The sequence below is a fragment of the Chenopodium quinoa genome, unplaced genomic scaffold (assembly GCF_001683475.1).
Source record: "Chenopodium quinoa cultivar QQ74 unplaced genomic scaffold, ASM168347v1, whole genome shotgun sequence".
NCBI classification, from domain to species: Eukaryota; Viridiplantae; Streptophyta; class Magnoliopsida; order Caryophyllales; family Amaranthaceae; genus Chenopodium; species Chenopodium quinoa.
This window is the reverse complement of record NW_018745323.1, coordinates 2947072-3091250: the sequence shown is the minus strand read 5'-3', so window position 1 is coordinate 3091250 and position 144179 is coordinate 2947072. Positions and strand designations below refer to the sequence as shown.

The 144179-nt window shown below is 34.2% G+C and overlaps 10 protein-coding genes and 2 pseudogenes across 10 annotated transcripts; 6 read left to right on the top strand and 6 right to left on the bottom strand.

Moving 5' to 3' along the window:
• Positions 1–1005: 1005 nt before the first annotated feature.
• On the bottom strand, positions 1006–2862 carry LOC110712595. The gene is made up of 3 exons (XM_021891065.1): positions 1812–2862; positions 1642–1718; positions 1006–1536 (listed from the first exon to the last, which is right to left on the bottom strand). Exons 1-3 carry the CDS (start codon positions 2860–2862, stop codon positions 1006–1008), a joined length of 1659 nt encoding a protein of 552 aa, XP_021746757.1.
• Positions 2863–7430: 4568 nt separating this feature from the next.
• LOC110712594 lies at positions 7431–8255 on the bottom strand. The gene is made up of 2 exons (XM_021891064.1): positions 7674–8255; positions 7431–7583 (listed from the first exon to the last, which is right to left on the bottom strand). The coding sequence occupies exons 1-2, from the start codon at positions 8253–8255 to the stop codon at positions 7431–7433; spliced, it is 735 nt and encodes a 244-aa protein (XP_021746756.1).
• A 28151-nt stretch (positions 8256–36406) lies between these two features.
• LOC110712443 lies at positions 36407–45942 on the top strand (annotated as a pseudogene).
• Positions 45943–46032: 90 nt separating this feature from the next.
• LOC110712444 lies at positions 46033–51515 on the bottom strand (annotated as a pseudogene).
• A 25830-nt stretch (positions 51516–77345) lies between these two features.
• On the top strand, positions 77346–83945 carry LOC110712556 (tryptophan aminotransferase-related protein 1-like). Its single transcript, XM_021891024.1, has 5 exons — positions 77346–77522; positions 78916–79249; positions 82076–82356; positions 82807–83144; positions 83245–83945. Exons 1-5 carry the CDS (start codon positions 77389–77391, stop codon positions 83421–83423), a joined length of 1266 nt encoding a protein of 421 aa, XP_021746716.1. The 5' UTR covers positions 77346–77388; the 3' UTR covers positions 83424–83945.
• Positions 83946–84611: 666 nt separating this feature from the next.
• On the bottom strand, positions 84612–93170 carry LOC110712623 (AP-1 complex subunit mu-2-like). The gene is made up of 11 exons (XM_021891097.1): positions 92656–93170; positions 90919–91065; positions 90732–90794; positions 90476–90652; positions 90295–90398; positions 89554–89661; positions 89326–89422; positions 89120–89217; positions 88869–89010; positions 88624–88746; positions 84612–85182 (listed from the first exon to the last, which is right to left on the bottom strand). The coding sequence occupies exons 1-11, from the start codon at positions 92782–92784 to the stop codon at positions 85084–85086; spliced, it is 1287 nt and encodes a 428-aa protein (XP_021746789.1). The 5' UTR covers positions 92785–93170; the 3' UTR covers positions 84612–85083.
• A 1470-nt stretch (positions 93171–94640) lies between these two features.
• Positions 94641–99005, bottom strand: LOC110712426 (protein POOR HOMOLOGOUS SYNAPSIS 1-like). Its single transcript, XM_021890889.1, has 8 exons — positions 98068–99005; positions 96944–97060; positions 96455–96520; positions 96251–96342; positions 95923–96101; positions 95781–95842; positions 95577–95604; positions 94641–95019 (listed from the first exon to the last, which is right to left on the bottom strand). Exons 1-8 carry the CDS (start codon positions 98395–98397, stop codon positions 94961–94963), a joined length of 933 nt encoding a protein of 310 aa, XP_021746581.1. The 5' UTR covers positions 98398–99005; the 3' UTR covers positions 94641–94960.
• Positions 99006–99836: 831 nt separating this feature from the next.
• On the top strand, positions 99837–106479 carry LOC110712591 (anthranilate phosphoribosyltransferase-like). The gene is made up of 10 exons (XM_021891061.1): positions 99837–100212; positions 101390–101869; positions 102039–102196; positions 102505–102588; positions 102681–102733; positions 103593–103674; positions 103953–104060; positions 104264–104387; positions 104499–104584; positions 105925–106479. Exons 1-10 carry the CDS (start codon positions 99837–99839, stop codon positions 106144–106146), a joined length of 1773 nt encoding a protein of 590 aa, XP_021746753.1. The 3' UTR covers positions 106147–106479.
• Positions 106480–106730: 251 nt separating this feature from the next.
• LOC110712592 (ribose-phosphate pyrophosphokinase 3, mitochondrial) lies at positions 106731–111377 on the bottom strand. The gene is made up of 7 exons (XM_021891062.1): positions 110862–111377; positions 109271–109586; positions 109075–109170; positions 108864–108932; positions 108067–108195; positions 107605–107704; positions 106731–107182 (listed from the first exon to the last, which is right to left on the bottom strand). The coding sequence occupies exons 1-7, from the start codon at positions 111245–111247 to the stop codon at positions 107049–107051; spliced, it is 1230 nt and encodes a 409-aa protein (XP_021746754.1). The 5' UTR covers positions 111248–111377; the 3' UTR covers positions 106731–107048.
• Positions 111378–113706: 2329 nt separating this feature from the next.
• On the top strand, positions 113707–114372 carry LOC110712593. The gene has a single exon (XM_021891063.1). It carries the CDS (start codon positions 113707–113709, stop codon positions 114370–114372), a length of 666 nt encoding a protein of 221 aa, XP_021746755.1.
• A 1228-nt stretch (positions 114373–115600) lies between these two features.
• Positions 115601–117180, top strand: LOC110712521. The gene is made up of 3 exons (XM_021890986.1): positions 115601–116281; positions 116416–116622; positions 116710–117180. Exons 1-3 carry the CDS (start codon positions 115601–115603, stop codon positions 117178–117180), a joined length of 1359 nt encoding a protein of 452 aa, XP_021746678.1.
• A 15743-nt stretch (positions 117181–132923) lies between these two features.
• On the top strand, positions 132924–139694 carry LOC110712582 (glutamate--glyoxylate aminotransferase 2-like). Its single transcript, XM_021891050.1, has 14 exons — positions 132924–133038; positions 134098–134298; positions 134783–134848; positions 134941–135058; positions 135898–135979; positions 136094–136181; positions 136293–136451; positions 136879–137052; positions 137161–137292; positions 137789–137854; positions 137960–138024; positions 138247–138338; positions 138430–138586; positions 139323–139694. Exons 2-14 carry the CDS (start codon positions 134185–134187, stop codon positions 139453–139455), a joined length of 1446 nt encoding a protein of 481 aa, XP_021746742.1. The 5' UTR covers positions 132924–133038; positions 134098–134184; the 3' UTR covers positions 139456–139694.
• Positions 139695–144179: the final 4485 nt, after the last annotated feature.

Here is a 144179-nt window from a genome sequence, read left to right as displayed (position 1 = left end):
ACCCCAGTTTGGATTGGTTGGTCAGAGAAATTTGAGAGTTGAAGTGCTCTCTTTTTCTTCGCATTCTATACCTGCGAACAATAGAACTTGCCTTTTCTGCAAGTCATAAATTTGCCGACCACCCCTTTTTTCAAAGTGTCCATGAAGTTTACCTGCCTTTCTGCTGCTGAATGTTAATGAAATGTTATGCGCTGAAAACATGTCTTCTTGAATTTTGCGTTGTGGTTTAAGCTTTGGTAGCTGCAAACCAATGTGAGCTGGCCTATAGCTAGCACCGGTAGAACCTTTGTGTAGCATTATGATGTATAGGTATATGTTCAAGTTGCTTTTTAATCAGCCAACATGTCCTGCTCTCATCTCTATCTCAACTGTATTGCTGTTGGCCTTGTATATTTTGTAATATAAACTATGATAAATATTCAATTTTCAGTCAATTGATCAACTCGTCTAAATTTAGATCCTTCATACAAAAAAAATTCGGTGCCATTGTGTCACGGTCCGGGAGTTTGGACCCCGACACGTGTGGCGCGCTCTAGCCTTTTGGCGGCAAGAACGCTAGCCTTGAGCGGAAGAGTTGCTTGTGAGCACAAAGCAACACAAGCGGCCAATAGAATCTCAGGAGCACTCACGTCTATCTGGGCGACGGAGTGCGGGTGGTCGGGGCTTGTGGCGGCCGATACTTCAAAGCGGGCACAAGCGGGTCCGAACCACGAGTCCTTAGCGCATCAAGTTGGGTTGGAGGGGAGCTAATATGCAAGTAAGACACAATATCTATAAAGGTCTAACAACAAACAAGCATAAAAGCAAGGCAACACTTGGTAGAAGGCTTTAAGATTTCATTAATCATTCGCCCGCTTTGAAGTATCGGCCGTCACAAGCCCCGACCACCCGCACTCCGTCGCACAGATAGACGTGAGTGCTCCTGAGATTCTATTGGCCGCTTGTGTTGCTTTGTGCTCACAAGTCCCTCTCCCGCTCAAGGCTAGCGTTCTTGCCGCCAAAAGGCTAGAGCACGCCGCACGTTTCGGGGTCCAAACTCCCGGACCGTAACACATTGTCACTCCTTACAATTTTAATTTTCTGAGAAAATTGTCTATCAATCATGGCAATAAAGGACAAAAATATTTTAAACACCTCTGTTTTATTATTCAATAAATATATCCACACTGCACGAGAATAATCATCAACCAAGGTTAAAAAATAATGTGCTCCACAAGAAGAAGGTTTGTCATATGGCCCCCACAAATCACAATGCACAATCTCAAAAACACGAGAAGCTTTATTGGTACTTAAAGGAAATTTGTCTCTAGCGTGTTTAGAACGATGACACACTTCACAATCTTTATTTAAATGACCACTAGAATTACTTAGAAAAGGTAGTAATTTTACAACTTTTTCGGAAGGGTGACCCAATCGCCTATGCCAAAGTCTCAAGGTATCTTCAACCGAAATTGTTGCAAGAGATGCCTCCTCACGAAGGTAGTATAGTCCATCCCTAAGATCACCCGTGCCAATCACCTCCCTCGTGCGTTGGTCCTGTATAGTACATATAGATGAGTTAGTTATGACTTCACAATTATTTGTTGAACACAATTGTGAAACCGAAATTAAATTACAATTTAATTTAGGAACAAAAAGAACATTATAGAGAGTAATTTTGTCCGTTAGTCTAACATCCCCTTCTTTCATGGCGACTAGATTTTTACCATCCGGAAGGCCTACATTGCATGAGGGAACATCACGCAAATTTAATAAGTGAGATATATCACCGGTTACATGATGCGAGCAACCGGTGTCAATTATCCACTTACCATTGACACGGTTAGAAGGGGGCATAGCATTACCCATCACGACCTGCCACTGTTCGGGGGTTAGGTGAGCAGCAGATGCGGCTGCAGGTGGGTGGCTGGCGGGGGTCGCATTGGCTTTGACAGGTGCAGATCTCCCATGGCCAGCCCCCTTGTTTTCATCTTTCGAACCATACTTCTCAATATACCACGCAGGGACACCATGCTTATCAAAGCATGTAGTTGAATCATGACTCTTTTTGTTACAATACGTGCACACCAAGGCTGCTCTTTCAGCACGGGACAGACGCGGCTTGGTGTTGGGTTCCATTCGAACGGCAAACCCAGCCACCTCGGGCGGCTCTTCTTTGATGTTCGCAATACCCCGAACACGTTTTTCTTGGGCTATGGTTTGGAAGGCTCTATTCAATGTTGGCAGCGGATCTTGCGATAAGAGCGTGGAGCGAAGTGTAGCATAGTACTCCGAGTAAAGACCAAGAAGGAACTGTTGCAGCCGGTCTCCTTCTCGACGGTTTGCGTGCTGCTTCCCCACATCACAAGTGCACTTGCCACGCTTGCATCCAATCAGTGGCTCATGTTTATCAAGCTCATCCCAAAGCACCGATAGCTTGCTAAAATACACCGCGACTGGCATTGATTTCGATTGCTCGCAGCGATTAATCTCTGATTTAATTTGTTGAATGCGTGGGCCATTAACAAGACCGAACCGTTCCTGCAAGTCATCCCATAGCTTTTTGGCATTAACATAATTTGACAGCATAGTACGGACCTCCGGATCAATGGTGTTCATAAGCCATGAGACGAGCATGCAGTGTATCGTAACCCAATCATCTTTTGTGCAAGGAGGAGCATAGCTCGTGATTGTGCCATCAAGAAAACCAAATTCGCGTCTCGACGACAATGCAATATAAATTGTTTGAGACCATTCATTGAAATTGTCAAGTTTAAGTCTTTGAGAAGTGATAAAATCACCCGGACGATCTTGAGGTCCAAGGTAATAGGGAGAATTAGGCTCGATTTTAGTAGGCGGCGGTGGCGGTGGTATGTCGGCCATGGTGGTCGAATTTTTTTTTTAATTTTATTATTGAAGGAACCTTAGCTCCGATACCATGATAATATTATGATTCAATGGCCTCCGTTTCTCATTAATCAAGGTCAATATTTATACAAGAGTTCCCTTGAGCTCCAAGGAAGATAAACTTAAACTAGGAAACTAAATTATCCTAGCATAAGATAATAACATAAATATAGCTAGGAATTATATCTTGCCTAACTATAAGATATTGCAAATATTCTATCATATCTTCCTAACTTGAATCATAATATTATCATGTAGAACTGTCGTAACTCATAACCTAGCTAAATTTAGCTATATGCTTCTGTTTTTGGAACTGATCTCAGATATTAGAGTGAACAATATCCAATCTTAGGATTTTATACTCTATTCTGAACTTATCAGAAATTGCTCTGAGATTGGACTGAATAAACCAATCACTGGGAGTGTTTATTCACTGCTTGCTTTTGTTTTTCGGTGATACACCCGTATTTAGCAGGTCTATAGGATTGGCTTTCAGATGCATACACTTGATGTCGAAGAGAATCTGGTGACTACCCTGCCACATATGAACTGTTAATGTCAATGCATGCCTTCCATGAGCCAGGACAACTACTTTACGAAGCAAATAACCTGGTATCCACAAATGTCCATGATCTGTTAACATCATGGCTATTACAACCACCTCTTGAGTTAGTCATCGACTTGTTGGACATCAATCTGCGAATACATTCAGATGCTTTATGCTGCAAAATAATGCAGAAGTGACCCAAAACAAAGGTAGGGTGGACATGGTGAGATGACATCAAAATTGACTAGAATTGACATTCATATATAATCAACAAACTGCCATTTTCAATCCCAAAAATGATAGAATATACAAATGATCCCAAAAAAAAGGTTTTGACATTCATCCATAACAAAGTTCAAATTGAAATAAACCACTTGTTCAAGCAAAAAACATATTGCTCAAAAAAAAAAAAGAATATCCACCATGTTTACTCATCTAATAAGTTATTGCACTTTTCTTGGTTGTGATGCAAAGTTACAAATAGCTCCTGATCCGGTGACTATAGATGGTTGTGGTTGAGATGCAGCCAACCTTGCACTCTGTCTGGTGTTTCTAGGTAGAGAAGGATTAAGCTGAACATTAGTAGCCTGAGAAGATGCATCCTTTTTTTGTGTTCTTTTTCTTTCCACCCCATTTTTGCTTTGCAGTAGCTCCTCCCTTACAAGTCTGAGCATTATGGCCATAATCTTGACACTTGCTGCACCTAACAGTCTTAGCTTTCTTTCCCTTCCTTTCCTCTGTATCATCTCTCTTTCTGTTTCTGCAAGGTCTCCCAATTCCTCTTTTTAACTCAGGTGGCATTATCTTTGGCACATTGAACTCAGGCCACTGTTGAGCATCAGGTATGGACTTAATCCCAGTTGCATAGGCTGCCTTGTACCTTTTGACAGAAAATCACTCATCCACAAATGCATGAGGGTCAAGCTTTGAATCTAATATAGCCCTCATTCCATGTCTGCATGGAATTCCAGAAATTTGCCATTGACCACAAGCACATGTTTGCTTATTCAAGCTGACAACAAGATATGACTTACCCTCAAAGACCTCAAACTCACCGGCATAAGACAAGTAAGAGTGGCAAGTTTTTGAGTTCTGACATAGCTTATGAACCCTTTGCACTATGTTTGGACAGATGTCAGTCCTGCTCCTGTAATCCCCCGTATTTTTAAATATATTATAAATGAAATTATATTTTATTTATAATATTTATTTGTATTTTTCTGGAATTTAATTTCAAAAGTTTCAAATTATTTTGGGTGGAAAATTATTTTTATTACAATATGATTTTTATGAACCATCATTCTATAATTCATGTCCAAACAATCAAAGCCAATCTCACTTTACATACTTGATTGGCCCATTAATTTTATGAGGCCCAATCTTACAACTTGCCCTACACCACTCTCTCTCCTATAAATACCCCATATATCCCCAAATTTTTCTCCACACAAAAAGGTTAGTAAACTCTCTTCTCTTTATTTTATTTCCTTATTTTTTTCCCTTATTTTTTCTTTCCTTTTCTTTTCCCTTTTTTTTCTTTTCTTTTTCTTTCTTTCTTTTCTTTCTTCACGTGAGCATAGCTCACTGCTTCCCCTGCTACCGTCTGCTGCCCACCACCGCCGGCGACCCACCAAGTGGCCCAGCCGTGGCGCACCGTGGCTGTCCCTCTTTCCTCCTCCTTTTATTTTTGTTCTACTATCTTGTTTATTATTAAATTGTTTTGGGTTTTGATTTTGTAGTATAAAGATTATATTTTTAGTATCAAAATCATGTTTTTGATGTGTTAAACTAATAATTTCAGATTTTAATTATGTTATAAATTTTCAGATTTTATGAATTATAAACCAAGGGTTTTAATTTATTGAAATTTGGATTTTAGGGTTCTTATGATCAATTAATTTGGGGCTTTTGTTCCTATTGTATTTCTATTGATTAATTAAGCATAAAAACATGTTTTAAAAGAAGTTTTAAGAACTTTTAATCTAATTTATATTGCTGGAAATTTGGTTAAGTATTAATTTGTGTTTATTGGTTGTTTTCTAGGAAGTGATTATTCCCTAGGAGACTTTTAATTGATTAAAAGTGGCACAAAGGATTGTTTATACGAGGTACGTACTTGTCTACTTCGTTGTAAGTAGTATCATGTTTAGGTACCAAATAAAAGAACTTAGTTTCATGATTAGAGAACACTTGGATGAAAATTGTTTGGTTATACATTTAATTAATTCATGTGCTTATGTTTATGAGACATGTTTTGGTAAATTGATTATGTTTGTATGGGATTATGGATGCAAACATGTTGAATTATATTGGATTAATTATTTGTATGGAATGTTGATACTAGCATATTTTTATTGGATTGGTTTGTTAACCACATTTGGATTATTAAAGGATTGAAATTGAATGGTTTAAGTGGAATGAATTTATTAATTATTCCACAAGGTTGTTATTTATTTTATTACTCAATCATGACTTTTTAGTATGTTGAGTAAAGGTGGATTAAGCCGAAATGGCTAGGTGAGTTGACTATGTTCAACAATTTGGATAATTTGGAAGTTTAATGAAATTAAAGGTAAATTTGTGATGTGATCACCATTGTCCTAAATAGGATTAAAAATAAATTGATTTATGATTTTTATGTATGGTCTATTGGATTGAGTCGACTATTAATTAAAATTGTAATCGCGTATATTGAACACATGGATGAGCAATAAAACTTTAGAAAGCGTGCACTTCTAGAGTATTGACAATTATGGGTTGGGGTACACGGTGGTAGCCCGTGGCTTTCCGAGGCTTGTTTGATCAACATGTCCTCTTTTCTTTTGGTATTTACATTTTATTTTATAATGAAAGTTAGATGGGATCCTAGACTAACTTTGTGAGAATGGAGTCGCGCCCATTCTTACATCGCGCTAAACTTTTATTTTAAATGGTCATTTGGGACCAAAATGATTTGGTGGATTGGACAACCTCGTCTATTGCTTACTCCAAACTAAATTAATTAAATTAAATATAAAGAGTCGAGTGTTTAGAATTGGTTAGAAAGTATGTTGAGTCAATTGAATTGTTTAAGTGTGGAGTCTTGATTAATGAATTCAAGTTGTATGTTTATTTACTTTAATTAGTTGAGCATGTCAGGTTTTTTGCATTGTAGCTTGTATGTACTCAGCTTTGCTGATTGCGTGCTTTTGTGTGTTTTCTTTTGGTCATGGCCTTCGCCTTTCAATGACCCTGTGATGATCCAATTATTACACTTGTATTATTGGGGAGCAGTATTGCACAGGTTAGCTTGATGATGTGAAGTTCGGTGATTTGATATACGCATTGTCAAGGGATTGGTGTGATTGAGGGTATTCGTTCTTTGTGTTGAACTTATTTATATTTTACTACTTTAATTATGTTTTGGGACTTTGATTATTGGTTTGGTTTTAAATAAGGGCCTTTATGGTTCCAATTTGTAAGCTTTGACTTATTGGTTTTCTAAATTATATTATTTTAAGATTTAAGTTGGATTTCCGCTGCAATACTTTGATAAAGCCTTAACGTTTTAACACGTGGCGGTGACATGCCAATGGTTCTCCTCTATTTTTATTTAAAGTAAGTGGTTTGGAAAAGGGAGAATTATTGGGGTGTTACAGCTCCACTCCTCACACTTTTGCCTTCTTGTTGCCAATCTAACCATGGTATTTAATCTAATACCTACCAAAAGTAAGTAAATTATGAAACAAAAGTAGCCATATTAATGCAAGTAAGGACAGGTTTAACAAGTAATGCAAGTAATACTCAGAATTAAATTGTACCTTCTAAAAGTGTAAGGACTAGTCTACATCTGTCAATGCCAAGAGTGGCATTAAAACTCTCAACAAAGTTTGACTTATTAGAGTCACACTTTGTTGCAGTGTTGAACTTATGCTTTGTCCACCTAGATTGTTCTCCAAGCTTTGCAAGCCACAATCTACCTCCTTTTCCAACCTTGTCCATTTGCTCCATTGCTTTCTTAAAGGTAAATTCTGAATAGGCACCACATGCTTTCCAAAACAGAGAGAGCATTAATGGACCTGGAAGTGCTTTCTTCCATGGCAGCCAAATGTTTGGTGCAGTATCTCCTATCAACATCTAGCCAGACCTTGTCAAGTGTAGCTTCAATACCCTGTTAATTTGGCAATCAATATCAGTCTAGATAATGCAAAAAAAAAAAAAAATTGCAATTTAACATAGATTTATAGCTACAAAAGTATACCTTTTTCCTATCTGAGATGATGCACCAATTATCTCCTCTTCCAGTTGCTCTTAGTAGATCTCTCAAATGATGAACAAAAAAGCTCCATGTATCTGAATCTTCAGTAGACACAATTCCCCATGCAAATGGAAACAACTCATTGTTCCCATCTAATGCAATAGCAGACAGTAGAACCCCCCCCCCCCCCCCCACACAATTCCCTTTCAAGTGAGTTCCATAAACTCCCACAAAACCCCTAACTCCATCCCTTAGCCCATCCAAACAAGGCTTAAAAGAAATGAAGATTGTGACAAAATCCAATGGCCTGTCAACATGAGTTGTTGGATTCCATACACAAGTAGCATCTGAACCAGGGTTAATTCTCCTAATCATCTCACAATAACCAGGCAAAAATGCATAAGATTCATCAAAGCCACCATGTATCTCTATTAAAGCCCTTGCTCTGACGCGATACAAAGTACTAGTAGCCATTTGCACATTGTATCTATTCCATAACAAAACATTCAAAGCCTTACCAGATATATCATTATTAGCTCTAATGTCTTCTAACAGAACTCTGCTTGCCCACTTTGCAGTTACCATAGGGTTTTTTATCTCCAAGCCCAAGTGAACCCATCTGTCAGTTTGGAAGCATGGAGCCTCCACTCACAACCTTCTGCAGAACAGTACACTGTGTAGATGGAATTATTTGCCCTATAAAAAACAATAGAAAACCCACATTGTATGCAATAATCTCTAACAACTTCTCTTAAATGTTGTTTGTCACAAAAAAGTTGCCATGGTCTTAGTTCTATTCTCCCATCTTCTTCTCTATCAAACATTTCTCCATTTTTATAAAGCTTTGCAAAGTAATTCCCATCCCCATCATCTACCCAAACATCATCTTCATAAGGGTCATAGTTATCACATACCACCATATCATCAACATCACTTAGTTGCATATCCTCTTCATCATCTAAAGCTTCAACATCGCTAGAAGAGTTATTCACTTGTCCAGAATGGGTGAATGGTGGATCTTCTTCTTGGTCAGAGTCCATATCCAAATCTTCAAGTGAAACTATGTCATGTGTTCCACCATTAGATATAGACATTGAACTACTAGCAGCTAACAACCCTTTTCTCCTAGTTGTTGTATTTGACACTTTCTTTCTTAACACTAGTGTTTTAGAGGATAAGGATGAAATAGGTTCAGGTTGCAATGGTAGTGGAGGGTTATCAGATTTTTTATGTTTCCTTGGACTTCTTCTAACCACTCTAACACCTATGTCTGCTTCAATCTCAGGCCCATTTTCAGGTTCACTAGCACCTATGTCAGTTGCAATCCCTGATTCAACTCCTTCTGTGTCCCCGGTTTCAAGCCCCAACCAGTACTCAAATCTCCTTCCCCTCCCTCCAGTACCCCTTCCTCTCCCACCCCATCTCCCTCTACCCTTTCCCCTCCCTCTATCTTGGCCCCTTCTTCTCCCTGTGCCTCTCCCAACCCCTTTCCCTGTATTACCAACTAACTGAACATCTGCATTTAAATTATCCTCATCCTCAATTGGTTGATCCCCTAACTCCACCACACCTCTATATTCACCCCTACCCCCACACCTCCCACCTCTAGTTTTGACAGTATCTCTTTTTTGAGTCAAATCACCCATTTCATCCAAGTTAACAGAGACTGAAATACTAGCAGATTCTGCAACACCTTTCATTTGTTCCTTAATCTGTCTTGCATTCCTAGTTGTCCTTAAAGCCTTAGCATCTTTAAAAATTTAACTTGGACTATTAGCATCATACACCCATATGTGTATCTCATTCTTTCCAGCAAAGTCATAGAACATCTTCATTAAGTCCTTATCACTATTAAGATAGTGGTAATTTTTGTTATGCACATATCTAAATGTAGGGAATTTGGGCATTTCAATACGTCGTTCAACGGCATAATCCCAATAATCTATGATCACATCAATAAGGTTTGTCTTATCAATGTCCTCGACAACAACATCTACATCACCACTTCTAAACTTGAATTTCAACAGAATAGCATCACCCATTCTGCATTTATTAAACCAAATACACATCTCAATTCAACTTGCAACATTAACTCAATAAATTCGTAACATTCAACTTATTTTGGACAGAACTAACAACCCTAAAAATACACAAGAATTTCTCCATTACAACCACATGAATTGACATATAAAAACCCAAAACAAGCCACACACCAATTAACAATAAAACATACCCTAAATTACTAGAAAGATTCAAAATTTCAGCACATAAAAACCCAGATTTCTCAAATAATCATCCATGGAAAAAACAGAGCAATTATAACAATACATTTCAATTCGAAAAAACAGAAAATTTAGGGTTCAGATAGGATGACCACTACAAGAAAAATGTCTTTTCGTAGCTATTATTTCGTAGCGATTGTACATTTGCTACAATATGCAAGTATGATTGTGAAATAATTAAGGAAGTCGTATCATTTTACAATCGCCATGGGTTTCCCATATAAAATCGATACAGAAAACATAATAATACATATCCACACTATTTTTACACATTTATATAATTTTGAGAAATCGTATCATTTACAATAGCCACTAAATCCTAAAAATCGATATGAAAAGCCTTTTCAACACTAGATATATAAATATTGTTTGACAAAGAATACATAAAATATGTCATAACTTATTGGTGAAACATTTAATATAAGAGTTTGAGGTTGCATGTTCGAATCTAGTAAAGATTATACGCATGTTTTTTTTTTTTTTTTTGAAGAAAATTAGTTAAACATTTATAGCGATTGTAATCGTTACAATAATCACCACGATTGGATGTAGTTTTTTGTATCGATTATTGAGGCCAACCCCAACGATATTGAAAACCACTACTAAAGGCTAAGGGAGCGAGGGATATTGTATTGAATGACCATTCGTTGGGAAAACTTTTTGTTGCAATTACAATCGATACTAAAGGCTAAAATAATCGCTACGAAAAGGTTATTTTCTTGTAGTGGACATACCTTCCCAAAGTCGAAATTCAGCACCTTGGAGAGATTAGGATTGAAATTGTTAGATTGATGATTGTTGTTTAGCGCTCGAAAATCATCAACGCAGCAGCAGGTACGTTCGATAGTGTTCAACGGCAAAGTCTTCAATGAATGGGCCTTTATTAATTGATTAGTGGGATGCATTTACAAAATTAAAAGGGGGTATTTTAGTCCATTCCATATTATGTAACCATGGTTAGTCCAATTAAATTAATTATGTTAGTTTAAGTAAAATAATACTATATTAGAGAGTAATTAGATTACTAATGCTATTTAAGAGATTTTTTAAAAAAATTTGCTACCAATGAGAATGTGCAATAGTTTGTTGCTACCAATGAGAATTTCCCTAAAATAAATAAACAAATTGTTCTACCTCCGGTCCAAATTACTCGCAACTATTTCCTTTTTGGGTCGGTCCACATTACTCACAAATTTCCCCTTTCTTACCCTTTTTAGTAAATTTTTGGGTGGTAATTGACCAATGTACCGTTACTTTTATTTTTAAACAACCTTATTAAATTACAAATCTAATTTCATTAGATTAAACCCCAAGCCTAATTAGTTAAACCCTCATCCCCTTTAATTTTCTCTCTCCTCCTCCAACCCCGTTTTCATGGTGGCTTTGTGGTGTTAAGAGCGGCGAGGTTCGTTGGTAATAATGAAGAGAATGAGTTTTCTCCCTCCTCTCCTTCCTCCTGGTTTAAGATTGGTAGGGATCGACGACATCTTGGTCTAAGATCGGTTGCCTTGTGGGTTTCAAATCAATGGGGTTAGGGTTTGTGGTTTCGGTTTGTTGGGTTGGTGGTTTCGGTGTCGGTGTGTCGGGTTTGCTAGGTTGGTTGTCATGGTTGGGTGTGGTCGTAGGTTAGTGGTCGTGGTCGATGGTTTGGTGGTCGTGGCTGGGTTGGTGGTCATACGTTAGTGGTCGTGGTCGGTGGTTTGGTGGTTGTGGGTTTCTTTTTTAAAATTGGGTTGAATTTGTTGTTTTTTTTTTAATTACTTCATTAATACTTAAATGTATACCCTTATCTTTTAATAATCATGCTTAGGAAATTTTTCCTTGGCCTCCGCAAACTACTCCAAAGTTGCGAGTAATTTGGACCGTAGATAGTATTTAGTCTATCAACTTATTTAAATAGGTAAAAGAAAAAAGTAAAATATTGACTCACATCAATACAACGACGAAATGGTGTTCACATTTACTTGATTTCAATTCAGTTCAGTTCAGTTCAGCTCCAATCAGTTCAGTTTAGCTCTTAATTTCTCTTTCTCATAAAATATTCATTTCAACTCAGTACAGTTCAGCTCCGCTCCAATCAGTTCAGTTCAGCTCCGCTCCAATCAGTTCAATTCAGTTCGGTTCAGTTCAGCTCATTTCAATAAATGTGAACAGGCTATAAGACTAAGCTAATAACCCTTGTTATAAAGTTAAATTTTGGACCAATATATTATTGCATGCATGATAATTGATAAGAATTTATTAGGGGTGAGCAAAAAAAAAATCAGGATACCCTGATTCGAAACCGGAACATGTTAGAAACCGCAGGTTTCGAAAACAGAATCTGTAGAATAGATTCCGGTTTCGCGTAGAAAAATGTGAGCCTCTTGTATCAGGTTTCGGTTCAGGTTCTCAATTTTTTGGAACCACAACCTGTAGGGTATCCTGTAACCTGATAAATATCACATAAGTTCAAAATTTTCACCAATTCTATACTAGTTTTAATTAATAAATATCAAAATTAAAATTATAAATATATGTATTAAATTTTTTCAACAATTACTATTAATTTGTTTTATTTGTAAGTTATAAACATTATAAATTAGTAACCATCTAGTTATTTATACGAAAATCTGCAAAAAAAAAAAAAATTAAATATATTACAAAACAGGGTACCCAATTTCCATGAACTTGTTCAACAGGTTTCGGTTTGTTTCGATTTCGGTTCCCAATTTGAGTAACCAGTTGCGGTTCCAGGAATTTTAACAGGATACCCTGTTATGCTCACCCTAGCATTTATACACTAGTTTTTGACAAACACACACACACACACACACACACACACAAAAAAACCCACACACACACACATTAAAAGTATAACATGGTACGGAGTATATGGCGTAATTTAGTGCTCCCTCCGTCTCATGATACAATGTCTCATTTTCTTTTTGGTAAACCAAAATACAATGTCTCTTTCTATTTAAAGGTTGTACTTTTGGCATTACTACTCTCTTTTTGGTGAGTTGTCATATTTCTTCATTCTCTACTTTTAACATAAAAAAATTTCAAACAATTTCTTTTTATCTCTTCAATTACTTCCAACTACTTTTTTCTTTCTCTCTATCTCTCTCTAACTCCAAATTCACATGTGTACTTCTAATCATTAATTTTAAGGAATTTATAAGTTTCTTAATTCCCGCGTAAAAATTCAAAGAGTAATTGTATTATGAGACAAATAGAGTATGGAGTAATTAATAAGAATTTAGTGCATAAACCTGAGGACTGAGGTTACAGCCTATGTTTCCAAGTTTTAAAATGTACTCCCTCTGCCCTAGAGGTGATCATTGGGTGGGCAGGGTCGAAGCCAAAAAAACAAGCCCACTTCTCGGGCCGGGTAAGGCCAAGCTTCGGGCCATAATTTTTTGTGCCCAAATCCGCCTAAAATGGTCGGGATGGGCCTAAAAGATCAACTAAATTTGCATAAAAATGCATTCCCAAACCCGCTAAAAAGAAAAAAAAATTGGGTCGGGCTCGACGCGATTTCAGGCCAAAAATTCTGCCCAAAACCCGTCCATAATCGAGCTGGGTCGATCTGGACTAACTTTGATCACCTCTACTCCGTCCCTTATTGATAATCTGTTATGGCCAATTTTAAGTCCTAAAATAATAGTCCCATTTGCTTTTTTTCAAGTACCATTATGTTATTTTTTTTACCAAAATTCCTTCCAATGTACAACAATATTTGTGTAAATTTAACTTTCTCATGTAAATTTTGCTTTTTCATATACTTTTATTACTTTCTCTCTCTATTTGCATACTTAATGTAAATTTTAAATTTTTCAATATACTTTTAATTTACTACTTTTTATTTAGGAAATTTTAGATTTTAACACCTCACAAAAACGCAAAAATTGATTTTAACACCCCCATAAAAAAAATGGGTATTAACACCAGATAAATTTCAACAAATTTGGTATTACCACCACTTAACTGATTCTGTTTAGAAATCCGTTAAGTGGGTCCATAAGCCACGTGTCGTGTTATTATTGGCCAAAAAAAAGAAAAAAAAAAGAAAAAAAAAACCTAAAACTACCCAGCCACCACCATAGCACCACCCCCGCGCCACCGCCGCCTTCCCCCCAACTCACCACAGCCCTCCCGAAACCACCACCTGTGTCGCACCACCACCCCCAACCCACCTGAACCCTCCCCCTCCCTTTCTCGCAACCGTAACGCCCCCAAAACCACCAAGCCCAAAACCCTCGTCCCCCTAAACGGCCACGAATCCGGCCTTAAAAGGCCGAAATTGGCCGGTTAAGGCCACTAATCCCCAAAACCGGCCGATTTCGGCCTTTTAAGGCCAGATTCGTGGCCGTTTAGGGGGGACGAGGGTTTTGGGTTTGGTGGTTTTGGGGGCGTTACGGTTGCGGGAAAGGGAGGGGGGGTTCAGGTGGATTGGGGGTGGTGGTGCGACACGGGTGGTGGTTTTGGGGAGGGCTGTGATGAGTTGGGGGGAAGGCGGCGATGGCGCGGGGGTGGTGCTGTGGTGGTGGCTGCGTAGTTTTAGTTTTTTTTTTAATTTCTTTTTTTTTTGTAACAAATAAAATGCTGACACGTGTTACTGTGGGCCACACTTAACGAAATTTTTGGATGGAAACCGTTAAGTGGTGGTAATACCAATTTTTTGGAAATTTATCTGGTGTTAAAATTTTTTTTTTTTTTGGGGTGTTAAAATCAATTTTCGCGTTTTTGTGAGGTGTTAAAATCTAAAATAACCTTTTATTTATGTTTATTATTTACTGTGAAAATTCCTATAAGGGACTATTATTGAGGGACGTGGGAAGTATGTAAGTATAAAAATAAAAACTTATTTTAAAGGTAGATTGGTTATCTTTTTTGTTTCAGAAAAATTAGGCATAGCCAGAAATAGAGCTGTCAATTCGGGTAAACGGGTTGGGTATGAGTGGGTCGGGTCAACTCAGGTCGGGTCAATTCGAATTAATTCCATAACCTATGTGGGTCGGGTTTGGGTTGGGTCATGCTTGAGTCGGGTCACGTCGGGTCATACTTCTTATCGGGTTTGGGTCAGGTTAATAACAGATCGAGTTACATTCGAGTCGAGTGAACAATAGGTCGAGTTTAATTCGGGTTTTCACGAGTTAAAACGGGTTAGGGTAATTCTCGGGTTCGAGTCGGGTTTGATTCAAGTCAATAATTTGCGGGTTAGAATCAGGTCAGGTCATTCTCGAGTTTGAGTCGGGTTCGGTTCAAGTCAATAATTTGCGGATTATAATTAGGTCGGGTCATTTTCAAGTCGGGTTCGGTTCAAGTCAATAATTTGCGGGTTATAATTAGGTTGGGTCATTTCCAAATTGGGTCATTCTCGTATTCAAGTCGGGTTATGCTCAAGTCGATAATTTGCAGGTTACAATTTGGTCAGGTCATTTCCAAGTCAGGTCATATTCGAGTTCAACTAACTATAAATAGATAATTATCATTTTTATCAAGCTAATTATTTCCTTTGACTATAATATATATGACAATATACTAGGGAACTATAGTCTATAATTTAGGAAGATAATTATCTCCTTTGACCATACAACAATTATATACTATATTTAACTCTTAAATTTGAGGATGATGCTCCTTTCTTTTGCTGGCCTGGACTGGCTTGGTCTCCCTAGACAAAATGCTTTGATAAAAAATAATAAGGTGGTCTAAATCGGGTCAGGAACAATTTGGGTTGAATTTAGGTCAGGTCAATAACAAGTCATGTTAATTTTGAGTCGGTTTAGTAACAGATCGGGTTGAATTTTTAGGTCGGGTAAGTAATAGGTCTGGTAAAATTTGGGTTGGGTCAATAACAAGTCGGGTTGAATTTGGGTCAGGTCAACAACAAGTCGGGTTGAATTCGGGTCGGGTTTGTAACAGGTTGGGTTAAATTCGGGTCAAGTTAGGAACAAGTCGGGCTGAATTCAGGTCAGGTTAGTTCGGGTTAAATTTGGATTATGACAGATTAAAAGGGTTAGGTTCAATTTCGGTTCAAGTCGGGTTCGGTGCAAGTTAATTAAATTGGCCGTTATAAACCGATAAATCGGTGCAAGTTGTAAACCGGTAAATTGGTCGTTTAAAGGAAAATTGGATGGTTCCACACACCCTATTGGACTCCCAGAGAATATTAGGGACCATGGAAAAACATTTTGGCAATTTTAATTTCCAGGCGAAAAAAGTAAAAAAATTCCAAAATTGAAGGCTAAGATCCACGTTTTTGAGAAATTTTGCAGGTTTTGAGTCGTGGTGTCGAAAAGCCTTTAAATTTTAGGGGATACATCTCGGGGTCATATAATTCTGTTTGGAACCATTTATAATCATTATAAGTTGTCATAAATGTTCGTAGTACGCACGAGTTAATGAAATCCGTGCATGTTGTAAACCGGTAAATTGGCAGTTTAAAGAAAAATTAGATGGTTCCACCAACCCAATTGGACTCCCGGAGGGTATTAGGGACCATGGTAAAAATTTCGGAAATTTTTATTTCCGAGCGAAAAAAAGTCAAAAAATCCAAAATTGAAGACTAATATCCACGCTTTTTGAGAAATTTTGGAGGTTTCGGGGCCCGGTGTCGAAAAGTCTTGAAATTCTAGGGGATACATCTCGGGGTCATATAATGTCGTTTGGAACCATATATGATCATTATTTGTTGTCATAAATGTTTGTGGTAGGCTTGAGTTAATGAAATCGGTGCAAGTTGTAAACCTGTAAATTGGTCGTTTAAAGACAAATTGGATGGTTTCACCCATCCAATGGGACTCTCGGATGGTATTAGGGATCGTGGTAAACATTTTGGTAATTTTTATTTCAGGGAAAAAAAAAGTCAAAAATTACAAAATTGAAGGCTAATCCACGCTTTTTGAGAAATTTTACATGATTCGGGACTCGGTGTCGAAAAGTCTTGAAATTCTAGGGGATACATCTCAGGGTCATTGTAGACGTCGTTTGATGTGCGCCTACGTTAAACATGTTGTGAATATGTTTGGCACTCATAGGAAGTGGGAATTGACATAATACGATTAGGGACAAGGAAAGTAGGGAGCCGCCAACAAGTTTTTAAGGAACTTATAAACCGTTCACGGATCATTTAAGGCAACGACGAATAAGGGACAACGAAGGCAACAATGATTGATCCATGAAGGTTACACCCCATTCATAATCAATGAGATTACTAACTCCATATGGTTTGGAACCACAAAAGGAGGATAGGGGATGATGGTACGAAGTGAGTCATGGAGTCACTTTCGCCCGCATACGCCTCTACTCGATTCTTATAGTGCAAAGTGATTCCCGCGATCTCAAAGACATGCAAACAAAGATTCAACTTGCTCCAAACTCTAACATTACGCTAAATTGGTTGAATATTAATGCACCATATAATTCTAAAATATTAGTGATCACTTCGATTAATAACAAGATTAAAAAGGAACCTAAACCGGTTGTCCAAATTATCTTATTAGGCGTGATTTTCAATTACATATTCCTTTAAACATGCAATATGGTGATCAATAAATATAATAAAATAAACATCAATATAGGAAGCAATTCAACAATAAATTGTTAGTCAAATCAAATCATAATAAATTAACCTAATCATGATACTAGCAATATAAAAATAAAATAATTAATTAAATTAATTAATTACTCATATTTCACGCGCTCCTTTAAATTTCTACATCATGAATAAATTGTTAGTAACTTCAATAAAAATATAAATCACATTGAAACAATTAAATTAAATAAAAAGTAGAGTTGATTTGGTCCAAACCCTCAGTCAAATATACCTTTATTTCACGCCTTGGTTTAAGGACGGAACCTCGGGTTAAGTATGGACTCCTTGTAGTGCTTAAGAAATGAATGATGTAATTAGGGATATAGGTTTAAGGCTTGGGGTATGAGAGAGAGAGAGAGAGAGAATGATTTTTTTTTGGTGTAGAAGAGAGAATGATTGGGTGCCCCGAACTGTAGAAAGGAAGGGGTATTTATGGGGAAAATGAGTAGAGGGAACACACGAGACCCTAAAATGATAAAACCCTAAAATAGATGTCGTGACACGTCAGCAGCATGCCGCGACACTACAAAATATGCCGTGACACGGTATAATTTGGCGTGACACGGGAAATCAGCAGCCCTAAAAAGATAAAGCGCGTCCAGGTGTACGCGGAGAAAAAACGGGAAATTCCCGTGACACGGAACATGTACCGTGACATGACAGCGGCATTGTCCACCGTGGCATGGTACAGTACACCGTGTCACGGTAAAAAAGCGTGTGACAAAAATGTGAAAATGACATGGAAAAAGAACCGTGTCACGGTATGTGTATGTGATACGACACTAACAGCCGTGCCACGTCAGATATTGCCGCGACGCGGCAATTTTGCTGCTGCGCGATAATTTCAGTTTTTTACACGTTTTTTTAAAACTATGATAACTTTTGACCCGTAACTCGGAATAAGGCATATAAATTATAATATATCATTGGATATCTTATCAAATCTACTTTCCAACCCAATTAGAATCAGGTAAAAATCATTTGTAGATTTTAATATATGGTCGTTTTACTAAAAGGGTGTCGATTTTAGGTCGAGTTTAGTATTTTGCTCATATATTTTTCGTTTTGAATCAGAATTGGGCTAATGATATATTGTTGGAAAGCTTATTAAAAGGCCTATCCAACCAAATAATAATTGGATTAAAATTATAGGGACACAAAATCAGTTTCTCTCGGTTTTTTGATGTGGGCACGAAAAGTGGAAAGTAAGTTATGGTTTAGGGAAATGATCTATGAATTGGATTGGTTTATGAAATGTATTGAATGAAAAAATGGATTTAAGCACTCCAAAGATTAAATACTCAACCCAACCAATAATGGCGGTGAAAGGTGTTCATCATCGGGTTTGGTTTTGAGGAGACATTTTTAGGTGTCTACAGTCATATATGCCGTTTGGAACCATTTATGATCACTATATGTAGTCATAAATGTTCGTGGTAGGCTTGATTTAATGAAATCGGTGCAAGTTGTAAACCAGTAAATTGGCCATTTAAAGCCAAATTGGATAGTTCAACCCACCCAATTGGACTCCCGGAGAGTGTTAAGGACCATGGTAAAAATTCGGCAATTTTTATTTCCGGGCGAAAAAAAGTCAAAAAATTCCAAAATTAAAGGCTTATGTCCACGCTTTTTGAGAAATTTTGGAGGTTTCAGAGAACGGTGTCGAAAAGCCTTGAGATTTTAGGGAATACATCTCGGGGGTCATATAATGAAGTTTGGAACCATATATGATCATTAAATGTTGCCATAAATGTTCGTGGTAGGCTTGATTTAATGAAATCGGTGTAAGTAATAAACCGGTAAATAGGTCGTTTAATGGCGAATTGGATGGTTCTACCCACCCAATTGGACTCCCGAAGGATATTAAGGATCATGGTAAACATTTCGGCAATTATTATTTCCGAGTGAAAAAAGTCTAAAAATTCCAAAAATAAAGGCTAATATCCACGCTTTTTGAGAAATTTTGAAGGTTTCAGGGCCCGGTATCGAAAAACCTTGAGATTTTAGGGAATACATCTCAGGGTAATATTATGTCGTTTGGAACCGTATATGATCATTATTTGTTGTCATAAATGTTAGTGGTAGGCTTTAGTTAATGAAATCGGTGTAAGTTGTAAACCGGTAACTTGATCGTTTAAAGGAAAATTGGATGGTTCCACCCAACCAATTGGACTACCGGAGGGTATTAAGGACCATGGTAAACATTTCGACAACTTTTATTTTTGGGAAAAAAAAAGTCAAAATTTTCCAAAATTGAAGGCTAATGTCCACGCTTTTTGAGAAATTTTGGAGGTTTCGGGGCACGGTGTCAAAAAGTCTTGAGATTTTGGTGAATACATATGGGGGTCATATAATGCCATTAGGAACCATATATGATCATTATATGTTGTCATAGATGTTTGTGGTAGGCTTGAGTTAATGAAATCAGTGCAAGTTATAAATCGGTAAATTGGCCGTTTAAAGGCAAATTGGATGGTTCCACCCACCCGATTGGACTCGCGGAGGTTATTAGGGACCATGGTAAACATTTCGGCAATTTTTATTTTCAGGCGAAAAAAAGTCAAAAAAATTCCAAAATTAAAGACTAAGATCCACGTTTTTGAGAAATTTTGCAGGTTTCAAGTCCCGGCGTTGAAAAGCTTTTAAATGTTAGGGGATACATCTCGGGGTCTTATGATTCCATTTGGAACCATTTATGATCATTATATGTTGTCATAAATGTTCGTGGTAGGCTTGATTTAATGAAATCGGTGCAAGTTGTAATATAAACTGGTAAATTGGCCGTTTAAAGGAAAATTGGATAGTTCAACCCACCCAATCGGACTCGCGGAGGGTATTAGGAACCATGGTAAAAATTTCGGCAATTTTTATTTGCGAGCGTAAAAAGTCAAAAAATTCAAAAACTGAAGGTTTTTTGAGAAATTTTTGAGGTTTCGAGTCACTGTGTTAAAAAGCCTTTAGATTTTAGGGAATACATATCGGGATCTTATAATGACGTTTGGAACCATATATGATCATTATATGTTGTCATAAATGTTCGTGGTAGGCTTGAATTAATGAAATCGGTAGAAGTTATAAATCGGTAAATTGGCCGTTTAAAGGCAAATTGGATTGTTCCACTAACCCAATTGGACTCCCGAAGGATATTAGTGACCATGGTAAAAATTTAGGTAATTTTTATTTACAGGCGAAAAAAAAGTCGAAAAATACCAAAATTGAAGGCTAATATCCACGTTTTTTGAGAAATTTTGGAGATTTCGAGGCTCGGTGTCGAAAAGCCTCGAAAATTTAAGGGATACATCTCGAGGTCATATAATGCCGTTTGGAATTATATATAATCATTATATGTTGTCATAAATGTTCGTGATAGGCTTCAGTTAATGAAATTGGTGCAAGTTGTATACCCGTAAATTGGTCATTTAAAGGAAAATTGGATGGTTCCATGGACCCAATTGGACTCCCGGAGGATATTAGAACCATGGTAAACAATTCGGCAATTTTTATTTTCGGACGAAAAAAAGTCAAAAAATTCCAAAATTGAAGGCTAATATCCACACTTTTTGAGAAATTTGAAGGTTTCGGGGTTCGGTGTCGAAAAGTCTTGAAATTCTAGGGGATATATCTCGGGGTCATATTATGCCGTTTGGAACCATATATGATCATTATTTGTGGTCATAAATGTTCGTTGTAGGGTTGAATTAATGAAATCGGTGCAAGTTGTAAACCGGTAAATTGGTCGTTTAAAGGCAAATTGGATGGTTCCACCCACCCAATTGACTCTCGGAGGGTAGTAGGGACCATGGTAAACATTCTTCAATTTTTATTTGCGGGTTATAATCAGGTTGAGTCATTTTCAAGTCGGGTCATTCTCGGATTCAAGTCGGGTTATGTTCAACTCAATAATTTGCAGGTTACAATTAGGTCGGGTTATTTCCAAGTCAGGTCATATTCGGTTCAACTAACTATAAATAGATAATTATCATTTTTATCACGCTAATAATTTTTATACTAGGGAACTATAGTCTATAATTTAGGAAGATAATTATCTCCTTTGACCATACAACAATTATATACTATATTTAATTCTGAAATTTGAGGATGATGCTCCTTTTTTTGTTGACCTAGACCGACTTGGTTTCCCTAGACAAAATGCTTTGTTCAACCATAATAAGGTGGTCTAAATTGCATTTAAGGTAATTTGAAATCGGGTTAGGAACAATTTGGGTTGAATCTAGGTTGGGCTAATAACAAGTCTTGTTGATTTCGAGTCGAGTTAGTAACAGATCGGATTGAATTTTTGGGTCGGGTAGAATTTTTGGGTCGGGTAAGTAATAGGTCTGGTAAAATTCGGGTCGGGTCATTAACAAGTCGGGTTGAATTTGGGTTAGGTCAATAATAAGTCGGGTTGATTTCGGGTCGGGTTTGTAACAAGTTGGGTTAAATTCGGGTCGGGTTAGGAACGGGTCCTGTTGAATTCAGGTCATGTTAGTAACAAGTCGGGTTAAATTCGGGTTTTAACGGGTTTAAATGGGTTTGGGTCAATTTCAAATCAAGTCGGGTTCGATTCAGGTCAATAAATTTACGGGTCACATTCGGGTCGGGTCATCTCCAGGTCAGTTCATGTTCGGGTTCGGGTCTCACATACTCAGGTCAACTCGGGTATAGAGTTGGTTTCAGGTCGGGTTTGGGTCACCATTTTTTCAGTTTCATATGGGTCGGTTAATAATCGGATTTGAGTTGGTATTTCGGGCCGGGTCAACTTTTGACAGTTGTAGCCAGAAATTTAGGTAAATGACTAAATGTTTGGTAGCTATTACATTTCTAAGCTAGTTTTAAAATCTAAAATGTGAATCCCATCTTTCTTTTCAATTACTTGTTAGTTGTATTGTATCTTCTCTTTGGATTTATGGTATATTTCTCCATGTGAGCAGGCAAAAAGTTGTTCGTGAATATATATTTCACCAATATTGTCCAACTATATTAATTAGAAGACAAAATTGTATAACCATTTCACCAATACTGCTTTTAAACTATATATATATATATATATATATATATATATATATATATATATATATATATATATATATATATATATAGGCAAGCGGTTCATGCCAAAACCGCTTGCCAATTAATATTAGAGGTTTTTTTTTGTAAAAATTGGGTATAATGGCAAGCGGATTTTTAAAACCGCTTGCCATTTGGAGCTTCCTATTACGTTTATTCTACTAGTGATACTGACCTTTATGGAAATGCTGTCAAAAACTCAAAGTCGATATAGTTACCTTATTTCTGTACATAGTGACCTTTATGTGAATGCTGTCAAAATTGATATAATTACCTTATTATTGTATATAGTGATCTTTGTGTAAATATCGTCATCAAAATTGATATAATTACCTTATTATTGTATATAGTGATCTTTGTGTAAATATCGTCATCAAAATTGATATAGTTACATTATTTTTAAATATAGTGATTCTATGTAAATGTCATTAATTTAGATAAAGTTACCTCATTTTTGTATGTATTGACCTTTAAAACAGTTGAATGATTATATGTAAGGTTAGAAAGATCTTAGGCCTTTTAAACCGTCTGATATTTTGTGCTAATAATGAATAGTTGAGATTTGTTATTTTCAACATAAGCATTGTTTTCAGCGGAATCACCCGTCATGAATTCCTAACTAAATACCATTTCAACCAATATAATTTATCCTTATCTAACGCCCCGAGGCGCTCGTTTTATATATATATATATATATATATATATATTTTGATGTTCCACCTGCTTCATCCTAATACAAGTATTATATCACCAGTAGCTAGGAATTAGGTAATAGCATAACGAAACTAATTTGTTTTTATATTTTGTTTTATTCATTTCATACCTTTCTTAATTCTCACCCGACCGACCCCTACTGTAATTGATTAATTGATCTAGTCTAGTATATAAAAGCTTAATAATTATTGAAGATGACAATTTAGTTTTGATAAAATTTTGAAGCTATATATAGGAGATGATTTTTTTTTTTTTTTGTTTAACAAATATATGAGATTACATTTTAGTTTTGATTTAATACTCATATATTTTGTAATGTCTTTTTCAAAATATTTGGAGCCTCCACCGACCTTATCAAGTTATCATACTACAAGCAAAAAATTTGATGCATAGAGCAAATTACTAGGATTATGTGTAGAAATGTCAATTCGGATAATTGGTTCGAGTTCGGTGAGATCATCGGGTTGGTTCGGGTCAATTTAAATGTCGGGTTATATTAAATTATAGTGCTCACATAAATTGAAATCTCAATCGAATATTTTTCAAGTCGATTTCGGATCGGATCGGGTGTGAAAAAGATCCACCTTAACTATTTCTACCTAGTACTTACTATCTTTTCCATGTGATACGCTTCAACTATTTTTTTTTTCTTTTATTTATTTTTTTTTGTTTTTTCCATGTAAAAACGGAAATTCTATGCTTTTTATCTTTTCTATGTAATATTTCTCAACTATTTCCATCTATCTCTAAAGGCTATAATTAAGAAATAGAGGAAGTAATATTAGGAGCTAACTAGTAAAGTCTACCCTCACAAAGCCCCACATCATCCATCTTTTTTTTTTAGCAAGTATTCCGTAATTTTTTTCAATTTTAACCTCATTATTTTAATTTAATCCCCAAATTATCCTCAATTTTTACTGTTTTTTTGTGTCAAATTATTTTCACATTTATTAATCCACAAACATATGTTCTCTCTCATTCCTATTCTTCTTTCTAGGTACTTTTTCATTCTTTTTGGCATTTGTTAACCTTTGAATGGGCATGGATACACCTACCCACTGGGTAGTTTACCCGATTGATGTGGAACTGACGTGGCAATGATGTGTAATTTTTTTTTTATAAAAAAAACTGTTTATTTGACCCACTTTTAACACCATAAAATCATTAATAATGCAATTTAATTTTCCAATAAGCATAATACAGGGAACTAGACAACATATTTAATGCATTCCAATTTTCTAAATCTAAATCATTAAAGTGAAGTTTTAATTTACTGTACAACACTAAATAATTTTTATTTTTATTTTTTATTTTTTTTTAAAAAAGACCATTTGCATTCTTCATGAGTACAACAAGAAGGTGCTAACTATTCTTCTTTATTGACAAAGTCTTACATGATTTTCGTTATCAAAAAAATATACTCCATAATTATACAAGCTTCAATCAAAACAATTATTCTGTAATTTGGCTTCAATTGATGATGTCCTTCCGATAACAATATTAAAGGAGTTTATCACAGGTTAGTAAACTATTTTTTATGTCATAATCTATCAATTTGTTGTGGTATGAAATAATCTTCTTGAAAGCAGATATAGTTTATATTTAATCATATACTTATGTGATAACTTAAATTATTAAGAACGATTTTTTTTATAGTCAATATTTTAATTTTAATCAAAATAATACTAGTTTAAAAAATCAGTTATTTGATAGTTATTCTATAACATTTTATTTATGATATTTGAAAACATTGTAAACGATTTTTTTTATACGATATTTTTTTATGTGAAACGATTTTTTTTAATCAAACAATAAAAAAACATATAACTACATTTTTTTTTTGAGGGAATAAACATATAGCTATATTATTGAACAAGATAATAGGAAACAAATTCTTAAAATATCTACATGATAAAAGCAAATAATAGGAGATAAGTATTATCATGAAAACTAAATATTATAAGAATAACTTTCAATTCCCTTGTCTCATACGTCAAACCCCCTGCTTAGACTTTTAGGTTGTTCTATTTTGTTTTCTTTTATTTTTGGATGTATCCCTCATTTGCCAAAAAAAAATAAAAATAAAAAATAAATAAATAAATAAATTATAAGAATAATAACGTGTAGCTTAGAATTTTTTACCAAAAAGAAAAGTCTTTGACTGTTGAAATATTATTCAAGTAAACAGATTCATTATTTTTTAAAAAAAATATGAATTTTTTTTTTTCAATTTCTCCCTTTAATAATGATTGACTAATTATAATATATATTGTATACAGAAATTTGAAAATGGATGAGAGTGGTATTGCTAAAGTAGTACCATCCACAATAGATCTTAATATGGAGTATCAAGGTAAAGACAGTGAATACGATATTTCCGATATGGACTTTGATATTAATTCGGAACCGGATTTTATTTGTGACGAAGTGAATGAAAATATTGATGTGTTGAGAGATGATGATGATACAAATGGAACTAATGAAAGTCATCCTATGCTAGAAAAACTTGCTCCTCCAAATGTAGGGATGATTTTTGCGTCTTATGAAGATGTCATTGGTCTTATGAAGATGTCATTGGGTATTATCATGAATTTGGAAAACAAAATGGGTTCCAAATGAAAATCATAAGTAGAGAAAATGTCAAAGGTACTGAATGTGGTAATAAGTATGATTGCACAAGGTTGAGGCTAGTGTGTAAGAAAGAAGGAAAGTTTGTTCCTAGGGGGAAGGATCCATCAAAGCCTACACGAAGTGAATTTACCGGTTGTAAAGCTAAAATTACAGCTACATTTGACAAAATTAGCGGGGAATGGAAACTCACCACGGTAGTGTTAGAGCATAACCATCCCATAAACCCTTAAAATTCTAAATTTATGCGGAATTATAGATTCATTAGTCCACATAACAAAGATATTATACTAACTAATGAAAAGGCAGGAGTACCTATTGGAAGAAATTTTGCTACATTTGCGGTACGATATGGAGGATTTGGTGCAGTTCCCTTCTCTGAGAAAGATCGTAGAAATTTGGTTTCTAAGCATAGACGTTTGTGCCTTAAAGAAGGAGACTTTTTTGCTATGGAGAAGCATTTCATGGATATGTCTACTAAAGACAAAAAAAATTTCTACAAGTATGACACAAGCGATGGTACTCTTAAAAATGTATTTTGGGAGGATGGGAGACGTAGAGCTGCATATCGTGATTTTGGAGATGTTGTATCATTTGATACGACATACTTAAGAAATAGGTATAGGATGCCCTTTTGTCCTTTTATAGGAGTGAATCATCATGGTCAATCGATATTGCTTGGGTGTGCTCTAATTTCGGGTGAGGACACGAAAAATTATATTTGGTTGTTTAAGACCTGGCTAGCTTGTATGTCGGGAAAAGCTCCAAATGGTATTGTCACAGATCAATGCATGGCTATAGGTAAACTTCCTACCACTTTATAAATAACTTGCATAACTTTTTCATTTATATATTTGCATGCATGGATTAATAATGTGTACAGTAAATAACTTGTTGTGCATATATATTTGCATGCATGGATTAATAATTTATACAGTGAACAGTTTGTACATTTTGCTAAGCTTTTATTTGGTTTTGTTGTGTGTAGCTACGATTGATAGCAACATTACCCAAACTTATGGTGAATGATTAAGTTTTAATATATATCTCCTTTTTCCTTAAAAAAAAAAAAGTGTATTTGCATAGTGATAGGCATAATATTATACTAATTAATCTTGCTTTATTTTATAATAAATTATATATGTGGTGTTTGTTGGTAATTAGTAGCTAGAATTTGTCTGTATTAGTGATAGTATCTACCTTGATGTTGTTTTGAAATAATTAAATATTCTATTTACCTCAGGGAGTGCTATTAGGGAGGTATTTCCAAACACAAAACATAGATGGTGCATTTGGCATTATGAGAAATGCAAAAATGCACTTGAATTTTCATGAAGATAGAGATATAATCCGTAGAGAGCTGCGTCGGACTCTCCATGATTCTCTTCATGTTGAAGAGTTTGAGAAAAAATGGAATGTCTAGTACACAACGTAGTGAGAGCATGAATTTTTTTTTCAAAGCATTTGTGAACCTTAATACTACCTTGAAAGAATTTGTTGAGCAATATTGTCTTGCATTAGGAAAACGAGCCAATGAGGAGGAAAATGAAACATTTCGTTCAATGAATAAGCCAACCCTATGCTTCACCGAATTTGTGAGCGATAGTGTATTTTAACGTCTTTATACCTCAAAAAAATTTGAAGAGTTTCAAGAACAAGTGCGTATGGTTACATATACAAGTGCAACTAAATCCCATGATAATGGAAGTGTTTGTGTTTATGATGTAGTGACCAAGAAGGCTAAATGGCAACAATTGATGATAAACCATACTCTTTTCTTTTGGAGAATTTGGTTAAATTGAGGCCACAAGTGAAAGCATTGGTTGAAGAATCTCAAGAACTACCCCGGATTGTGAGTACACTTGGTAAAGTTTATGGAAGACACCCCTCACTTAGAGGTGAAGTTGATGGAGATAATCAAAGGGAAAATGTAGATAATCAACAAAATGTCAAAGATCCAGAAGATCGTAGAGGAAAAGGAAAAAAACCAAGTCATAGAAAAGGGTATGACTATGACAAACAAACTACGAAATACAAGAAGAATGCAAGTCAACAAACAAATGAACAGCTATATATTAATAACATCTTTTTCAATCTAATGTTCCATATTGGTTTTTCATATGAGTATATTTAACTTAAGCATTAACTTCCCTTATCATATGTGTATACTTTTATTTTGTAATACATTGTCTTTCTATTTTAATAGGAACGATATCAATTAAGTGGGATGCCCTTTTCAATGATGTCAAACTATACGGCTAGCTCTTCACAAGTAAGTTGACTTTTAGCGAATTTTTAGGCCGCTGTTTCAATATTAAGCTAAATGAAACTAAAATGCATTTTTGGTTATCTAAACAGGATTATAATCGATATGTATGGACATAATATGAATTACAATCCTTCTTCTCATGTGGCTCCAGTACGTTACATTTTCTCAATTTGATTATTTATTTATTGGCAAGGATTATACATGATGTGTATAATAATTAGTCGAAGCAAAAGGTTTAATTTTTCCTTGCAGGTTGTACGACCCAATATTGGTACATATGCAAATTTTATGACTACTAACCCTCCAATGCATACAACGCCAGTAAGTTACGGAGTATTTTGTTGAGAAATTATATTCCTTATTTTGTTGATATTTTAGATTCCAAAGAGTTTAACTTTTTTTTTTTTTTTTTTTGTGTTGTATTTCATAAGTTTGCTGGACACACAACAACGAGACCAAGTGAGTGACTAAAAAAAATCTAGCTTATCATAAACTAGTTACGTTATAATTATATATCTATATGTATTCATGTATGTTTATATCCTCTTTGACAAACATTTACAGGTTACAGCTATTTTGGCCCACGAGTAGGAGAAAAAAGGTTCCAATTCAACTGACGGATAAAGTCGAGCAAACTGGACAATAGATTATTTAAGAATGACTAGTTACTTATTTATATCATTTGAGTATTTGATTAAAAAAAAGTACAATTTTACTATTGGTTCTTTTGGATAATGTACAATTTTACTATGTCATTCATCTTATAATCCTTTGTGGTGAACGTTTTATCATAATAATTACTTTGACTAATTTTATGAAGCATATCCTTTTTATTTGTTATGCTTTCTTATTTTAATTAGCGGTTAAGCATATCTTTTTTTAATGAACAGATCAATTAGCTACAATATTATGCATCTAAATATTCCTATAATTATGGCTGATATAATGCTATAATCGTAGAATATATATGCAATAACCGTAGAATATATATATCAGCCATATATAACCGTAGAATATAAATTGTGCAATCTTTTTATATGTTAATCTTTGTAGATATATATGCATACTTACCTAAATTAGCGGTTAAAAATTGTTTTTAATTTTAGAAAACCTTTAAAGAATATTTTATATACACTAGTATATTCCTAGAATTATGGCTAACATGATGCATTGATGCTAGCACTATAACCGTACGTCAAACGTTTAATTTTTTTTTTTTTTAATTTTTTTGAAGGCAGACATGTACGTCTATAATAAAAATCTGTTGTGGATTTTTTATTTTTTATTTTTAATTTTTTTAAAAGAGATGTATGTACATCTTTGTAAGGTAGACAATTATGCATACTTTAATAACATAAACAAGATTAAGATATGTTCATCTTTGTAGTTTTTCTTCATATAAAATAGTCACGATTTTAAAATGTCAAAAATTGTAATTTAACAACAACTCGAGATATAAAATCAAGTTTGAAACAGGTTGAACAAAAAAAAAATTGTAATCTATCTATATATTATACTAAAAGACAAGCGCTTCAACGTGAGGATGACAAATGTCACTCTCTCATTGGCTTATCTTAAGTATAAAATATGTCTATATAATTACTGTTTACATATTCAAGCATAGTTATTTTTGTTAAACTTAAAACAATAAAAGCAAGTTTCTATACATGTATAAGATTTTCATGATTTCCGAACATAAATATTGATTTAATTTTTTTATAATATATATATACTTTCCAATACTACAAATAATCCATAAAGTCTTTCCAATCTTTATTTATAGTTAAGTTACAGAATAATAACTAATTTGAAGCAATATGATTAAATTAAAGTGGCATAATTAAGGAAACAAATATTTCGTATTTTGAAAGGCTAATATTGTTTTTTTTTTTGTATGAAAATTAAATAAAATCGATAGAATTTAGTTTGACGTCAATTATGAAATCAATACAAACATTTAAATAATGAAAGAAAATGCTTGTAGTTTGTTCTAACTTTTTTTTTACACGTAGATTTTTTCTAACTGAAAAATGAAGATAATAGAAATGAGAAAAAAATAAAATTTACCATATGAACTGGGATTTTGGAAAAATGTAATAGTTTATCAATACATGTTAAGTTAAAGTGATTATAACATAAATAATGAAACAAACTGCGTTTAAATTTGTTCAAACCAAAAGATGAATTTAATAGTATACCGATGAAATTCATGTATATAAAGCTGGGAAAATACATAAAGGTTAGTTTAAAATAAAAAAAAAATAGTAAAATGTAACATTAGAATATATAATCTAGATAACAACACGAAATATAAAATGCGTTTAGGTTTGAAATCGTTCGGTTTTTATTTAGACCAATTCCAATCTTACCTGAATAATATTGGATTTGGAAAAGTCGAGTCTAATCGGATCCTAATTTTGAAAACAGTTCATCTGACTTACTTCGAATTATAATCCGATTTGGATCTACTCATCAAAATTACTAATTGGATCTGTATTTGGTTTAGATTTGTATCATACTTTTGGATTTTGGTCTTTAATTACCAAGTCAATCATATGATTGCATCCCATGACATAATTTAGCTAGATTGACATCTAACCAGCCACATGTTAAGTTCTTTGACCTAGGTTTGATTAGGATTATTCGAGCTCAAGTCAAACTTAACTGAAGCTTCAATTTGGCAATTCGAGTTTTGCATGATCTAAAATTTTGATGCTATTGAAAGTCAGATCATATATAGGTGTCATGGATTCATAAGAACCTTCGATAGAAACATTCGATTGTAACAATAATCAAATTCAAATTCTAACAAACATGATAAATTTAGATCATATGCAACTGAACTGAACTGTTTGGAGATGAACTAAATTGAATAGAGCTGAAATGAATAGTTTATGAGAAAAGGAAATTAGGATATAAGTTAAATTGAACTATACTGAACTGAACTGATTAGAGCTGAACTGAAATTAACCTGAAGTGAACATGCCCTAAATTCAAAAAAGTTCGGATGAAATCAATTAAATTCATTTCAAATAAGTTCAGTTAACTTCAGATAAATCCAGATAAGTGAAATTAAAGAAAATAGAACACACCCAAAGTCTTGGTTAAGTTAATTGCTTGTTATATTGTCGTACTCCCTCTGTTAAACTTCATCATCACGTCCCCTTCTAATTCAATTTTGTTATATTGTACTCCCTCTATTAAACCTAAATGTTAGTATATTTAATGTATCTAACAAAATTATGGGTCTGTTCATAGTTACTTAATTTCAGTTCAGTTTAGTTCAGCTCCAATCAATCAATTTAGTTCAGTTCAGTTCAGCTCTGTATTTCCTTCTCGCATAAAATATTCATTTTAGCTCAGTTCAATTCAGCACTTCAGCTCCAATCAGTTCAAGTTCAACTCCAATAAGTTCAATTCAGCTCAGTTCAGTTAATGTGAACATGCCCTATGTTTTAATAATTATGCATGAAACAACTTTATGTATGATGAAATATAAACAATTTTTCATATTCATAACATAAGCAATCATGACATAAAGTTTTCTTTGCTATGAAGGTTCACCCTTTTTTCCTTAAATAAGGTACGGAGTAGTAGCATACTAGTATACACCGTTTTTTATAATCGTATGTTATTGGATGTTATACCTTATCTTAATGCTTGGTTATTTCGCGTAATATGCATTCGTAAAATCATACTCTTATGAGTATCAAGTACTTATTAAATTTTAACATTTTTTTACTATTATATTTCGTAACAAATTTTATTGAAAATTTCATAAGATATAATTTTAAGAATATATTATACGTTGTACTCGTATCCTCTATTTTAAAAAATCCGGAGGAGATACTCTCTATTCAAATCTTTTGAAGATGTGAAGAACCCGAAGCACTGTTCCTTAACAAATGTATCTTTATAAGAATAAATATTAACAAATGTATCTTGATAAGAATTAATATAACAAATGTTCCTCCCAAAAGCACCCGAAGAACAATTGATAGAACTTCATTCTTGAATATACTTCAATTATGTATCAACTAATAATAGAAATTAATATTATCATAAGAAACAAAGTTGATCGTATAAGAAATACCTTTCTAAGTCATGGTCATATAAAATAGAGTTGTCTCCACTAGTACGATAAAGGGGTAGGCCAAGTCTACCAATTAATCTTTCTCAAAAAAAAAAATTAATAATAAAAATATATATAATTAAGAATGAAAATTAATGGTGCCAAGTGATTCTCAGTTATTCACCATGCAACCTGTTGAATCATTAGTTTAGTAGCTTGATGAGGTAAAATCAGTCATTGGGAGAGAAGGAACAACAAAAGCCACAAATACCAAAATATTATCCTCTTTCCTCCAACAAAGCATTAATTGTGTTTTAATTCCTTTCAATGACATGTACATGCCACATATTATAAGCAATGCCACATTGTTTGCCAACTCACATGGGTAGATTACCTAGTGGGTGAATTAAGTTTTCTCCCCTTTGAATTTTTTTTTCTCACTTGTTATTTAATGCACTTAATGTAATTTGGTACTCTAATCATATGGTTTAAACAATCTATAAAAATCTTAATCCATAAAAAGTGAGAAATGAGATTCTAATAAAAGGATGGAGGGAGTACCTAAGCTCATTCATCCATTTTTTTTTCATGCTCTAAAATATCTCAGTTTGCTCACATTGTTTTATGGTGCATGAAAGTTTGGGTTGTTTCAGCTGGCAATGTCAAAATAAAGGCCCATCAATTACCAATGTTGGCAATGTACAATTCCCAACGATTATTGAATATTTTGATTTATTTGGCCCATTTCGTATATACATACTCAATTTGTCAGGTGGGGTGATTTATTAAAGGATAATATAGATATACTTTCTCCGTTCTTTTAATATTGTATGACCGAAACCGTTTTACTGTCCGAAACGAACCGATCCAAATGAAAATCGAACTGATTAAAAATCGTTTTTTTGAAACCAAAAACCAACCCGAACCGTATGTGAATGAATCCGAAATCAAACAGACCCGAATACGTTACACCGTATAAGAACCGAACCCGTTAATGAACCGAACTAGTTCTAAACCGAACTGAAATCAAACCGAACCGAAAAAGAACCGAACTGTTTCTAACCCGAAAACGCTTTCAACTCGAAACCGTTTGAACCGGGATAAAAACCGTTTACACCGAACCGTTAACAACCCGCAACCCATTTGCACCGAACTGTATATAAACCGAACCGCTTCCAAACCGAATCGTTTATGAACCGGATCACTTATAAACGAATCGGCTACAAAGTGCTTACTATAAAGAGAATATTAAAATCAAGTACGTAAAAAGGTGTTTTAAATGAAATTTAATTATGCACACATGTTTACTACCGATCGAGCATTAAAGAACTGAACTAGTTATAAAGTGAACCGAAAAAGAACCTACTAGTTATAAACTAAACCGAGAAAGAACCGAACTAGTTATAAACTAAACCAAAAAAGAATCGAACTAGTTATAAACTGAACCGAAAAAGAACCGAACTGTTTCTAACCCAAAACCGTTCCCAACCCAAAACTGTTTGAACCGGGATAAAAACCGTTTACACCAAACCGTTAACAAACCGCAACCCGTCTGCACCGAACCGTTTACTACCCAAACTGTTTACACCCCGAACCGAATTAAAATCGTTCGAGAATAAACCGAAACCGAATCGAACCGATAACTATTTAAACCGAACTGAAACCGACCTGCGAAACATTTAAATCGATTCCAAACCGACCCGATTTAATACCGAACCGATTTCAAATCGAACCGAACTCGAACTGTCAAACCGTTTTTGCATCACTTATATTTTAAAATTTTATAAATATTGTACTCCTTTTGCTCTTTTTAAGTACATTATAGTATTTTTATTTTAGGATAAAAAATATCTTTATTCACATTGTATATCAAATATGCCTTTACTTTTTCACACTTATTGTTTAGTATATATGTTTTAAACTAGGTTAGGTCCCGTGCCATGCACGGTTATTATAATTATTTATTATCGATTAAATGTTATATTTAATTGATTAAAAATAATGAAGTATTTGACATTTTGACATAATAAAACATGGAATTACATGTTTAATTGACATTCTAATGATTCAACCATATAAGAAAATCTATATTAGCTAAATATATAAAGATAAAGATTAAAAATTTATTATAGGAATAAAAAAATAAAATAAAATAAATCATTTAAAATAAATTCCTAAAAAAAAACACAGAAAGAAGAATATAATTTTTTTTTTTTTTTAAAAAAAAGGAGAGGATGTGAGTTATGGCAAAAATCCATACATATACACTTATCAGTGATCATATTTATATTGTAATGTCTTGTTTAAAAAATCCATACATATAAACTTATCAGTGATCATATATTTTTTAAAAATATTATGCAAATATTATATTTTCCGTATTAGTTAATTGAATGTCAATATAAAATAAAGGTAATTATCATAGCTATTTATATTTTAATTATATTTTACAAATAATTTCCTAAAATAAATTTTCTATTAAATTAATTGCTTTTTTTTTAAATACTAATGACACACCAGATTGTTAGGTCCCGTGCCATGCACGGTAATTTTAATTATTATTTTTAAATTAACAATGAATTTTTTCTAAAATAATATATGGTGTAATGAATTTATTATAAAATACCCTATAATTAATTATTATAAAAGAGCCTATTAGCCCGGTAGTTATTTTTAAAACGCATTTGACAATATGTATATTATATTTCATAAAAAAAATTGATACAATTTCTTGTCGTTAACCAAATGGGTTTCTTAAAAGTTGCACATTACACTTCTATATTCACTTTTAGGGATGTCAATGGGGCGGGGCGGATTTTGGCTTTTCAATCCCAACCCTCCCTAATAATCTCATCCCCATCCCCGCCCCGCCAAGTCTAATGCAAAAACCATACCCACCCCACCCCCCACTTGGATATCCACCCCCACCCATCCCCGCCTCCCAAATACAACAACAATACATAATTTAAATACAACAAAAAAAAATTCATTGTTTATATTACACTTTTTAAATTTTTTTATATATATTATAATGTATTACATTTATTACTTTATTTTACATTATTATTTATTATTTATATGAAATAGCATAAAAGTATATAATTATCTTTTAAAAAATATATAGATAGGTATGGGGTGGGGATGGGGCGGGTATGAAGCGCGGCGGGTGGGGTGGAGCGGGGATGGAACGGGTACAACCTAAAATTCACCCTTGCCCCATCACCCATGGCGGGTATGGTTTTTATTTTCATCCCTGCCCCGCCACCCGCCAAACCGAGACCCATCCATACTCACTATGTATTCACAAATTATGTTAAGAACTTGATTTTTTTTTCTCTTTCATTGATTTTTAGTTGTTAATATTTATTTGTAGAAGGATACATCAAATTTTTAATTTAATCTATTTTTTAATATTTGAAATTCAAAAAACTGTCTTGGATTTTTTTAACACATAATTAAAAATATAAATAAATAAAATTATTGTTGTAATAAGTAGTACATAATATTATGGCACAATTATATTAAAAATCTGATTTACTATATTTTTATGTACTTTAGTTTCTATATTTGCCAATGTACTCCGTATATGTTATGGAAAGACATATCAAATCTCTTATATATCTATTATTTTTGCTATCTTTTTATTTACGTGTAAGATGTGTCAAATTTTTAATTTAAGTATTATTTTGCTATTTTCTATTTATGTATAAGATTTGTTTGCTAAAAATTATTTTTTTTTAAAAAAAAAAAAAAAACTAAAGGACACACCAGAAAATGACACGTGTCATTGTTGGTGTGTCTTTTAATATATAGTTATTGGTTGATTACATTAGTAATTTTGTATTTTTATATTTCTCTCTCTTGCTTTTTCCCACCACCAAAATTATTGTGCCCGATCTATAATCTATATGGTGCAATACTCGGTAATAAAAAAAGGGAAAAAGTATAGTATATACTGGGTATGTTACAAAGTGTATGTTTATGTCATTAATATCAATTGAAGTATTATATAAAGTGGTTTATGTATTCACTCTTTATCCAGACCATAGTTTGATCACTAACAAAGTGATTTATAAACTTTGCTCAGGAAATTTTCTCCCGTACTAAAGTTGGGATCATAAAATGTGGAGGTTAAAGGTAGGAGAAGGTGCAAATGATTTTTATTTATACAGTACAAGTAACTTTCTTGGGCGCCAAACTTGGGAGTTTGATCCCTACCAGGGCACACCCGAGGAGAGGGAGGAGGTGGAGAAAGCACGTGGTAACTTCTACAACAATCGCTTTACAACTAAGCCTTCTAGAGATATTTTATGGCGTCTTCAGGTTTATTTTCTGGCTTGAGTATATAGAAATACTCCCTTCATCCCATAATATAGTTCATGTTTTTTCATTTTAGATATTCAAAATGTTGTTTCTGTATCCGTTTTTAGATAGTATATAAAAACCATTATATCCTCACTTTTTTAACTTTATTTATTGTATTTCATAAATTACCCTTAAATTTTGTACATGTCTTTATTTTTTTTTTCCACTTTCTCTCACTAACTTTTATTTTACCTCCGTTACATATTATTTGCAACGATTTGACATAAAGTAGAGAGAAAAAATGTCTAATCGTTGCAAATAATGTGTAACGGAGGTAGTATATAATTGTACTTTTCACTTTTATTAATCTATTCCATTCACTTTTTTCTTATATTTCTTAAATATCATGAAAAAACACAAACAACAATTATATTATGGGACAGAGGAATTACAAGTTAATGTCCGAGCATTCAATTAATACATGATTGGATTATTTGTATCATAGTATACAAAAAAAAGATGTTTTTGACAGGAATTTTTTTTATGTGGTGTGAAATCTACAAAATTGTTTTGGGGATTACTTTAGTACTACCTCCGTTTATATTATTTGTAACGATTTGACATAAAACAGAGAGGGAAAATATATAATTGTTGCAAATAATATGAAAAGGGGGTAGTATTAGATATTTAGATTATTGATTTCATTTTATAAATTGTTTCATTATAAAGAATTATTACAAACACGACTATAGTAAGTTCAATTGAGAGCTAGGGTTTAGTTAAAATGTTCACGAAGTTAAAAAATTTGAGAAATTTTAACTTTAAGTGAAATAATAAATGCTACTATCTTTTTCTTTAGTTTTGATAAAACAAAATAACTTTGTGCTAGAACATTCTATTTATACAAAACCACTAATTATGCAATTAATCATTTGAAGTATAGTTCCTGAGGGAGAAAAACTTCAGGCAAACCATACCTCAAGTGAAGGTGGAAGAAGGGGAGGAGATCACATACGAAACCGCGACGACAACGCTAAAGAGAGCAGTGAATGTATTCACAGCCCTGCAATCTGACCAAGGCCATTGGCCTGCTGAAAATGCTGGCCCTCAATTTTTCCTCCCTCCCTTGGTTAGTCTTTTAATAATATACATCACATTTGTATAATTGCACCATTTTATAACGAAGTTTTCAAGAGTTATAATGTAATTTAGGGATTTATTCCTCACATAATACAGAGAAGTAGGAATGTAATTTAGGGATGGAGAGAGTAATAACATGTAATGATGTTTTCAAGAGTTATAATGTAATAACATGTAATGTCATGCAGGTTTTCTGCTTATACATTACAGGGGATCTAAATTCTGTTTTTGGGCCAGAGCATCGTAGAGAAATTCTTCGTAACATCTATTATCATCAGGTTTGTGTTGATTTGAACATGGGAATAAATTTAATATATCTTAAAGAAAATAATGGACTAATCATAAAATTTATTATAATAGAATGAAGATGGAGGTTGGGGATTGCATATTGAAGGACATAGTACCATGTTCTGTACTGCACTCAACTATATTTGTTTGCGAATGCTTGGAATCGGACCTGATGAGGGCGACGACAACGGTTGCCCTAGGGCTCGTAAATGGATCCTTGATCATGGTAGCGTTACCCATGTCCCTTCTTGGGGAAAAACTTGGCTATCTGTAAGTCAAGTCATTAGTCATATATCATAATTTCACATAACTTGACCTTTTTTGAAATTTGATGTGACTTGCAAACAAATAAAACATTTTCTACCATTTTAGATACTGGGCTTGTTTGATTGGTGTGGAAGCAATCCAATGTCACCTGAGTTCTGGATCCTTCCGTCTTTTCACCCTATGCATCCAGGTATTAGATTAAGTGATTCATGATAAATATCTTGTAACGTGTCATGTTTATGTTAGTGATTAAAAAATTATTTCTTGAAGATTCTTGTACCAATATTTGATGTTATGTAGCAAAAATGTGGTGCTACTGTCGAATGGTTTATATGCCAACGTCGTACCTGTATGGGAAAAGGTTCACAGGTCCGATCACACCTCTAATCAAACAATTCAGAGAAGAACTCTACAATGAGCCCTTTGAACAAATTAATTGGAAGAAAATGTGCCATTTGTGTGCACCGGTAAGATCATATATATTTCTCGGCCTTAATATATATTCATAGATAATGTTGTCTAACTTAGCTTTTATCAAACTAACTAATTACTATGGGTGTTTGCAAAATAGGAGGATCTCTATTATCCTCATCCATTGATTCAGGATTTAATGTGGGATGCTCTTTACGTCTTTACGGAGCCACTCCTTACTCGTTGGCCTTTCAACAAGTTGATTCGAAAGAAGACACTCGAGGTTACAATGGAACACATTCATTACGAAGATGAGAACAGTCGTTACATAACCATGGGATGTGTTATGAAGGTATGAAACATACTTATAATAATTAATTTACAAGTAGCATGGGTGGTTAGAAAAAATTAGTACTAAAGATTAAAATTAAACATTATTGAATTGAATTTTGTAGGTTTTATTTATGTTAGCATGTTGGGTGGAAGAACCTAAAGGGGATCATTACAAGAAACACCTTGCTAGAGTCCAAGATTACATTTGGATTGCTGAAGATGGGTTGAAAATACAGGTGATTTTATCATCAAAAAAATCTCTAAACTATGGAAATTAATCATTACTCCCTCCGTCCCTTAATACAATACAATGCCTCTTTCGAGCATGTATTTACTTACATAATAAAGAGAAAGAGGCATTATATTAAGGGACGGAGGGAATACTAATCCAGAAAAAAGAAATGTGATGACAAAAATGCAGGGTTTTGGAAGTCAAGCATGGGATTGTGCACTTTCTGTCCGAGCATTGCTAGCTTCAGATCTTAGCCTCGATGAAATTGGACCTACTCTTAAGAAAAGCCACTTCTTCATTAAAGAGTCGCAGGTAATTCTTTCTCTCAAGTGAAATTTTCATGTGTACAAGTTGTTCAGTTCCCTATTTCGTTCCATGGAATTCTATTATAACCATTTGCATATAAATGATATGTGTGAATGTGTGATGGATGTTGTGTAATTGTGCAATGTGTGAATATGTAGCACTACTAGAAAACATTTGAATTCCGACGGAAAATTTCCGTCGGAAACACCCCGTTTTCCGTCGAAAAACCTGTTTCCGTCGGAAGCGCTTGTCGCAATATGTGTTGTCGGCAAAATGACCTATTCCGACGGAATTTTTGTCGGAAAAAGGTTTTCCGACGGAATTCTTTCTGTGGGACGGCATATTCTGGCCCAGGCAAGTCCGTCGGAAATTCCCGACAGATATGATTTCGCCGGAAAATTCCGACGGAAATTCCGTCGGAATATTCTATAAAAAACAAAAAAAAAACTACACCCCCACCCAGAACCACCAGCCTCCACCCAGAACCACCACCCCCACTCGAGAACCACCGCACACCGACCCCAACCACAAACCCACCCTTATCCCACCACCACCGACACAAACCTAGTAAATTAAACACCACCACCACAAACTCAGTAAATTAAACACCACACACCACCACCACAAACCCAGTAAATTAAACACCACACACCACCACCACAAACCCAGCAAATTAAACACCAAAAAACAAAAATTAAACCCATAAACGTGAAAATCAAACCCCAACAAAACGAAAATCCCCCGAAATCGAAAATTAACACCAAAAAACAAAAATTAGCCCATAAATCAAAAAATTAACAATAAAATCGAAAAATTCCACACAAAATAAATCAAAACCTGTAGATCTACATATTTAAACAGAATTTCGTTTTAAAATACATTAATTTTATTACAGGAAATATATAAATATACAATTATCTAATAAAATTCATAAATTTACATAACAATTACAAAAAAGTAACTAGATCTACAATCTAACCTAAATTAAAACTAGATCTACAAAACAAAAACCTTGAGAGTAGGTGGCTCGAGACGGTGGTTGTCGACTTTGTAATTGTTGCGTCGTTGTTGTTGCAGGTTGATGTTGTTGCGGGTTGATGTTGTAGCGGTCGTCGTTGTTGTTGCGGGTTGATGTTGTTGCGGATATAGACAAGAGAAAGATAAGAGGAAAGGAAAGGGAAGAGGAGAGAAGAGGAAATGGAAGAGGAGAGGCGAAAGAGATTGAAAAAGAGGAGGGGCAGAGCCACTGAGGGAAAAGAGAAATGAGAAGAGAAGAGGAGAAGAGAGAGACAGAGAATGAGAAGGAAAAGGGGAATGAAAAGAGGCGGAGAGCTGAGGAGCAGTATTAGGGTTTTCTTTTTGAAATGTGATTTTTTTTTTTTAAAAAAAAGGACTTCCGACGGAAATTCCGTCGTAAATTTCCGACGGATATAAATTCCGTTGGAAAATTAAATTTCCAACGAAATAATCCGTCGGAAAGTAAATATTTTTCGACGGAATAATTTTCCGTCGGAAATTTCCGACGGAATTTTTTATACGACGGAATATAATTCCGTCGAAATTTTTGGTTATTCCGACGGAATTTCAGGTTCGTCGGAACCTTTCCGACGGAATTCGACCTGATTCTTGTAGTGTAGTATCATAGAATTACCATGGACTTTGTGAGCGAGTGAGTGGTAAAGTAGCTAATACTAGCTTGGTACAAAATATCAAGTTATAGAAATATAGATGGTGCGACTAAAAATTGTTAGTTTGTACATATAACCTTTTGTTTTTGCTAACTTTATTAATTATGATCCACCACTCCCAAAATCAGATAGTGTTGTATGTAAATTTAAACATGATACTTAGCTAATGTTGTTCATGTTTGTCTATAAATTAGGTTAAAGACAATCCATCGCGTGACTTTAAAGCTATGCACCGCCATATTTCGAAGGGATCATGGACTTTCTCTGATCAAGATCACGGTTGGCAAGTCTCTGATAGTACTGTTGAAAGCCTCACGGTATGTAACACCCCTAGTTAAACAAGTAAATCACATTATGATGTTCTGTTAAATACAGGCATGAGCCACACTTTTTAACAAGAGAAAGAGTCCAATTTACAAGATTAAAGGAGATTATATCCTAAAACCATATCCAATGGAAGGAGTAGCCCCTTAGCCTTATTGTTTAACTCTCTCTCTTTTATTATGGAAAATTTGCCAAAAATAAAAGCACCTTTCACCGGTCTTCCATAAATGAAACGACCTTTTATTATTCCAAAATAAAACGACCTTTTGATACACATTTGCCAAAAATGAAACGTAAAACTTGTAACCTGTTTTATAGGATACATTTAACATGTGTCACTTGGTGTTTGGTTAAAATATTTTTAATTTTTCTTTAATAATAATGATTTCAAAATAACAACTATTAAATTAAAATAACTTTAAAAAAATCTAAACTAAAAACAAAACTGAGATTAAAAAACAAAAATCTCTTCCCCTTATCGGCAGGCGGCAGCAATCCCACCAGCCCACCATCGCCCGACATCACCGCCAGCAACCTAAGCCCCTTACCGGCGTCGGTGATACCCTCTCTTGAGCTAGTGCCCGACCATCCAACCCCTTCGTCCCCTTCCCCTAAACCACCTTTCCCCTACCCTAAATTCCCTTTCTTTCCCCTTGAAAACACTCCTCTCCTCACCGGAAAACGACCAAACTCACTTCCTATGCCAGCGAACTCGTTTATCCATTCCACCGGTCGTCTCCAACCACTTCCCCCTTGAACCACCACCTGAATATCCTAAAACCCCAAAATCGAGTGGTGGTTTTAGGGGTTTTTGACTTTTTGGTGGTGGTTCAAGGGGGGAAGGGGTGGAGATGGTCGGCAGAGGGGCGAAATGGGTTTTCCGACACAGGGGTGTGGATTTGGGTGCAGGGCGGTGGCAGGTGGTGGTGGGGTTGCTGCCGGCTAAGGGATGGGGGTTTGCCTTTTTTTAATTTTAGTTTTTTTTTTAAGTATTTTTTTATTTTAAAGTTATTTTTAAAAAACAAAATTGTTAAAAAAAATTTGACCAATGATATTGTGACACGTGTCACATGTTACCTATTAAACTGGTTACCAACCGATCACGTTTCATTTTTGGCAGATGTTTATCAAAGGTCGTTTTATTTTGGAATAATCTAAAGGTCGTTTCATTTATGGAACACCGGTGAAATGTGGTGTTATTTTTGACAAATTTTCCTTTATTTATTTATTTATTTTTCAATATGAGACATTTATATGTATTGTTTGAGAAGTTACACTTCAACATGCTTACTAATACTCGTCTTTAATTATCTATATAACCTTTGGTTTCTTCTATTAAATATAGTGTTGTCTAATATTATCAACGTTACCCCCGGAGGTCGTTGGAGAAAAGACGGACCCTGAACGACTATATGATTCTGTCAATGTTGTCCTTTCTCTACAGGTACGGTAAAGATTCATTGCTATTGTAGGAGCATGAAGAAAGTACAGTATAACCGAGATAGCTAATTTGATTGATATTAACCAAGGGTTTGATAATAAATATGGCAGTTTTATAATTAGTTATTGTAGAGTAGAAATTGGCTGTCACACTAGCTATTTTTCTACTACTCCCTCCGTCCCTTAATACAATACCTCTTTCTCTTTATTATGTGAGGAATAAATGCTCAAAAGAGATATTGTATTAACGGACAAAGGGAATACTTTGTAGTAGTTTGATATCACTCGATATAGAATGTTTAGATTTCTTTTTTCTTTTAAAAAAGTCGGTCTAATAAATAATAACTTTTAGGGTACTATAATATTGTATGTAGCCCATAAAGCTGCAAATAAGCATTAAATATATTTTCTTATTAATTTAGAGATGTATGATAAAATCATGTAGATACATTATGTTATGATATAATTGTGTGGGCAGCAAATTTTATTTTTAATCTCAGAGTAAAAACGGTGGGGTAACTGCTTGGGAACCAGCAGGGGCTCAGGAATGGTTGGAGGTGAGTTATGTTAATTTCATGCAATTCATTGATCCAAGTAATAACAAGTTAATGTTGATTAATTTTCCAATTATTAAATATAAATATGATCTTGATATAAATTTTTATTTGCACGATCTCCAGGTTTTGAACCCAACAGAATTTTTTGAAGGCATTGTCATTGAGTATGAGTGAGTATGTATTACCTATAATTTACATTTTACTTGGTCTCATAATATCTACATTATGGCCCCGTTTGGTTTAATGTAAAACATTTTCAATGGAAAATTAGTTTTCATGGAAAACATATTTTCAAAGAAAAACACAATTGTAAATTAGTTTTCCTTTGTTTGGTTGCATACAAGAAAAGTCCAAGAAAAATAAAAAATAAGAGTGGAAATGTAAGGATGAATGAAAGGGAAGTAAAAAAAGAGGTAAGGAGGAGAGAGGAAAATATGGCTTCCCTTGTTTTTAGAAGGAAAATGTTTTCCATCATTAAGGATGAAATTTTCCATCCTTGAAAAATTGTTTTCCACTCCTTAACAAACCAAACAAAGGAAAATGGGAAAAAAATGGAAAATTCATTTTCCATGAAAACATTTTACATCAAACCAAACAGGGCCTATATGTAGGTATGGGAAATGGGGAATTTGCTTCATATATGGGACATGGTTTGCTCTTGGAGGGCTAGTTGCTGCTGGTAAAACTTACTATAATTGTGCTGCTGTTAGAAAGGGTGTCGAATTTTTGCTTGCTACACAAAAGGAGGATGGTGGATGGGGTGAGAGTCATATCTCATGTCCCAAAAAGGTAATTATCCACATATATATATATATAGGATTAATTGTTGCATTGTTAGTTTATTTAAAGATCATTACTTAGACGGATTGTGTCTTTGCACATACATTTGCATAAAACGACCCATAGAAGATATATAGGGCTCGTTGTGCTAGCATTGTGCACACTGAGACTAGGTATCACGACCTTCATGCTTAAATTTATCAAAGTCTTTTTATTATTGGAGTCGCCTCGTGTGACGCTCACCGGCGAAACCCCTAATTTTACAACTGCAGCATTATTTCAAAGAGTTGATAGTTCGTACTTGATAGCACAATTCAAAATTTCGTTCATTTTTTTTATTTGTTTATTTGGTACTTAACTTTTGATTGCAAACCATAGGAATTTGTGCCATTAGAAGGAAAATCTAATTTGGTTCAAACCGGATCGGATTTACTAAGTCTACTTCATGCTGGACAGGTATTTTCATAACTTTATTAGTATATATCAAACCTAGCTTAGATTTATCATATTTCCTCCGTTCTTTTATTATTGTACATTTGTACCACTTGCCTTTTTAGAATTTTAACAAATATTGCAACATGTCCTCTTTACAAAAAAAAATTATTTATGTTCACACTACAAATACCAACATACTCTTACTTTTTCACACTTACTTTTTAATTTATTAATATGTCACATTGGCAATTTTGTATTTTTACTTTTCTCTCTCTTACTTTTTTCCACTACCAAAATATTTATACCCAACCTCTATGGTGCAATAATACAAAAACATAGGAAGTATATACTTTGATACATATTTTTTTTAAAAAAATCTCTAAATACTACTCCGTACATATTAATTTGCAAATTAATGACAAATTGCGTATTGTCAACTTTACAACTATTATTATATTTTTACTTGGCTCTCAAACACCAGATTATACTATTATAGACAAATAATAATCCTTATGACTATGCTTAACTTGCCTTTTCATTTTTGTTTTTCCATCTTACATATTTGTTAACAATTACTTTAATTTTGTAAAAAAAAAAAAAAAAAAAAAAAAAAATAAAAAAAAAAAAATACTTCAACATTAGGCGGAGAGGGATCCAACTCCTTTACATGGTACAGCAAAGCTTTTGATCAACTCACAACTCGAAAACGGTGATTTTACTCAGCAGGTAGCATAATCAATCTCCTACAAAAATCATAAATTTTAATTTTGTTATTTTGCAAGTTATATATTAATTACAAATAATACTCATTTGTTAATTAACTTAATTTTACTCTTGTGATTAAAAAAAAAAAAAAGGAAATTACAGGGGTGTTTATGAGGAATTGCATGTTACATTATCCAATGTATAGAAGTATATTTCCATTGTGGGCACTTGCAGAATACAGAAAGCGTGTTCCATTACCTTCTATTAACGCTGTCTAATCGGGTTTATTTTTTTCGAAATTGATGACATTGTTACAATGACTTTGCTCCGCAATAAATGTTTATTCAGTATGTATAATTTGAGTTGTAAACTTGTGATTACATTAAGTTATACTTTACAATAATGAATGAATAGGTTGAAGATTTGTCTTGTTAATGATACGTGGAAAACAAATGCAAGAGTATAGTACTCGTCTCATCGTCTGTGGATGCCTTGTTTATAAATGTACAAGTGTGTGAATGCACGGTTTATATTGTTGAAACTCATTGTAATTCACTTGTGAGTATCCCACATTGGAGAAAGAGTAGGTGTGATTTCACTTTATAAGATAAAGGAATTAGTCTACTATTACTAATTGGTTTTATTATGGAAGTTCTTAAGCCCTATTTGTAGATCTAATTCTTCTATTTTTTGCTCCGGAAATGTAGAGTTGGTAAGTTTCATACGGCAATCAAGGCTGGTAAAATGAATGTTGTATTGTAGATTTGTAGGTACATTAAACATTTAAACTCCTCTCTTATGACTTGTGAAGTTGTGATCTTTGTGAGTAGTAAAGAGTAACTAGTTGGAAATACCCCCAATCTCAGCAGAAAGATACAATCCTTATCAATATGCAAAATTGAATTCTACGCATACAAATGATCCTATTAAATCATTAATACAGATTACTACGCGTACAAATAATGAAATGATCCTATTTAGTCATTAATAATACATCCGTGCGATAATAAAACAATCAGGAAAAAAAAAAAATAATAGCCCAAGTTACCTTTGTGGCAAAAAAAAAAGTTCTAAAATGATTACATATCGACCGGTACACGTTTATACAAGGTTGCAGGTAACCTTGGATTTATAACTGCTTGTAATGGAGTTTTCATGTAAGTAACAGTTCCTGGACTCTCCCTCATGTCAATCTCTTCAATCTTAACACCATTTGGAGGCTTCCATTCAAAATGGTGCAAAAGATGACCCAAGGTTGATGTTACCAAATTTATGCCCACTTGTGCTCCGGGGCATATCCGTCTACCCGCCCCAAAAGGTAGTAATCGAAAATCATGACCCTTCATATCAATATCCTCATCGAAAAATCGTTCTGGTCGAAACACGTCCACATCATCACCCCAAACATTAGGGTCATGACCCAAGGCCCAAGCGTTTATGTGAACAATTGAGCCCTTGGGTATATCGTACCCTCCAATCTTGACGTTGGCTCGAGCCTTATGGGGTAACATTAAAGGGGTTGGAGGGTGAAGCCTAAAAGACTCCTTGGCTATAGCTTTTAAGTAAGGTAGGTTTGAAAAGTCTTCTTCGGTCATGATTCGTTCAGACCCAATAACCTGGTCCAACTCTTCTTGGGCTTTCTTTTGTACTCTTGGATTTCGTATCATCTCTGCTAAAGCCCACTCAACTGATATAGCAACGGTATCCACACCAGCAACAATCATATCCTGCATCATATTAACAATAAAAACTTTTAAATTAGTGTACAATAACTTTGTGACTTCAAAAATAGCTCAATTTTGACTAGTTTTAACTTGCTGACAAAAACATAATACTACCTCCGTTAACTATTATTTGCAATAAAGGAATGTTTTATATCTCACAAATAATACCCTATTATTGCAAATAATAGTTAACGGAGGTAATATATTATTATGTGCAAGCAAGTTGATATTTTATTTAACAAATTTAAATAGTGTATATATGTTAAACATACCCAAAGAAGGCCAAACATAGTGTCTTCACAAAGATCATATTCATCTTTCAAAGTGAGCAAGGCATCAACAAAATGTTGTTTTGCACCACCAATATTTATGGACTTGGCTTTAGCATGTTCTTCAATAATTTCTCTAATAAATTGGTCCAACCGAGCATTGAGCATTGCAGCTTCTTCTCTATCTTTTTTATCTAGAGGTGATAGCAACCATTGGAGCCATGGAAGGTACTCAATCAAGATGCTTGCGTTGTTAATTTTCGCCTTTCGACTAGATAATACGCCCTTCAATTCTGTTCCTACGGTGTCTAGTTCACCTTTGAGGTTTATAAACCTCTTTCCAAAGGTTAACCTTGTGATGTTGTTGAATGACATTATTCCTGCGTACCCCCTTATGTTCAAGGGTTTTCCCTTGTTTTCTGCATCAACAACAGTAATGAATTTATAGATATCATTTTAAAAAATAAAAAAAAAAAATAAAAAAGTATTGAAAGACCAATTGAATTAAAGCAACATACATGACGATTTAAAACATGCTAAGGTTTAAGTACGCTATAGTTTGGGCAGGCCAAACTTGGGCTGGATTTTAAAGAGCCACAAGGACGGGTGATGAAAATCGATTCTAAGATTACCTGAAACATGAAGGAGCTACTTGAGCTATCCCTCACTCTCAAATATATCATATCATATAACTAATAAATAAAGCTAAACTTTTAGCCAAATCACGAAATAGCGACACTTGGCATTGTAACTTTTCGCCAAGTGTCGCGCCACCTTGGATAAATTTAAATAGACTTCATATGATAAAAAAAAAACCGTCAAGTGTCACGCCACCTTGGATAGATTTCATAAGATAAAAAAAAATTAGGTAAGAATTCTATAGGATAGAATTTTAGAATAAGATTATTAGTTAAGAATTATATTTTTTATAAAATACCAAATAATAAATTTATAATTAGGCCACAAGACAACATCATTTAGCGTTTTAATTTTTCGCCAAGTATCCACGTTGGATAAATATAGATTGACTTTGTAGCAAAAAGAGTTAATTTAGAATTCTATTTTCAATCAAATTGAATTATAATACGTAGTATAATTTTATCTTAAAAGTCTATAAACTACCCAGGTATCGCCGGGGTACAAAACTAGTCTTATATATAATTACAGAGTCGTTTTCACCACAACCCTTCAAATCCTCAATCCTCAAATCTCAGAACGATTTCCCTTAATATTGTTAAAATAGAAATTAATTCCCATTATGCTTCGTTTTAAAAACAAATTCCCAAAGTAGTGTCCACGTAGGATTGGTTTTCGGTTCAACTTAAAACCGCTAACGGTATTAGCGGTTTTGCAATTTTTGTAAAATAAAGTCAAAGAGACCTATTTTTATTGAAAGGCGGTCTCTTTGAAGTTATAAGTGTAATTGCCAGCGCTCTCTTTTCTTGTTGTGAGCTAAGAATTAACAAGGACACAAAGAGACTTGTCGTATTGAAAGGCGGTCTCTTTGAAATAATTTTCCTGTAGACTATGCCTTGTGAATTAACCAAGGACGCAAAGAGACCTGTTATTGTTAGAGGAGGTCTCTTTTTTAAAACCGCTATTACCATTAGCGGTTTTAAGTTGAACCAAAAGCAAAAAAAAAAAAATGATCCTACGTGGACACTATGTAGGGAATTTATTTTTAAATCAATGTATTATGGGAATTGATTTTTATTTCAACAATATTATGGGAAATCGTTCCAAATCTCATACATTTAGGTTTTTTTAAATTTTTTTTTTATTTTAACCACTAAAAACAATGCATTTAACCAGTAACTACCATTCCACTACTTTATTCATTTGTTTTTTTTAAAAAAAAAAAAAATCTACCCAGCCAACTTTTTTTTTTTTTTTTTGGATTTTTTCAAGGGATTGCAATAACTAATAATAACAGTACAATTCATTTTTTCTTAAATACTACTAACATTTCACTTTGTGTTATTTTCTTTCGTGTATAATATGTGTGGTGTATTAGCACGGCTGCACGGATATACAGTTACTTTATCAGCAATTCACCATAGAACTCAAAATCCTCAACCCTTCAATTCAAACAACTTCCACTTCTCTAATCATCAAAACAAAAATATGTACAACACGCTTTTTGCATAACTGGCCTCATCGAATAGTTGCTTGCAAAAGAAGAAAGTAACCCCTCCTATAGCACTGATGGAATAACTCATATAACACTAACCGAGTAACCCTATAACACTGAACGAGTAACCTCTATAGCTTTGACAAAATAACCCCCATAATAGCTTGACACATTTGCGTGGCCATCCACATATAAGAGAAGGTTTTGTTCTTTTGAGTTTATGAGCTGAATACAGCACATCAGGTTGCAAAATAGTAGAGCATGTGACAGTAGAGTAGAGCAGACTCAACAGAGTATATCAGATTTTAGCAGAATAGAGCCAGAGCAGACCATAAATAGTTCAAAATAACAGGTTCTAAGTTACTACATCTAAATCAACTTTCCGTAATTGAAAATATCTTTTCTTATATTATATAATTAAAATCTTTCTAATATAATATATATCCCATGCATTTTGCACGGGTATACTCTAATTGTATATTAATAGAATAATATGCCAAGCTAAGACCTGCATTTAGTGCAAAAAACGAAATAAAACATGTAAACCAAACATGTGAGTATGTCAAATGACAAAACCAAGCCAAATCAAGTTAGGCCAAGTTTGATCGGCTATAATGCTATATAAATATCAATGCAAAAGTTTGATCGGTTATAATGGTATATAAATATCAATGCACATTTACTTGTTCAATTTCAAATACTAATGTAAAAATCATCATCAAATATAAAAGTCAAAAAAAAATTGTTCTAGATGAAAAGATTTAAAGCAAAAAAACTAACCAGGATCAGTACAATCATTGAAGAGTGATTCGATCATAGCAGTAGCCTCATCCTCTCTAATGGGCCTAAGGGCCTCAAGCTTTTTGGGAGTAAATAAAGCCAAATTACTAACTTTTCTAACCTTGACATAATGAGGCCCATAATCGGCCCAAATTAGATCTTTACCATCTTTTGTAAATCTAGCTGATGGTTTTCTATGTCTATCAGCCAAGTTTTGATCATGCTCTTTTAACACTTGCTTAGCAAGTTCAGCATTTGAAACGACGACGTTTAATTCAGGCCCAAGTTTGAAGGAGATTATTGGCCGTATGTTTGGGCCCACTCGTGGAAGCACCTAAACCGGACGGGTTTAATATCGTATATATTACCGACAACCGGTAAAGGTTTCGGACCGGGTGGTAGTTTGAACCTAAACCGTTGGAAGAAGTTGTACGCTAAGAGGAGTAAGATGATAAAGAGTGGTATTAAGAGGAGTCCCATATTTTTTAGGGTACAAAAAAATGAAGGGTTTATGTAAAAGGGTATAATAGAAAAGGTGAGGCTGTTTTTGAGAAAATGAATTGTGTGTTTTTATAGTGTATTGAGTTGAAGCTACTAGTAATAACTACGTACCCTTTTAAGTCGTGTTGCTCAATTTAACCAAAAGACTTTTTTTTGTTTTTTTTAAATTGAAATGAATGTGTTTTTTCTGAAAATGAATGATGTAAAATAGATGATACATAAATACATTTTATTGTCGTGGATAAAACCATGCCACTCATACTTACTAGCTACTGGCCATATTCATTTATGGAGGCGGAGTCAACCTCATAAATGGTAAAACAACAACACAAAAGAACCGGTGTATGCCGGTTGTTACTACGGATATTTGATAGAGTATATAGGGTTGGTGATGAGAATCGATCTCAGAATTTTCTAAATTAATATAGGAGTATCCTGTATTAGGTAGGACAAGTTTGATCCAACCAAACAAGTTTAGAGTTCATAAAATGGATCTCATCGTGTCGCAAGATAAACTCATTGTAGTGGCAGACTAGCAGTGTGCCACACCGCCACTGCTTTCGTTCACAAGATTAATCTAAAACATAATAACATAACAAATTAAACATAAAAATAAATTTTAAAACTTGGTAAAAAAAAAAAAAAAAAAAAAGGAACATGATAAACATAGCCCTTATAGGGCTATGTATAACAAGCTAAAAAAAAGAAATATTTAAGGATAAATTAACATTAATTGCACCAATGTGTATGTGATTTAGGGTCTGTTCACATTTATTGATTGGAACTTAACTGAACTGATTGGAGCTGAACTGAATTGAACTAAACTAAACTAAGCTGAACTAAATATTTTATGAGAGAGGGAAATAGGAGCTGAACTGAACTAAATTGAACTGAACTGATTGGAGCTGAACTGAACTGAAATTAAGTAAATATGAACAACCCCTTAATTTTATCATGTATTCCCAATTTAATTCCCTTTTACGAAGTAAATTTAATAGTTTTATAGTTATATATAGCTCGAAGGGCTACATTTACATACGTAGTATATCACTACCAAAAATTAAAATTAAATAAAAAAAAATTGAAATAACTGTTTACAATTAATATGATTGTATCTTGCACAGGCTATATAAGGATAAATTTCATGGAGATATGATGGTATGTGACTTTATTATTATTATTTTTTTTTAAATAAAATTAATTCATAAATAAGTCATACGACATCTACAAAAAAATTTAAATCTAACAAATTCATAGTAATTGAATCAAATTAACACATTCCGTAAACAAAGCTACGATCGTTGTTGCAAATCGTACATTCTTTATACCATCTTTCATATCGCTGTGAATTACATCCTTTTTTGACGAGGGAATCTATCGATATGTTGTTCTCGTCTAGAAAATTTTACTCAAATTTATTACAGCAATAAACTCAAATGAATGAATGGCTTATATTGAGATTTGTGGCAAACCTAAGATCCATTCATTTCAACTACTTCGTTCGACAAAGAATGAATCGGATATATCGATGTAGTCCCTACATGTATAGACCAAATAAAACCAAATAATACTCGTAACATAAGTCCAAATCAAAGAAGAGATGGATCAAGTGCGGCATAATTTCATCCTAAAACCAATTGTTATTTCATCCTAAAGCTTCGTAGTTTCATTAACTTTTACTTTGTTAAGCGGCGATATCTACCGTTGGATCCATGGAAGGTACTCAGCAAAGACATTTCCATGGAAGATACACTATCTAATTCCTTTCCTATGAAATCTTGCTCACTCTTGGAATTTACAATGAGAGTATACTCTGATATCATGTTAAAGGACTAAAAGTATCCTTGTGATATTGTTTAAGATAAAATTATGGAAAAAGACCTTTTAAGTGGTCAACTTTTTGAAAAAAACCTTTTAATTAAAAACTTGTGAAAAAGGACCTTTTAAGTTGTATTTTGTTTGCATAGGGTACTTGGGTGAGCTTGCATGGTGGTCAACGTCGGAGTTTCGGGGTTGACTATCATGTATTAGTCACGTGTCTTTTTTACAAAAGAAAAAACTAAAAAAAATTTCCAAATTTCTCTCATTTCTCGACCTAACCTTTTTCATATAATATTCTTACGGAGGTCGAGAAAGGAGGGAAATTTGGAGAATTTTTTAATTTTTTTTTTAAAATAAGTTACGTAACTAATATGTGATAGTTAACGCCGGAGCTTTGACATTGACCACCTCGCAAGCTCACCCAAGTACCCATAAAAAAAATACATCTTAAAAGGTCTTTTTCACAAGTTTTCACTTAAAAGGTCCTTTTTCAAAAAGTCGACTATTTAAAAGGTCCTTTTTCACAATTTCCTCATTGTTTAATGACAACCAGGCCTGTCGCTGAGCCAGGGCACCCGCCCATGGCCCACGAAAAAAGAAGGCCCCATTTTCAGCTTTAAGTACAGTAGAAAGCTATATAAAATTTATAGATGCAAATATCATCATTACTAACTTTGTAGCATAGTGGTTAAGAAAAGTTGTTGATCTTTAATGTGTCTCAAGATCAGGGGTTCGACTACCGTGAGCTCCAATATTTGTATTTTTTTCAGTTTTTTTTAAAATTACCCTATATGTATTATCAATTTATCATATATTGATCATAATGCTTCTTTTATAAATTCTTTTTTTTTTTACATACTATGTAGTTGTCGCAATAGTATATAAGTTGTATTTTTTTTTTCAGTTTTTTTAAAATTACCCTATATGTATTATCAATTTATCATATATTGATCATAATGCTTCTTTTATAAATTCTTTTTTTTTTACATACTATGTAGTTGTCGCAATAGTATATAAGTATTATTGTTACATTGAGTTCGATCGATTTATTATAAGCCTCTCTCTCTCTCTCTCTCTCTCTCTCTCTCTCTCTCTATATATATATATATATATATATATATATATATATATATAATAGATTATTTGCTCTAAACTTTTTTCTTTAAAGATTGATAATTTGTTCATATATTAAAGTATATAAAAAAAAATTTCTCATCAATATCAACAAAAAAAAATTACATATTATAGGGCCCCGATTTATTCTTTTGCCCTTGGGCCCCCGAAATCTCAGAAACGGCCCTGATGACAACATATCTATTTACAGATATACCTCCTTAGAGTGAGGGCTTTGCCTTTAATTTGTTTTCTATATGTACATATGAACATGAGATCACAATCAATGCAATTAAGTTAGTATCAAATTTGACTAATAAACATAAATCATCAGATTCGTTATAAATGTATTTCAACATTTGACATTCACATATGTCAATGTCTAGTTTTGAACATCAATATTTTTAATATAATACAAGTAATAAACTTTTGTAAGGCCAAAAAAATTTAGGAAAATTTGTCAAAAAATACTTTTAAAAGCACTATTTTGCGAAAAAAATCTTTTAAAAGGTTTTTGTTTTAAGAAAAACCACGACGTTCATTTTTTTTGGAGAGAAAACCTGTTTCCCTAATTTCCCTCTAATTAACTTAATTAAAATCTAATTTCTTCTAATTAACCTATAACCCACCATCACTAAATAATTATATTTAATTAATTTTAATATAAAAAAACCGTACCATCACCCCTTCCCCCTCCCCTCCCCTCCCTTTCCTCCTCCTTCCTCCTCCCATGAAATCAACCCATCCCCCACCGGACTCGTTGTCCGGATTCCCCATGTCCGGCGACCTCCTTTACCGCCAGACAACCCTCCCTTTTCCCCTAATCACCGCCCAACAACTACCTCCTTGATTTTGAAAAACCCTATAAAATTGATTTGGGGTTTTTTAATTTCATGTATCTTGTTTGCAATTGATGCTTATTTTGGCTTTAAATATGTATTTATGTGATGCTAGGGTGATTTAGAAGCAAATTTCAATTGATTTGGACTTGATTTAAGCATGTTTGAGTAAATAAGATCCAAAAATTCGATGGGAGGTGGTGGTCGCCAATAGGGATAAGGGGGTAAGGGACGGTCCACCGACGGTGGAGGTAGGTCGCCGGAGGTGAGGGGATCTAGACGGTGGGTCCAGAGGATGAGGGGGTTGCTTCCAAGGGAGGGGAAAAGGGAGGAAGAAGGGGAAGGGGTGGTTGGTTAGTGCTTGGGGTGCTTTTTTTTTAATGTATAAATTAAATATAAATATTAAGGGTTTGTTTGTCATTGTTTTTTTTAATTTTAGTTTTTTTTTTATAACTAAAAATCAAAATATGAAACAAGAAAAAGGTGTTCCCACTTATTTGTTGCCAGTTTTTAAAATTATCATGATTTTAATAAGTTTAAATAATTTTTGATTCATTATGTGATATATATCATATAGTTTTTTTTTTTTAAAAAAAATTATAGTGATGCCAAATGAACCCTAAGTAATTAAGTGGGTTAGAGGTTAATTATAAAAAATGGGAGAAAACTAGAGTCTAATTAAATTAATTAGAAAATACTATTAAAAAAAATTAATTAGAAAATAAATAATGAAATAGGTTTCTTCTCGTAATAAAAAAAAAATAAAAAATAACGTGATGGTTTTTTTTTAACCAAAAAACTTTTAAAGAATATTTTTTCGCAAAATGACTCTTTTTAAAGATTGTTTTTGGCAAATTTTCTAGAAATTTATAACAAAGATATTAAAAAAAAGTTGCACCAAGATTTGATATAATGTATGTCCAAACGATCCGTTAAAATCAGTATAATTTAGTGGGGCACGCTCATATTAAGATATCTAGACTACATTGCATCGCAGTATAATCTTAGTGCCGTGTGTCTTGAGGCATTGACAATTTTTTTTTTTTTTTTTAAAAAAAAAAACATTTACAAATCATCCCCCAAACTAAATTACACGTATTAATTGTTATTATCATAGTATTTATTTTTACAAGTAACGAGGACTGTAGGGCTCCAATCAAAGCTTAGCTTTACGCTTATTTGTTTTTTTTTAAATGCTTGGAAGAATGGGAGATAAGATTACTAGATTAGGCCATTAGGGTATCACACCTTCAAACATTCAGGTGCTTTTATTGACAAGATTCAAACGTCAAACATCTAAGATTTAACATATTAAAATTTTAGTGGTTGTATCTTGTATGTAAACTTGTAATAATATATGTTTATGATGGTGGTCCAAATTATGAATTTAAGCCCAACATGATGTTCTGATTAGTCAGTTCATAAGATCAGAGGAGATCTCCCTATTTTTAAAAAGTTTGAGATAATTTTTGTAAATAGTATTTTTCAGTGTGGCAGGTCACATGGTGCAACAGGGGTTATTTATAAAGTGTTACTGATTTTGTCAAAAGTTACTTGTAGGTGTTACTTATATTTTGGGGTTACTTATATAGATTACTTGTAGGTGTTACTTGTATTTTGGGGTTACTTGTATGGGTTATTTGTATTCTGAGTAATCCCTACAAGTAACCCCAAACCAAACCCCAATACCAAACCCCGTAAGACCATACAAGTAACCCCATGATACAAGTAACATCTACAAGTAACACCCTGACTAAAACCGGTAACACCCTACAAGCTAAGTAACCCCTGCCGCACCAATGCACCATGTGGCCAGCCACATACAAAAATTTGAATTATACCTTTTACAATTTCGAGGATTTTTCTTTGCAGCTAGGCACACCATATGGTCGGGGTTACTGGAGTTACTCGATCAGGGATTAATCGAGTTACTTTTGATCGAGTAACCCTCAATTAATCCCTGGTCGAGTAACCCCTGACAAAACCCCTTACCGAGTAACCTTTCAAGTAAGCATTGATCGAGTAACCCATCAAATTAAATAACCCCGCCCTGACTGAACCCCTCAAGTAACCCCTAATCGAGTAACTTGAGTAACCCCTGACCGAGTAACTCAAGTAACCCCGGTCACACATAAAAATTTATGTTACTATTAAAAAAAAAAATTATTTTCCCTCATCAATATTAACTATTTTTTATAAGAAAATCTTAAGAATAGTATACGAATATTTATGCCCCTACAAAAATATTTGTATATAAATCTTCTCTTATCAATATTGTCAGTCTGTCACCAACTAAATTTGTGATATATGATCAAACTGAAAATGCTCCTCATACATAAGTACATAACTACCTATGTAGCTTAGGGGTTCATTTGGCATTGTTGTGGTAATCTGATTTTAGGTATTTTGTTGTATAAAAGTATATGATATATGTCATATAATGAATAAAAAATTATTTAAATTTATTAAAATCATAATAATTTTGAAAACTGATAACAAAAAAGTGGAAACACCTTTTTCTTGTTTCCTATTTTTGATTTTTAGTTTTAAAAAAAATAAAAAACTGAAAACCAAAAATAATGCCAAACAAATTCTTACATGGTCATCGCGCAACACACGCATTAGCCATAACATCGTTATTAACCATAGTCCATAGACTAGTGCCCAAATATTTGGGCCTTTAGCATACTCTAATAGTATTGTCAGGCTTCAGTCTATATTATGGACCCGGTTGTTTACCGAAACACAAACTTTTAAATAAAACGGATGTTCAGTAAATTACTGAACATCTGTTATAAAGTGACAATATAATATGCAAAAGTTACACTAAAACGCGTAAAAGTTACCCTGATATATATGAGTTATTTATGCTTCATTGATAAATTTGACAAAAGTGACACTAAATTTGACAAAAGAGACACTAAATCTGACAAAAGTGTACCCGATATACAGTAAATTACTGAAAACCGGGTGTATACAAAAGTTTTCCTTACAGAAATCTCTCTCTCGAATAATGTCATATCAGCCCACTGTCCAATTAGCTGAGCTTAATTAGTCATTTTTTGTAAAAATTATTTTGTAAAGTTGACAAGAATATCCAATTAAGATTGGGCTGTTAAAGTGGTTCATAATTTTTGGAAAGAAAATCGTGCAACAAACTGGTTAGCTAAAAGGGTGGCTAGTATCAATTTGTTAGGAATAAGGATGACTAGTAAAGAGATAGATAGGATCCGAGTCCATCTGACTTAATAACCACTCCATAGTTTATTACTTGTCCTATTTACATTTTTTGCACTATTTATTTGACCTATCTTTAATTCTTTATTGATGTTTGTGATTTATACCTAAAAAAAAATATACTCCATAATATTTTGAATACTTGTTGGAACTTGAAATCGTCTTAATATATACGAGTAAATTATTAATTTTCAATTGTTATAATTTATACTATAATTAAATATATTACTGGTAAAAATTTGCAACAACATAATACCTAAGAGAAATAGAGCAAGTAATAATATGCGGAAGGAGTATGCTAAAATATACTCCCTTTGAATCTCTTCGTTTTTTATTACTTGTTCCAATTTTCTTTTGCGACCGTATTTTATTATTTGTTTTATTTTCTTTTTAAAAAACTTTTTAACAATATTAAATTATTTTCCTCCTCAATAGGTAGTAGCCCCCTCATAATGTATTTTAATGTCTCATATTCTCTCTTCCCTAGTTAAGACCTGTTTCGATTTACTGAAAACAATTGAACTGATTGGAGTTGAATTGAAGTGAAGTGAACTGAACTGAATGGCGATGAAATGAATTGTTAATGAGAGAAGAAAATTAGGAACTGAACTGAATTGAATTGATTGGAGCTTAACTGAACTGAAATTAAGCTGAACAAAACAGACTCTTATACTCACCTTTGGTTTTTTTCATGATCTTATATTGCCTTCAAAATCTCCACGTTCAAAAAAATAGAGCAAGTAATAAAATACTGGGGAGTATACACATAATACGTACATACCAGAAGTATTAATTTCAGACAAATAAAGTAATACTACTCGTAGTACATTTTATTAACTGAATTCAAATGTTAATTAAATATAAGTAAAAAGATATATGCAGCCCTAAGAAGCTAAAAATGGTAAAGAAAGACAATAAATAAACATTTATTACACCGATTTACTCGTGAATTGTCGATCAATTCTCGATTTCAACTTAATACTAAAAAAAGAAGTATATTAAATGCTTATATATATGCAGCTCTTAGGGCTGCATTTAGCATTACCCTAAATATAATAATAAAACAAAATAAAATAAAAAATTAAATAAAAATCAAAACAAAAAAAACTGAATTCAAATTAAAAATACATTCATGCTTACTTGGAGTATAATCGACTTCGGTTTTTTTTTTTTTTTTTTTTTGGTTACTCGGTTTATTTTATTTAATTTGCCGAAATTCATCGTTAAGATACACGTACAAAACATGCCGCAAGCCCAATATTATTTGAGGTTGGCCGGACTTCATATGGCTTTAATTTTAGTTCAAAATTATTTGAGTCAATTTTCCCAAATTCATGTAGTAATATAAAATCCCAATATCCACGATAATACAAAATTAAAAGGCATTTACAGTATGTATCCCTCCCCCCCCCCCCCCCCAAAAAAAAAAAAATAGAGGGAAAGTTTTTTTTTGAAAATATTACATGATTAATATTAGGATCTTGCTAACAAGCGCCCCGGGGCGTTAGATAAGGATAAATTATATTGGTTGAAATGATATTAAGTTAGGAATTCATGACAAAATCACGCGTCGTTCGGTGTAATTAATGTTAATTTTACTTTAATATTTGCATTTTAATTCTCTTATCTAACGTTCCGGGGGCGCTCATTATCTTTTACCTTAATATTAATTTAATCATAAGCATAATTTTACATAATTAATACTAACATATGTTTATAATCATAGTTTTATGTCTCAATTTCCAACCAAATCAATTCAAAATCCGAAAAAATAATAATAAAAAAAACCAGATCAAATTTCATTTAATATTCGGATTCAATCCAAATTAATAATCGTATTTCGAATCAGAATGGATTTAACTTTGATTTAATTTGAATAATAGACACCATTGGTCCTAAAGATTTCAGTTATAATTTTCCTAAAAAATATTAACTCGAAAAAGAGGGAGTCAGGAATCATATAGAAAGAGGAAGCCTCAGTTAATCTCTGGAATAAACAAAATTTGTTTATCACATGGTATTTTGGTAAATAAATCAACAATTTTATTCAGTCATCATCATTGTAGAACCCACTTTTATAGAAAAAGTTGTTGATTTATTTACAAATTTGCCATGATAATAAATAAATTTTATGAATCTCAGAGATTAACTTGTATTTACAATACGTAGTAATAATTGAGCCGAAATAGAGGGAAACATCCACGTATATAACTCCCAAAGCATATGCTGCAAATTGTAAAACATCTGTCTACAAATTTTTGACAACACACTAAGCAATAAGCATAGATGGCGATGATCCAACATATACGTATATCACTTGCTTATTTAATTCTTAAAAGTTTTTTTTTTTTTTTTTTTTTTTTTTTTTTTTTTTTTTTTTACAGAAACGTCATATTTACTTCTAATTTAGTTTCAAAAATCTAATTAAACTGTAAGGCCGGTTCACTTCACCAATTTGATTTTAATAAACCAAAACAGATGAAAATCACTTTTTATTTCCTGAATTTTTCTTGTTTATATTTGATATTTTTTTTTTATTCTTTTAATTTAGGAAAATTTGTCTGGAAGGGACTTATATCTTCACTCTTTTGTATGGAAGGACCTTATATGTTCAAAGTGGTGTAAAAGGACCTTATAAGTATGTTTTGTTGTCTAGAGGGACCTTGACGCCGGATTCCGGTGTTTGACTTTTTTACTCCAGCGTTGACCAGTCCATGACTATCACGTGACTTAAAAAAATCACCTTCCCTTTTATTTTTTTTCCCTTTTCCCTCCAATTCACATTCTCTCTCCTCTATTCCCCTAAATTTTTCCCCAAATTTTTCTTGACCAGATTTCTATGAACACCTTCCTTGCTCCTCATCATCTCGTTCGTCAAGTTCTCATGTTCATCAATCAACCTTCTCTTCTCATTTTCCATACAAGCCACCTTAGCCTGAAAAACATTCATATATGTAGCCAATCTTTGTTTTTCAGATAGTAGAACATTAGTTACATCCTTCTGCCACTCCAAAATATCTTCATCAACAACCCATTCAAAGTAGTCACGACCCTTCTCCCCTGTCTCAAAATTATTAAATTTGCAAGCTTTAAACCTTTTGCCTGGATTTTCATGAGTCCATGAAGTCCTTTGCGCAAGAGGAAGACCACAATTGCACTTTGATAACTTCCTTTTAGTCGAAACATCCTTCAACAACCAAAAAAACATGATTTCAAAACCAATTGAGTTATAAACCCTAATTTCCAAACAACTAAACTTAGGCTTAAAACAATGGGATTGGGAAAAAACGTAAGAATTGTTCTCACCTGATGCGAAAAAGGACTTAATCAAACGCTGCTTGCTTGTATTTCTTCGAAAATTAAGGAAATCCAATTGGTTAGATTTAGCCAGCTTGTTTCGTGAGGAGAGAGAAACAATTTGGAGAAAAATTTAGGGGGAACAGAAGAGAGAGAATGTGAATTGGAGGGAAAAGGGAAAAAAAATAAGAGGGAGGGTGATTTTTTTAAAGTCACGTGACTGGTCAACGCTGGAGTAAAAAAGTCAAACACCGGAATCCGGCGTCAAGGTCCCTCTAGACAACAAAACATACTTATAAGGTCATTTTAGACAACTTTGAACATATAAGGTCCTTCCAGACAAAAGAGTGAAGATATAAGTCCCTTCTAGACAAATTTTCCTTTAATTTATTTTCGCTATTTTGGTTTATTTTGTTTCAAATAGCAAAAATTAATGTTGTCACTATTTTGAAACAAATAAATCCATTAATAAAAAACCATCAAACATCTACAAATGAAATCTAAAACAAGTACATAAAATTGAATCAAATTAGGGTTTCTTTCATCCAAGCTACGATCGTTGAAAAGATATTACACTGTGGTACATCTCTCGCACATGTCGCTGGAATATACAACCTTTTCGGAGAGACAATCTCACGATTTGTTGTAGCCGTAAGGATGATTTTCATCTGATTCGCTTGAATGCATTTGAAAGCTTGACAACCGTTGCGATCCCGAACAAATTTTTACCAACGAACTGACAATAGGGCAAAAGATGATTATCTTTTTATTTGATAAACCCTAACTCACAAACAAACCCTAAACATAAACAAACAACTTAACTGACAAAAAATTACGACTCCCCATAGAAAGATGGACGAATATCTACACTACTCGTGTACATTTATTGAAACTTAAATAGAAAAACTAAACAAAGTTAAGGAAAAAGGGTCGGAAATAGGCTAATTTCCGAATTGTCTAATTAATTTCTTCGGAAATTAGACTATTTACGGCCTAAACGGTCAATATTTTGATGAAACCCTTAAAGAGGAGGAGAGAAGGGGAGAATGAGAAAGTAGTTTAAAAAATACAATGAGTTTATATGAATTAAAGTTTAAGGGGATTTGACTTGATTATATTGTTTAATTATTCATTTTTGTTGGTTTTGTGTAGCGAGCCATAAGTGCCGGTTTATTTTTTAATTATTCAATTATGATAATTCCGGACAATTTTTTGTGTTATGATCAGTTGACTATTCCATTATAAACATATTAATGATATTATGCCTAATTATTAGATAACAACTTTTACTCTCAAATGACATACTGAATCAACAAAACATGTCATGCTGGTGATCCTCAACACTTACAACAGATTTCAATTATGACAATGAATATGGTCTCCTGTTGCATGTTTATAGTCAAAGACTCAAACACATACGTTAATACGTAGTATTATTTGTTTATTATTTTGGTAGACAGTCAAAGACATATTATATTATTAAATAATTATGATTATCTATGACACAAATGAACGAACATTAAAGGTGGCTGTTTTAATCCAAGTATTGAGAAAAATTGAATATGACTTTCAGCAGCATTGACCTTTGAAGGATCTAGGTTGTAAATTTGTATAGCATTGACCTTTTAAGGATCTAGGTTGTAAATTTGTATAGCGACTCACAAGGATATTATAAATTACAGTTGGTCCTGATATTCTAAGTTATTTGATGTTGGAGATGATGAAAATAAGACAATATCACATTGTCTTTATTTAAGAGTTTATATGATGATTAGGAAACAATAAGACCTTAAAAAATTAATGTAAAATTTACTTTTAATTTAGTAAAAATAGTTTTAATTCAGTACAGTAAAAATTATTTCAGTTTATTTAAATAAGTTGTTAGTGCTATATGTGTAAATTAGAGAAAGAGAAAACAATAATAAATACATATGAAACTACTCATAGTAATACTGCATAATTAACGTAACAAAGTACAAAGCATTCTATGACTTAAATAAGCTAATCTTAACCACAACTAATCCCTACTATTAAGCTCCACTAACTAACATGATTCTCAAAGTGGAGAAACAAACTCCACGTACCACTACTATGACCACTAACATTGACTAAATAATAACTATTATTATTGACTCCTAACAATAAGCAACTAGTGGTAACTAACTAACTAAAAGATAGTAAATCATAACATCCCTAATAATTTGAAGCAATACACCAACATAAGTAACTTTAAAAAAATATACATAAAAGATAATAAAAAAAAAAGGAAAAAATGTTAGAAAAAAACCTTTTATAAGCACCATTTTGCGAAAAAAGGCCACCTTTTAAAAGCTTTTTGGTTAAAAAAAAACACCCTGTTTTTTTTTCCGAGAGGAAACCTATTTACTTAATTATCCTCTAATTTATTTAATTAATCTCTAATTTTCTCCCATTTCTTCTAATTAAACTCTAACCCGCCAAAATACTAAATAATTAGATTTAATTTATATATAAAACAAACGTTCCCCTCCCTTTCCTCTTCCCTTGGTAGCAACCTCTCTTCCCCCACCGGACTCGCCGCCCAAATCCCCCACCTTTGGTGACCTACCTTCACCGCCGACCACCACCTTCTTTATTTTGAAAACCCTTAAAAATCGATTTGGGGGTTTTTAATTTTGTGCTTCTTACTTGCAATTGATGCTTGTTTTGGCTTTGATTATGTATGTATGTGATTCTAGGGTGATTTAGAAGAAAATTGCAATTGATTTGGACTTAATTTGTGCATGTTCGAGTAAATTAAAGTCAAAATTTTGAAGGGAGGTAGTGGTTGCCGACGGGGATAAGGGGAGAAGGAGGGTCGACCGGCGGTGGAGGTCGGTCGCTAGAGGTGGCCTGGGGGTATCTAGGCAGCGAGTTCGGTAAGGGGGTTGCTGCCAAGGGAAGGGTTGCTGCCAATTATGAAGTAAATTGGTGGGTAAGAGGTGAGGTTAATTAGAAGAAATGAGAGGAAATTAAAGACGAATTAAGTCAGTAGGTTTCCTCTTGAAAAAATAATGAACGTGGTGGTTTTTTAAACCAAAACTTTTTAAAAAGTTTTTATCGCAAAATAGTGCTTTGAAAAGGTTTTTTCTGACAAATCTGCCTTAATAAAAAAATATACATTTCAGCAAATATAGTTTCAGTTTAACGCTTTGTTTGGATAGTTAATAAGGATGGAAAAGAAGGGGAGGGAAATAGGAGGAAGGGAAGGGGAAAGAAAGGGATGGAGGGGGAGGTAATTTAAACTCCACTTTCCCTCCAAATCTTTCCAATTTTGGAGAGATTATGCTTATTAAAGAGACAGGGAAAATGGATTCCTTTCTTCCCTCAATTCTTATCCAAACAAGAGTGTTTGTCTCCCTCCCTTTCCCTTTCCTTCTTTTCTTTCCATTTTCTTTTATCCAAACAAAGTGTAAGTTATTTGATGTTGGAGATGATAAAATAAGGCTATATCACATTGTCGTTATTTAGTTTATGTGATGATTAGGAAACAATAAGACCCTGTTCACTTTAATTAACGTTAAAAAAATGTAAAATTTAATTTCAATTCAATAAAAAAAATTCAGTTTAATCTAGTTTTAATTATATCAATTCAGAAATATATATAAATAGAAAATCAATTAAAAAAATTAATTTCAGCAAATATAATTATTTAAGTTCAATAATAAAACTTTCAATTCTGTAAAAATAATTTATGCCTACGTTATACACAGTTCAGGTAAAGTGAACTGGGCCTAACTCAATTATTTGTAATACTCATTAACGCACTAAGTAATTACTTCACAATACTACAATGAATTAATTGACAAATAAACACTAAGATTATTAAATTACAAGTACTAGATGTGATTCACCACAATATATAAATGAGCACTGTTAATTGTTTTTTTTTTTTGGGTTAAAGAGGGAAAAAAGTATAGATTAATTATGCCCCTGCTGGTAGGGGTGAGCATGGGATGGGTACCCGTACCGTTAGTACTAACGGTTTGGGTACCCGATAACCAAAATTCCTAAAAGTGATATCCATAACCCGAACCAATAAGTTCGGGTACCCGGTTTTTCGGATCGCTTATCGAGTACCCAATAAGATATCCAATAATGATAATTAAACTTAATTACGTAGTTATTATGATATAATTTACCACTAACTAACAACAATATCATATGATTTTGATCAAATTATTAATAATATTACTAATCATTGATATTATAAGGTAAGTAAAGTAAGGGGCCGTTTGGTTGGGGGTATTCAGGAAAGGGAATGGGAATCAACTGCCCCGATTCCCTTTGTTGTTGTTTTTAAGCACTTTTAATCATTCTATTTACCCTCTCCATTACCCCAAATACTTCCAACTTCATTCCCTACCCCCTAGACTTTTCCATTCCCTTTCCCTAGCCACCCATCCACCACCACATCCACACTAGCCTCCACCACCCAGTCGCACCTCCACGGCTCCACCAATTACCGCCGCCCCTTCCCCGACCATCGCCACCCCTTCCCCGACCATCGACGCCCTTTCACGACCTTCCTCGAGCTTCCCCTCCCCTCGCCGCCCACCGATATACGCTCCCTCCCCCTTGCCGCCCATCGATATACGCTCTCTTCCCCTAGCTGCCCAAAAAGCCCTCTCCTTGCCACCTAAAAACCCCTCCCCTACCTCGAAAAACCCTAAAGGAGGTTTTTTCGAGGGAGGGATGAGCCGTGTTGGGCCCAGCGACTGGTGGGTGAAGGCTTGCGAAGGGCGGCGAGGGACGGGGGTGTAATACCCCCGTATTTTTATGTATTTTTATAAAGTATTTAAGTATTAATTAAATGTATTGTTAAGGGCTCAAGTATTTTAATTAAATATTTTAAAAGGTTAAAGTATTTTAAATATAGGGTTTTATAAAAGTAAAATATATTTTGGGCCAAACGTTGATTAATTATTAGGCAATGTAAATTATTCCTACATACTCTTATTGGAATAACTCATTCTAAAACCCATAACTTAAACCCTATCCCATAACTTAAGCCCACATTTTTATAAGCCCAAATTTAACCCTACACTCTCTACTCTATAAATATCCCCTGAATATCCAAAAAATTTCCACACAAAAAGGTTAGTCTTATTTTCTTTCTCCTTTGTTTTATTAATTTGTGTAATTATAATTATTGATTTATGGGTTTTGATTTTATTGTTTGAAATTAATTTAATTAGTATCAAATTTTATTTTGATGATTAAACTTTATAATTTCAGATTTTATAAATATCATAATTTTCAGATTTTGTAAATTTTATAACCTAGGGTTTTTAATTATTGAAAATCATGATTTTGGGGTTTTTATGAACAATTAATTTAGGGTTTTTATAGTAATGATGTTTTGAAATTTTGGTGATTATAACTACTTATTAGTTTAACTTAATTCAAGATTATTTTGAACACATAAATTCGTGTTTTAATATTTAGATTTCCGTTCATTAATATTAATCCCGTTTTAATCCCGATCAGGTTCTGAACTCATCCGATTATGATAAAAAAAGTAGTGTTTTCCATGAGGAAACAACGTTCTAATAAAGATTCACTACCTTTGGTAGTGAGCACCACCCTCTCGTGCCCAAATTCAGCCTTTAAATATGATTTTCGGGCAGTTTTTAATTTTAAACGAAGTTGTTTTTATGCTTTAAATTTTATCCTTGAGTTTAAAAGGGTAAGAGATAATTTAATATTTCTATGGATAATTTAAGTATAAATATGTATTTTGATGAAGTTTTAAAGGGTTTTTGATTAGTTTAAAATGTTGGAATTTTATTTAAAGTAGTATAACTGTGATTTTAATAAAAGGGTGTTATTACTCTTTAATTAGGGGTTTTTAAATAATTTTCAGATTATTTTAAGTAGTCTAAAATAAATTTAAGTTGTTGGAAATTGTGTATACAAGGAGAATTAATATAGTATTATTGTCCTTTTATGTAGGAGACTTGATTCGGGAATTGTTATAGACTTATAGTGTAATCGGCTACTTTAAGGGCTTAATTGAGGTACGCTCGCGTACTTAGCATTTTTATGGGTGATGTAGTGGCATGCTAGGTTTGACAAATTAAATTATAAGTAGTATCATGCTAAGATTAATGTTTGGAATTGTGGATTATTGATGTTGGTGAATGAATTGTGAAGCATGATTTATTTGTGATGGATTATGGATTTGAAAATTATATTTTGGCATGATTATATGGACTACACTTTTATTTAAACATGATAGAATGCATGTTTAATTAAACTATATGTTTAATTTGGCTTGGAATATTAAAAAGGAATTTTATTATGGTTCATATAATTTTAATTGATGCTATAAGCATGGGAAATGAGCTATATAAGTGTCTATGTACACGAGGAATAAATTGTATGTTGGTGCCTTAGTGCACTTAAGGTGTTTTTAACATCGAGGGATAGGATTTGTGGCGCTTTATGCGTTTAAGGTGTCTTTGACACTGGGGTAGATTTAAAAAGAGTTCAACATTAAATATTATGTGGTCACTAACTATTCAAGAATTAAATTGATATGTTTGATTGATTGAATAATTACTGTTGATTGAATGATTGTGGTTTGTGAGTCATCACCAAGTCTAATAATCTGTAAATAACATAAAGTGAAAGAGATTACGCACCAAAACTCTTGGAACGTATATACCTTGAGTACGTATGAACATATGGGGGGAGTTATGGAGTTTTATATTTAACCATAACTTCTATTGGAGTACAGGACGCTGTACATTCCTTTTATTATTATTATTATGCGCAGGAATTCCGCCACCTTTGTGTGGTTTTGATGCTGGCACGGTTAGCTCCCGTGTCAGTAACCTCAATTATTTTGGGGGAGGTAGAGTTGGAAACCCATTTGATGCGTAATCAACGCTAAATAAATTATGTAGTTGTCTAGTTGAGAAGTTTTGTTGGATGATGTATAATTGAAAAACAGATGCGATAAGGTAAGTTGTGTGTTGATAGGTAATTCATGTTAGTGTGTTAATTACGCTTATGTACTCAGCTTTGTTGATTGTGTGTTTTGTGTGTTTGTTGGCCTTGTCTTTATATTGGCCCTATGATGACCCATTATAAATGGAGAGTAGTGGAAACAAGCAGAGAAAAGCTTTTCAGGTGATGAAGCATATTCATGAATGGGCATGAGTGAAAAGTGAATCATGCTAGTTTCTATAAGTATATGATGTGTTTAATGCTTTACTTTTTTATGATATTATTATCATGCATGACTAATGCAAAATTTTTAAAGTTGGTTTGGTTTTAATAAGGGCCTACAATAGTTCCAAGTTGTAGGATGGTTTTATTATACTGCATTTGACTTTGGTTTTGACTTTACTTTCGTTGGTTGACTTTTCAAGTTGACTTGTTTTGAATGGTTTTGAAATTAGTCTTCCGCTGTGTGTCTTTGATGGTTGCCTTAGCCGTTTTCACGGTGGTGGTAATATCTTAGATATTCCTATTAAAAGTTTTAAACGGGGCAAAACAGGTATTTTAAAAGAAAGGAATTTCTAGGGTGTTACAGGGGGAGGGCCGACGAGGGGTTTCGTGGCTGAGAAAGATGAAAAACATATGAAATGTGTGGTTGTGTGGTGGTTGTAGTGGTGGTGGTGTGGTGGTGGGATTGATTCCCTTTGTTTTAAAAACAAACAACAAAGCAAAAATAGGGTATTTTCATTCCATTCTTCTCCTTTCCCTTTGTTCATTCCATTCTGATTCCCTCGTGCGAACCAAACGGCCCATGAGAGTTTAGATTTTAAAAAAATAGATTTAAGTAAGGAAAAAAAAGCAAAAAAATGCTTATCGGAACGGATCGGGTAACCGTTAATTTTAAAATGATACCTAATAACCATACCCGATAACAAATTATCGGAACAGGTACCCGAACCGTTAAGGTTATCAGTTCGGGTACCCTAATTTTTGGAACGGTTACGGATCGATTTTTCGATTTTTCGGGTAGTTTTTTTTAGGCTTAATTAAAGGTTTTGACGATGATGAACTTAAACTAAGCAAACTTAAAACTAACGAGAGTTTTCTTTTGTGATCTAGAGAGGTGAAGTTGACTTTGGAAGTGGAAGAGTATCCTAGTTTATAAAGACATTCTAGAAAGCTCAAGGAAAGTCAAGGAAGATAAAAGAAGAGTTCCCTCACAGGAACTAATAAAGTTCCTTAACAGGAACATGAAGACAGCAAAGCAAGAAATGGACTTGGTCTGCGTTGAAGACAACAAGTTTTGGAAGAACTTGGTGTGTGAAGTTCCAGTTTGAAACTAGAAAGATATTGACAGCAGGAACTTAGTCCTGGACTGTGTGAAGCCCAAGCATCCTACATATTCAGAGTATTGACGCAGCAGTTTAGTTTTAATAATGTTTTATCTTTAGTAATTGTTGTAAATATGTTAAGTAGGTTATGCACGAGATTTATTAGAAACATGACAAAAGCTTGGCAAGTTTCTTAATATCGGAAAATTAAAAAGACAAGTTTTTAGGAAAAGATTTTCATTAAACAAGATTTATTTTCTTAAAAACATGATATTAAAAAGATTTTATTCTTTGAGATAATCTATCTTTATTAAATTTCCTAAAAGATTTACTTTTTTTTTTTGAACGGAAAGATTGATATAATTAAATAAAAGCCATACGGCATCTACATAATAAGGATCTATAAACCACAGATTTAGAGAAAATATCATAATTTTTACAATCAAAATCATAACTAATTTGCATATTTGGTATAGCTCATACTCCACCGCTTCAAGCTTGACACGTGCAACGATTTTCGATGTCTTTGCATCTTTCCAAGTTGAGACCTCCGCAATCTGCGCTGATGTTTTGTTCGACTAGTTGATGACAAATCCCAGATCCATAGGAATCCAAATCGCCTTCCCAATTATAATAAGAACCCTAAAATAAAATTCTCATCCATAGATGAGAAACAAAATCCCAGAAAATTGGGAAAAACCCAGAAATTTGGGAAAGACTCTCACAGATGGAGAGAACAAAACAAAACAAATAAACCAAAACGTAAAACAAAACAAAAAAACTAAATTGAATTAAAGAAAAAGGATCGGAAATAGTCTAATTTCCGAAGAAATTAGACTATTTCCGACATAAACGACCAAGAAAATTAAAACCCTAGAAGAGAGAGGAGAGAGAATAGAGAATAGAGAAAAAAGGGGCGGCTAATAATTGGTTTTAAAAGATTTACTTAAAAACCATGTTTTTGGATTTAGAAAATTTTACATGTTTATCTTTTTTAAAACCCTACTTTCTATACAAGCTAGTCTTGTATAATTAGTAGAGATCCGAAAATTCATTTTCTGTGAGTTTATGCGTGAAGAAAATCTAAGAGTGCTTAATTGTGTAAGTTTGCCAAGTCCAATCCTTAGCTTTGTCACGGTTGTTTCGGATTTCATGCATTGCTTGCCTCTCATATAATAGTATCTTTACTTTGTAATTGGTTGGATTCTTGGGTGTGAGTGTGTGTTTAATAATCTTTGCATACAATAGTGAGAATAGTACTTAGTGATGAGTACGAGTGAATCTAAGTCAGGGACTTAGATTGGGTAGGATAGGGTCCTACTGTGTAGCAAGTTCATTCTGCAACTTGTGAGCAGTGGTCTGATTATAACAGGATTATTGTAACTTGAGAAGTTTGCCCTATTATAGTAAATTGGTTTGATTTGGAAATCCCTTAGAAGGGTCGAGGTTTTACTTTCAATTGTGCCCTGGAAGGTTTCCTCGTAAAACATTGTGTGCATTGCAAGTTCCTTTAAAGTTTGTTTTACATTCTGCGAAAAAAAATTTCAATAGGAACTCACATACAATTCACCCCCCTCTTTTAGTGTTCGTCTGAACTAATAGTTTTGCTCAGCCCTACCTGCTGGGCTTAAAGAAACAACAGTATCAATAGCAGTTAGGGGGGCTAGAAACCCATCTAATTTAAAGTTTACAGACATAGAATTGATGCATAAAAAGTTAATAAGGCCCATATCCGAGCATTGAGTATGTAAGTATACATACTAGAGCTATCAGGAAAGGGTTAGCTGATAATAAGCTCCATAACACTTCAATTCATTCCACCGGCCATGCACACACCTGACGAGTTTGGCGCGCCAGAAGATGAGCCTAGTCACATGGCTTCTTGGGAGACATTGAATATTAAGCTCCCCTATCTTTGGCATAAACTCCCTGCATACATGAGCAATGCTAAAATATTTATCTTTGAATTTCTGAGCACCCACAAGACTTGTAACAGTAATTCTAAAATCAAAATATATATTCACATCACTCCAATTGTTGCATTTAGCCCAAGCAACAGCAAAAAAATCTTCAACCTTTGATTTCGGCAAGAACCCCCTTTCCACTCCTTAGAAGGAGGGTAGCAAATGCCCCCAATTCTCCAGAGTGTTTTTTGTTAAAGGATGCATCAACTAGAATGACAAATTAAGAAAGATGGTAGGGTGAATGAGCTTTCTGAAGGGCTCAGGATGATTAGGGCATAGCTGTGCATAGTAGAACTCAACACACAACCACTTGACAACTTTGTGAATTGAAGGAAGAGGAGTGTTAACTTGAGAGAAAATCCAATTGTTTCTTCTTTTCTAGATAATCCAACAAGAGAAAGCAAAGATTAGAGGCCAAGGGATGCCTGCATATGAGTGATTATGGGTTAGATTACATCTGACCCACTTCTTAAAGGTAAACTGAGAGTTATCAGGGGGGTTTATTAGATCCAAGACCTCATCATTAGCTCTAGGACAATCTCTTAGAACATGCAAGGGAGATTAAGGAACCACTTAAAAGAAAGGGCAGAAGGGAGTAACTTGGATTCCCCTCCTAGCTATGGCTTGCTTGGTTGGAAGGGCATCCTAGCTAGCTGGCTTGCCACATGAACACTTTAACTTTACAAGGGATAATAGCCGTCCGGATGACAATCCAATAATCAAAGGCAAGGCTGGTATCAATTCAAGAACATTCAACTCAAGCTAGGTCTGCTTATACAGGGTAGAAGCATTAAAGAACTCACCACTAGCATGTGAGCAAATTAAGTTATACTTAGAGCTAGCCAGATAGAATCTTAATAGCTTGAATTTTCTCCCTAATGTTAGGAGGAAGAGAAATATAGATCACAGAGAAGTCCCATCCCCCCAGGGCTACCCACTTGGCCCACGGTGAGAGAATCTTCAGATTGAGTCAGATGCCCTGGAATAAGGTGTCTAAGAGTCCTAGTAGAACACCATTGATCATACCAGAAAGAAACCTTAGAGTTTTGGCCAACTACCCAAGTAGCTGAAGAAGAAAACAACTTCATTCCACCCTTTCCCCATGTCTTGCCAGATGTGGGAGCCAAGTTTGAAAGATTTAGGAGTTTGAAGGATAGCACTATTAATTGATTATTGTCATTTTTTCAACATGTATGTGATTCACCGCTATGAATATGCTCTTGCTAATGAAAGAATGAATTAGTCAATAAGATATGCATGATATATTAGATTAGAGAATCATTCAAAAATTTCAAGTATAAGTACACTAAAGCATAAGGTACATAAATAACATAATGTTTAAGCATATGGTTGACATTTAGACAAGACTATTCATCAATCCGATCACTAAAACTAGGTATGTATTCTAGCGAATATAGTGTTAATTATCATTTACGTACGACCAAGGAAGATATTCTTAATGCATGTTATTACGTAGTAACATGCATGTATGGTTCCATGCAATGTAAAGAGTCAATTGTCAATCATTTATCATCGCCATGTTATGATTAGAATTGAATTTAGACCACATTTTGACTTTTTTTTTTTTTTTGGAGGAAATACATAAAAATATATTAAATAATAGCTTTATTTATGTATCTAGAGTACTAGATGCATACTTTAGCTCAAAGTATTTTTTTTTAAAAAGAAAATTATTTATATATTCATTATGATGAAAATTAACACTCAAAGTCATTAACTCTTGATGTATGTCAATAATATACAATCATAAACACTGACTGATTGATAAATTACAATTTTTAACACAAGAAAAGTAATAAAATTAAAGTTGAATATTCAGATTAGCATAGGATTTAAGACATTAGTTGCAGGAATGTGTGTAAAATGTAGCTTGATGTTGTTAATACCCTCACAAAAATATATTATTATTTATTGTTAGATTATCAAATAATTGTTAATTAAGTGACATAACATCTACTTTAATTGGAACGATGAGCAAATAAAATCAATCAAATATATGACCAAAAGAGAAACTATCATCCTACAATTATACGTATTACTTAATTGATTGATGAATAATTATTATATATTTAATATGTTGTAAATGAGGAATTGACCTAATTAAATGAATTAATTAGCGCCTTATGAATAACCAGATCTACGTACACGAAAAATAACAAAAATAAAATTAACTACATACAACAAATAATAAACCAATCAACAATATACGACAAAAGTTTTTCAGAAAAGATGCATTATTGTCGCTATCTGCTAAAGTTGCTAATTATATTTTCTCATCTTTATCTACTAATAATAGATTGCTACGTGTCGTTAAAGCCCTTTAAAACATGTCGATTGGCTAAGGGACAGTATAACATTAATTCAGAACATCCAGCATAATTGGAAATATAAGCGAATAAGATCACTCAATATACAGTACAACGAAATTATAAACCTTTTGGCGCTCAATCAATATTTGCACACGTGAATGTGTAACCTAACCGCGGGTTTGATGTACAAGCTGATAATTATGCACTTATTGCAATTGACATAAGACATATTGTTAATTAAGAGTAGTCTTGAACACATAATTATTGTGACATGATAAATAATGATCTATATAATTGGTTTGAATATACATGTCTAACCTTTGAATTGAAGTCAAGCGCGTTTAGTTCACAAGATTTTCAAGTATTTGAACTTAAGCATACCTATTATCTAAATTTATTATAACATTTGATCGAACTAACTTTTATAGAACTTAGAAGTAATTTGAACATGTTTTAGTTCTAAATTAATCATCTATTAGTCCTTATCAGAATTAATATGAGCTCGTCACTTTATCGAACTTTAGTTAACATTCTTCTTAATCAATCATTTTTTTTTTATTGAAGAAAACAATCATATAGAAGAAAGAAAAGTTTGTTAAAAATGAATCGATTAAGAAAGTTACTTTGATGTATGAAATGGAAACAATAAACATGTATTTGTCCACTTATAACAATATAATTTCAAACATGATTAATTATGATTTACAAGATAACAAGACCCATGCATGATTATTAAAAATAGAGTACTCCGTATCACAATTCAAACAAGATGAAACCAGAAAATAAACTCATAGTTTTTGAAAATTGAAATTATTGCTATTATTAGCTAAAGTATTCTAATTTGTTCCTATTTAATTAATAGATTTATTTATTTGGGGTTTAGAAATAAATGTGACTTGTCCAAGAGAGGCTCGCAAAAGCAAGGGGTTTTTTGTTCACACAATTCAGCCTAGATGAATTTTGTTCCTATGTTCATTTCATTTTCTTCTTATCTAAGGCCATGTTCAGTTCAGCTTAAAAAAAATATAATAGAAAGTAAAAATAATTTCAATTTAGTAAAAATAATTTCAATTCAGTAAAAATAAGTTCAGTTTAGTAAAATTCAGTATCTTTAAAGAAGAAATATAATAGAAAATCAGTAAAAATAATTTCAGTTCAGCTAAAGTAATTTCAGTTCAGTAAAATTAATTTCAGTTTAGAAAAAATTAATTTAATTTCAGCAAAAATAATTCCAGTTCATTAAAAATAATTTAAGTTCGGCAAATATAATTTCAGTTCAGTAAAAATAATTTCAGTTCGGTAAAAATAAGGTGAAGTGAACGAAGCCTAATTTTCATATTTGACTAAACGTTGACCTAATCCGTATACTAATTTATACTATAATAATTTATCAAATGAGATATCATTAAATTCGTATTACAATAATTCACTTTTCAAATATGAAATTAACATAATTTTTAAAAAAATAAAATTACAGATATTCGATGATAAATAAACACAAATAAAAAGATAATATTTTAGATATGATTAGGTCGGATTAATACTGAAATAAGTTGAAATGAACATAGCCTTAGGGCCTGTTCACATTTACTTAATTTCAGTTCAGTTCAGTTCAGCTCCAATCAGTTCAGTTCAGTTCAACTCCTAATTTCCTTCTTTCATAAAATATTCATTTCAGCTCAATTCAGTTCAGCTCCAATCAGTTCAGTTCAGTTCAGTAAATGTGAACATACCCTTACTCTTTACCCACCTCACCCTCTTGACTATTGAGTCTACTAGCTAGTGTATTGAACTATTGATCATCCATCAAATCCTTCAATAAAATTTAAATTTTATTATTTCTCAATTATAAGCAAAATAGAGATTCACAATTTTTTTTGGGCTTTGAGAATCATTGAAATCCTATGTTGATATTAGATAAGGGCAACTTCAATTGTAAGGCCCTGTTCACTTCACCTTAAAAAAAATAATATTCAGTGAAAATAATTTCAGTTCAATAAAATTAATTTCAATTCAATAAAAATAAGTTTAGTTCGGTAAAGATAGTTTCAGTTCAGTTAAAACATAAAGAAGAAGTATAATAGAAAATCAATAACAATAATTTCAGTTCATCAAAAATAATTTAAGTTCAATAAAATTAATTTCACTAAAAATTATTTAATGACCGAATTTCAGCAAGAATAAGGTGAAGTGAACGAGACCTAAATGTTAAGGATTTGCTTGCAATAACAATAATATGTAAATCTACAATCTACAATAAAAACTTCAATGATAAATGGTAAGGATTTGCTAGCAATAAAAATAATATTATGTAAATCAACAATCTACAATAATATGTGGATTTGCTTGCAACTTCAATGGTATATGTTAAGGGTTACTAAGATTTTTGTAAATTAGGTCGACATCACAGCCTTCCCCTTGTCTTTTATATTTTTATAACACAAAATTAAAATATATGTACAAAGTATATATTGTATATACTATTTTAAACTATATATAAAAGTATTCCAATAAATAAGAAATTAGTAAGTATGATATTAATATCAAAATGCCAGATTTAGCCAATGTTCATAAAATATGATCACAATCAATATATCATATAGTTTGGATAGAAAATAGAAATCCCTTCAAATATCTAGATTTTTTTTTTTTTTTGTGTTCATTGTAAAGTTGTAATTTTAATTAGTAGGAATAAGCTTTTATAACTAAGACCTTGTCTACTTCACCTTAAAAAAATATTCAGTAAAAATAATTTTAGTTGAGTAAAAATCAGTAAACTTAAAAGAAGAAATATACTAGAAAATCAGTAAAAATAATTTAGTTCAGTAAAATAATTTCAGTTCAGCAAAAATCAATAACTCTAAATAAGAAATATAATAGAGAATCAGTTAAATAGTTTAGTTATACAAAATATATTTAAGTTCAATAAAATTAATTTAAGTTCAACAATAATAATTTAAGTTCAGTAAAATTAATTTCAATTTAGCAAAAATAAGATAAAGTGAGCGAGACCTTAGCAAATACTTATTAATATAAACATACCCATCAATTTATTTAATTTTTTTTTTTTTGAACCAATCACTTTAATTTTTTGACACAACTTCATCCAAAATATCACATAAAATTGCAGGAAATCTTCTATTTTAGGTACTAAATAATATCAGTAAAAGCACTATAAAAAAAAATTATTTAATGTGGTCAAATCTCCCACTGATCTCATTCACACTTAACCAAAAACAGTTTCCTCAAATACTTCACAGCTTTGCACTATCATCATGATTTACATGCCAGATCACAATATGTAAAAATATCACGTGGGATTTGATGAAAAGATTAATAAAATTACTAAAAAGAAACTCATCAAACATGAAATAATTTTAATTAAATAAATTTAGAAAGAAAAAATATAATAGACAATGTAAAATATCCAAAAATAAAAATTGAGTACTATCAAAGTATAGTAAGTTGGTGATTTATTAAATAATACTCTTGTCACACTTTTTTCCCCTATAAATAGGCTGAACCCAAGGTTCTTAGAATCAACACAAAACTCATTTTGAGTCCTAAATAATAATATAGAGAGAGAAAATATGTGTCTTACTGAGGGAAAGCAGAAAACTAATACTACTAATGGCAATGGTAATGGTAATTGCAATAATGGTAACGGTGTTGTTAAAAGTAATGGTTATTGCAATGCCAACGATGTTGTCATTAGCCTTGATCGGTTAGTTTAATTTCTTTGTTCATATGTTTTTTTGTGTTTTTTTTTTTTTGGTAACATCACTTGACAATTTCTTTTCAATATATACCAATAACACATATCTATGTTTGTTATTCAAAAGGAGAAATTTTAAGTAATTTGGTACCGATTTTACCATGCATGCATACATGAGATTTTTTTTTTTTTTTTTTTTTTTTTGTTTTTTCCCCTTCTGTGGGAGTGGAAGAGTAGTGGGTGCACCAACGGGAATTTATTTTTCGTGATATATATATTTTTTTTGAAAAAACCATCTTAAATTAATCATTCGAGTTCAAAATTGATTTTTTAAAATCAATTACTTCAATACTGAATTAATGTAATCTTTTTAGCCCGCAAAATTTCTTCCGTTATAAAAATCACAAGAAATCACAAGGAGCACCTTTTTTTTTTTTTTTTTTTTTTTTTGTGTGTATTTGGTTGTGTATCATGTGACCAAATTTTATTGCAATATCAAACACAAAACCCACCTTTTTTTTCTTTACATATAATGTATTCCGTAACTATAACTCTACTGTATAGTACTCCGTATCATATATATATATAATGCGTTTTATTCACCCCATTTATATTAATTTAAATTAATCTTATCTTATCTTATGCAAATTATTTTAGTTGTAAATCAAATTTGGATAATCTTTATCAAAACTATATTAAGGATTTCTTTTTTGGGGACATGCATATCATCCTCTTCAAATTACTCTGGACACCATTCTAGTGACATGCATTGGATAAAAATTAATCTGTAGAGATTCTACAAGAAAATTAGCTCAATGCATGCATGAAAAGGAAATTAACAAAAAATTGAACTTTTTACAGAAATTATTTCTATCAAATGCAAATTAAAAGAAATCATTTTCTCCAATAGATCGAAATATTATCTCTTTTCTTATCTGTTTTTCTTTTAGAAATTAGAATGCATGCATTATTGTTTAGCCATCCTTTGTGCATAATCTATGTACTTCCATTTTATAACTATACATCAAAAAATATTAAATACTTGTACCAAAATACTTCGTACAAAAAATAAATATTAAATATTTAAGTACTCCATTTGTTTTTTAAACTTTTGGACCGTTTCTTAGAATTATTTTCGCTATATACTCTTTTTTTTTAAAAGAAATTCTATTACTTTACCTAACTTGACCCATCTAGTTAATTTAGTTTTCTTATACTAGCTCCGATTTTTTTTTTATTGCAACTTTGGAATATTTTATATCTCTCAAATAATACCCAAAAGTTGCAACTAAAAAAAAATCTGAGATAGTATTACACTATCACATGTAAATATAATTTTATTTTTTTTTGGTTACTCATCACCAATATGTTTTATTCATTTAATTTTTGTTTCGGAATACAGAGGTGATCCAAAGATCTACTACACATTTTGGAAGAACGTTGATGACAAGTGCAAAGTGACCATTAAGGCATCGGACCTTATGAGTTACTTTGCTGATTTCGACGAGGGTGGCGTCTTCTACCAGCTGCCCGAGTTTAGTGAAGCCGTGCACCAGGTGCACCGCGTGGTGGGGAATGCTGTGACCGAAGGCCGGTACATCATTGGAGGAACAGGATCATCTCAATTGTTCTCCGTAGCCCTTCGTGCCTTAGCATCCACCGTAAACGTAACACCAAATAATAATATCAACAAGAAAAAGCAAATTCCCGTTGTTTGTGCTGAGCCCTATTACTCGGTAACTTTTTCTTTTTCTTTTTTTTTTTTTTTTTTTTTTGGGTCATGGTAAAGCAAATAGGTAACACTTATTCTAGGTGCATAAAATAATTTACGACATTAATTTTATAATATTAACCCATAATATGAGGACTCCAACATGCAATCGGTGTGTTTATTAGAGGTAGGAGTTATACCACATATTAGTTAATCAAATTTTTTACACACACTCCAATAATTCATAGAATTGAATGAAATTAATTAGCTTGATTTGTCAAATAATAGTGAAGTGATTACCAATTTTAATAGTAATTAAATTATATGGTAGCGAGAATATAGGTTGTGTCAAATGCTAATTACGAATTGTGTGGTTTATTTTACGTGTTACAAGCCGTGTCTGTTGCTGCAACCTTTGCTTACTTTATTCTAAACATTTGCATGTAACATGTTTCAATTTCTTCCAACTTAATTAATTTGGCATCCATAAAATAAAGCAAAAGAACATAAATTTAATTTACTCAACTTTTCTATGATTTATTTATTCTCAATTATTTTTCTAATTTAAAAAAAAAAAAAAAACCAAGTTGCAAGAATTCTTTAAATTATTTTTCACTCCACAATCATGCAAGATAATATTGTTTGATTGGATCCCATCCTTCTTTATTTATCCCTTTCAACATAAGACCAAGAATTAAAAATGTAAATGGGGAATAAATTATGTTGTACCTTTATTCTTTTTCACCATCTTTTCCCTAAATTTTTTAATTTATATACATTAATAATTATCAAAAAAATAGGAAAAGGCTGTCAAATGTTTAGAATTAAGTAATGGTTAACATGCTAAGTGCTTCAAAAAGCAATTTATGTTCGATGGGTCCTCTTAAAAAAATATTATTACAATGCAACTATATATATATAACTCATATTATTACATATATACTCAATTGTGGAAGCCACGCATTTAATGTGTTAATATAATGTAGAATGGACCGACAATATATACTACGAAAATTTAATAATTTAGTCTATACGAAAAGTGGAAACATTTATGTTTGAAATTATATGTTGAAGATTGAAAGACCAAATAAAGCTAAGAGAATATTGTTAATTATGAAAGTTTACTTAAATTAACACATGCAAATTTAGATGTATGCTCTCCATATGAACAACCATGAGCACATGGTCATGTGTATAATTAGATGAAGCATTGATGATGATCATGTTGAATTGGCCGGTCGAACAACCCACTTTATTTCATGTTATTTCAAATTATGATTTTTGCCATTTTGATAACAAGAAAATAAGGCAATTACAACTTAATCATATTCATCCGATAACATGCTTTCAAAAAAAAAAAAAAAAAAAAAAAAAAAAATTCATCCGATAATATAGATTTAATCAATTAATAATATACTGAAATAACGTTGTCTAAATTATATTGAAGCTAAGTGACTATAAATGTAAAGTAAGATTGATACTATAATTGCTAATTATTAAGTATTTCAATGATTGCGACTAATTTATATTTGCCTTGTTTTTTTGAGCTAGCTAGAATGGGGTGAACTGAGCTCTACTAAAACGACATTAACTGAATTGAACAGAATTAAAAATAAGTCCGAAGAACAGGGCCTAAATATACTTATTGATGATTTCACTATTTAAAAATTAATTTAGGCCCCATTCACTTCATCTTATTTTTGCTAAACTACTTAGGCCTTGTTTGGTTGAACAAAAAAAATGGGGAAATTGAAAAATCATGGGAATTTAGAAATTGGGGGTTTGTTTGGTTGGCTATAAATGTGAAATATGTAGGAATTGCAAATTCATGGGAATTTCCAATTCCTACAAAATGTGGGAAATAAATTACCAAGGCCTCCCTTGGTAACTCAAAATTCCCATGAATTACAATTTCCTTTATAGCAACCAAACAACTTTATGCAATTCCTAGGAAATTGAATGTGGGAATTTAATTCCAATGAAATGCAATTTCCTATGGGAAATAAAATCCCATATCAACCAAACAACACCTTAAATTATTTTTATTGAAACAAAATTATATTTGCTGAACTTAAATTATTTTTACTGAACTTAAATTACTTTCACTAAACTGAAATTATTTTTGCTGAATAGAAATTATTTTTACTGATTTTCTATTATAATTCTTCTTTAAGAAAACTGGATTTTACTGAATTGAATTTATTTTTACTGAAATGAAATTATTTTTACTGAACTGGACTTATTTTTACTGAACTGAAATTATGATAATATTACTTTTTTAAGGTGAAGTGAACAGGGCCTTAGTAGGTAAGCATGCCCTTATGATAATACGTGCATGCATGTTGGCTTAATCCTAGGGTATAAGATAAGGTCATACATTCACTGTTAGATACCATGTTAGTGGACCATCTCAACCAAAAGCTTAAGCTTAAACTCATGGCTGAGGCCCAGGAATATGTTTTATACTCTATCACTCCCCCTCACATGAAAGGCCCTTTGGGTTTGAAATGTGGATGCAACACAGGCCCACCCATACCTGGTGCGAATTAATTCCACTTTGAAGGAGGGGCGGATGAGATTTGAACCCGTGACCTTTGTGTCACGCTGGCTCTGATACCATGTTAGATTTCGGAAAAACTCCTTGATTTAGAGTGTGTACCATTGATCAAATATATAGAGTTTACAACGCTAGGCCTAATTACGATAGGAATCCTAGATACGATAAACATACAAAATATACATTTAATATATCCTAATCTGCGACAAATATTATCCTAAATATAATATATATCATACACTACTCATAAAATGATATTTGACGACAAGTTTCTCCTTTTCTCTTGCTTGGCAGTGCTATGAGGAGGCATTAGAGGAAGAGAAATCGGAGATATTCAAATGGCAGGGAGATGCTAACACTTTCGACGAGGAAGGCCCCTACATTGAAGTGGTGACAACTCCAAACAACCCGGATGGTAGGCTCCGTGAGCCGGTGGTGAAGAAGGAAGGTGGGATGGTGATATGTGACCTTGCTTACTACTGGCCACAGTATACACCCATCACTGCTCCTGCTGATTATGATGTTATGTTGTTCACCTTGTCTAAGGCCACTGGCCATGCTGGTTCCCGTGTTGGGTAAGCGTCTAAATTAATCTCAACTTTTATCAACTCTAAACTTTCATTAGATTATGCTATGCAAATATGATTAATAATTTCAAATGTGTCATATATCAATTCTTACATGTATATTAGGTCAGTGTACACGAGACTTGAGTTCAAATTACGTGTATGCATCAATCAACTTTTGTGGCTCCTTATACATAAATATATATGTTTAAATGGGGAAAAGGTTAATAATCTGTACAAACCGTGCTAAGTAATACTGTAGTAAACAAATAGAGAATTTAATTCTTGGAGTGCTTAGAATAAGGGGAATGATCTCTTCGTGGATAGATACATTTAAAAAAAAAAAAGATGTGTAAATATAACTAATTGATGATCTGAATTGTATGTCATGAAGCCTAAAAAAACGAAAAATTGTATGTGGAATATTAACTAAAATTGTGATTATGGTTTATATTGAAGGTGGGCAATTGTGAAGGACAAAGAAATTGCAATGAGGATGATAAAACTAATGTTATTGGTGACCATTGGAACTTGCCATGAAGGGCAACTTCGAGCAGCAAAGATACTCGAGTTTGTTGCTAATAGCTATGAGCACCTTGCCAATGGTAAGCTTTCCAAAGGTAACCCTGAGGTGATAGAGCAACCATTAGAAAAGTTTTTTGAGTTCAGCCACCGTATGTTGGCTGAGCGCTGGACAAGACTCAGAGCTGCCATCAAACGTTGCGGTGCCTTCAACTTGCCAGAGTACTTCCCACAGTATTGCAAGTTCATGAACAAGACCTCTCATCCCAATCCAGGTATAAGCATACTATATGATATATGTACTCTGCCTCAAAGGTATTTGCTGTTTGTTTGCCTAATATTTGTCATTAACTCGCGTCTTCTGCTTGATTGCAGCATATGCATGGATGGAGTTGAAAACAGGTGAAGATGCCGAAAAGCTGATGAATGAGCTAAAGATCAGAGCAAGGGCAGGGCCAAAGTTTGGAGTCTCCTCAAAGTACATAAGGGTTAGCATGCTAGAGAGCGATGACACCTTCAACCAGTTCCTGGATAGGCTCTCTACTCTTGAGTAGACAACTAGCTAGAAATATATCAGCAGTATTTCTAGTAGAAATAAAGGCAAACTTAAGAATAAAGAGTGACTAGAGGCTCTAGTAGGTATGTTTTCGCGTATGTCCCCATTAGTACAGGAAGCGTTTGCAATGACTACAATCTTGTCAAAGCCATATAAATAGAAAGATGCACTCTTGATGATGTATAAGAAAAAATATATTAGTATACAAGATCAAAGGTTCGGTGCATATCTTTAATGGCGGTAAAAATTGTAGTCATTGTAAAATAGTCGTAGAAGTATGATCATCCTGCAGTATATAGCGGTGATGTTTGGTTTTAGCATGGTGGTCGAGTATGATGTAGTGTGTGTTGTTTATTGTAAGACTTAATGTTCGGTTTTATCCAAGGTTTTCTATCTTCTAGTCAATATGTTTCGTTAAGCTTCTTTGATCAGCATATTTGGATTCTTTCATCTGAATATCTGATAGATTCTCTACAATGAAGTCACTGAAATTGTTGTTATTATTATGATAAAAGCATCTATCCTTCTTTGAAATTTGCTACATGATTAAGAAAAAAGCCATTGTGGAAACCGTTTCAATTACTTGCAAACTAGCCATTATCAGCCTCATTATTCTCATATACTTGTCTATAAAGGATACTAGTTCAACTATTTCAAAGACGTTGGAGTAAAATTAATGTTTGATATCACCGATTGATTCATTTGGATTCATTTTCCTGTCCAAATCTGAATCATCCTTAAGGGATACAACCATTAAACTGTAAATTTTGTGCTCACAATACTATGGTTAAAGATTACGAAATTTCTCCAAAGTCTTGGTGAAAATCTCCCAACAGAAATGGCCTGAGGGAAAGGCACTGTCAAGCATACAAGTCTTAAAACGAAAGATATCAAGGCCTCTTAAGGAAGATTGGCATCCAAGATCAACATCACTAATAGCCAACACTCTGTTACATATAAACAAACCCTTGACTACATGATTTCATATTATTCGCCACTTAGGATATCAATACACTATTACTCGATATTCCAATGCAATGTTATTTGGCGAACACAAATGCAAAACTATCTCGTCAATATGTGTACTTGACCTTAAGTAACAGTTGAAAGGATATAGGATAGAAAGGTGATTGTGATTCTAGTTTTTAAATGGAACTCTAAACTTGGGAAGTATTGATTCAATTCATTTCAAAATATCAATCTTCTGAAATATTAGTCAAAAGAATGAGGTAATTAGATAGAATTACAAATTTCATAACAGGTATTCATACTCTCTTACATGAACCACATCACCAATCCTGAAACAAAGAATTAAAAGTGACTGGCAAAAATTCATTTTCACAGATCAAATTACCAGCAGAACACAATCTTCACATCAGTGAAGTAAAATTCTGCACATGAACTAGCAAAAGATTAAAACAAAACGCTATGCGGCTGAGACTTAACTTCACAATCATAGACTCTCAAGTGTATGCAACAAAGATAATGAATGACAGACTCATCAGCTCGAGAATGGAGATACGTCACAAGGGACTGCTGAACTGCTTGACCCATGAAAAGAAATCAAAGTTGCTTCATGCTCATTTTAGTCCAACTCTCCAGTTTTTGCCCCGAAATACAAATAAACATACCAAATAGCACTTGGATCACCAGTTGAATTACATTAGCCTCAGCTCGTACTCACCAGCCATTGTTATGTACCTCACCCATGGCAGAGCCTGGTATCCACTCTTCTCAATGATCTTAAGATAACGAACCTGCAGAACAAGTATTGCAGATATACATAACAGTTGTTTTGAGCTCAAAAGACAATCAACAGAGCAAACAAAGAACGAAAGTGCACACTGAACAGGGAAAATATAAGGCATGACAATATGACTGACTGCAGTAATTGACCAGACAAGAAAATAACATAGGTAGTAAAGTGATGGATTTAATCTAACACTTTGTGTTTATCACCTAAAATTTTCAAGATCAAAGTTGGCTACATATGCAAGGGATATGTAGACCATGGCAATAGGCAATAATGCAGCACTTTTACATTTGTCCACTAACCAAGATTTAGAACACTTTGGAATTTGACTTCTTAAGTTTTTGAACTACATTGTCCTACTTTTTTTTCCAGGACCCACCAAAATACAGGAAATATTTTCACTTGAGCACCTGGGATGGACATTCAACGGGACTACAGATAATGATATAGTGGAACTTTCTGGAAAGGGCAACAACAGAAGTGAAGCTATCACAAAGATCTACTACACAGTATACAAGGTCAGCCACATTGAAATATCAGGTTTGCATCTTACAGTTGGCTGTGCCCAAATTCAGGCTGGACATTAATGGGATGTGCACTACTTTATATACCCACTGTCCCCTTGGGCAACACATCTGCCTCAGAAAGTCAGCAACAGTTACCGACATCAAGATACTAATCACATATCCCTTCAGTTCTAAAAACAAGGTCTCCTAGCCCAACAATTACACTTTCATAATGGTGCTCATAAAAAGGCAGTTGGCTTCAACAGGCAGGTTAAAATTAAAGACATGACCAGAGTCTCAACCCTAAAACCAACCTGCAGTTTTGGGTTTTGAACAGAATTTCACTTATATCTAGAACCCACAAGTACATGTGAACTCAACCTGTTGGGTTAATCCAAAAACTTTACAAAAGTTTAGGATAAGTGGTCATACAACTAAAAACTTATGTGACCTCAACCTGTTGGGTCAACAAAAACCATGAATATTTTGCAACCTTTAACCAAGATTGACCTGCCTCGTAAACTTGTCCGAACCTATAAAATAACAGTTTAACACTTAAAACCCTTAAAACAACATACTCCATAATAAGTAGGATGTGAGAGAGCTTTGCCCTAAATAAAATACTTGCTTATTCTTTACATGTACCACCAAGTTCCATAGGAATCTAGTTAAACATCTATGAATTCACTTTCTATTGATCTTGCTTTCCCATGCCACCAGAACATCTTCAGCCTTACCAGATCATTTGACACGACAATAACAAACTACTGATTTTTCATCTTCTGCACAAATACAACAATTGCAAGCTATTTCCTTCAAAGGGGTGACCTACAAATACCTGAGGCCTTTGTATGACCATTAGACTTCAAACTGAAGAGGAAAACTCTCCGAGGAAAATGGGAAAGGTTCAAAACTAGAATGTGGGATCAAAACATAAACTACGTTAATCATGACAGATTCTCCAAACTGTATCATTACTCTTTCTCCATGTCTATTGCTCTAGACACCTTAGTTGTTGCTCAATAGCCCATTGATTTGTACGTTCCCAATCGAGTAATTTGGGACAGCTATAAAGTTACTATATCCCACAATTAATCACACAAGACACTGAGACACCAAGACCATTCACAAAAATAAAAGGCCATTCCACTCCAGACAAACCAAAAAATAGCCATTATTGCCTTTTCACCAAAGCAATTTCTTCTCCTTCCCTGTAGCAAACCCCACTACAGTAAACTTGAAGGTCTTCCCCAATACTCTTCACGGCCTGCAAAGTGTCTTTTCCAAAGGTAGCAAACAGTATGCATCTAGTGAAGATTCACTATTAGCCCAACAAAGCAAGCAAATGTCAGGTAATAAATCCATCCATGGCCACCGCTTTTGGAGCATACCAAGTATTGAGCAGTACCAAAGCTAAAATCCACACAAAACCTCACCTTAAAGGGAAAAGCAGAATATCTAGGGGGGATGATACAAAGAAATAAGAAATGATAATGAAATAAAATAAGCCCATAAGAATCTCCCGGTGATACTCTTGAATCCTCCACGTCCTTTAACTGTATCCAAAAGGTCACACATAATATGAACTCTGTTATCCCTCAGTTATGGGATGGCCTCCTAAAGTGTAAGTCCAAAGAATTGCTATAATTTAATCCCAGCACTGGAGCATTAGGGATATTAGATAAGCAAAAAATGTATGGATAATAGGCACAGAATGGTTGCTCACTTGCTGGCCTATCTAAATATATGCAGCCCAATACATGATAAAGCTAAAAAGAAACTTAGATGACAAAGGGAGGCAGCATCGTTGCATCATATATGGTAATTGGAAGCTGATAGGAAGAACCGAATAAGAGAGAGGGTACACTGGGGTTGATAATTACGAGGTTTAAGAGATTAAGAGACACACACTCCTACTTTTTCCTCAATTCCTCCCTCGTTCTTCTGGTATCCTCCTCTCTCAGACTTTTTCTTTCACAACTCAACAAAATCCAATATCCTAACCCAAATCCTAAGTGCTAAGTCTAATCACTTTTCGTTGGCTTCTTTCTACAAAAAATCACTAATGCTTCAACTACTGTTCCCAAGTTCATAGTACAATATTACATGACCATCAACTATACCGCAGAAAAGAAGTGGAGCTAATGCAATGACTTAAATGTAATTAACTGGCAACGGGTTTAATTTGATTTCAACTCAAGCCAAGTTTCAGAACCCAAAAAATTTCTGACATTCTAACCATGAAAGTGACCATATCAGATGCAAAGTTTATAGTTGTATAGAGGGTGAGGGGAGAAAAAAAAAACAGAATAGGTCTAACTACAGAAAATAGAAGATGCCAATTTGCACATTTATCTCTGGTTCAAGACAGAGATCAGAATGAAAATCTAACAGTATATTATTCATGTCCAAGAAGTAGCTGAAAGAGAAAAAGGTTTTACTTTTCAGATTCCATTAATCAGAAAATACTAGCTTTATACTAAAGGTGTGAGAAGGGATGGAAAATATTAGACACAGCACAGCAGTACACAAGGTAGAGATATTCAAAGGGAAAGCAGAAAAGAATTATGATCACTGAAATCATTAAAATTCGATAAATTGGACATATATGATCATTGGACACAGATTATCATCCCTGATCAGGTTGTGGAGAAGGAAACATATTTCATTACTATGTTCTCTAAAATCTCCTTCTTCAACTAAGTATATAGGTAACACCACAATCCAGGCAAAAAATATGTCATGTTAAATGAGGCGGAAGAAGGTCCTACCAAAACTATGTAACCTATTTTTATGTTTATCAATGTCTGTTTTCTCCTAAAGATATAAGTAGTCACATGTCAAGCAAAAGAGATACCAAGCAGAACCAGAACATGATGCAAGAAGCCAAGAACAGATAAATTTTGCATGCTTTTTTCAAAATCTCCAAGTTTTCATACCTGGATTCCTGAAACTGTAAAATACGGGATCTCAAATTTCACCCGTATAGGAGCTTTTCTTTCAGGTAGTGTCTCTTCACTAGTGATGCTAGGAAGACTAAACTCCGCCCTCAACATGTATTCCTGAAATTTGTTCATTACAGAGTATTAAAAAAAACAAATTTCAAAACCTATTATATTAGAGCCTATAGAGGTATGTCATAATGATCCATAAAAGGCAGGTTTTGATTCCAACAACAATTTACCTTGCCACCAGGGAAAGATTTTATTTTCCAGACTAAAGCATCCTTCTCAGGTGCATAAGCAGCAGATCCCATCGATGTGCGGATATTTGGATTGGTGGCATCAGATGGAACTGGTAGTTCAATCTCAACATTTGTTGCAGTGCTATAATATTGAGATCACATAAACAAGAAACTTAGAAGATGTACAGTTACACAAGTATAGAGCACAGAAGAAAGCACAAGACATGTTTGACCAATCATAATAGCTATACCTTCGCTCCTTAAACTGGCTTCTAGCTTTCACTGTGATCTCAATACGGCTTCTGGAGTGCCTCTCAATCTGGGCTTCAACCCAAATTAGAGGCTTCACCTGAAGCAAAACAATATCAAAAACCATTATAAAGGAAGAAAAAAATATAATGTCTTTGGGGCAAGTGGCAAAGAGGAGAGAAAATGCAGAGAAATCATGGAAGTGAACCTGAGTACTGAGTCTATATGTCATGAGATCAAAAGACCCATCTGGTGGTATAAATGATATGGTCCTATCATTTTCAAAACGAGCTAAACGTACACACCTATAGCAAAAGGGAAAAGACGATCAATCATTATACAAGAATTTACCAACCATATATTCCACCTACAACTCCCAACATAAACAAAGCAAAAGTAGCTACTACAACTTAAATCTTAAAATAGTTAAACATACTGATGAAATTTTATGTCGTCCAGGTCAATAGCCTTCCCCTTTGTTGTTCGTCCTTGAGCCTCCAGTAATACTCTATCATTCAGGCCTAGTTTACATTCAGGCATCCCACTGCCACAAAGAATATCAAAATATAAGTATATAACCACAGAGGATGCAAACGGTAAGGAAAAAAAATTGACTTAATTCAACAATATTATACATTTTCCATTTTTACATCAAAGGAGATTAGTTACTTATTAGGTTTGCTACATTTTTTAAAAAAACCTAGAGAGAAATTACAAATGCCTTTCAATTCATAGATGACTAAACAAGCAGTATAGAGACTACCTTTACCAATGAAAAAATGCAACCTTACAGAAGCTTTATCACAGAAAAAATGAATTAATAAAGTGATAGTCACGCTTGTAGTTAGGAGTAAATATGTAATGCTAAGTTACTATTTGAACACAGGGATTGCAATCCCCCATTCCCCCACCCAACCCCACCCCGAGAAAAGAAACCACAAACATGCACATACAACACACAAAGAAAGATAAAGGAGTCATTTATAAGCAGAACATGTCATCATTTTCTCCTTCATTTTTCTTGTGCAAAACAGAGCTTTAGCTATGACTTCATTACATGATTACAAGACCATGAGCTAATTTCAAGCAATAGGAAAAAAAAGTCCAAAGACATAATAAAGCAACATCTGAAAGTTTGATCTTATTCTAGCAACAGTAGGGAGGAAATTTGATCCACCTCAAATATGTTCTCATCTTCAATGCCCCAACAACATCTGATCTTATAATCTGCCCGTTGCTGTTTACAAGTATATTGACACTCTCAACAACATCCAAAAATACCTGTAATAGAAGAGAGAAGCTGATCAGTGAGTGCAAGTTAACAAAGGTGAAAACAAAACTTAGAAACACAAACCGACCTCATTCTTCTTGTAAGATATTCCTTCACTACGCCATGAAACTGCATTGGTCACAGCCATAGGAGGTCTCTGTGTGACTTCCATCCTATAAGCATCAGTTTTAATAAACTCACTAAGGATCTTTGCTTCTGTGAACTGAGGATAGCCGAAATCCATAATTTCATCAAGTAACTCATACTGCAGATGAGGCATAGTATCAGTGCATCAATCTCAGCCATACCAGAATTGTCTTAAGTAGAGAGATAATACCTCTTACCACTACAACAAAGTTATCTCTAAGTGACTCTTCTTCTAGCTCTTCAAAATAATGCTTGAACACCTGCATATGAAAGTTGTTCTCAGATGAACGGTCTACCAGAAAACGCAGGTCTTTTCCAAAGGATGACAAACATACGGGAACAGAAAAAATTAGTACAACAACAATGATTACCAATGGTGCTTACATCAACTACACGGTGGAGAAAGAGAAGAACACTAGCAGCATTGCAGTTTTGCCGAGTAGCAATAAGTAAATACACATTGTTGTGTTGTATAAACATGTATGTAACCCCATTATCGTACACAACTGGATCTTGCGACTGTGGATCACCCTGAAACAAGCAGCAATTGACAAAATAAAAAAGTAAGATTCACCTACCAGGCATACCATAAAAGGACAGAGAAACTTATGCAAACATTCCTTCTTTGAACAGGTGTTGTGTATTACCACTTACAAAGAAGATCTTGCCGACTCTAATGCTTTGTTTGGATAGCAAAGAAGGAAGGAAAAGAAGGGGAGGGAAAATGGAGGAAGGGAAGGGAAAAGAAAGGGAGGGGGAGGTGAGCTCCATTTTCCCTCCAAATCTCTCCAATTTTGGAGAGATTATGGTTATTAAAGAGAGAGGGAAAATTGATCCCTCCCTCTCCTTCCCCTTCCTTCCCCCAATCTTTTACCCAAACAAGAAATTTTGTCCCCCTCCATTTCTCTTCTCTTCTTTTCCTTCCATTTCTTCCTATCCAAACAAAGTGTAAAAGATTGCACAAAGAGTCCACCCCAATGGCAAAATAAATTGCCCTGTACTAGCAAGGGAATTCACCCCAAAAAAAACCTTTCAATTAATTGTAACAACCACAAATCCCCCAAGAGATGATCCTTCGGTTGGTCCACTAACATTAATCTATATCACTTATGGTTTGTTTGGATAGCAAAGTGGAAGAGAAAGAGAAGGGAGGGAAGAAGAAGGAATGGGAGGGGAGGGAGAAGGTAATGTTACATTTTCCCTCCAAATCTTTTCAACATTGGAAGGATATGGTTTATTAAAGAGGTCTTCCATTTCTCTTCCTTTCCCTCATACCAAAAGGTATCCAAATAAGGGAGGATGTATCCCTTCTTTACTCTTCTCTTCCTTGCCCTCCAATTCTCTCAATCCAAACATTGTGTTAGTGTTAATTTCCTAATTCACAAGTTTAGTACGTTATCACTCTTGGAAGCTTCAAACAAATCCATAAACACAAATTACTCTTTGTAAATAGTCAATCTGAATTTTTCTAACTCCCCCCCCCCCCCCCCAACAAAAAAAAAAAAAAAAAAAAAAAAAAAAAAAAAAAAAAAATCCTTTGTCGAACTCCAAATCTCCAAGTAACAATGATCACTAAACATAATCACCCTAAAAACTCCCAAGTCAAACTCAAACACAAAGCTTTCTTACAATCAGATAAAAGCAAAAGAATCAGCTAATAAGATTGCAAATCAGTATAAGTCTTCAACCCCAATTCACATTCTAAGCTGAACAACAATATGAACTACCAATCAAACAATGTGAGCAGGCAAAAGTTGCTACTGCTAGTCAGCTACCAAAGATCTCAGAACCACCCTTCATTTCCTAATGGGCCAAACCTAAAACTTCTTCCTACATTAGTTGCCAATCCAAATTGCATCATTCTAAATGGGATCTACTTCATGAACAACAGCGAAAATCGAGCTTTACTAACGAAATAAGCTCAATTCAAAGCCCCCAATAACAAATAGATACGAGTAAAACAACTAAAAATAAGGAAAATTATCCAAATTAAACATTCAAAAATTGTAAAAACAGTCTCAATTTAATCAGATCAGCCAAAAAACACTACTAATAATCAAAATTAAACTTGATTGAAATCAAATTAAGATGAAGAAATAGGTTAGATGGATCAGAACAAACCTCTTTCTCGATGAACTTAGTGAAGAATTTCTCAGCTTGAACCGCTGAAACATCACCGCGATAATCCCGCCATATGAGAACTCTACCTTTAATGTCTAGAAGGAACAGCGCTGAGGCCGCTCCCGACATGTTTACTTCGATCGAAGAAATTCAGCAGAAACCCTAGAAAATTATTATCACTCTGATTATTCAAAATTAGGGAAAGATTCAGATCAATGAAGAAGAAGGAAAGGAGATCTGGTGGAAATTGGTTAATCGAAGCTTGGAAAATGAAAATTGGTAATGGCGGTTTTTTCTGTTTAATTTAGGGTGAAATTTATTTTACGCCATTGAAGAGCAATTTGAAGCTCTGGAGTGTTTGATTCAGAGGAGTTTCAGAATTGTGTATTAAGGTTTGTGATCTGTATACACTGGTGTTTTTGTGGGGATGATAAAAAATTATTTTAAAAAAAATTAAAATAAAAGAAAGGGGTCGAAATTTTGAGGAGTTTTTTGGTAGATGAGGGAGACAAAGGGAATCTATTAGACTACAACTCTACAAGGTAAGATGGTAATTGGAATTTGCAAGTGGATTGCTAAACATCGCCCGCAAATCTCCACATAAAGCCCACAAATCTATATTGAATTTACCTTATTGCCCTAAATTTAAAATAAAAAAATCTAATCCATACCCACACTCTAATAACCCGAAAATACGGCAATGTCGAGGCGGCAAGGTAAGGACTTGGCGGCCACATAGCGGAGGGAAGGACGGCTCACGGTGGCAGGGTTTTTTTTTTTAAAAAAAAAATTAAAAAAAAAAACCAGAAGTGGTGGGGCGCCTGGCCAGGACGCCCAGCCTCTGGTGGTGGCGTCTGCTCCGGCCGCCGGAACCAGGGGGCTGGCGTCTGACCTGGACACCAGATGCCACCCCTACTTTTCGTAATTTTTTCCCCGGATTATCTCGCTTTCCGGCGACGATGACGGCTCTCCGGTGTCCCTCGGCAATCCACTCCAGCTCCACATTCTTCGTGAGAGTGAATTACGGTTTCGATAAAAATTAGAAAAAGGGCAAAAGAGTCAAAGTAAAAATAATTGTGGGCTTTATGTAGAGATTTGTGGGCGATGTTTAACAAATCCCATTTGTAATGGTAGGCTACACAAAATCTAGAGCTCGAATTTGAGAAACGGGTTGGGTTTTGATTTTGTTTTAAGTTGACTCTTGATTTTTTGTTAAGAAAATGTACAAAAGGTACTCGTAAAATTTTACTTATTTAAGTACTTTACATGAAAGATGATCGAATTAAATTCTATTAGGGTCTATCAACACGTCTTCGTTTTCTCTCGCTTAATTTTTGTCCTGTTATAGTGTCATGTCAAATATTGACACTTGTTAAAACTTGCGCACCAATGGTCGTCAAAGGCATGGATATTAATTGACCACAAATCCATAATAAAGCATGTATGTAAAATTTAAAATAAAATGGTATGTTGCATGAAGTCATTAAAAATAAAAATGTTATAGGGTAGGTAATAAATAAGTATTGTTACTAACACTAATAGACATAAGTTTGATTTATAGTTCTAAACTAACAAGGATTATGGAGTACCAATTTAGATAATATGAGACATGTTTAATGTTTATATGTAATCATAAAAATTATTAGAATTACGGGACATAAATGCATCAAATAAACTTTATACAAACGTATGGTAGTACCTTCAATTATACATTTGAAAATTGAATTATTTCTTATCTTGAATTCGGTTTCACTATTTTTAAGAAATTTTAACTTTAATTTGCTATAGGACAAATGATGGAGGATTTCTATGGACTATCTATAATCTATAATATTAATTAACTATTTGTGATAATATTACATGACCATAGGTGTTTTTAATGTCTATTAAACAATAAATTTTCTATATTTTGCTTTTACATAGCTAACCCTTAGGTATACTCCAACGGTCCAACCTAAATTCCAAAAGAAAAATTAAAAGAGTTAGAATGAGATTCAGTTCCAGACAACGTAAATTGAACTTTATATCTCTAAACACAATTTCATTACTTTTTCCAAGCAAACTGTATGTAAAGGTTAATTTGTAGGTAATGTGTTTACATAAATGTTTAGAAAGATTGTAACATCAGATAAGATTATACTGCTATATATATACTTCGTGTATCACAGTCACGTCGAGGAGCAACATTTATGAATATGGTTGAGTTCATGGAAAGGCCATCTTTTTCGTTGGGTTGAGCACTTGAGCTCTAAGTGAAAGGAGCAGCACTATACATAAGGTGACTTGTGCAATACTCTTAGAACTTCTATATCGTGAAGTCATCTCCGAGTTCAGTGATTACCTCATTCACTTTACTCACCATATCTGAAATAGAACAATAGAACAGCAATTAGAACAAACAGATGATAGTAAGAATTAACGAAACAAGTCACGACTCTTTCTTAGCTTAACAGTGATTCAAGTCTTAAATCTGGAATCATACAGACAAAATATACTTCAGCAGGTGAATACTTGGGGGAAGTTAGCCTTGCATAACACCATATAGCTACAATACAAAGTTTGACAGTTTATTCAGCTATTTTGAGCAAGTATCTTGTCCAAATAACCAAGCTTATTACTAGCATTGTAGGGACTGAAATGCATAAGATACTATAAGGCACCTTTTTCCTATTATCGGAGCTTGAAAATACTTAAATTATCACTAAAAACAAAGCTTAGAACTTAGAAATATAAACGAGCATGCAACGTGAATCACTATCAGTGCTTAGATTAAATTAGGAGCTAAGATCTTAGAGGCTAATAAATCATTGCATTAAACAACCAACAAATCCTGCAATTCAGAAAGCTTTAACAAACAGCATGATGCACAGCAGATGAAATTTAAAAGGAACCACTTGGAGCCATGTATGAAAGTTACTTACCAAGGAAAGATGCATCTTGCATATATTTCTGCAAGGAGATGCAGAGTATTAGTGACGGAAAAAAACCAGAATCAGATGTATTAGAGGCCCTAATTTTTAAATTATATAGGAAATAAACAGTTCCAGATGTTCAGGTCTGGTTCAACAAAATGATAACAGGCTCCGATTAATATTAGTGTGGCAAGTTCAGTGACGAATGAGTACCGAAATTTGGGCTTTCAGGTCAAAATTCCGCGGACCAGGTGCAAGAGCAAGAGCTAATTTATCTGCGTACAACACAGGAAAAAGGTTATGACTCATTGTTGAAGGAGTATGAAGTTCTTGTTTAAGGAGGATAGGAGCAAACCCTGTTCGTGCTCAACAGAGCAGCTGGACACAAGTGATGTGAAGCGAGGAGGAAGTGCTTCAACACTGTTCTGAGAATCAGCAACTGTATTTTGGGTCTGTGATTCCTCATATTCGTTGTGCAAGTTCTTTGATGGGTTAGAATCATAACCCGGGGTCATCATGCTTGATGTGTCAGGCCTACAATTGATATAGTAATTATAATTAATCTTGTTGTCCTCTACAAAATGAGTGAACATTCCGAAAATAGGGCAGGTAAAGCAGAAGCAGAAGTTTATCATGTGGTTATTAGGAGTCCCACAGGTTAAAGCTTCTGCACATGACTTTACCTATATGCAGGAACAAACTCAGACTGAAAAGATATTGCAGATATGGCATCAACAGTTGAAGGTCTGTTAGGGATTTTATTCGAAAGGATATCCTGCAGATAAGATATGACAAGCTTTGTCATGAATCATAATTTCTCTCTCAAAAGCATTTCCAAAACATAAACAAGTCACATAAGAAGGAAAAAAATTGATTTCAGATTTCACCTGCAATGAGGTTATGAAATCTTGTACTTCCGGCACTCCTGAAAACCGCATGGCAAACTTCTGCTTCTGAAAATTAACCAAATCCATCGTGAGTTAGGATGTTTGAGGCATACTCACATTCATTGATGGAAACAAGTCAAGATCAATGAATTTTTCTAATGTTTGATTAATCTGTAGCTGAAGTTAGTTCTTTTTTTATCAGATAAAACAGTATATGAAGATATAATAACTTTTAGTGTGACAAATCTCAAATGACTCTATGGCGAAATGACAAGCTTCTTCTAAACTGCACTCTCATGTTTCTTGATCAAAGGAGGGCATCTCATATTTGATATTTCAACTACTTTATAGAAATCACATTTCCTTTTTGCAGTACAGTTTTTACAAGTGCTGCAGTTTCTTACAATATCGAGTCATATTGAAAGGCCACTGGTTCTAGAATGGAAACAAAGGCATCTGAGCATTTGGAAGCACAAAAGGTTATCCTACCTCATCTGAACAATCGACGTAGCTTGCAAAGACAACTAGGCTACCTCGAGTAGGAAACCCAGAGAGACATGAGACTTGAGGCCAGACAAACTGCAGCTTGGAGATGAAGTGCTCTTCCTGCAAAAAGAACTAAACAATTAACTACATGAACCGACATTCAAGTTTTAACGGCTTAAAAAGTTATCTCAACACAATTAATCAATTATAACTTTTGATGCTTAACTTGTTTTGATCATGAAAATGCCATACCATACACACAATACACCTATTAATCAGAAGAATCTCGCCCCAAATATGAAATATCAACTGTTTTAACCATTATTGTCGAATGAACTTCAAAAGCTGCTCATCAGTAGTTCATTAGACCAACAGTAATCTGCTGACCTTTACTCAAAAACTCGTGGCAGTACTCAAAAACTCGTAGCAGATTAAGAAAACCTTTTGGTTAAGAAAAATGTATCGTCGAACAATGTGATGATACTGATGAATCTAAAACAAACTAAGAATTCACTGAATCATAAGCTCATTTTCTAATCCACCACATTGTACACAATGTTGTTGTCATCATAGTTGGCGAATTCACTACAACTCGCTGCTATGTACAGATTTCGATCCAGTGTGTAAAAAATGTATGAGCTCAATATCGCTTCTCACAAGTAACTACGGACATTTTACAGAAATTCAAACGAAATCAAAACTGCAAAAACTGTTAGATGAAAATTTCATCAAAATATGACTATCAGCAAATTTACACATCAAAATTAATTTCAAATTATAAGTTCGAAGCCATCAAAACACATCGAAAATTATCATCAAAATTAAAATTGGAAGTTATTTCAACAATAAAATATCATCAAACAGTAATCACAACATCATAAACAACCAAATTTAACACAATTATCAATAAAATATCACAAAATTTTCTAGTAAGAGATCTAACAATAATCACTAGCAATCGCAATATTCGCAAATAGCAACTAACCAAATTTGAACCCGATTTTTTCAATAATCCAGCGAAAACACATCGATAATCGCAGATTACAAAAACAACATCCAATTAAAACCTAGCTCAAAAATCCTCAATAAAATCATCGTTAACAGAGAGATGAGAGAGAGAAGCGTACAACAATAGTTCCTTGAAGAGAAACAGTGAGGATGGAATCAGCGGAGGAGGAGGCATCAGAGGAAGGATGGAGAGAGACGATGGAGAATCCAGAAGAAGTAATCCAAACAGGCTTGAATGGGCTTCGCTTGAGAGGAGAGAGAAAAGAAGAAGTACTAGTGGTTATGGCGGTGATTTTAGAGTGGTACGAAGAAGGATAAGTGAAGCATCGACCGTATTGAACCTTCCATTGCCATTGATTCTGATATCTTGTCATTAGCGTCGTCGGCATCGCCATTAACGACTTCTGAGTTTCTCTCTCCGCCATTTTTAGTTCTTGAGCTCCCGCCATTTTTCTGTTTTTTTTTTCTTCTCTTTTTTTCAATTTGAATTTTCTTCAGTTGGGAATGAGGAATACAGTGATGATGTCCGTATTTATAGCTGCAAAACCAATTGAACTCGTCGTTTTGGTGTTTGCTTGTATTTGAATTTGCATTTCAAAAAAAGTACTCCACAGTAAAACAAATTGTAGTAAATTGTACTCCTTACTACGGAGTAACTACTAAGCATTTCATAAACACAACAAATTATTATGAGATCACAAATTATTGGGTCAGTCAAGTCTGGTGAAATAGTTCGTGCGGCGGAGGAAATGACGATGACAATAAAGACAACAATGACGATGATGGTGGATTTGCTTCTCTCCATCTAGGCGACGATGACGATGATGACATCAATGGCAAAGCGAGGTCATTCATGGTGGAAGAGATAAAAAGTTTAATTCTCGGATTTTTCAAAAAGAAAAATACCCAAAAAAACGAATTGGGGCTTTCTTATGTAATGTATAATTGTTGAAATTGTTTGTCCCATATGATTGTATGTTGAATTGTAAGCATTTTGATGATAAACGCATGTATTTGGGTTGAGAAATGAGCAATTTATGTTATACTCATGACTTTTAGTACGAACTCTTCAATATTGGAGGTTCCGCCATTGTTATATATATCATCAAACAAATTATACATATCCTCAAACAAGTTATACACATCCCTCCATCAAATAACTTATATCCTCCAATCATTTATACATATCATTTACTGGTTGTATTATTGATTACGGAGTATATGATATTATAGCTGGAAAATAGGGAGTTAAAGATAGCTTAAGTGGTTAGAACTCCCCTTACGGTTCCAAGAGATTTTGAGATCGATTCTCATCACTCGTTCTTATGGCTCTCTAAATAAAAGAACATAAATGGAATAATCAAGTACAATAATCATATATGGGCATAAGTTGATCGTTCTAAGTACCACCCCAAGCTCACCAACAAAGTGTTGGCTCATTGGTAACGTTTTTAGTCTTCTTACCTCAGATCCTTGAGGTATGGGGTTCGAATCCTACGAAGTGAGGGTATTTGGAGGTAGGGATTCCCTTACTTTCTCAAATGTCTAGCCTGCAAATAATGGACCATAAAAACCGTGAGTTTTACAATGGACCAATGGTTGGTGCCATGATATCGAATTTCTCCCCAATTGGCCATGACCCATGACTAAGAGTAGTAAAGTAGTATAGTTAAACCTCTTTTTTGGTTAACTTTCCTTAATTGCTAGGTAGTTGGGTATTATCGTCAATACCTATATCATAATGCTTCTACCCTTCGTACGCAGTTTCTGCATTTAACGACTACCAACATATCTTACATAGAAGTGTAGAACCTCCCATTTTTGGACTTCCCAACAATAACAATAACAATAACAAAACTAGGTGCGAATTTCAGAAAACCCCCCAAAAATGAAACTCCTGTTAAATCCCGATCGCATTTACCCGTTGACTTCGCCGGCGCCGGCGAAACTCCCCGCCGTTAAAACCACCAAACCACCGCTCCTCCAATTGAATCCGGCGAAATACCACCGTCCAATTCGCCGGAGATGCGGGCTAACCATTAACGCCGTGATGACAGATTCGATGAAAACGGAGGATTTTTCTCTCAACGAAGAAGATAGTGTCCGAAACCCTGCGCTATCGACGACCTACCGTCGTTCGGATATTCCGAGGCCTAATAAGACGGTTCTAGAAGCTCAAGGTCGAGTTTGTACTGGTCCCACTCAGACCAAGCCTCTAACCGAAGAACAAGCTAGAAAGGTTTTAGATACTATCTTAAAATCAGGTCCAATTTATTGCCATTTTTTTAGTTATTTAATCTGTTGAATTTGTGTTTGTAATCAGTTATACTCCTCCGTCTCTAAAAGTTATTCCTGTAACGCCGATTCTCACAGAAAAAAGTCGCTAGTAGTAGAACAACATTTGGAGAGTTCAATTTTTAGCTATTTTTACCTGTTTTATTGATGGTTTGGCATTGATAGTTCAAGATATTGTAGGGTTGTAGAGTGAAATTAATGTGCAATACTCCGATCACCGGTTTAAAAAAATTATGTGCTCGGGCCGTTTTAGTTTAATTGTTGTTAAGGTTATGCATAAGATTTGAAGGAGTGAATATAATTGTATTTTATTTCAATGCCAAATACGGAGTAGTGATTATATGGTGTTATTTTTGAATTGGGAAGTAATAGTGCATTTGATGATGAGTATGAGATAGTATTGAATTATAAAAGTTGGTTAAGTGGTTGAGATGTATGGAATGAATTGAGGCATTCCGTTGTCATTACCAGTGGAACTCAATACATTGGTTGGGATACCGGACACCACATGATATTGTGATGCATATAGTTTTGTCATTTGTATTGTGAAATATTGTTGATATGTATATGGCGGATTATTGTTTGGGTCATGGGGGTAAGTTGCAATTCGAGAATGTTTGTAAGTGAATTTTGGAGTATGGTGAAGAACTTGTAAAGGTGTTCTAAATTGGAAAGTTTTAACTGAATATATATATCAATAGATGTATTGCTGAGTGTCTCTTTTTACAGTTTAAACTTTGCCATGTTTAGCTAATATAATGTATGCAACTGTAAGAACTAGAACTGAAACATGAACATTTGTACCGTAACATTTGGAGAACTATGATATTCCATTTCTTTGACTATGTACAAAAGATATATCTGTTTTGAAAGAAGATGCCTGTTTCTTTATTGTTGGGGTTTAGAAGTGGTGTAGGCTGTAGGTAGCATATGCGGATTAATAAGTTAATTGCTTAAAAATTCAATGATTTTAGTTCTTTCAATTGCAAGACAGACCCGCCATAATGTATCATTGTACCCATTAAATTTCTCTGATGCTTCCCTCAACCCCCCCCCCCCTCCTCGACACTCACACAACAAAACACCTACTTTCAAAAAAGGGTGGAAAATGAAATTATTCACATTGGTATATCTGTGGATGATCAGCGAAGGGGGAACTCAAAGATGATGGTGAGGTTTCAAAAGCTCAACTTGGTGCCTTCTTTGCGGGAATGACTATCCGAGCCAATGCCTTCCCCGAAGCTACCCAATGGAATGAAGGTGAAAGGCGTGCCATGAATGCTTTCTGGCCTGAGCTAGTTCGAACTCTTCCGAAAGATGTAATATTTATAGCTGATCCAGAAGGATCTATAATGGGTCTAGGAAGTTGTGTTGGACCACACTATACAGGACAAGATGCTAGGGAAATGAGACTTGTTGGTGCCTTACGAGAAGTTCTTGCTGGAGGTCATCTAGGATTCGAGGAGGTTCAAGGCGTACTGAGAGATGTTCTACCTCTGGAATCTGAGGATAAATCAAGAGGGGTGAGCGAGTCATTACTTTCAGCATTTTTGATAGGTCAGCGCATGAACAGGGAAACTGATCGAGAGCTTAAAGCGTATTGTCTTGCGCTTGATGATGAAGTTGGTAATGCCCCTAATTTGACAAAATATGGGGCTGATGCCCTATTGGCATATCATTTATTCATTTAGAAGTGTATTTCGCTTATTGCATTAAAGGGGCACTATATGTATGTAGCTGGTTTTGGTTCATCATCTCAAATGCACTAGTTGATTGTTTATTTTTGGATAATTAGGTCCTCCTCCTGTTGCTGATGTTGAATCCTTGACCCATTATGGTGAACCTTATGATGGCAACACACGCTTTTTCAGGAGCACATTATTCGTAGCTGCTGTGAGATCATGTTATGGTCAATCATCCTTGCTTCATGGTGTGGATTGGATGCCACCAAAGGTAAGTTGTTTGTTATATGGAATAGATAGACATTAGGAGCAAATAGAAATATATAGTGGTGTGGCTCCCTACCATTCAACATCAACATATAAAAGAACTAAAAGAAAAAAAAGAAAAAATATTATTCAGATAAGCTGTGGTAAACTGGTATGCTCTTAACGTGCTTGTCTCATTAATCTCTGCTAATAGTGGTTGCATTGCACAATAGTTTCAAAACTCATTCCTTTCTTATGCTCTGGAAGCGATTCTGTTGCTCAGGTTTTTTTTTTTTTTTCTCCAAATATTAATGTTTTTGACTTTTTGTTTAGGGTGGTGTAACTGAAGAACAAATGCTGCAATTTATGGGGGCTAATACTCACTTGACAGCACTGCAGGCAAAACAACTTATTGAGGTTGACCTCTAATGGTTCTGTGACAATGTTAGCTTCCAGCTTGATCCTTGGACTTGGCTTCATGATATTGACTTTTCCTTATTGTTTATCAGGATGAAAATGGGGGGTTTGCATATGTAAGTCTACGAGAAGTTCGTCCATCTCTGTAAGTTATAGTACTTGTCTCAAATTCTATGTTCATATGTCTGCATGAGTAAAATTATAACAGCCTTTTAATACTGTTGTCAGTTGTCACTGTCACTGTCAAAGAGGGTTGCACATTTTGACAAACAGTGACAGCAATCAAGTGTAGTTAACTTAATAAGTGTACAGTCAGTTATCCTTGCCTCTTTGATTGTAGTTTGAAGATTATTACACTTAAATCAGTGGCGGATCGGATCCAAGAATTTTTCCTTATGAGTTTGGAGTCTTCAAACAAATGTAATGAAATCAAGTAACATAATCCAAAATATAAATTTAAACTAATAATTTGGGTGTGCACATGTTAGTTTAACAAAAAACTTTACAATTTTAGTTACTATTGAGCTCATCGAGTCTTCATTTTTTAGTGTTCAATTGAAGAAATATTTTGGGTATTGGGGTTATCATCTTATCAACCATCATGTTAGTAAAAGCAATTAAAAAAAGGGGTGTTGGGGGTTTTGAATCCGCAACCATTGTTTAAAAACATAAAGCTTCTACCACTGGGCTGCAGGAAATGATTATATAATTATGCACGTATTGATGTATTTAACTCGTTTTTGTTTTCTTACTGATCCGGATTTTCCAGATCCAGTCTTCAGTGGGTTAGCTGAATCCATACTGGGTTCGCCACTGACTTATATACTGTTAACTTCACTAACCAAAACTATTGAAGTTTCTTAAAAGTGGTCATTACTGCTTGATTTATTTTTTACTTCAATTAGGAGGTTGTTGACCATTTACTTGTTCTGTGGCGAGTCCCTCTTTTGTTGCATAGCTTTCTACTACAAGTCTAAAACAGTCAGAATTGTATCTTTCTGCAGATACTCATTGATTGGACTGAGAGAACACATAAAGAAGCGTCCTCCACTGGCAACATCTGAAAAGGTTCAGCAGTTTGTCAGGGTAAGTTTTAGGTGATCCTCTTATTGACAATTTGTTATTGCTTATGAATTGTGAGATTAAGATTTGTGTATAATGTATACAATCTTGCAATATCCAAGAGAGAATTTTCTGATGTGTCATCATTGGAATCCATTGGGAGCTGTTTTTTTTTTTTTTTTTTTTTTTTTTTGGTTATCATATTAGCTCTATGCTTACCACTATCAATGTAGATAGCTATTTCCATTGATTTTATGAGTTTGATATTATATAATGAAAAAGAAGATAAATGGTTTGAACAGGCTCGAGGAAAGGAATCTATTGTTGCAGGATTTTATCATGAAGGATATGAAGAACCACTTTTAATGCTTATGAGAAGAAGAGGCATCCATGCTGGCTTAGTTGTCAAGGTCAGAAAGTTTTATTGTTTATTTTAATCTTTGGTTTGGCTCCCCCCCCCCCCCCCTCCTCTCTCTTTATAGACCATTTATCAGAAATGCTCAACTAAATGGTTCTAGTTCAGTACACTCATCTGTTGGCACATCTTTTACTTATGGCATATGACTTTCCAAGTAAAAACCTCCAACTTTATAATACAGCTTTCTTCATGCAGGGTGAAGAAGGGGCACTTTCTATGACAACCAGATTGCGGCCCACAAATACATCAAAAGGACTTCCGGTCAATTATTGTTCTGGATTTCGCTCATCAGTCAATGGAGCTGCATTTGAAGCTGATGGTGTGTTATACTTTCCACCAATTCATCAGTGTATTAAACTTGTTCCTGGCTGTTTGTGTTTCCCTTTGATCAATCTCTTTAATAGTTGAGGCTGGCATGTTTATGCTTCAGGAGTCTCACGGGAGGCTTTCCGCATGGAAGTGAATGCAAAAGACTATGGTTTTGAGCCATCAGATACTCCAAGGACTGATAGATCGGTAAGAAAAACTTTTTTTTTCTAGGGTCCTTACTGATCTACTTTTCATGTTTGAAATTCTGTGTTTATAACGTACTTCTTACAATTACGGAGTACATGTTCAATTTTCCCAATCTTGAAAAAAATTTCAATTCAAAATAGCAGATATCTTTCTTGAAATGACTTGTCCGATTATCCACCTTTGTATAATTTGTATGATTGTCTGGTTATCCACCTTTGTATGATTTTATGATTGTCCAATCATCAGCAGATGTCGTATGTGTGAATTGTATACTTGTTGTGTGTTGATTGGTTCATGTCCATGTTATTGATAACTAAGCAGGGAATTATTAACATGACCTAAACCTTGTAATCAAATGAATTGAAATGCTTGACACTTACATGGCGTTTAGATTATACTTCCTCTGTTCCCCTAAAATTGCAACAATTTCCATTTTAGGAAGTTTAGAAAATATTGCAAATTCCTTATTTCTACATGGTTTCTCTCTATCCCTCTCCTCATCACATGGCTCTCTATTTTAACATCTTTCTTTATCTGATCTCACCTTAAAATCTGTGCAATACCTCCAGTCCTCTATGTTTGCAATATTTAGGGGAACAGAGGAAGTAACCGATTAATGATTTGGTCCTGTTAACCCTGCAAAACCTGTTTATGTAGGAATTTCACTTTCTACTGTCCAGTTATTGTATGCGTGTGTGTGTGTGGACCCGTCAAAATAAAGGGGTAAAATATTATCAACACTAGCTTATTTCATGGCAAGTTTGTGATGTTGCAATATCAAGTCAAATACCCTCATGCATATCCCACACTTAGACAACAACAACAACAAGTCAACATCAAAGCCTTAGTCCCAAAATGATTTGGGGTCGCTAACATAAATCGTCATAAGGAATCGTAAGATATAAAGAAACGGACATAACAAAACCATAATTTAAAAGAGTTTGAAAAAAGGCGAGTTAAGTGAGTAAACGAAAGAGCATTTTAAAAAATTAAGGGAGTTTTAAAAGAAAATCAAGAACAAAATTCAAGAATGTTGAAAAGAAATCCCACACTTTGCCTTAATAAGTTAATACCCTGTATGAATTTAGCCTGTGAATCTGTGATAGGTGGGTACCCCAGTGAGAGGGTAGCAAAGAAAAGAAAAGAAACCTTTTAAGTACTTTTAGAACATATAGATTGTAAAAATACATACGTAGTATTAAAGTATCCTAGGGTTCAGTTGCATTAATTCTATAACCTAAGCCAATCTTCCTTTGGATTCTAGATCATGTAAGTTGTTTGCAATTTGTTCCTCTTCCAAAGGTACAAATGAAAAATCATTAACTACTGACTGACTGCAGGTGGCAAAGAACATAGAGCTTGGTCTAGCAGCACTTCGTGGGGAGAAGGGCCCTGCATATGATCGGATTGTCTTAAACGCTGGAATTGTAGATCACTTATTAGGTTGCAGTGGTGCAGAAGATATCACATCAGCTCTAGATAGGGCTAGAGAGGCCATTGACAGTGGTAACGCCTTGAAGAGGCTTCTAAATTACATCAAGATTTCTCATAAAGTGAAGTGAAAGGCTCTCTGGAGTGTTGTTTTTTTTTTTTTTTTTTTTTTTTTTTTAAATGTAAATGTTCATCAAAGCCAAGTGTGTAATTATATTCTTTCGTTGTTTGAAACTTTGTCGGTTTGGGGTTTTCTTGAATTAGTGGTTTAGATTCTACGTTTACAAATTACAATCTCTTTACAAGGCTGAAGAATGTCAGGTTTTGTTTTGTTTTGTTTTGTTTTGTTTTTTTTTTCCCTCTCAATTTGGCGAGTCAGAAATTTTGTTAATGTAATTTCTGTAGGAAAAAGGAACCTATGTATATTTTGACAGTTGCAATGACATTTTTTCCACGAGAACTAAGGACAACCCCATTGCAGTGCAGAGCTGATCCTAAGTTTATTTACCGTGTGGTTATGTTTGAATTGCATGTTACAGGATTTTATTTTATTTTTTAATTCCAGGAACTTACGGAGTACTTTGGGAGTAACTTTGAATAATTAGATTTTTTTTTTCTGTTTTTAAAATTTATTGGGGGGTGTTATTTGCAAAAATTAAACATAACTTCTGAAGTAGGAGCCCTTCTCGCAGTCAGAAGACTCAGAATCCAGATAAGAATTTCAATGATATGAAAAGAATTAAACATAACTTCTGAAGTAGGAGCCCTTCTTGCAGTCAGAAGAGGACTCAGAATCCAGATAAGAATTTCAATGATATGAAAAGAATTTGATGTCTACTATCTCCTACGATTGTTGCTGTTTAAGCAACTACTGAAATTCTGCCAACAATTTACAATCTCCGACTCTTTATGAAACCAAAATTTCTGTATCCTTCACAATATGCAACAAACAAAACTGACGACAAAAGATTATACTGGGCAAGTAACTAAAACTCGTTTTGTGCACTACTTTTTGCTAACTGTCGCAATTGTATTAAATCTGAAGAGCTGCAGCTATTGATCCAGCAAGGCTAATGACTTCAAAAGGAGGCCTGTTCTTCACCTCCTTCACTGTCAGAGGGCAAGAGTCAGTGATCCAGAAGTATGACATTTCCTCCTCAGGGCAACCTGTGACAGTAAAATAGTGAATCCACAGCTGAACACCAAAAACTTGAAATAGTAAATTGAGTTTAAAGTGTGAAAGGAATTAACCCGTACAACAAGTACATTCTTCACCCTACAAAAATCCGCCACATTTGATTAAGTCCTTTAATAATAAAATTTCACATCTACAACCATAGAAAGTGTTTTTCCAATCTAGTTTTTCCTTAGAACTATTGCTCATTGGTAATATGACAAAGTCTGAAGTTTATTTACTATGTCTAGAAAGTGTTTCTCTTTAGTGATGGCCTAAATTAGCTACGTGGCGGAATATTTGGGATGAGGGTAGCATGTTATATACCAATATGAATGACACTGTGTGCGATTATAAAATCTTGCTATCTTGCTAGAAAGATTTAAATCAGTAGGTCACAGTTGAAAAAGTGTACCTGTTGTATCAGGTTTAAAGCGTTCCCATGATTTATTTGGAAATATTCCATGTGTGACGTACGCACTGATCTTTGCAGCTCCATGAGCAGCCAATACTTTCTGAGGGATGTTACAATTAAATAAAGAAAACAGGGCAAAACGAATGAGTGCCTCATGTGTAGTCAAAAACGAAAAAAAATAAAAATAAAAAATAAAATATTGAAGTCATAGGACATCATTACTCTATTCATTTACTTTGGAAAAAATAAAACAAAAAACAAAACAAAAAGTACAGTAATACATTTGTTTTTCAGAGAATTAAACACCAGCAGTGAGATAATAATCAAGTGTAGTTCCCAGAGATGGATTTTACAGCAATAAGGAACAAATGCAATTGAAAAGTGAGAGAAATTACAACACTGATAGGCTGTAGATGAAACCCAATGCATTTGAAAGCAACTAAAGTTCATAAGAGAATCTACCTGACATTCTATAAGGGTGCCACCAGATTGTACTAGGTCATCAACAATCACAACATGACGGCCTCTAGGATCACCCTCCTTCAGACGAACAATACGTTTATCACCTTCTCGAACTTTTGCACAAACTACCTGGACAACAGAGGTGTACTTAGTATCACTTAAGTTAAATCAGCAATACAAAATTCAACTGCATCAATGTAGTCTTTTGTTTAGCAGATACAGAAATAAAAAGCTGTGTGTGTCGCAGAGGTCATTCTGAACCGTTTTAGTTGTAGAGGGAGGAATGTTGTAGTTAGACCTTTCTACCCTCTCCCAGTAGAACATCCTTTACGAGTTAACACTCAATCTGTGGCAAGAAGCATGATATCCTCTCCTAATGAATCAAGCAACTCAGCTACACAACAGGCTTCATTAATTCTCTATGTCAAATTAAAGAAAAAAAACTATAGGTAAGTTGATGTTCCCTTTCACTCCCATGCTTTAGCTGCATTTTTTTACTACTTTTCAACTCAATCAGACATGTACATTGAGATTTAATTACATATCTTGCACTATTAAGATGTTTTTCCACTGGTGTCTGATATTGGTTGAGCTTCTACACATAGAAATGGGCAGAAAGACTTCAAGAAAATTGTGGAAGATAAGTATAATTATTGAAACATAAACTGCAGTAGATAAGAGTCGTGACTAAAAATACAACAATCATATACGAAGTATATGATTAAAAACATTAAAAGTAGAGATGAAGTACAAGTTTTGAGGGCTGTCTCTTACAGTTTTACAAATAACAACTTTACCGTGGGAAAGTGTTGCAGCTGCTTATGAAAGCGTTTCCATGCACCATCATCAGGAAAAGCAATTGATATCTGAAGAAAAAAAAAGGGATGACTCATCGTTAATACCAGGATCATGTCTGAGTGTCTCCTTAGCTCCCAAATTAGGTTTGGGGGCATAACTAGCTTGGATAATTTAAGACACATATAAAATTGGATCTACAGCAAACCATACATTGTCAGAATCAGGCAGTTGTTGCAATCTCTTTTTGAGCAAAGGTATTCCACTCTCAAAGCATGGCAATATTTTGTCACCAAAGTAAAATCTTTCCTAAGATTTAGAAAATAAATAAGAAAGGTCAGTCATACTATCAAAGATAAATGAGCATTAAGAGGTGAGGGCTTTAGAAGAGGGGCACTGCAATGCAAACCTGCAAGGCATGTATATCGAATGTCACCAAGCTAGTTGGGCCTCCCCTCGAAATTGGTATATTTGACAAAATCCTAGCAAGAGTGAAAGCAGTTGCAACGTCCCCTTCATCTTCCATCCGCTCAGAAGTGCCAGTAGGAAAAAAGGGAAGGACAAGGGTGAAGGAGGCAACAAAAAGCTTCGGCAGAGCATATATCACAGAGAGTTGCTCAAATATTACACCAGGGGAACTGAATGATGCCAAGAAAGCAACATGCTGTCCCCGTATACCTTGAGCATTAGATATGAACAGGTTGGGGAAGCCATCTTCAAATGTCCTAATTACATTGTAATACAGTGAGATAACCCTCTGAAAAATGCCAAACCAGCTTGACTTATATTAGCACAGAATGATGATATTTTAAGTCACTTAATATTAAGTCCAACTAACATACAAAATTAGGAAACCTAAGTCAGGGCACATCGAAGCCCACCATGTGCTCCCCTAACACCTTTTCCCCAAATGGCTGCTTCTGTTATGTCCAAAATGATGAGTGACTCTCCAGGTGAATCAACTATTCGAACTCAGCCCTAAACCTTAAATTTCTTTCTACAGAGCAATAAAGTCTGATCATAAAACATGCCTGTTAATAGTATTGATTTTCCTTTGGTTAAAATCAAAAATCAAGGTTGCAAACTCCAAACGATTACCATTTATATGCCATAAACAACAGGCAAAACAACCACACCAAAGTTTTAGGACTTGCTGAGGTCAGCTACATCACCATGGCATCTAAAATCCAATCCAAAAGCTTGTAAGAGTCCGAAAACTGAAATCTAACAAGTGTAGCAAATACTGCCACTCGTCTCCAATAGTAATCCCCATTTATATATCTGAGCAGCACATAATCATCTTCAGCCCAAAATTTTTTTGATTGAAAATGTTTCATGCCCGTGATGCTCTTTACTCGAATAAAGTTTCACATTATTTGTTCTAGAATATCCAGAAAAGTTACAGTTTCTTTTTACAGGTAGTAAAATCATATCAACTCTCAAAACACGACTAACATTGCTTGTTCTTGAGCAATGTACGCTTCTAAAATCTAATACTAGCAAATGTATATATAAGGCTAAGATGATCTATCCAGACAGGTACTCCATACTCATCCAAAGCCAATTAAAGAGAAATGTCGGGTTCACAACGGTTATTTCATCAAACTACTCAAAAAGACGCACTAATTATAGCAATTTGGTAGTTGATAACATATGCAATATAACAACAATTATATTAACAAGCATTCAAGGAAACATTAACCCAATAAAAGTTGGTCACTCTTCCAAGCTTAAGAAGCAAACAGTCCAAGAAAACTTTACATGGGTCCTACCTAATTTCTCATATTCACACACATGGTTAAAAATTACTCAGTAGCTATCAAAAACTGACCCGACCCGAAAACCGACATAAACGTAGAAATCATACATAATCTAGATATACCATTATACCCATTAATCCATTATAATCTATCACACTACAAGTAATCTTATAGCTTGCACCAAGATCAATTAATCATATAATTCGATAAAATGTGTCAAATAATTTCAAAAGAAACTACCTCCAAGAAATGCTTCGAAGTTGAATACAATCAGATTGTGCGGCAATTCTCTCAGCAAGAGCTTTAGTTTCAGGGCAATAAAAAAGGCAAATCTTCTTCGAAAATTTGACAGAATTCTCCTGATTTGACGTCATTTGAAATGTGGGGGAATTGGGGATGATTTCAATTGGGTTGAGTTTAGAAACGTGATAATCAACCATCGTCCAATGCCGACGATTTAGGGATTCGCATCGGAAAGTGGGTAATCTTCTGATGAATGTAATTGATGGGTTTAAGGAGATTGAAGAAGAGGAATTTAGGGTTTTAGAATGAGAAGAAGATGATGAAGAAGAAGAAATGGCGGGATTTTGGCAGGGAAGAAGATGGTGGTTGGGAATCGCTGCCATTTGGCGGGTTGGCTAAAGCAGATGAAACACAGGATGTTGGGTAATTTTCAGCTGATCTAGGCATATAGCTTGAGGGAGTTTGTACATGTTTCTTTTGAGGGGATTTAAGTATTTAACTACTACTCCGGTGTCTCAGGCTAACTACCTCCTTTACATAGTAGTGGTGTAAATTCGGGTGATTGGATTGGGTTTGAGCAAGGGTTTGTTCTTATTGACTGAACTGAACTTATTAGGGCTTGTTCACATTTACTTAATTTCAGTTCAATTTAGCTCTAATCAATTCAATTCAGTTTAGTTCAGCTCCAATCAGTTCAGTTTAATTCAGCTCTTAATTTCCCTCTCTCATAAAATATTCATTTCAGCTCAGCTTAGTTCAGTTTAGCACAGTTTAGTAAATGTGAATAGGCCCTTAGAGCTGAACTGAACTGAACTGAAATGAAATGAATATTTTATAAGAGTAGGAAATTAGGAGCTGAACTAAACTAAAAATAATCGTATGAGAACAGGCCCCAAATAGGGTCGATTTTTAGAGTTGAGTCATGCAAAATTATTATGTTTATATGAATTCAAATCTAAATCGGATATTTTCGAGTTAATTTCGAATCAGGTGTGGTTTTGACACCTCTACCTTTAGGGGTGGATAGTAAGTTCTGTGTGGCTTGACTCGACTCACTAGTGCTTGTTATAATGTAAGCTTTATAATATCTACTTGTGAAAGTTTTGAGCTAAATGAGCCATTCGCGAACTGATAGTATATTTACGTATATTAAAAAAAAAGGTTCCTAAAAAGTCTCATCAAATGTGAATCATGCTTTTAATCATCTTAGCTAGAACCATGTACATATAATATGAAGTACATTTTACTATTTTAGAATGTACATGTATGGGAAGATATGTAAAATGGGTCGACATCTTTTACAAATATGGATCTGAACCCAGTAGAGCTGATAAATAGGCAGATATGTTTGATAAAGCAGACATATCGGCCTGTCGGTATTCGGCACGTGGCAACAACAGCTTGACACTTGGCAAGAAAGGCTTTGCATGCTTTGTAGCCACCTGTCTTGGTATTTATTATAAATAGTAGGTTAGGAGTCATTAATGAGGGCAATTAATTACACACTCTCTCTCTCTCTCTCTATCTCTTTCTTTCTCTAATTTCTCTTCTTCATCACAAACTGACTTTGTCATCGGAGTGGTTATCCCTGGAATACCCCAGGGTTAGCTAATCCTTTCTCTTTGTGTAGGTTCTCTTCTGGCCGATAGGAGCTTAACGGGTTGCATACTCGGGCTTTGGACTTTTGGATCGGGTTGTCGGATCCTTGCAGGAACAATTGGCGCTAGAAGGAGGGGAGCATCATAATTGCTTCTATCGCCTAAGAACCTCACATCCTAGAAAAAAAAATGCCTGAAAACCAGAGATTGAGATTGAAGATGAAACCCATACTTTAGAAGGTAACCATTTCCATATGCCGTTAACCCTAGAAGGTCAAGGAGAAGGGGATCAGGATCCAATGGCTGAGTTCACGCCAGGAGAACTCGAAACAGCAGCAAGGGTAATGAGTGCCATGAGTAGGAAAAGGAAGGAAGCTAGGGCAACCCAAGATGGGGAAGGGGTGCCGATTACTGGTCATGGTAACCAATCAAACCGGGCTAGTAGTTCACAGAGGTGTCGGCATGACAGGTCACCGATAAGGTTACAGCTGACTCAATGGGAGTCAGAAGTTCAGTCTACAGGTCCCGTTGTGAGCACAGAAAATCAGCAGCAAGGGGCAGTGCGAACGATAGTCCAGTTGAGGGCATCGCCATTTACACAAGGGATCTTAGACCAGCCTATGGAAAAGATAAAGATGCCAACATGTCGATATGATGGAAGAGGGGATCCAGGCCGATATATAACCTCTTATGAAGGGCACATGATCTTGTATACAAATTCGGACGCTATATGGTGTAAAGTTTTTCCGACTACTTTGACTGGGGCAGCGGCAGATTGGTTTAACAACCTAGGAAGTGGAACTATAGACAACTTTAAGAAACTAACAGAGAAGTTTGTTGGACAATATATCAGCAACAGTGTGAGACAAAGGACTTCGGGGGAATTGATGGCAGTAGAGCAACGACCGGATGAATCTCTGAGAGACTATATCAGACGGTTTAATAATGAGGCGAACACAATCCCAAAATTGCAACAAGAAATAGCTGTAATGGCTCTCATGAATGGCTTGAATGATTCTGAGTTCAAGCGTTATCTCACAAGAAAGAATTTTCCTACGTTGGCAGCCGCCTTTAACAAGGCACATGATTACATAAAAAGTGAAGAGTTGATGAAGACAAGCAGCAAAAGTATACCGGCTGGAAGGTATCAGGCTGAGGGAGTGGCCTCCTGAAGTGTGAGATCGAGAGTTCTAGCCCCGGGAAGGGGTGGAAATCGGCAGGAGGCAAGGGCAGCAAAACCGCCAATGCGATACAGTTCGTATACCCCCCTTAATACACCAAGGGCGACAATTTACTCGGTGCATCATAATAGGGAAGGATGGGTGAGGCCGATTCCAATGAAAGTGAAACCGAGGGATGCCAAGAAATACTGCATGTTTAATAGAGATGTGGGTCACTATACAGAGGAATGTACGCAATTGAAAGATAATATAGAAGAGCTGATAAGAAAGGGTCACTTAGCTCAGTACCGGCTGAATGCGTGTGGGAGCCAGCCACCACCCCGACAAATTGAAAGGCAGCAACTTGAAGTAAGGCCGAAAAGGCCACAGGGTAGTGTGATCCGACAGGGAGGTGGAGGAATGCCGTCGTTATCAACGAGAAGAGGAGTTGATGTGATAGCCGGAGGGCAGGTACATGGAGGAACGATCAGAGGAGCAAAGGAGCACTTATCAGAGCACCGCAATATAATTAATGCCCTGGATACTGATAGCCGCCCCAGGCCAAATTCGATCCCAGATGTAATATTCACTGAAGAGGATACAAGGGGAGTAGTCTTTCCGCATGATGACCCGCTGGTGCTGATAACTAAGATTAATGGAGCTGACATAAAAAGAGTTCTAGTGGATGGAGGAAGTTCAGCAAATGTTCTTTTTATGAAGGCCTTTAATGAGATGATGATAGGAAGGTAATACATGACGCAGGTATCATACCCAGTTATCGGATTTAATGGGTCTTCAGTGCGGCCAGAGGGGAGCATAGTCTTGCCGGTACGATTGGGTGATGGGCCAACAACGAGAGATGTGATGGCAGAGTTTTTAGTAGTCAATGTTCCATCGGCTTATAATGCGATTATTGGAAGGCCGATAATTCATGATATCCAAGTTGTTGTGTCAACATATCATTTGACGATAGCTTATGTGTCGAATTTGGGAGCTGTAGAAAAGGTTCATGGGGGGCAAGTTATGGCAAAGTCTTGTTATTTAACAGCTTTAAAGAATCCGGTCGGAGATGGTTCAGTGTCAAGGAACTGGAGCCCACAGTACGTGACTTGTCCATGGGTAACTTTGATACAAGGCCAGAAACAGCTCCGAGGCCGTTACCAGGAGGGGAAACGGTGCAGGTTGAGTTGCAGCCAGGTGACTCCAGCAGAACGGTTAGGGTTGGAGCGGATATGGATGTTGACATGAGGTGTAATTTGATAAGTCTGTTGCGCGAAAATGCGGATGTCTTTGCTTTCTCAGCGAGTGAGATGTCAGGAATTCACCCGGGGGTGATGGAGCATAAGCTGAATGTTAACAGGGGGTTTAGGCCGGTAAGACAGAAAAAGCGGAACTTCTCTACTGAGAAGATAGTAGCTATACAAGCCGAAGTTAATAAGCTCTTAGCGGCGGGTTTTATTGAGCCGTGCACGTATCCAGAGTGGTTGGCAAATGTTGTTTTGGTAAGGAAGCCGACAGGAAAATGGCGAATGTGCGTCAACTTTACCGATTTAAACAGGGCTTGTCCCAAGGATTGTTATCCATTGCCCCGGATAGACAGACTGGTGGATTCTACTTCTGGTCACGAGATGCTCAGCTTCTTAGATGCGTTTTCAGAGTATCATCAGGTCAGCCTTCATAAAGCTGACAGACCGAAAACGGCCTTCATAACAGATGCTGGGGTATATTGTTATAAAGCAATGCCATTTGGGTTAAAGAATGCTGGGGCAACATATCAGAAGTTGGTTGACAAGATTTTTGAGAAGCAAAAGGGCCGGAATGTGGAGGTGTATGTCGATGACACAATTGTTAAAAGTAAGAAAAAGAAGGATCACATAGCAGATTTGAGGGAGACATTTGAAACTTTACGAAAATATCAGATGAAGTTGAATCCCGAGAAGTGTGTATTCAGAGTCAATCGGGGAAGTTTTTAGGCTTTATGGTTAGCGAACGGGGAATAGATGCAAATCCTAATAAGGTGAACGCGGTGCTTGAGATGAAACAACCAAAGACAATCCGAGATATACAAAGGTTGAATGGCCGAATGGCAGGGCTAACTCGTTTTATCAGCAAATCAGCTGATAAGGCACTTCCCTTTTTTGTGGTTTTACGGAAGAACAAGACGTTTGAATGTGGAAAAGAACAGCGGGACGCGCTAGAGGTGGTAAGAAATCATTTAAGATCTCTCCCAATAGTTGCAAGGCCGGAAAGGGGGGAACAACTGAAATTATACATCTCTACGTCTCCAAAGACAATAGCTGCAGTGTTAGTAGTGGAGAGGAAGAAGCATCAAATGTCGATATACTTTGTTAGTCATGTACTGAATGCGGCAGAGCGCAGATATCCAATAATTGAGAAAATGGCATTAGCAGTGGTGATTGCGGCAAGGAAGTTAAGGCCATACTTTGATGCACATCCGATAGATGTTCTAAAAAATTATCCATTGGAAAAATCGTTGCACAAAATGGATACGTCAGGAAGATTGCTGAAATGGGCTGTGGAATTATCGGAGTATGAGATACATTATAAGACCAGGGTATCAATAAAGGCACAGACCTTATCTGACTTCATAGTAGAGGCTTCATATACAGATGAAGAAGAGGATATAGGCACTTGGCAGGTTTCAATAGTTTGTAATTTAATGACCAAAGTTTAATAAAGTTTTTGGTGTTTTATCTTCTTTTTATATACAGAGCAATCAAGTACATATTTAGTTTATGACATGTTTATTGTTGCCAACATATAATGTCACAGGTCTCTGTAGATGGATCCGCAACATCAATAGGATCAGGGGCTGGCATAGTCATAACGTCTCCAGATGGACAGGTCTTTGAGTATGCAGTAAAATTTAAATTCAAGGCAACAAACAATGAAGCTGAGTATGAAGCAGCGGTGGCAGGAATTCAGTTATCTATTGCAGTCGAGGCAAAGCGTTTAGTGCTTACAACTGATTCCCAACTCGTGTGAAGTCAATACAATGGGGAGTATGAGACACGAGAGTCAGCAATGGTTAAATAACTGGAAAAGATAAATCAATTGACGGCACAGCTGCAGTATTTTGAAATAAAGCTTGTGCCGAGAGCCCAAAATGCGCAAGCAGATGCTTTAGCAAGGTTGGCAAGTTCGAGTTTTAATAACTTAGAAAGAACTGTGATGGTTGAAATTTTGGGTGAGAAGAGTATAGATGAAGCACCAGAACAAGTGCTTTGTGTTGATAGAGCCACCCAATGGTATGATAACATACTAGCATATCTCGTCCATGGGGTGCTACCGGCAGATAAGGGAGAATCACGAAAGTTACGAAAGGATAGTGTATGGTTCATTATGCATCAAGGACAATTGTATAAAAAAAGCTTTTCATTACCATTGATGAGGTGCATAAGTGACCTTGAGTCGAAAAGGTTGATTGAAGAAATACACGAGGGTACATGTGGCAATCACCTCGGACCGAGAGTTCTATCAAGAGAAGCAATGAGGAGAGGCTACTACTGGCCGACCATGAATGAAGATGTGGTTTGATATGTGAAAGCGTGTGAAAAATGCCAAAAGTTCACGCCAGCTATCAACCTACCTCCAAATGATTTAACACCGATATTAAATCCAGTTCCTTTCGCGCAATGGGGAATGGATATAGTAGGGCCGTTTCCATCAGCAACAGGCGGCGGGAAATTTTTATTGGTGGTTGTTGATTATTTCACAAAATGGATTGAAGCTGAGCCGGTAGCAAAGATAACAGCAACAGAGGTAAAAAAATACAATTGGAAAAACATTTTCACGAAGTTTGGATTGCCGATGGCCATGGTTTTCGACCATGGATCTCAGTTTGATTGTAAGCCGGTAAAAGAGCTCTTATCAATGTACAAGGTTAAGTTTGCATATGCAGCAGTGTGTTATCCGCAATCGAATGGACAGGCGGAAGCAGCTAATAAACAAATAATAACGGCAATTAAAAAGAAGATAGAAGATGCAAAGGGGTTATGGGCTGACTTGGTGCCAGAAATATTGTGGGCTAATAGAACAACGGCCAAAGAAGCAACAGGTGAATCACCTTTCACATTGGTTTTTGAAACAGAAGCAGTAGTGTCGGCAGAGGTAGGGTTGCCAACATTTAAAATTCAACACTATTGTGAATAGCAGAACGATCTTTTATTACGGCAACAATTAGATTTCCTACCAGAAGTGCGTGAAAAAGCAGCAATTAGATCAGTTGCCTATAAGAACATAATGACAAGGGCTTACAACAAGCAGGTCAATCATCGTCCTCTTGCTATAGGAGATCTTGTACTACGAAGAACAGCTGCAACAGGGAAAGGGAATGAGGACGGAAAGTTGACGGCAAATTGGGAAGGACCTTATCGTATTAGAGATATGGTAATGCAGGGTTCATATTTCCTAGAAACAATGGATGGAAAGCCATTAAAGAATGTTTGGAACACAACTGTATTAAAGAAATATTTTGCATAATACGTTGTAATTAGAAAGATAAGCAATGTTAAGTATTCTGAAAAATATCAACAATAAATACAAGCAGTTTCGAAGAAAAATTTTCATGATATAGGCATCCTCTACTTAACATAATATCGTTATGTAGGATGGATATCTGAAAACCACTTCCGTGAAGACAATGAGCTTATAGCCTGATCAGTTATAAACATTGATTCGCGAGTGATAGGATCGTAAAATATAATATTTATATATATTGAACTCTTGATGTTATATTGATTTTTGTTATAATTTAAGTGTATATTATGCAATTTTCCTTTCAAGACATGAGTTACTACTATTTATTTAATTGTCTACGGGAAGGAGAATTTCGGCACCAAATGGATTACTTTATATTTCCGGGCTAAGTCACACGTATTAATCTTATTTTTTTTATAAAGTGTTCATTTGGTTTTATGGGATTGTATTTACAAAAGAAAACCCCTGAAAATAGCAGCAGCCTTCACAATACGCATCCAACCATACATCCTATGCTGGCAACCGAAAATCAAGGACCCTCAAATCACCTTGAGCGAAATTTCTGGGATTGAAATGTCAAGCAAGAGATAAAGATGAAATTGGATAAAAAATTGGAGCGAGAAATTCGGATTAGCTGGAGATGAGCTACACCGAAACAGAAGGGAGGCCGAATTGCATGCGATAAGAGAGGACATTCTGGGCAACAAAAAAAGAGGAGAACGACCTCAGAGCAGTTTAGCAGCGGTGAAGCGAAGCAGCCGGAGTCGAGGTGACTTAGCTGTGTTCTGTAATTCTTCTTTGCTACGGGAATTGCTGGGCAGCGGAATTCAGAACAGAACCAGAAGGAAGCTGAAGCGTTTTTGAGCTCCAATTGCTACGAAATCAGCAAACTTGGTTGGGGTTGTGTTCTGGGCTCGCGAAGCTACTGCAAAGTAGCGTAGCAGAGGAGGTGAAGTAGCTGAACAGAGAGGAAGAACAGCGAAGGAGAGCAGCCTGCTTTGGGTGTTGTTCGCAACTACTTCCCATTCTCAGTTGTAGGAATTTGGTACTTTTAATTTACACTCTTAGTTTATAGATTTGCATGTAGTAATTTGGCAATTTATGATTTGTTGCAAATAAGTAATAGGATCTGCCAATTAATTTTGCTTTCGTTTTTTTTATTCTTTTTGTTAAATTAGGTGGTTTAGAGCAATTTCAATTAGACTTTTGTTGAATGTTTTATTTTTTTTCTACCGATTTTCATTTCGATTATGTATGTCTGATCTAGCAGTATGATTTATAAATCTTTCTTTGTTTTTATTTCAATTTTTAGTATGTTAGGCTAAATTTAATACGGGAAGGGAGATATACGATGCATTGGATTATTGTACAGTGAGAATAAGTATGTTGTGATTTGAGAATATTATGTTTATTTCTTGATTGGATTGATGATCTGTTTTTATTGATATGAGTTAGTCAAGTTATATTTTAGACCGGCCATCTTTAGTATAGTTTGCTAATTTAATTGCTAGAGTAGTAACTTGTGATACGTTATTATCCGGGTTAGTACTCCTTAGTTGCAATTAGGGGTTAATGGGTGACTAAAACTTGTTTTAATGCCTAAGATTATCAACCCTTTAAGTTGCACAAATCCGAGCTTGTGTGATTTGTGGCTTAAGTTAGCTACTTCCTAGTTATTAATGCTACTAATTAATCGAGTCTAGAGAGCTTGTTATAGATTGTTAGTTAGTTAGTTAGACAATACTCCAAGAGCTTGTTTGGTTTATTTGTAATTAAGGGAAGTGTTGAATGTTTGTTTGCGTTCATCGGCTAACATTGAGATAAGAACATAATTTTTATAATTCGATGATCAATAAATACTCCAATGCTATAATATGTCTCCCGATCCCTGTTTTATTATTATTGATTTTTATCGTATTTCAATTTTAGTAGTCTATCTTTCGTACTTTATTTGTCCCATAGTTCATAGTAGTTTATTTATTAGATCGTAGTACTATTTCTTCAAAACAGGGGTTTCTAACTTACACAAGTTATAATTTAATAAACCAATTCTCTGTGGGATCGACCCTAGCTTACCCTACTACATTTTAGGAGGTTGGAGTTAGGTTTATTTTTGGTAGACACGCGACAGTCGTACCAGCGAGGTTGTTGGTTCAATGTGTAATACCGGTTAAATCGGTTCAGGTATATGCTGAATTGAAGCATAACTTTGAATACGATCGCCGAGAGGATACTTCACTGGCTACAACATAGCGCAGTAAGTGATCAAGGCTATGCAATGAACCAGCAAAAAGTGTATATAGTTATTTCTTAACCATATACACTGTGGGGGGTAGAATGGATATAGCATCTACGCATAAGTTTGTGCTTGAATTATTTTTAACGTATAAGTTTATGTATTTTGCTATGGTAAAGTTGCTGATAGTAATAAAATCAGTAATAAAATCTGGTAGTCATAAGGCGGTGAAGCAAATGTAAAAAGAAAGCTGATAGCTGATAAAAACTTTTAAAGACGATAAGGCATATATAAAAGTACATGATAATTTTTATAGACGATAACGCAAATATAAAAGTACATGACATATTAGGAAGGTCAATTAAGAAAAAGTTTTAAAATAGATGTGACATGTTCAGGTTGATATGGAATGGTCAAAGTAGTTAGACGCAATAGTCGACAGGCATCACCACAAAAAAGGGCATATGCCGATATAGCAGCATTACAGATACAGAGTCAAACAAAAATAAATAAATACAGGATTTAAGTCAAAGCTGATAAGGCCCGAAAACACAAGACCCGCAAGAAGATGCCGGTGATGACTGCCCGCCCCTTTAAGCTTGTGTACCTCCGGAAGCTGGAGAATCCAGGATGCTGGGATCTGAAACACCCTCATCATCTGCTGGAGCAAGGTTGAAAAGGTCTTCGTCCGAAAACTCTTGCTCCTCAAAACCAGATGGAATCTTGAAAGCTTCTTCGTTAAAGGCCTTTTCAACGGCAGTCCAATCCTCTTTCTTCCAGCCGACAGCATGGGCGATACATCTTTGGGCAGCAGTCCACCCCCCTTCAAGACGATTCTGAAGCCGTGTGCAAAACTCCTGAGATGTCAAGAAGCGTCTAACTGCCCTTTGCCGGACTCTAGGCTTATCTACCTCCAATTTTTTGACTTTTTCTTCAAGATCATGAATGGAAGCCTTGGCAGCCTCGAGATCCTTCTCAAGAGTAGGAACGCGGCTGATAACTTTGTTCTTCTCAGTAATTTGGGTCTTTAGTTGCTGAAATTCCAACTGAAGATCCCCAACCTTAGAAGCTCTATCCCTGAGAGATGACATCTCAAGATCATCTCTTTCTTTTGCCTCCTTTAAGTTCTGCAGAGCCTTATCCGCGTTATCCAGGGCTGTTTGAAGTGCGTTTTGGCTAGCAGAGGCTTGATGGTGCTATTCTTGGTAATAACGGTACATTTCAACAAGCTCAGTGCCAGACATAACAGCCTGTGTAGTAATAAAGGCAAAAAGTTAGTAAAAAAAATATATAATAATATAAAAAATATCAAAATATAATAAAGGCTACAATGTTAAAGGGCGAGAACCTTCATCATGTTATGCATGTGCATAGCAGCCAAAGGGCCGATGACACCAGCAGGCCTATCCATTGGGAGGGTCAAGTTACTTAAAAGACGATAACCAAGAGTTCCACCAAGCATAGGGTCATCGGTCATCATTGACTCATTCCGACATGCGTCTATGGCAGGTTTCCATTTGTCCCCAGAATGGCTGAGAGGGACAGAGAATCCGTTGAGGTCAACCTCCGGTATCCTCTCATTAGGGCGCTCGATCCACTGATTGGATTGATAGATAAGACCAGGAGCGCTTATGTCGGAACCACCAGCAGTAGTGGTAATAGTATGAGCAGTTGTTTGGTCCGGTATGTTAGGTTGAGCTGGGGTAGGAGATTCAATGTTGGTAAGATCCTCAATATCAATTCCATCAACCACCTTTTTGACGATTGGTTCAGAACTCTGAACAACCGTTTTCACCTGAACCATTGGAGAAGGAGGTTTATCCTTGTTCTCGGCCTGACTCTTCTTGCTGCGATCTTCAGGTTGCCGAGTAACGCCAAACCTGGGAAAACCACCCCGCCGATTGGCAAAAGAGGTTAGCTTCCTTTTCTTGGCATTTTCGTCAGCCATGTTCTCAGCTTTTCTTTTGGCACTGACAATCGGAGCGCGGCTACAGTGAGTAGCAAGAGTGTCGTACAAAGGCTTAGTAGCTTTAGGACAGCGTTTGATTACCCTCTTGCCGTCAACAGAGAGCCCTAGCAATTTATTATCTAACTTGTCAACACCTGCAGGGACAATTTACGTAACATCAGAATTTCATTATGAATATGTATAAAAAAAAAAAGAGGCTTAACAAGCAAACAACGCAGTGGAAAAAGCTAATTACTGATAAGTAAGTTAATACCATAGCGGTTGGTCCAGCAAAGACCAACGTGAGATAAAGAGGCGTTGCCGAGAATATATCCTGCATTCGGCACCCACACCTTAGGTGTAATGCGAACCCGACCGTCTCCATTATCAGATTCGATAATGTCAAAATGGTTGACGGCCCTACGCTTGTGTTTGCCAAGATTTCTCTCGGGAATAGATTCAAACCTTGGATGGGGCCAAAAGAATGTCCTCCTGAGTGGGAAATCATCAGGAACCGACATAAAAAAGAACTTGTCTTGCCACCCTTTGCAGCTTGATAATTTAGGGTGAACGGTGTATTTGTGAGGTTGGGTATATAAAGACCACCAGCCATCTGATTGGCCATCTCTCTTTAAAGTTAACAGCAGCCTGAATGCATTAAGGGTTAGCGGATAATTTCTATGAAGCAGAACCCAAATAAGGGCAATAACGGCACGGATGGTGGGAGGGATTAGCTGTACAAGGCAAACGTTCCACGCCTTTAGAATTTTGGCCACAAAAGGATGAAGAGGGAACCGAAGGCCGAAATCAAAGTGCTTAAGGTAAATGGCAACATGGCCATCTGGTCAGTCAAGCACTGGAGATCCAGAAGGAGGAAGACAAAGGTCATACCCGTCTGGAAGTTTATAAAACTGCTTGGCGCGCTGGCAATAATCCTTTTCCAAAGCCGTCTGCCTAAACTCGTCTCTTATCTTAGCTTCTGCGACTTTGCCTTTAGCAGCTAAAACAATAGGCTGCCGAAATTCAGCCCCGTCGGTCTCAGAGTTATACCCTTCATCAAGATTCTCTTCTTGAATAATTTCAGCAGTCATATCGATTATGTCGTCCCTACTATCAGTATTAACACTACCTTCTCGGGTATCGTCATCACCCAGAACAGAGTTAACGGCTGATTCATGAACAGGAGATGGTTGATTTCTCTCAGCGTTTGGAGGGGTTTCCATATCATCAGATTTGGAAGAGCTCGCAACCTCACCTTGTTTAGCTTTCTTGCTTGACTTGACCTTTTCAGCAGCATCACGAGCAGCAACCTCAGGATGATAGCTGGTACGCTTAACTCTTGGCATAGTATTTATACCTATATGCCCCACGTTTGAGCCGTATTGATCAAATTGAGTATTAGCAAAACTCCTCAAATGATAACGAATACTGACCGGTTCAACCTCAAGGATTTCAGTATCTTCCGGTATGTTAGGGTTAACAGGACGATTTGCTTTTTCACACTCGGCTAATAATTTATGACGGTAAAAGGCCTTCTTTTGTTCTTCTACAGATAACGGTTGAAAGGGGTCGTCAATGTTGTTAGAAAGTGAAGAAGTGGCTTCTCCAGTTCGACCGAGGTATTTTCCTAAGGATTGTCTAATAAGTCGGCGCCTAGTAGTGTTAAGGGTAGGTTGTTCTTCTTCAATACTACTGTTGGACATCTAATTCTTGGTTTATAAACTTCAAAGTGAAAGAAAACAAAATTTAAAACATGCAATTTGACCTTTTTTCTAAAAAAAAAGAAGAAAATAATAATAAAAATAATCAAGAACTCAAAATCAAAATCAGTCAATTGGGATCAGAGTTTTGTGAATACCTTAAACTATTCTCCAACAATGGAACGCTCCAACAAATCTGTAGTGTCGATAGAACAAATGCAGAAGACAGGTGATTGCAAGGAAGATATTCTAAATCGTAAACCCTTTTGTCGAAATTCTTTCTTAAGAATTCTTCTTTTTTTCCGTGAAATGGCAAGAAAAGTAAGTGAAATGAATAGGAAAAGTTGCGTTTTAATTATTAAGTACATAATATGTAAAAAAAAAAGGTTGATGTGACAACCGTGTCAGAAATCTAACGGTTCAAAAATTTAAAAATTAAAATAACAAATTGACAGATTAATGACACGTGTCTGTCTTCAATATCCATTTCCCGCTTATTTTTCTAGTAGACACTTCATTTACTTAACTGACCTTGTTTTCTTACGGCACACAAGGTCACTTGGGGGAGAAAACGGAGTTTTTTCTGCTCCCAGTTTATTTTTCCAAAGTAGACCTTGTCTGCTTATAGCACACAAGGTCACTTGGGGGAGAAAACGGAGTTTTTTCTGCTCCCACTTTATTTTTCCAAAGTAGACCTTGTCTGCTTACAGCATACAAGGTCACTTGGGGGAGAAAACGGAGTTTTTTCTGCTCCCAATTTATTTTTCCAAAGTAGACCTTGTCTGCTTACAGCACACAAGGTCACTTGGGGGAGAAAACGGAGTTTTTTCTGCTCCCAGTTTATTTTTCCAAAGTAGACCTTGTCTGCTTACAGCACATAAGGTCACTTGGGGGAGAAAACGGAGTTTTTTCTGCTACCAGTGTTTATTTTTCCAAAGTAAACCTTGTCTGCTTACGGCACACAAGGTCACTTGGGGAAAAAAACGGAGATTTAAAAAAAAAAATTAATATGACTTTAGCAAAATACATACCAAAGAACAACTGTAAATTATTTCATAATAAACTCCAACAAATTATCCTAAAAAACCAAATACATGATCTTTATAAAATGCTCGACAGAGCGCAAGAAATGAAAGCCTGAACATATCATAACGTAAATTAAAGTTAACTTTTATACATTTTCTAAAAGTGTGAACGTCGACCTATAGTCGAACGTCCTCACTTGGGGGGCTAGTTGTATGGGAAGATATGTAAAATGGGCCGACATCTTTTACAAATATGGATCTGAACCCAGTAGAGCTGATAAATATGCAGATATGTTGATAAAGCAGACATATCGGCCTGTCGGTATTCGGCACGTGGCAACAACAGCTTGACACTTGGCAAGAAAGGCTTTGCATGCTTTGTAGCCACCTGTCTTGGTATTTATTATAAATAGTAGGTTAGGAGTCATTAATGAGGGCAATTAATTACACTCTCTCTCTCTTTCTTTCTCTCTCTAATTTCTCTTTCTTCATCACAAACTGACTTTTGTCTTATCCCTGGAATACCCCAGGGTTAGCTAATCCTTTCTCTTTGTGTAGATTCTCTTCTGGCCGATAGGAGCTTGACGGGTTGCATACTCAAGCTTTGGACTTTTGGATCGGGTTGTCGGATCCTTGCAGGAACAGTACAATAAGCTAAATATGTGAAAAATTATACGAGTAGTTGTCATTGTATTATAATTTACTTACAATTTAAAATAATCAACAAGTCTTTTAATTTAAAGACTTTAATAGAAACAAAAATTACTCAAGTTACACTCAAAGTAACGCCTAAATCATACACTAGTTGTTGTATTTAAAATTGGTGTAACATGTACTAAAATATGGATGGAACAAAAACAGTGGAAAGATTAAATTAAATAAAGTCTTGATTGGTTACAAGTTACTTATAAGTTTACAAGTCCCTTAAGCCTATTTATAAAGTTAGTAATGAGTCTTAAAGATTAAAGGCCTCCTTAGGTATGGCTGCTTCAAGCCATCAATGCTATGGGGTGAGCAGAAATTTCGGGTATCCGGTATTGGAATTGAAACTGGTAAGGAATTAGCGGGTTCGGAATCGGAATTGGACCCGGTGGTTCCAATTCTGGGTAATAAATTAAAGAACCGGTTACAACCGGTTCCAATTCCAATTCTCAATTTTTTGGACCCCGAACCAGTTGGGTACCCGATTACCCAATAATTATCAAACTAAATGAATTTAAAGAATAAACATATGTTAGAATGTATTTAGTTATTAACATTAAAAAAATATTATATCAATACTAAACATACATAAAATAGCTTTATGTATAATGGATCAAAATATTGTATTAAAATTTAACAATTGTGTACATTAGTCGGTACCCGGAAATCGGAACCCGTGCTCGGTGGTTCCAATACCAATTCCTAAATTTTAGGACCCGGTTGACGTGGTTCCAATTCCAATTCTAAATTTTAGGATGCGGTATCAATCCATTCCAAGTCTGGGGCCTAAAATTTTGACCGAGTACCCGGTTTGTTCACCCCTATAATGCCACACACATCTATCTATCTATCTATCTATCTATATATATATATACATAGGGCAGGGATCCGGGGAGAATAGGTCCATATGTGAGAATTCATACTTATATGAGAACTGATTTAAAATTTAGAACATGTGAGTAAAAATTTAGAACATGCGAGTTAAAATTTAGAACATGTGACTCAAATTAAAATTCTGAACATATGAGTAATAAATTAGAACATTTGTGTGAGTAATATGTTTAGAACATCTGACTTAAGATTATGAACATGTGAATAAAAATTTAGAACAAACTGATATAGAATATAGAAAGTGTGAGTAAAGAATTTAGAACATATGTGTAAAAAAAAAATAGAACATACGTTTTAAAATCTGGAACATATAATTAAAAATCTTAGAACACACGTTTTAAAATTTAGAACATATAAGTTAAAATTTTGGAACAAGTTATTTAAAATTTATGACATCAAACTTAACTAATTTATGGTTTAGAACATGTGAGTACTAAATTAGAACATTTGATTTAATTTAGAACACCTAAGGAAAAGTTTAGAACATCAGATTTAAAATTTAGAACATACGAGTAAAAATTTAGAACATAAAGAGTGTTCTCACATATGAAAAATTCTCACAAAACCCATGGCAAGAATTGTAATCATGTCACATGTCATAATTCTTGCCACGTGTCGTCATGACTTGATAAATGTTTCCTCATATTAAAATCGATCATCAATGTTTCCTCATAAAAAATTTATGTTCATAAATTCTATATATATATATATATATATATATATATATATTTTAAAACCCATGGCAAGAATTGTAATCATGCCACATGTCATAATTCTTGCCACGTGTCGTCATGACTTGATAAATGTTTCCTCATATTAAAATCGATCATCAATGTTTCCTCATAAAAAATTTATGTTCATAAATTCTATATATATATATATATATATATATATATATATATATATATATATATATATATATATATATATATATATATAAAATAGCAAATTAATTTCAATATAATCTCATTCTTTCGTTTACTCATCCATAATTCATATAGGTTATATGTATTACGTATTTAAAATATGTAACACAAAAATATATAGCAATTTTAAAACCACAACATGTGTTTACTTTGAAGAAATTTATAACGGTAGATAAAGATTCCTTTTACAAATAAAACAAACTAATATGAGTATAAAAGTTAGGTTATTCCATTTTTCATAATGAATTTTGAAAAATTCAATAATATTTTTTACAATTATAAAACCACCAATATATTTCACTTTAATTTATTATATACAAAAAATGACCCGGGGCGTCACCCGGGCCTAAAACTAGTTGCCTAATTAAAACTCGTGGTTTTCATTGTAGTTCGAATACTTATTTGGGTAGTGTTGTGATAAGTTGTTGAATGTTTCAATTATGGTTGTGATATAAAAATAACGGTGATTTTTTTTTTTTTGAAAGGTTATGCGAGAGGTTAGGGCTAAACCTATTGGAAATGAATGAAATGGATAATGTATTGAAAAAAATAGCGTGTTTTTTTCCATATAGAAAGTGTTTTAGCTAATTTAAGATGGACAAAAAAAAATTTCAAACTATTTTAGGATGTATGGGTTAATACATTCCATACAATACGCACTAAATCTCTAATCTATGTACTATATAAGGATAAAAATGCAATTTTATCACCTTTATAAACATAAAAAGTGGCATAATTGTAAGTAAAAAAGTAAGCTCCACAAGATGTTAATATAATTTTTTAAAAAATGCTGAGTGAGCAAATTTGTTTATTAATGTGATAAATTGAGACTTCCTTGTGTATATATATAACGGTACTAGTTTAGTCTCGTGTGTTGCACGAATTAAATAGCTATTATTTGTTTAAAATAATTGTTAATATTCTTTATTTGAAAAATAATGTAATCATAATTTCATTAATTTAATTCGAAAGAAGCATTTGTATTTATTTAGGGCGTGTTCGGCGCTAGCTTTTGAGTAGTATTTAGTGGTTTGACCAAGTCAAATCACTACTTGACAAAAAATGTGGGTGTTTTGCAAAGTAGTGGTTAAAATAGATTTTAGTGGTGGAGGTAGTTTTTATGAAAAGTTAGAAAAATTAGCTTTTGAAATTAGAGGTAGCTGTTGAAAATTTAATCTATAGTTTTAAAAATAAAATTTTGATTTTTATATGTAACAGCTAGTCAATCGCTACTTTACGGAACACTCATATGTAAATTATTTATCTTCACAGTTAACAACTTGTTGACAACTAACAGCTACATACACAACTTTAATCATGATAATTTGAAGGAAAAATAAAGGGGGAATGATGTCAAAAATGTTTAGGCGGGAAAAAATTTCATAAAAAGTTAACATGTGTCCTTTAACGATGACAATATGTTTTGTTTTATTAATAGTTCATAGAATTCATAAGGCCATAAATGCCTTTATTCCATATAAATCTATCATAATGCTTCCCAAGCTTAGGCATATGACAATCTGGCCCAATTTTCCTATATGGACCATATAATTAAAATCCTTGGGCCATATTAATCTGCTAAACTCAAGCAAGACATTTATCATCAGTGACATTGTAAACTACTCCGTTGACCGTACCTCTTTGTTGCTTGTTGTGCCTCAACTCTCTAGGTGAGGTGTGACAAAATCTTGAGGACCTTGTCAAGTTAATCTCACAAAGCATGGGATAGTTTCATTAGTTTTTTTTTTCATTTTCTCATGTGCCTTGTTAGTACTTTCAATTACATGAGATATCTGTATTAGTACTTTGTTGTCCTAAACTCTTTGATCTCTTCTAAATTACATGTGATAATTAAATGTGCATTTACAATTGATAACAAATCCCACATGCTACAAATTTTATGTATATTTTGCCATGAGACCATATGTGATCCACCTTAAAACTAATCCACGTACATTTATTATAAGTGTACTGGAATATTTTGGAAAAGTAAAACAAAATTGACAAATTTTCTTATAAGAACTATAAATTAAATACGTAGTACATTAAATCGCAAATGTAACAATATAATGATTTGCAAAATGGTATGCTTAGCTACTTTAATCACAATCCACCTTGAGGATATAACATCATTGAAAGGTGAACTCCATTGGTTTAATATCCCATTAATTATATATGTCCAGTATAAAGAGATATCCCCTACTCTCGATATTTTAAGAAGATAAACCAGTGTAGTAGTAGAGTCTGTGTACATCTATATTGCCATGGAAGTAAAGGCTTTTATGTTTTATCCACCTGATTGAGATCGAGCATAAGGGCAAGCAAGATCTTTGTCATGAAGAGGCGAAATTGCTAAACAGAACATTTCACCCCATTAAACATGGCACCAAACTTTGAAGTGATAGTCCAACCCAAACATGACTTAGGGCCTATTCTGTTCAGCTTAATTGCGATTCATTTCAGCTTCAATCAGTATAGTTTAGTTTAGTTTAGTTCAGTTCATTTCTTAATTTCCTTGTCTATAAACAATTCATTTCAGCTCTGTTAGTTCAGTTCAGCCATAATCAGTTCAGTTCAGTTCAGTTTAATTCAGTAAATCGGAACATGCCCTTCATGGTTCCAAACCTCTAGGTTCTAGTCATCTACTCTAAAAATAATACGAGGGTTGTGACCTTGTAGTATGACTTGACTTAATTTATAAATTTAGGTTCCATTTGGTTTGATATAAAATATTTTTAATGAAAAATTAGTTTCATAGAAGACACGTTTTGAAGAAAAATCACAATTGTAAATTAGTTTTCCTTTATTTGGCTCCATACAAGAAAATTTATAGAGAAACACATTGCATGAAAAAAGAAAAAAAATGGAAAAAAAAACAAAACATTTTTTCATGAAAACATTTTACAGCACCAAACGGGGTCTTAGCGAGTTAAAAAAGAGAAATTCTTATGTTTGAATAAACTATAGTTCCTAATTTGATTTTGAAATTCTATAACTAGCACCGTAACTATTATTGGTGACACTTTGGTGATAGGGAAGGTTCTGCAGTTGATTATGGAGGAAGAGCCTCGTTTTGGGTTAAATCTCAATGTGGAAAAAACTAAAGTATTTTGGCCAACAGAATACCCTCGTACCAGGCTTGTGGGTGCCTTTCCCACTAATATTGCTAGACCTTTGCATAATGTTAAGTTGCTTGGTGGTCCTGCTAGTTCTGATTCCGGTTTTGGTGGTGAGCTTGTGATGCAGAGGGTGACCAAGACCATTACGCTTATGGATAACTGGATAAGGTTGCTAAGCTTGATGATCCTCAGTATGAGTTGTTGTTACTTAGGGAATGTACCAGAGTTTCTAAACTGTACTTTGCATTGTGTACTTGTCATCCTAGTACTTTCGAGGCGGCTCAACACACATTCGATGAGGCTTTTCGATCTTCCTTGGAGCGTATTGTTAATGCTTCGGGCCTTCGAGGCCTGGGTTTGGCGATTGGCAGTGGCAGCTTGCCACCTTACCATTTGCGTTTGGAGAGCTTGTAGTTTTTCCTGCAGGTGATATTCATCATTATGCTTTTTTTTTTTGCTTCTCGATTACAGTCTAATGGGTTGCAGACAAAAGCTTCAACGGCATACTGACATTGTTGGTCTTGGTCGAGCCTTTAAAGAGGAATTAAGTTCGTTTAATCGAACGGTGGAGTATGATATTTTGAGTAATTCTAATGAGACCGCTACCCTAAAACTCATGAAGAAATTGGCAAATGTATATTTCACAAAGATACCGCTTCTGCAGAATCCACCTTTTCTTTATATCTTCGACAATCAACATAGAAGAAATTGTAGTAGGGAGATTACACCTCTGCTTGGCTTCACGTGGTCCCTATTTCGGGGTTGGGTTAGACGAACGCAAAGACTTACCGATGTGAGTTGTGCTACCAGTTGGATGTTTCATTGTTTTGTCTCAACGTTGTGCTCTCTTTGTTCAAAGGTTTTTCCTGAGGATATTTTTGGTGATCACGCGGTGTCGTGTGCTAGTATTGTGGGTCTTAAACATCGATATAATGTTGTTCAGGATACCCTAGTTGATGTTTGCTATCGATCTGGGATTTAAGCTAGAAAGGAGGTTATGGAGGCAACGACGAGGCCCTTTGACATGCAAACGTGTTACTTTATTCCTGGGATCGTGGTTGTGATGTCTGTGTTGACTTGAGAGTGTCTTCTCTCCTTTAATTTGACTCAATCTGGGGCTATCAGACTTTGTTCCTGGACATGTTCTGACTGATGTGGTTCATCAAAAGCGGATCAAGTACGAATCTAGTTGTCGAGCAATCAGATATGGTTTCTTTCCCTTTTCTTTTTCTTCACTTGGGGAGTTAGAGAAAGAGGTTGTTGTGTTGCTGAAACGGGTTCAAAAGTTCTCAACGTCTCAGGACATTGGGACTCATGCTACTTCTCATATTTTCACTAGGATATGATTTGCGATAGTTAGAGGAGTACGTGGGGGCCTAGATTGTATCTCGGCTTCCCACTAACTTTTTATAGGTTGTATAAGTTTGTCTATAGTAATAATAATAATAATAAATTTTTTTTGAGGGGAAATAATAATAATAATAATAATAATAATAATAATAATAATAGTGTCAAGCTGTCCACACTACAAAAAATCGTAAGAACTAAGAACGATGGTGATATTAAAGTTAAAGTTGCATTAATATACGTGGACCAAACATCAAAACTAAGAAATTTTAACAACATAGCTAGAAGCCTAGAAGCACACAAAATGTCTTTGCAAATCACTAAATACCATACAATTATTTTGTGTCCCAAAATGGATAAACCTTGTAGCAAAACAAGTTTCAATATCCGCCAAGAAACTTTTTGTAGCTTTAAGCTACACCACACTTCCCTCTTTCAACTTTATCTCTTTGTAATTCCAATTCCCCTCCTTCATTGAAAAACATTGTACAAAAAATCAACCAAAACGAATATAAATCAACATAAATTATATAATTATCTCTAAACATTTTGGGTGGTTGTGGTCTTATCATTACTCTCCTTGTTGCCACCTGACACTATTTGATGCTAAATTCTACTCCGTAGTTTTTTATTCCTTAATTTTGACAGTGAAATCCAATTTTATTTATCTATCAAGTATTTTCGTTTTTTAATACTTATAACATTTTTACATTAATTATTTAATATTGTACTCTGTACATTATTTAATTTTTTTCCACAATAATTAAAAAATTTATAAATTGATACCTTAGAAATATAAGTTGGGTCAAGTTTAACCATTTTTTACCGTATATGATTATGTGAAAATTAAAGTGTTGCAAAAAAAAAAAAAAAAAAAAAAAAAAAAGTAAATTTTACTTTTCCTACTTAATAAATAAAAGGAATATCCTTATTTTCTTTTCGTGCATTTTCCCATTTGTAATATCTCAACAGTAGACGAGCCCCAAGTTTTTAGGCTACTTCACTCTTGCAAGAACTCTCAGGTATCCCACTTCTTCTCTAATTTGCAGGCCTATTTCCTTTAATTTTGTTTTTAAAAAAAGGATCTTTATGAATAATCTGGGAAATTTTTTAGTGAAGATATTCATATTATATGATTAATGGTGATTTTCTGGGTGTTGGGGTTGAAGCAATGATGGAATTTTTGTTTTTTCATTTGTTTATTTGTTGAGTATTGAAATGCATGATTACCCAGTTGAAATTAATTCTTTAATTTGCTTTTAAGCGATTGATTTTAGTGATTAATTACATGATTATACAATTTATGTGGGTTTGTTGGCTGTATTAGTTGATTATGGTTTTTTTTATTAGAACTTAATGATATTTGTTAATGATTGATGAAACATGGAATTGATGATTTGTTATTCAAAAGAGGATGATTAGAGTAACCCGCATCGTGAATTTTTGCTGTCATTATTTGCTTGCTATTTCAGAAATTGATGCTGTATCCGTTCAATATTGCTGTAATTTTCTGTTTTTTTTGGTTTTTTTTTCAAAAACAAATGATATATGTCATATAATGAATCAATAATTGGTCAAACTTATTAAAATCATGATAATTTTGAAAATTGACAACAAAAAAGTAGAAACAATTTTTTTCCTAGTTTCTTTTTTGGTTTTTTTGTTTTTATAAAATCAGAAAACTGAAAACAAAAAATGATGGTGAACAAGCCTAGTGCTCTGATTCTATAGCCCTTAAATAAGTTTATTTTGGCATAGTGTTATCAATTTGTTTTCAGTTATTCGAATTTTTTGAAGTAGATAACTCTGATGATTAGGATGACTGAAAAGCTGCTTGATTTTAATGTTTTACTTGGCTAGAGAACAGTGGTGATCAAGCATGTGAATGTGTCTAATGGAGTTTGCAGTTTGTAGGAAATTTGCATGGAAAGAAATGTTTAACCGTATATTTGCCTAGTCTTTGATGTATGAATTAAAACCTGTCTGTTGTTATTGCTTGTGTAATGCCCTTTTTTTCCCTTTTTTTTTTTTTATTTGGTTTTGTTTTTGTATCTAATATGATTTCCACATTTGAATTTCAGGTTTATGATCTGAGCTCATATTACTTGGTGCTGTTTAGTCTCTCTTTTTTTACTTGAGGGACAATATCAGCTTGAGTTTTGGCTAAAATGTCGAAGGGACTAGACTATGAGGGATTGAATGAAAATGTGAAAAAGTGCCAATATGCTGTTAGGGGTGAGCTGTATCTTCGAGCTTCTGAGCTCCAGAAAGAAGGGAAGAAGGTAAATGGAATAATGTTTTTGTACTCCATTCTTTGGGCTTGTTGAGACCCCTACCTGAAGTGTGATTTTTCTGTTGGGATTTGAGATCGGATTCCTCATCCATTTGATTCTTTCATACACATTTATCTCATTTGTGAAGAAATATATGAACAATCTCTCTTTTGTTCTGGGTGTGATAACACTGCTTTGAGTGTTCTGTTTCTCTTGCTACTCGATATTATACCTCCTCGTATTGAATGATTTATTCTATTGTACTTACTATTTTTAATGACAAGCCTTGAAGACTGGCCTTTTGCTTGATGACATGTTATACAGCTGAAAAAACATAGCTAATCTTGTGATTAGTTACAAAGCATATACCTCAGTGATGAACCATGTCTTGAGTTAATTCTTCTGCATAATTTTCTTTCTTGGATATTTTAGTTTAGTGCTCTGCCGCACTCAAATCTTGTCTTATTTTCTGACTATTCATGTACCCATGCAGATCATCTTCACAAATGTTGGAAATCCTCATGCATTAGGGCAGAAACCATTGACATTCCCGCGCCAGGTTTTACAAAATAGGAGTTATATTAGTCTCACATCACTTTGTGGTTCGGTATTTAAGTTTGGGTATTAACTTTGAAAAGCGTATTCTTCCAGGTGGTTGCTTTGTGTCAAGCTCCATTCCTACTTGATGATCCTAATGTTGGAATTGTATTCCCAGCTGATGCAATTGCAAGGGCTAAGCATTACCTTTCTATGACTTCAGGCGGTCTAGGTACATTTTTAACTTTTATATCCTCTTACTGATATAGTGACATGCCAGAATTGCTACAAAAATATGAAATCTTATTACATGTTTGCATCTATATTCTTATCTAGGTTGCCTGCATCTGACCATCCTAGATTGTACCAATAATGGGATTTACATTACTTTGTTAATATAATATGAAGTCAATTTGCATACATCACCCAAAGGCAGCTCATGAAAGAAGAGAAGTGTCTATTAGACGTTTGGGTCTATTTGCTTTCACTGTGAAAATATTGATGACTCTGCTGTTATCCATTATGTTGCTGGATTGGCTCAGTCAATCTGCATTCATGCTAGATTCGTAAGTCCGTTGATACATCAATATCTATTTATATTTTTGGCTGACTGCTGTTTCTCCTTGTCCCCCTTTAGTCTTTCTGATTTTGTAGGCTGTCTACAACTATACACTTATACTATTGTCTGCAATCCCAATACCTTGCTGATTCATGTAAATGTACCCCCACCCTAAAATCCCAACTTTGCCTTTTTTTTTTTTGAAAGAAAGAAGACTTTGCCTCTTTTTCATGTAACAAATGTTCTTTCTGTTAGATATTTCACTTTATACTTTGTTTTCTTTGCCTTTCTGCATATGCGTCTTTTATTACTTAACATTTGTTCACCTCTCTTATTTTATATTTCATTGTCAACTTCATCTTTCATAATACCTAACATTTGTTCACCTCCCTTATTTTATCAGTCTCTAGGTGCTTTCAGAACCTTACAAAAAATGCAATTTTTTGTGCCAAGTTATACTATAGCTCATGAAATGGGATATGTGTAACATTTGTTATTGTATATTGAATTAGGTGCTTACAGTGATTCAAGAGGCATTCCTGGCGTAAGGAAAGAGATTGCAGAGTTTATTGAAAGGCGGGATGGGTATCCAAGGTGATTTGTTGCATGTTTCTCATGGCAATGTTATTGATCATCCAGTACTCGAGCCTCAATATGTCTCAGTTTGCTTGTTGACTATGACTAATGTTGTTTCTGCCTGATTTCCAGTGATCCTGAACTCATTTTCCTAACTGATGGTGCTAGCAAGGGAGTGATGCAAATTTTGAATGCTGTAATTGGAGGCCAAAGTGATGGGGTAAGTCTCTTATGATCCTTTTTTTCTTTTACTTGCCGATATTTTCCCTTTATTTAAGTAGAAGTGTTGATCTCTGGTCAGTATTGCCTTATTGATCTATCTTTCTTTCAGATCCTAGTTCCTGTTCCACAATACCCACTTTATTCTGCTTCAATATCATTATTGGGTGGTTCTCTTGTCCCATATTATCTGGAGGAGACTGCAAACTGGGGCCTTGATATCAATAATCTCCGTGATGCAATACGACAAGCCACATTCAAAGGAATAAAAGTATGCTCTCCCGAATCATGATATTTTGATATATAGAAAACCGCTTATAGTTTCAGAAAGAAAATTGTAGCAAAGCTGTATTTAATGTGTGTGGTTATTCCTAAAAGTTTATTGGTTTATCCTCTTTTGGTAGTTGATATATACTCATTAGTTTTTGGAATGCCAAGATTTTAAGTTGAGGTCATCACTGATGTACTGTTATTGGAATATGTGCTCTAAGTACTACTACTCCGTACAATTATCTTGGCTTATGATGGCATACTAATCTTACATTCTGGTTCTATGTACCTAATGTAACATATATATGAGAACTTCTCTTTCTTCTTTTTCTTTTTTTTTTTTTCTTTTTTTCTTTTTTTAAGTTTCTCAATTTGGTCATTGTTTTTGCAAGATAATGGATCTTATTATTAACTTTCATGTTGGTCAGGTACGTGCAATGGTTATTATTAACCCTGGAAATCCTACGGGACAATGCCTTAGTGTACCCAACTTACAAGAAATAGTGAATTTCTGTATTCAAGAAAAGTTGGTGCTTATGGCTGATGAAGTATATCAACAAAACATATACCAAGATGAGCGCCCCTTTGTAAGTGCAAGAAAGGTATGTCATACACTCATACAGAATATTTCAGCGCTTGGTAAAATATGGTTCAGGTTCATTTATCTTTCCTTGAAGAATTTAAACTTACCTAATTTCCTTTTCTGGAAGGTTTTAATGGACATGGGCCCACCAATGAACAAGGATCTCCAGCTTGTGTCTTTCCACACAGTGTCAAAAGGATATTGGGGTGAATGTGGACAGAGGGGTGGATACTTTGAGATGACAAACATTCCTCAGAAGGTTTGTCTTTGTCCCAAATTTTATGCTTTTTGATGGAATTATCTTTTCTTTATTTATAATTTATTTCTTGGTGGCTTGAAAAATCAGAAATAATGACTTCACAGCTCACAGACCTCAGTTCTCGCAACTCTGTATAACTAGTGACTTTACATACCTCATATTACAAAAATTGAAATAAAGCAAAAAAGCCCTCTTTTATTCTTTTGTTTTGAAAAAAGATGGGTCTGATAACAATCCTTAGCAGTCATGAATAATCTCCAGTTTTTTGCTAGTGGTGTTTTTGGCATGCACTTCATGAACAATCTGCATAGCTATGGCTGAGGAGCACCCTTTAGTTACCAAAAATGTCCAGTCAGTCATTTTCTCATTGATTGCAAGTGGAAATATTTTCAAAATTTATGCTCAAGTAGAAAGCAAGTAAGCTACTGTTTGGTTGCTTCATATGAATGGATCGGAAATTGTATACGCCATCTGATGTTGTTGGTCTCCATTGCAGTCAGTTGATGAAATATACAAGATTGCCTCAATTGCACTAAGTCCCAATGTACCAGGGCAAATATTTGTAAGTTTCTCAAACTTTTTTGCAGTTTTGGATACTCTTGTTTTTCCTTAGGCGAGGTTTTGGATTCTGTATGCACAAAATCATTGTTCTTTTTCCCTTTGACAGTTAGGATTGATGGTCAATCCACCAAAGCCTGGGGATATCTCTTATCTTAAATTTGAACAAGAGAGGTAATTGGTTTACACTTTATTTAGATAGCAGTTAGAAGACATGATTTTACTCCTTCCTGTTCTATTCACTATTTCAACTGAGAGGAAGAATCTCTTATATCAGTTAGAACAATTTTCTTAACAAGCTTTTTGAGAGGAAGGAAATTTGTATAGGGCTTTATTAGGATGGAGACAAAAACCCATCATGCAGAGTATATATAATAAATGCATAAATTTTTGCAGCAAAGGAATTCTGGAATCATTGAGGAAGAGAGCGCGAATAATGACTGATGGGTTTAACAGCTGTAGAAATGTTGTGTGCAATTTCACAGAAGGTAAAGAGTAATTTCCATCTTTTGTGTGTATTTGTGTATCCTGTATTTATTTCTGAACAGAAATTCATCTGTGAGATAAATCCTTATTCAGGTGCCATGTACTCATTCCCTCAAATATGCTTGCCACCTAAGGCTGTTGAGGCCGCCAAGAATGCTGGCAAACATCCTGATGTTTTCTACTGTCTCAAGCTCTTGGAAGCCACCGGCATCTCCACTGTTCCTGGTTCAGGGTTTGGGCAGAAAGAAGGGTACTGGAACATTACATTCGTTTTTTTTTTATTTTTTTTTTTATTTTTTTTATAAAGTATTATGCTGCCTTAAGTTTCAATTCACAATTAAAATCCTTTACTAATTCTCCACAACCTAATTTTACAAAACAAAAAAAAAAACTGTTGTCTTGTCTCATACGTGGCCCTCTCAGTAAGTCAGTATATAACAGACGAGCATCTTGAATTAACTATCATAGTAACTATGATTAGGGTATACTGAGTAATATACTCCAAGAATGATTCTGATTAACTACAAGCTGATAGTGTTTTTATCTACAGAATCGTTATTCTCTTCAATATCTTGCACAAACTGTTCAATTAGTTTGTTAGCCTATTTTTTCAATGTGGAAGAACCTGTCAAACTTGAAAATGAACATCATTTTCCCAATTGAATTTGGTAAACTTATAGCTTTATAGGCATCTGGTGCACTTTCCTAGGAAAGTTTGGCCACCTGAACTTTTTTTTGGCCACCTGAACTTAAAATTCACAGAACCTGTTCACTCTATATGTAAAACTTTTAACTTGTTTCTTTACTGGTTGAGGTCGAACACTTGGGTAAACAAGTGTTGAGCTTCATCCCTGATTATTTGTGTGCATCTATTGAACTTTCTGCATCCTATCCAAAGAAAAGGAAAGAAAAGACTTCAAACCCAATAAACTTATAAAAGCCAAAAAAAACATGTTGAATACTAAGCTATTTTCATTGTATAACAGGGTTTTCCACATGAGGACTACCATTCTACCTGCTGAGGAAGACATGCCTGCTATCATGGAGAGCTTTAAGAAGTTCAATGATGCGTTCATGGAGCAGTATGAAGATCAACGAGCAGGTTACTCAAGGATGTAAATTATAGGAGATTTCTTTGAAATCCCTTACTTTATGTTATTGTTATGATATGATTCAGTGTATACTCTCCCTCTCCTTCTCCCTCAAATGTGCTTGTAAATTTAAACGCAAAGTTGAAGTACACTATGCAAATCAGGATTCTAAACTTTGTATGATTTGTAAACGAATTAGTCGCTTTCTGTTGCACAAGCTCTCGTTTTCCCTCAATAATGAAGATCATATAGCAGTAATACACAGCATGTGAAGTTGTCTATTAGTTTTCACTTCAGGTTCAATAATAATCTGGTTTCTGACAGGAATCTAATTCCAGTATATTATACAGATGATTTCTTAATTTATCTGATGCTGTCACATGGTATTAAGAATACATAAAACAATATGGTAAGATTTTGAACAATTATAACATAATGGCAGTATCTTTATTTGTTTTTTCTAGAAACAGTAAAATGATTGTGTAACATTAATATTTCCAGAGAAATTGTGTTCCTTCATTTTGTTGAGTGGAAATGGCATTCTGCTTATTGCTAATATTGGGTTAAGCTCAGTCTTAGGGATGGCAAGTGGCATGCCAACTACATCTGTGTTCTGTTATCCTTTTTCAGTTTCAGACCTTCAATCTACAGTTATTTTATATGGATAGTATAAAGGGTGTCGGGTTTCATCGTAAACATTACACTATTAACGTGGCTATTAATTTCGGACATGAAGGTATATATCATTAGGATATACTTGGAATTAAAAGACGAGGGAGTACGTACATGATAACGTGTGAAGGTGTAAAAATCAGTTAATGCTACTAAGGTTGCTTCTTCCCTTGTTTTGAGTCTCCAAAGACTTTTTGGTTATCCATTAATTCCAAACATAACGTAAAGCAAGTGACCAAAGTCATTGTATTGTTGACTTTTTACGTACCAATTGCTATTTGCCTTACTAGAAAGTACCAGGAAAGTTTTTTTTTTTTTTTTTTTTTTTGTCAAATAGCTTGTTTCTCATGTTGAGGAATTTAATTATTCTGTTTTCCAATGCTCCGAATAAATATTGTATAGCAACAAATTATACTTATACTACTAGTTGAGTCGATTGTATTGTCATAATATTGTAAAATGTTATTATTACGGATTTAGAGAGTATAATTTTTTTAAACTATAGTTGTCTTAAAATGGGGTTAAATGGCCAGCTACAGCATGCATCGCACTCGTTAACCACCCTAATACCAACTAAAAATACAAGAGAAATACAAGAGAATTTGTGATTTTGGACGGTGAGACTCTAAGAAAATATTAACTACCAGAAGTCAAAAATATTCACTACTCGTACATATGTCAAAATGTCACCTTACAAGAGAAAAGGTCTCAAGAAATTTGGTAAAAACTCATGAAGTAAATTTAATGCTTACTTCCTAAATATCTCTATCTATGTTCAATATTTTTCTCAAGTACTTGATCGGAGATCCTGCCGACCTGCCGTAGTGCCACACTGCCACCATACGAATACTTATTTTTTTTTTAAAAAAAATGTTTATTTTTGTCACATAATCGTGCTACTTGTAATAATGTCATGATCTTGAATTTATGGCCATCGAAAAAGGAAATAAACTTGAATGTATGAGGGTAATCTTTTTGAGGTAATATTTATAAAGGCTCCCCTTTTTGGTAAGTAATGTGCTATAAATAGAATTCATTTCTTCTCCTGATAAGATTGTACTTTACGGATGATTTACCAAAGTACGGTTATTTTATGAAATTTTTTCTGTGGAGGCGTGCATTCAGTGTTCTTTAAAAAAAAGCGGAATGAATATTTATCTATTCAGTAAAGAACATATAGCTGTTTTGTAAAGAATATATAGCTATTTTATAAAAAACATCCAGTTTTATATGTTTTTTTGTAAATCTAAAGAACATTTGTAATATTAGTAAAGAACATGATAATATTAAAGAACATTATTCATATAATAAATGTACATTTGGTATAAATGATCATGTATGTATATGAAAATGTACATTTTCCTGTATTATAATGTACATTGTATTATATTCTAATGAACATATATGTTATAATGTTGGTTACATGTTATATGTACATTGTATTATTTGCATCATATAAGTATATGAAAAAAGAACATTTTACTTTATTTTAATGTACATTGTATTATTTGGATCTACAACTTTTTCTAAATTTGTCTATTTGCTTGTTTTCTTCTTCCAAAATATATTAATCGGTTGATCTTCTTCAAGAATTTCATTTTATTTCTCATTGCAACAACAAAATTATATCAAAATCGCAATTAATTTTCAATAAAATCAAATATTACAATTTTCAATCAAATTTATAAAAAACAAACACTCAAACTCAAAATAAACAAGTATGAATGTCAAATAAACAAGTATAAATGTCAAATTTGGTCTTACCTTTCGTTTTTATTTGTCATCTTGAACAATTTTGAGCTCAAAATTTCGAATTTCTTGAAATTTTGTTTGAGGAATTTAAATGGGTTTGAAGTTTTGTTTGGAGAGAGAAAGTGAACTTTTGGTAAAAAAAAAAATTGAAATGATTTGTAATTAATGTATGGTAAAAAAATAATAATTATAGTACTATTTATCAATTTCATTATACAAAATTTCTTTTTAAAAAAATATATATACAAAATTGTTGCATAAAAAACTGATGTACATTATAAATGAACACTATGTTCTTTTATGTATATGTTCATGTACATTATAAATGGCTACTATGTTCTTTTATACGACCATGTTCATTAGTATATATCTGAATGTTCATTCCGCCTTTTTGTATTTTGGAGCGGATGCACCTGTGGATCGTGCATCCGCCTCCACGAACTAACTATTAGTTATTTCAAAACTTATTTACACTTTTTGGTATCGAAATGAAACTTAATTGCGAAATTACTATCCGCGTAGGCTCGGATAAGTTTTTTTTTATTTTTTTATTTTTTTTTTTCAGAGTAAAACCACTACCTCAAGTAGCGGTTTATGTACTAAAACCGCTACTTGAGGTAGTCATTTTACCCTTTATAAATTGATTAACTGTATCTTTACTTAGAGTCATAAGACAAACCAAGTAGCGGTTTTAGACTATAACTGCTACTTAAGGTAGAGATTTGTCTCTAAAGAAAATAATTACTCAAATGTATCTCCGAGCCTACGTGGACTGTATTTTAATAAATAAGTTTCATTTCAATGCAAAACCGTAAATAAGTTTCTTAAAAGCTATATTTTTGTAAATCATCCGTACTTTACTCCGTAATTTTTTTGACCTAATATATTTTATAGAAAATTTTATAGTAGTCTTTTGAAATATACAATGATGTATATGGAATTCTGATTTAATTACATACTTCCTTCGTTTTTTTATTACTTATAACAGTTGGTTTTTTTACACTATTAATATGTTACACTTTGACTAGCTTTAATGATGTATAGCTTAGTAAAAATATAGTCATGTAAGATCTTGCTAAATACGTTTCGATTTATACTATTTTGAACAATTTGATGCAAAACTTTAGTAGTTGGTATAGTTAAAAATTTTGCGTCTTACAATCATGCGGTTCTTGGATCAAATCTCATTAAAGACATTATTACTCCCTATTAGTAAGAGATTTTAGCTTAACTAGACCACCCCAAAAAATTGATGAGAGTAGAAATTAATGAGACTGTCGAGCATTCGTAGCATGGGACAAACTCAAATTAAATAAACGACTCAACAAGAAAAACGGAATAGAATTAAAGGACAGATACAATAATAGTAATAAGTCATGCAACATACATTAAGGTCCAAAGTCACTAACTTTTAATTTCTCCATCAACACGGCCCCCCCGGATAGGCGTTGTAGAAGACACACCTCGATTTGTTGCCACCTTATTGTATCCTTATTGTGTTTCCTTCATTCTTTACTAAAATCTTCCATCCAATCCTTTTTTTAAAATTAATTGAGATTTTTTTTTTTTTTTTTTTTTTTTGAATAGCAGATTAATTAATAATTCGACTCAACGATATTCTAACAATTTGCAATTTGGCAAAGACAACACCAATATGGCAATATTGGATACTCTTATTAATTTATTATTCATGGTAAAGTTAACGTTGGACATATTGATTGCTTTTGTTATCTTGTGTTAAATAAAATAATTATAAATATAAATATTTTTAGCAATTTCGTCACCCATAAAATAAAATAAAATCATATAAAATTGAGTAAATATGAGAAATGTGAATTCTTAAGAAAAATTTCATCATTCATGAATAATGGTAATGGCCTTCTTGAGAAAAATTTCGCATTTAATCTATTAAATAGTTTTAACGATAAGAATTGTTTAAGCATTATTATTTGTGTTCATAAACATACAATAAAAAATTTCTCATGATATGCACGTTTATTATTTCAAGAAAATTAAAGGGAATGATCATGATCTATTGAACAAAAAAGCTAGTTCGAGTATTGTATATTATATATGCGCGGTTTGAATAGGTAATTTTTGTCCCTCTATTATATTTGTATTAAACCTTTTAATATTTGCTATAGTTCGAGTATTATATATAATATCTGTTAATTTTTGTCCCTCTTTTTAAAAAAATAAAAATAAAAATCCTATAGGTATATACGTAGAACTTAGATTAGTGCTCCTTTATTGCTTTCCAACAAAAAACAGTGCGAGTACTGCAAAATTAAGATTAAAAGTGCATTCATCTAATTTAAAAAAAAAAAA

Bases quoted from the DNA above. Each gene is read 5' to 3' on its own strand.
- LOC110712595 (XM_021891065.1), bottom strand. From the start codon at position 2,862: ATGGCCGACATACCACCGCCACCGCCGCCTACTAAAATCGAGCCTAAT. The intron at 1,719-1,811 runs GTAAGTGGATAA...CATGCAATGTAG, and splicing joins CCCTTCTAACCGTGTCAATG to GCCTTCCGGATGGTAAAAAT. The intron at 1,537-1,641 runs GTTCTTTTTGTT...TGTACTATACAG, and splicing joins ACAAAATTACTCTCTATAAT to GACCAACGCACGAGGGAGGT.
- LOC110712623 (XM_021891097.1), bottom strand. From the start codon at position 92,784: ATGTCGGGAGCGGCCTCAGCGCTGTTCCTTCTAGACATTAAAGGTAGA. The intron at 89,662-90,294 runs GTGGATCAAATT...TCTTTGTGGCAG, and splicing joins AAGATGAGAACATATTTGAG to TGGGATGCCTGAATGTAAAC. The intron at 85,183-88,623 runs GTATGAAAACTT...CTTGTTCTGCAG, and splicing joins TTACAGTTTCAGGAATCCAG to GTTCGTTATCTTAAGATCAT.
- LOC110712594 (XM_021891064.1), bottom strand. From the start codon at position 8,255: ATGGTAACTGCAAAGTGGGCAAGCAGAGTTCTGTTAGAAGACATTAGA. The intron at 7,584-7,673 runs GTATACTTTTGT...CCAAATTAACAG, and splicing joins TCATCTCAGATAGGAAAAAG to GGTATTGAAGCTACACTTGA.
- LOC110712591 (XM_021891061.1), top strand. From the start codon at position 99,837: ATGAAACTCCTGTTAAATCCCGATCGCATTTACCCGTTGACTTCGCCG. The intron at 101,870-102,038 runs GTAATGCCCCTA...TTGGATAATTAG, and splicing joins TGCGCTTGATGATGAAGTTG to GTCCTCCTCCTGTTGCTGAT. The intron at 102,197-102,504 runs GTAAGTTGTTTG...CTTTTTGTTTAG, and splicing joins TGGATTGGATGCCACCAAAG to GGTGGTGTAACTGAAGAACA.
- LOC110712582 (XM_021891050.1), top strand. From the start codon at position 134,185: ATGTCGAAGGGACTAGACTATGAGGGATTGAATGAAAATGTGAAAAAG. The intron at 134,299-134,782 runs GTAAATGGAATA...GTACCCATGCAG, and splicing joins TCCAGAAAGAAGGGAAGAAG to ATCATCTTCACAAATGTTGG. The intron at 136,182-136,292 runs GTAAGTCTCTTA...TCTTTCTTTCAG, and splicing joins TTGGAGGCCAAAGTGATGGG to ATCCTAGTTCCTGTTCCACA.
- LOC110712426 (XM_021890889.1), bottom strand. From the start codon at position 98,397: ATGGCGGGAGCTCAAGAACTAAAAATGGCGGAGAGAGAAACTCAGAAG. The intron at 97,061-98,067 runs GTACGCTTCTCT...TTCTTTTTGCAG, and splicing joins CTCTTCAAGGAACTATTGTT to GAAGAGCACTTCATCTCCAA. The intron at 96,521-96,943 runs GTAGGATAACCT...GTTAATTTTCAG, and splicing joins ACGTCGATTGTTCAGATGAG to AAGCAGAAGTTTGCCATGCG.
- LOC110712556 (XM_021891024.1), top strand. From the start codon at position 77,389: ATGTGTCTTACTGAGGGAAAGCAGAAAACTAATACTACTAATGGCAAT. The intron at 77,523-78,915 runs GTTAGTTTAATT...TTCGGAATACAG, and splicing joins GTTGTCATTAGCCTTGATCG to AGGTGATCCAAAGATCTACT. The intron at 79,250-82,075 runs GTAACTTTTTCT...CTTGCTTGGCAG, and splicing joins GTGCTGAGCCCTATTACTCG to TGCTATGAGGAGGCATTAGA.
- LOC110712592 (XM_021891062.1), bottom strand. From the start codon at position 111,247: ATGGCAGCGATTCCCAACCACCATCTTCTTCCCTGCCAAAATCCCGCC. The intron at 108,196-108,863 runs GTAAAGTTGTTA...TCTGTTGTCCAG, and splicing joins AGCTGCAACACTTTCCCACG to GTAGTTTGTGCAAAAGTTCG. The intron at 107,183-107,604 runs GTACACTTTTTC...TTACTGTCACAG, and splicing joins CTTTAAACCTGATACAACAG to GTTGCCCTGAGGAGGAAATG.
- LOC110712521 (XM_021890986.1), top strand. From the start codon at position 115,601: ATGGTTAGCGAACGGGGAATAGATGCAAATCCTAATAAGGTGAACGCG. The intron at 116,282-116,415 runs GTTTCAATAGTT...ATAATGTCACAG, and splicing joins AGGATATAGGCACTTGGCAG to GTCTCTGTAGATGGATCCGC. The intron at 116,623-116,709 runs GTGTGAAGTCAA...TTGACGGCACAG, and splicing joins TTACAACTGATTCCCAACTC to CTGCAGTATTTTGAAATAAA.
- LOC110712593 (XM_021891063.1), top strand. From the start codon at position 113,707: ATGCGATACAGTTCGTATACCCCCCTTAATACACCAAGGGCGACAATT.